The sequence below is a fragment of the Hemitrygon akajei genome, chromosome 5 (assembly GCF_048418815.1).
Source record: "Hemitrygon akajei chromosome 5, sHemAka1.3, whole genome shotgun sequence".
NCBI classification, from domain to species: domain Eukaryota; kingdom Metazoa; phylum Chordata; class Chondrichthyes; order Myliobatiformes; family Dasyatidae; genus Hemitrygon; species Hemitrygon akajei.
In genome coordinates this window covers 136,645,687-136,789,865 of record NC_133128.1, presented here as the reverse complement: position 1 = coordinate 136,789,865, position 144,179 = coordinate 136,645,687, and the positions used below count along the sequence as shown (strand labels likewise).

Here is a 144,179-nt window from a genome sequence, read left to right as displayed (position 1 = left end):
TTTACTCCCCTCTGAATGAAGAAATTTCTTCTTACCTCTCTCTTGGATGGCTTACTCTTTTTTTGAGACAGTACTAGTGGTTTGAAATACCTGGCCACGGGAACTGTAAACTTCACATCCACCCTATTAGAAATTGTGTATGTTTCCGCATGTCTCAAATCCAGAATCAACTGATGCAGAGGCAAGGATGCTATCCCTGAGCCACAGATGACACTCAGGAATGTGCAAACTACCTTTGAACACCAGATTAACCTGACTATACATTTTATGTCTCTATGTGCTGGCACAATCTTACCTCAGGCAAACTTAAACTCCTATCAAGTATTTGTGAAGGAGCAATAGTCTCCCGAATCAGATTGCCTGCAAACTTTATGAGAAATTAAACCATCAAAGAGTGGTTTAATTGTTTCATATGTTATGCACATTGACTTGAAGAGTGACAGGTAGCTGAAGCAATAAACTTCCTGTAAACTAGTGATCATGTATTTCCGATTTATTGTTTTTAATTCTAATTCAGTGAGACTATTATATTCTTCACCCACAGTGGAGAGGGTCTCAGAAACTATAAGGACCCTTGTTATTAATGCAAAATTATAATATTAAAATAATAATTATTTTATTGATTCTCTTGATAAAGAATCAATGTTTTTATTGACATTAACTGCCCAATATTTTATTCCCTGTACAATGTCCAATCTCTGCATCATTGGTATTGGGCTTAATCAGTGTATAAATAGAAAACCTAGAAGATTCCTCTGACACATAGAACTCATTTATTATATGTAGATTACAGTGATACTGTGATGTTTCAAATGAGCAGGTTTGTGACTGAATTCTATGCAATCTATAATTTATGGCTTTTGTGATTAAAAGGGAAAGCAGCATCAGAACATAAGAAATAGAAGCAGGAGCGGGCCATCTGGCCTGTCAAGCCTGCTCTGCCACTTAATATGATCATGGCTGATCTGGTCGTGGATTAAGCTCCACCTACCTGCCCTTTTCCCCATAACCCTTTGTGGTGAACTACATATACCTGTCTGGACTGCTCCTGTGGCTCCTCCCACAGACCCCTGTATAAAGGCGATTGAGGCCTGAGCCCGGCCTCATTTCTCCAGGATGTAGTGTTGTTCATTCTTCCAGTCAATAAAAGCTGATATCTCACTTCTTACATCTCAGAGTGAGTTATTGATGGTGCATCACCCTTAATTCCCCTGGTATGCAAAAATCTATCTAACTATGTCTTAAATATATTTAATGAGGTAACCTCTACTGCTTCCCTGGACAAAGAATTTCACAGATTCACTGCATTCTGGGAAAAGTAGTTTCTTCTCATCTCCATCTAAATCTGTTCCCCCAAATCTTGAGACTATGTCCCATAGTTCTACTTTCATGTACTAGTAGCAACAATTTTCCTGCCTCTATCTTATCTATCCCTTTCATAATTTTATGTTTTTATAAGATCACATCTCATTCTTCTGAATTCCATCAAGTATAGTCCCAGGCTAATCCCTCATCTCCAGAATCAACTTGGTAAACCTCTTCTAGTCAGATTCCAAAACCAGTATATCTTTTCTCATGTATGAAGACCAGAAATGCAAGTAGTACTCCATGTGTAGCCTCACCAGTACCCTGAACAGTTGCAACATAACCTCCCTAGTCTTAAATTCAACCCTTCTAGCAATGAAGGCCAACATTCCATTTACCTGCTTGATAACCTGTTATGATTCATGCTCAAGGATTCCCAAGTCCCTTTGTATAACAGAAAACTGCAAACTTTCAGCACTTAGATATGTTACACTTTGTCCCTTCTTCCAAACTGTCAATGTATATTGTAGACGGTTGTGGGCCCAGCACCGACCCCTACGGCACTCCGCTCACTACTAACTGCCAGCCAGAGAAACACTCATTTATTCTAACTCTCATCCTTTTATTTCTTAACCAATTTTCTATCCATGCTAATATATTGCCCCCCAACTCCATGGATGGGTATTTAACCACCCTTTTCTGCCTTATATTATTATGAAAAAAATTACTATCTGATTTTATATTTCGTGCTGTCTTCATTTTTCATATTGCTTGCTTAGTGGTTCTTTGTTGCTTTTTAAATTTTCCCAGTCTTCCATTTTCCCACTACTCTTTGTGACTTTGTATTCATGAGCTGTTAGTTTGATGCTTTCTTTTATGTTCTCAGTTATCCAAGACTAGCTCTCTCCATCTACACTGCCCTTGCCTTTAATTGAAATATATTTTTGTTGAGCACTGTGAAAAATCTCTTTGAAAATCTTCCACTGTTCCTCAACTGTCCCGCCATAGAGCCTATGTTCCAGTTTATGCTAGCCAGCTTCTTCCTTGTCCCATTGTGGTCTCCTTTGTTTAGGCATTATACATGGATTTTAGATCAAACGGTTGCGCCCTCCATTTGTATGAGAAATTCATTCATACTGTGATCACTCTTTGCAAGAGGATCCCTAACTATAAACTCATTAATTTTACCTGTCTCATTGCACAGGGCCAGATCTAAATCAGATTTTCCCTTGTAGGTTCAGTAACATGCTTTTCAAGAAAGCTAACATGGATGCATTCTATGAAATCCTCCTCAACATTTGCTTTGACTAACTTGATTTGCTGGATCTATATACAAGTTAAAGCCTCCCAGGACAAACACCATTCCATTCTTACATGCATCAGCTATTTCTTGGTTTATTGTCTGTGCCACACAATGTTATCACACAGTAACCTATAGACAACTCCCAAAAGTCATATTTTTCCTTTACTATTCCTAATCTTTACCCAGATGGAATCAACATTCTGCTCCTTAGATCTTATATCGTCTCTCATTATTGCCATGATCTCATCCTTAATTTGGAGTGCTACCCTCCCTTACCTTCCATTTTACCAGATACCCTTGGATATTTAAGTTCCAATCATCTCCACCCTGCAACCACATTTCTGTAATGCCCACTAAATTACACCCTTTTGAGCAACACATTCACTGACCTGATTTCAAATCCTGCATGTACTCAGATAAAGTACCTTTACACTCATCATCCTTTGCATTTGACTTTTCTATACTCCATTCTGAGTTTTTTCTTTTTAACTTTTGCTTTGGTCTCTGCATTGCTTCCCTCATTCTGTCTGCCTGTAATCCCATCCCCCGTCATACTAATGGAAACCCTTCACAACAGCACTAGCAAACAATCCCCGTAGCCTAGGGCATTGATCCTGGTTCTGCCCAGCATGATTGCAATCTGAGCAGATGTGCCCAAATGGATTTGCAGCTTCAGCCCCTGCACTCATTCTTTCAACTTTCATTTCACCAGCTGCAATATTCAAATGAACATTTCAGTGTCAAGTGAGCGATAGTAAAGATTTACTGTTTTCCAGATATCATCAATGTTGTTTCTGTTGTGCAACTAAGGTGTTGGCAGTATGAAACTCAGGACAATCTTGTTTTTAATAGACAGAACTAACTAATCAATCTGAAAATAATTCCACCTCCACATATGGAGAACTGAAAGATAATGAGGTAGTTTGCCAGGACATTTTGTAAAAAGCACATTTTAAGAAGTCTAAGTTGAAAAAAAATTACATAGAACAAGCCTGGGATTTCTTGAAGTATTTAGAAGTTCTATAATTGTAGATAGCTGGACTGACTTTTGATAATCCTATGAGTCCTCAAAGGGCATACAATAGTTCAATCTGATTTCTAAATCCCAAAGTAATTTGCTTCCATCATTTTACATGTTATTTTGAACTTAATTAAATCAGTGGTAAATATTATTTTAAACCATAGCATATTTGATGCAGGATGCCATTGAAGTCATTATCCCAGTCCCAATATTCATTCATTCACTTGCAGGTTCCATTAGCCATTTAGAATACCTGTTTAAGCACCTGTTCGTAGCACTTAAGTGATCGATACAGACACCTTTTATGAACTTCCACAAATTCTAGCTATATGTCTTTAAAAAGTACTTCATTCTACCTTTTTTATATCTAAAGTTAACGTAATCATATTTAAAGAGCAAACACGAGGAAATCTGCAGATGCTGGAAATTCAAATAACAACACACACAAGATGCTGGTGGAACACAGCAGGCTAGGCAGCATATATAGGGAGAAGCACTGTCAATGTTTCGGGCCAAGACCCTTCGTCAGGACTAACCGAAAGGAGAGATAGTAAGAGATTTGAAAGTAGAGGGGGGAGGGGGAAATGCGAAATGATAGGAGTAGACTGGAGGGGGTGGGATGAAACTAAAAGCTGGAAAGGTGATTGGCGAAAGTGATACAGAGCTGGAGAAGGGAAAGGATCATGGGATGGGAGGCCTCAGGAGAAAGAAAGGGGGGGGGGGGAGCACCAGAGGGAGATGGAGAACAGGCAAACAACTAAATATGTCTACTAATATAACAACTAAATAACTCCTCTATTGTCAAAATGAATCCAAACTCAGGTTGGAGAGACAACACCTTATATACCGGCTGGGTAGCCTCTAACCTGATGGCATGAACATTGACTTCTCTAACTTCCGTTAATGCCCCTCCTCCCCTTCTTACCCCATCCCTGACATATTTAGTTGTTTGCCTGTTCTCCATCTCCCTCTGGTGCTCCCCCCCCCCCCCACCTCCTTTCTTTCTCCTGAGGCCTCCCGTCCCATGATCCTTTCCCTTCTCCAGCTCTGTATCACTTTCGCCAATCACCTTTCCAGCTCTTAGTTTCATCCCACCTCCTCCGGTCTTCTGCTATCATTTTGCATTTCCCCCTCCCCCCACTACTTTCAAATCTCTTACTATCTTTCCTTTCGGTTAGTCCTGACGAAGGGTCTCGGCCCGAAACATCAACATCGCTTCTCCCTAAAGATGCTGCCTAGCCTGCTGTATTCTACCAGCATTTTGTGTGTGTTGTTGTTCGTAATCATATTTGCCAGGTTTGAAGACAATATACCCAGCATCCCTAGTTGCTCTGTTAATATCACTGTGTAGTTTAATGCTATTACAGCTTAGGGTGTCCTGGAGTTTGGAGTTCAATTCCGGCACAGTCTGTAAGGAATTTGTATGCTCTCCCCTTGAACAATGTGGGTTTCTTCCGAAGGCTCCATTTTCCTCCCACGGTCCAAAGACATACTGGATACTAAGTTAATTGGTCACTGCAAACTGCCCTCTGATTAGGCCAATGTTAAATAGGTGTGTAGCTGGGCCAGAGGGCCTGTTCCATGCTGTATCTCTAAAGAAATAAATCCCTCCATCCATGATTAACAATTACAGTGAATAGTTGCAGTCCCACATCAAATTGTGGTACAATAATCAGCATGGCCAGAGCGAACCAAGGGGCCTATTTCTGTGCAAAACAAAAAAAAATGCAATTGCTGAAAATTATAAATAAAATCAGGAAATGGTGAACATACCTAGCAAGTCAGGTAGTATATGTGGAGAGAGAACAGAGTCACTGTTTCATATCCATGACCTGTTACCAATCTAAATGACCGGTAGTTTTTCTTTTTCCAAAGATTCTACTTGGCCTGCTGAGCATTTCCAGCATTTCGTTTTGTTTTATGACAGATACGTACGGAGCCAAACTTGTGATACCCTGCCAATTTGAGTATCACCCATCTTCTTTACACTCTCTCACGTGCCACGCAGCCAGTTTCCTCACAGAACCACGGGCTTGGAAACATTAGTTATTGCTGCAGTGCATCTATTCAGTATCACTAATGACAGCTGTGATGCACTCGAAGTGGACTGAGAAAATATTAAGGTTATGCGCATGGCATCAATCATGTTGGCTACATTATCCACTTGATGCCAAGAGTTTCAAGAGCTGCTGAACTGCACTCAACCAGAAAAATTGAAAGCACTCTGGTGCCTAGGAGACCGTGAGAAGGTTTGGCGGGTTCAAATGGTTGCTACCTCTTTTACCGCACGTTACCGAAGTATTTGTGTGACTGGTCTAAATAATTTTCAGGTCAAAGGTAACAACTGATAGCAGGGAATACAATGGTGGTAATCTCATTGAATTTCAAGGGTGATCATTGAGATGATCATCGTGTGGTGCAGATATATTTGCCACATCAACCTGAATGCTGTTCAAAGTCATGCTGCATATGGGAATGGGCTGGCTTATTATCTGAAAAGCTGAAGAAAGAACTGATCACAACCCAACTTGTCAAACATCCCTACTTCTGATCTTATAATAAAAGTGAGATCATTGATATAGCAACTGAAAATGACTGGGCATACATTACCCTGGGAAACACTGCAATAGAATCGAATGAAGGGTCTCGGCCCAAAACGTCGCCAGTGCTTCTCCCTATAGATGCTGCCTGGCCTGCTGTGTTCCACCAGCATTTTGTGTGTGTTGCTTGAATTTCCAGCATCTGCAGATTTTCTCGTGTTTGCTTTTTAAATAATCTATTTTTCTGAGTATAACTTCAGCCATTTCATATAGACCACAGATAATATTGATCTTAACTGTATCTATCTAACCTTGCCTGCATAACCTTTAACCTCAGATTCCCATTGCCTTCCCAATTACTTGATCTCCATGTTACCACATTTGGTCAAATACTGATGTGAGTCTTTTCACTTCACTTCCAATCAAAGGTAGTCTAGATTTGTACTTGCTTGAGTATTAAAGATTAAGATGTGATCTGATTGAGGTATTATGTTACGTCATAACTCCTTAAAATATAGGAGGCTATTCAGCCCAGTGAGTCAATGCTAGGTCTTAGAGCATTCTTATTCCTCCAAACACAAAATGCTGGAGGAACTCAGCAGGCCAGGCAGCATCTATGGAAAAAAGTACAGTTGATGTTTCTGGCCAAGACCTTTTAGCAGCACATTAATATTTTCTCAGTCCACTTTGAGTGAACCACAGCTGTCATTAATGATACCGAATAGATGCACTACAGCAATAACTAATGCCCCAACAATTTCCAGGCCTGTGGTTCTGTGAGGAAACTGGCTGTGTGGCATGAGAGAGAGTGTAAAGAAGATGGGTGTTACTCAAATTGGCAGGGTATCACAAGTTTGGCTCCATATATATTTCTCATAAAGGGTCTCGGCCTGAAATGTCAACTGTACATTTCCTAGATGCTGCTTGGCCTACCGAGTTCCTCCAGCATTTTGTGTGTGTTGCTTAGATTTCCAATATCTGCAGATTTTCTCTCAAAGCCTTTTCTCCCTCAAATGCCTATTAATTCTTCTGATTCTCTGACTATCCAAGGGTAATTTACACAGGGGGTAATTTACAGCGGCCAATTAAACTATCAATTTGCAATTTTTTGGGATAGATGTGGAAGTAAACCAGAGTATCTGAAGGAAAATCACATTGTCACAGGCAGAACATGCTAACACCACACAAACAGCACTGAGGTCATGATCAAAGTCAAGTCACAGGTCCTATGTGATAACACCACCTGCTGTACCATTGTGTTGGCCTTAGGTTAAATGTGATTAAAGAATCTGATAACTTTAAAATTAGAGTATGTTAATTCTGGGGTGATATCAGCAATTGCTTCTTTAAAGATTAGAATTTTCTCCCCAAAATATCTGGGGATCACTTGAAAGTTTAACAAAATAGAGATTTTGACAAAGCAAGACTGGTAATATATATGTACTATTATAATAAACTTTATTTGACTTTGATAATGATGGATTTTTGATTGCCAAAAGCATTAAGGATTAAGGTAGAAAGGAGAGTATCTAGAGTTCAAATAAACATAATCCCTGATATATTTGAAAACGGGAAGAGGCCTGGGGTACAAAGGACTTCCTCAATTTCTAAGGTTCCAACCTTGTCTGGATAGCAGGCGAGAAGCAGTTCAAGGTTGGGGACAAGTGACCCCTTCCTGTGGATGAATGTGTCCTTACAGTCAAAAAGTGCATTGGCAAGGAGAGCACTTGAATGTGATATCATGGCCTCTTGATATTGATTGAGCTCCAAAGTCCACCCCCCCCCCCCCCCCATAATTGTAGTGCTTCATGTGGGAGAGATAGAACTACATAGAAAGACAGATCCTGGCTGATTAAATGAAATCAGAGATAGCATAAAAGCTAGATAGGGCATGTAATATACTAAAAATTAGAAGGAAGCTTTTAAAAACCAATAGAAAGCAACTATAAAGCCATAAGGACAGAAAAGATGAAATATGAAGGTATGGTAACAATGTAATACAAAAGAGGATACCAAAGGTATTTTTCAGATATATAGTGAAGGTAGACAAGAATGGACATCGGACCACAGGAAAATGATGCTGTTGAGGTTGTAACAGAGAACAAAGAAACGCCGAATGAACTGAATAAGTATTTTGAGTCAGTCTTCATTGTGGAAAACACCAGCAACATGCCAGAAATTCAAGAGAGTCAGGGAGCAGAAGTGAGTGTAGTCGCCATCACTAAGGAGAAGATGCTTAAGAAGCTGAAAGTTCTGAAGCTAGCTAAGTCAACTGGACCACATGGACTACACCCAAGGTAGCTGAAGTGGTTGTGGCAGCATTAGTTTCAATTTTAAGTTCAAGTACATTTATTATCAAAGAATTTATAAATAAAGCAAGAAACATGAAAGAACCCAATTAAAGAGAAAAAAATAAAAGACTAACACCCGGTGCACAAGAGAAAGAAAAAAAACCACACAGCATGCAAACAATTGAAGCGAACCACATTCTAAACCAAAATTGAGTCCTCAGATCCGAACCTTGGAGCAGCCCATAGTAGGCCCAAAGTCTCACATATCAGTTGATCATGTTAGCAGGCACGGATCACAGCAGCCAGGTTTGCCTTAATAGCCTCCACGCCATGGAGAGAGGAATGACAATCACGGAAATTGCTCTAGCTCCAGATCCCAACACCCTGTCTTATCAGTCTGTCTGGGGCAGCGTTTAAATTGACTAAACAACGGAACAGGGAAAGGCTCCATTATCCTGGAGAGAAAAGTGAATATGGCAGAGAGTGAGCAAAATCAGCTCTTGCCACCAACCTGGGCCAATGTTTAAATCTTTTCAAGATTACTCGATTCTGGAATGATTCTGGAGGTCAGGAAAATCACAAATGCCACTCCACTCTTTAAGAAAGTAAGGAAGCAAAAGACAGGAAATTATAGGCCAGCTAGCCAGACCTCAGTGGTGGACAAGATGTTAACAGTCATTATTAAGGCTAAGGTTTCGAGGTACATGGAGGCACATGATAAAATAGGCTAAAGGCCTCATGATTACCTTAAAGGAAAATCTTAGCTGACAACCTGTTGGAATTCTTTGAAGAACTAACAGGCAGGATAGACAAAGGAGAGTCAATGGATGTTATTTACTTGGATCTTCAGAAGGTCTTTTCAAAGTGCCACACATGAGGCTGCTAAACCAGATTAAGAGCCCATGGTATTACAGGAAAGATGCTAACATGGACTGAAGATGGGCTGACTTCAGAAGGCAAAGAGTGAGAGCAAAGGAAGCCTTTTTTGGTTGGCTACCAGTGACTAGTGGAGATACTCTGGGGTTGGTGTTGGGTCTGTTATTTTTCATGTTATACGTTAATGATCTTGGAATTGATGGCCTTGTGGCCAAATTTCAAAGTTCAAAGTAAATTTATTATCAAAGTACATACATGTCACCATATACAAACATGAGATTCATATTCTTGTGGGTATACTCAATAAATCTATATAATAATAACCTTAACAGAGTCAATTGAAGGTCACACAACTTGGGCATTCAACCAGAGTGCAGAAGACATAAAACTTTGCAACTACAAAAAGAAAGGAATAATAATAATAAACAATAAGCAATAAATATTGGGAACATGAGAGTCCTGAAAGTGAGTCCATTAGTTGTGGGAACATTTCAATGAAGAGGCAAGGAAAGTTGAGTGAAGTTATCCCCTTTGGTTCAAGAGCCTGATGGTTGAGGGTTAATAATTGTCCCTGAACCTGATGTGAGAGTCCTGAGGCTCCTGTACCTTCTTCCTGATGGCAACAGTAAGAACAGAGCATGGCCTGGGTGGTGAGGGTACTTGATGACAGATTCTGGTTTCTTGTGACAGTGTTTCATGCAGCTGTGCTCGACAGTGTGGAGGGTTTTACCCATGCTGGACTGGGCCGTATCCAGTACTTTTTGTAGGAATTTCTATTCGAGAGCAGTAATGTTTCCATACCAGGTGATGCAGCCAGTCAATAAACTCTTCACTATACATTTACAGACTTTTGTCAAAGTTTCAGTTGTAATGCTGAATCTTCACAAAGTAGTGTCATCAGCAAACTTAAATATGGCATTTGAGCTGTGCTTAGCCACACAGTCATAAGTATAAAGTGAGTAGAGCAGGGGCTAAGCACACAGCCTAATGGTGCACTTGTGCTGATGGACAATGTGGAAGAGATGTTGTTGCTAATCGAAACTGACTGGGGTCTGCAAGTGAGGAAATTGAGGATCCAATTGCTCAGGAGATATTGAGGCCAAGGCCTTGAACCTTATTGATTAGTTCTGAGGGAACGATGGTATTGAATGCTGAGCTGTAGTCAATAAAGAGCATCCTGATGTTTGCATCTTAGCTGTCCAGATGTTCCAGGGTTGAGTGAAGAGTCAATGAGATGACATCTGCTGTGGACCTGTTGCTCTGGTAGGCAAATTTGAATGGATCTAAATCAGTTCTTAGGCAGGAGTTGATATGTTTCATCACCAATCTCTCAAAAGACTTCATCACAGTGAATGTAAGTGCTACTGGGCAATAGTCATTGCAATGATACAAAGGTAGGTGGAGGGGTTGATAGTCTGGAGGAAGTCGGGAACCTGCAGAAGGACTTGGACAGATTAGGAGAATGGGCAAAGTGGCAGATGGAATTCAGCATAGAAAAATGTATGGTCATGCACTTTGGTGGAAGGAATAAATGTGTAGACTGTTTTATAAACAGTGAGCTGCAAAGGGACTTGGAAGTCCTTGTGCAAGATTTGCTGAAGGTTAACTTGCAGATCAAATTGAGTCATTCGTAAAAAAGGCAAATGCAATGTTAGCATTCATTTTGAGAGGACTAGAATATCAAAGCAGGGAAGTAATGCTGAGGCTTTACAAGGCATTGGTCAGATCATATTTGGAGTACTGTGTGGAGTTTGAGCCCAATACCTAAGGAAGGATGTGGTGTCACTGGAGAGGCCAGAGGAGGTTTACAACAATGGTTCAGGAATGGAAGGGTTCATGTGCAGTATGAGGAGCGTTTGATAGCTCTAGGCCTATATTTGCTAGAGGCCAAGCCATTGCGTAACAACCCTGCTACCACTGAGGTCTTATTACTGTTTATTGTTTACATGTGCTGCATATTACTACATGAATTTTGAATTATGGTCTATTAATTTATTTATAATATTTTGGTTTATGTGCTGGGACTCGGAGGGACAGAGCAAAGTCAAGATGGCGCTAAACAGCGACTCCTTTACTTGCATCTTCGGAGACAGCTCTATTTCAATCTTTGATATCTCTTCATTTCTTTTTCAAGGTTCTTTTGAAGACACTGACCTAGAGTTACACTCTGACTTTAGTTCTTTGCGGGAATGGGACCCGCTCTCGGGGCCTCACGACCAGCTGCTTTTTGATATCTCAAGGATGTGGCCTTAGGGTGCTGAATTTTCGGGGCTCTGGAGATGTGCTGATTCTAGGCCGGTGCCCCTGACTGAGGCATCATAGGAGAACATGGAACATGGCAGCAGTGGGTTCTGTGCCTTTCTGGTGCCGACTCACAGAGCTCGGAAAAAGCGATGCAACAGACCTTTAACATCGTAAATCAGCGAGTTGTTTTGTTATGTCTCCCCTCTCGCCGTGAAATGGAGACCCCTCTTTTTCCCTTATTAGGGAGAGAGAGATCCTGTGGTATGTTGAATTACCGGGTGAATGAGTAGTCGTTAAGGTACTGCAAGTCTGTGTCTTTATTGATGCTTGCTGCATACTTGAGTGGAGGGTGCTGATGCTTTTTTGCTGGTGGGGGTGGGGATGAGGGTCATTGCCTTGTTGCTGCTTGTGCATGGGAGGGGGGAGATGGGGGTGCTTTGGGGTTCTAACGTTTAATTGTCATTCATTCTTTGGGGCACTCCTCTGTTTTCATGGACGTTTGCGAAGAAGATGCACTTCAGAATATATGTATATTGTATACATTTCTCTGACATTAAATGTACCTATTGAAACCTATTGTGTGTGATATATGTTATGTGGTTGCACTGTAGTCCAGAGGAACATTGTTTCATTTGGTTGTATATATGCCGCATCAAATAACAATAAATTTGATCTTGAAATTGATATTTAAAGCAGAGGTTGATAGGTTCGTGATTAGTAAGGGTGTCAAAGGTTATGGGGAAAAGACAAGAGAATGGGGTTGAGGGGGGAAATAAATTAACCATGATTGAATGGCAGAGTGGACAGTGGACTGAATGGGTTAATTCTACTCTTATGTTTTATGGTCTCATGGTTAATTCAATTATATACATAGTCAAGGTGTTTTCTCTCTGTTCCCATTGGGTGGTATAAGCATCTGAAGATGAAAAAACAATCTAGAAATGAAATAACAGTTAGTTGTGCACTTGAATACAAGTTGAACACAACTTGCTATTTGATGTACCTTGGAGGACTAAAAGTCTTTTGACGCTTAAGAGAGACTTGTTTTAAAATGAAAAGCTGTGATATTCAATCCTTCAGGGTATTTGCCAGTTGTGTGATGGAATAAGATCATAACCTCTAGGGAAAGCTGCACTAGAATTCCAAAGTTCCTTTGAATCTCCGATTTCTGAATTTGCTCACCATTTGGAAAATAGTCTATACCTTTATTCCTTCTACCAAAGTGCATGATCATACACTTCTCCATGCTGTATTCAATCTGCCACTTTATCCATTTTAATCTGTCCAAGTCCTTATGCATGCTCCCTGCTTCTTCAACACATATCTCTCCACCTACCTTTCTATCAACCGCAAACTTGGTCACAAAGCCATCAATTTTATTAGAGTCATAGAAAATATGGCACAGAAAAAGCCCCTTTGGCCCATCTAGTCCATGCTGAGCCATTGGGACTGCCTTTTCCCAATGACCTGCACCGGGACCATAGCCCTCCACACCCCTACCATCCATGTACCTATCCAAATTTCTCTTAAACATTGAAATCGAGCTTGCATGAACCACTTGTGCTGGCAGGTTAATCCACACTCTAATGATCCCCTGAGTGAAGATGTTTCTCCTCATGTTCCCCTTAAACTTTTCACCTTTCATTGTTAATTGATGACCGTGAGTTGTAGTCCCACCCAACCTCAGTGGAAAAAGCCTGCTTGCATTTACCCTATCTATACCCGTCATTATTTTGTATACCTCTATCAAGGCTCCCCTCAAACTTCTACGTTCCAAGGAATAAACTCCTAACCTATTCAACCTTTCCATATAACTCAGGTCCTTCAGACCTGGCATTGTCCTTGTAAATTTTCTCTGTACTCTTTCAACCTTATTTACATCTTTCCTGTAGGCTGGTGACCAAAATTGCACACAATACTCTAAATTAAGCCTCACCAACATCTTATACAACTTCAACATAACATCCCATCTCCTGTACTCAATATTTTGATTTATGAAGGCCAGTATGTCAAAAGTTTTCTTTACGACCCTATCAGTCCATGACGCCATTTTCAATGAATTATGGACCTGTATTCCCAAATCCCTTTGTTATACTGCACTCCTCACTGCCCTATCGTTCACTGTGTAGGATCAACCAGGGAAGGTCATAGTGAAATGCAACATCTTACACTTGTCTGCATTAAATTCCATCTGACATTGTTCAGCCCATTTTTCCAGATCCTGCTTCCTCACTGTCCATTACTTCCCCAATCTTGGTGTCATCTGCAAATTTGCTGATCCAGTTAACTACATTATTATCCAGATTGTTGATATACATGACAAAGAACATCAGTCCCAGAACTGATACCTGCAGCACTCTATTTGTCACCGACCTCCAGTCAGAAAGGCAACCATCTACCACCATTCTCTGGCTTTGCCCACAAAGCCAATATCCAATCGAATTTACTCCCTTATTTTGAATACCAAGTGACTAAACATTCTTGAACAACCTCCCATGTGGGACCTTGTCAAGACCTTGCTAAAGTCCATGTAGGCAACATCCACTGACTTGCCTTCTTCAACTTTCCTGATAACTTCCTTGAAAAACACCGTAAGTTTGGTAAGACATGATCTACCACGCACGAAGCCATGCTGACTGTTCATAATCAGTCCATGTCTATCCAAATACTCATATATCAGGTGCTTTAAAATTACTATAACTTTCCCACAATTGGTCTTTCTTAAACAGTCGAACAACATTGGATATCATCCAATCCTCTGAAACCTCACTTGTTGCTAAGTAAGATTTTTAATTTCTCTGCTACGGCCCCAGCAGTTTCTGCACTTGCCTCCTGCAAGGTCCAAAAGTACACCTTGTCAGACCCTGGGAATTTATCCACCCTAATTTGCCTCAAGTAAACAAAAACCTCCCTTTTTAAATCTGTATAGAGTCCATGATGTTGATGCCATTTTGTTTTACTTCTATAGACTATGTCTCCATCTTCTGAGTTGTGGTAAACTATGTATAGCTGTCTGGACACGCCCCTCCGCTGACTGCTCCTGTGGCTCCTCCCACAGACCCCTGTATAAAGGCGATTGGAGGCACTGCTCCTCCCTCAGTCTCCAAGATGTTGTGGTCTCTTTTGCTGCTAATAAAAGCCTATCGTTCGCCTCCTGTCTCCGAGAGTTATTGATGGTGCATCAATTTTATTAGCAGCAATGTTAAAATATGGAGAACATTTTACGACCAGACCAATTGGATCTCGACCCTCAATCCCAGGAAGCTGGCGATGCTTTCGAATTCTGGCTAGCATGCTTCGAATCGTACCTGGAGGAGATTCATGTGACCAACCCTGCCACAAAGCGCAAGGTTCTCCTCTCCAGAGTCAGTGCAAGGGTCTACTCCATGATCAGAGACCAAACGGACTACCAGGGTACGATGGATGCCCTCAAAAGACAACACCGGCGGACAGTGAACACCGTCTACGCAAGACATTGCTTAGCGACACGGCGGCAGCAGGCCGGAGAGTTGAGCGCGGAGTTTGTCCAGGCCCTACAGACACTCGTGCGGGCCTGCGACTGCAGGGGACTAATGGCGGAACAGCATGCGGAGCTCCTGGTACGAGACGCCTTCGTTACAGGGATCAGGTCAGTGTACGTGCGCCAGCGGCTGCTGGAACACGCCAATCTTACCTTACATTCGGCGATCGAGCTGGCCGACACGCTGGAGGCTGCACTGCACGATGCTGACGCTGCCCAGGCGCGTGATCTCCCGCCGGCCCCGTGGACGCTACAGACCCCGAAACCCGCCGGCGAATCGACCTCGGCTGCTGCCAGTCGCAAGACCGTGAAGTCCCCGCAACCCGCCGGCGAGTCGACCTCGGCTGCTGCCAGTCGCAAGTCCGTGCAGTGTTACTTCTGCGGACTTGAAAAGCACCCCCGAAAATGCTGCCCAGCCTGAGAAGCAACCTGCTCCAGCTGCGGCAAGAAGGGCCACTTCGCCAAGGCCTGTAAGTCCAAACCACGAGCGGGGTTGAGCAGCGCCACGTGCGAGGCATAGGGGTCGCCATCTTGCCTCCCCGCCGCGAGCGAGGCATCAGGGTCGCCATCTTGCCTCCCTGAGGCATGGGTGCTTACCGGGCACCAAGACGGCGATGCAACTCTGGCCTCCGTGACCCTTGACCAAAGCGCTCCCCACCAGCTTGCAAGGTCAATGATGGACATCCTGGTGGAGGGGCGCAGGACTAGCTGCCTGTTTGACACGGGCAGCACTGAGAGTTTTATTCACCCGGACACAGTGCAACGCTGCGGACTCGTGACACAGCTGGTAAGCCAGAAGGTCACCATGGCTTCTGGATCACATTCCACAGACATCCGGGGGGGTTGTGTAGCAACACTGGTGGGGCAGGGCACAGAATATCGGGACTTTGCATTACTGGTCATGCCTCAACTGTGTGCCCCCGTGCTATTGGGGCTCGACTTCCAGAGCCACCTGAAAAGTGTGACAATGGAGTATGATGAGCCCCTCCCACCAATCACTGTCAGAAATCCTCAGTTTTGTGGGACTTCGTCATATACCCCGCTACTGACCACACACACACACCGACCCACACATCCCACCCAGCACCATGCCGACAGCCGTACTACTGACACCACTTGCAGCCTCTCCACCCTCAAGATCCCTCCCCCACCGCTGTTCACCAACCTGACCCCCGACTGTAAACCTGTGGCAACTAAAAGCAGGAGGTACAGCATGGGGGACAGGGCCTTCATTAAGTCGGAGGTGCAGCGGCTGCTCAGGGAGGGGACCATTGAGCCAAGCACAAGTCCTTGGAGGGCCCAGGTGGTCATTGTTCAGACCAGGCAGAAAAATAGGATGGTCATAGACTATAGCCAGACCATCAATAGGTTCACGCAGCTTGACGCGTACCCCCACCCCGCATCGCGGATATGGTCAATCAGATAGCTCAGTACAAGGTGTACTCAACCATAGACCTGAAATCCGCTTACCATCAGCTCCCCATCCGCCCGGAGGACCGCTCCTACACCGCCTTTGAGGCAGGCGGCAGGCTCTATCACTTCCTGCGCGTCCCCTTCGGTGTCACGAATGGCATCTCTGTCTTCCAGAGGGAGATGGACCAGATGGTGGACCAGTGCCAACTGAAGGCCACGTTCCCATATCTGGATAACATCACCATCTGCAGCCACGACTGGCAGGATCATGACACCAACCTCCAACGATTTTTCCAAGTGGCCAAAGCTCTTAACCTTACCTATAACAGGGACAAGTGTGCGTTCAGAAGCACCCAACTTGCTATCCTTGGGTATGTCGTGGAGAATGGGGTCATTGGCCTGACCCCGACTGTATGCGCCCCCTGTTGGAACTCCCTCTTCCCAACACCCTCAGAGCCCTCAAACGGTGCCTGGGCTTCTTTTCCTATTACGCCCAATGGGTCCCTCACTACGCAGACAAGGCCCACCCACTGGTCAAGTCCACCACATTTCCCCTCTCAGCCGAGGCCCACGCGGCCTTCAGCCACATTAAAGGTGACATTGCCAAAGCAACGATGCATGCAGTGGACGAGACCATTCCCTTCCAAGTAGAGAGTGACGCCTCCGACTTCGCGCTGGCTGCTACCCTCAATCAGGCAGGAAGGCCGGTAGCATTCTTCTCTCATACCCTTCAGGGCCCTGAAATTCGGCACTCCGCGGTGGAGAAAGAAGCCCAGGCCATAGTGGAAGCTATTAGGCACTGGAGGCACTATCTCGCCGGCAAAAGGTTCACCTTGCTGACCGACCAGCGTTCAGTTGCGTTCATGTTTAGCAACCAACAGCGGGGCAAAATCAAAAATGATAAAATTTTGCAGTGGATAATAGAACTCTCCACCTACAACTATGATATCCTGTACCGGCCTGCAAGGCTCAATGAGCCCCCTGATGCCCTATCCCGGGGAGCGTGTGCCAGCGCGCAGCTTGACCGGCTATATGCCCTCCATGCAGATCTGTGCCACCCGGGGGTCACCCGATTTTACCATTTCGTGAAAGCCCGGAACCTGCCGTACATGAGGACGATGACCAGGGACTGTCAAGTCTGCGCTGAGTGCAAACCGCACTTCTACCGTCCTGAAAAGGCACAACTTATCAAGGCCACCCACCCCTTTGAGCGACTGAGTGTCGACTTTAAGGGCCCCCTTCCCTCCACCGACCACCATGTCTACTTTCTCAACATAATTGACGAGTACTTGCGGTTCCCCTTTGCCATCCCCTGCCCCGATATCACCACCACGTCCGTCATAAAAGCCCTGCGCCAGCTCTTCACTCTGTTCGGATATCCCTGCGATATCCACAGTGATAGAGGGTCCGCGTTTATGAGTGACGAGCTGCGCCAGTACCTGCTGGCTAGGGGTATTGCTACTAGTAGGACCACGAGCTATAATCCCCGGGGGAATGGACAGGTGGAGAGGGAGAATGCCACAGTGTGGAAGGCCACACTTTTAGCCCTTAAGTCAAAAGGGTTGCCGGTCTCTCGCTGGCAGGAGGTCCTCCCCGAGGCACTCCACTCCATCCGCTCCCTGTTATGCACGTCCACCAATGCCACCCCTCATGAGCGACTCTTTTCTTTTCCCAGGAAGTCTGCCACTGGGACCACCCTATCGGCTTGGCTGACGTCCCCAGGGCCAGTGCTGCTCCAGAAACATGCGAGGAGCAATAAATACTCCCCGATGGTCAAGAGGGTTCACCTATTTCATGTGAACCCCCAGTATGCCTACGTGGTCTTACCTGATGGGCGGGAGGACACGGTCTCTGTCCACGACCTGGCGCCCGCAGGAGCACCAGAACCCTACCCCGAACACTCCACGGTGACTATGAACCCCGTACCCACCGATGTATATACCCACAAGACACCGCGCACACCAAGCCCTACACAGACTCCTTACGACACTCTCATACCGGGCGCCATGCACACGCATGAGGGATTACTGACGCCTAACGGGCTGGCACCTCAAGTCAGGCCGGAGCCAGCACAACCACCGTCACCGGTGCTACGTAGACTCGACTGCCTGATAGACTTAACCTGTAAATATACTTGTAAGAAACTTCACCTCGTGGGGACTCTCTTTTAAAACAAAGTGGGGGTGAATGTGGTAAACTATGTATACCTGTCTGGACACACCCCTCTGCTGACTGCTCCTGTGGCTCCTCCCACAGACCCCTGTATAAAGGCGATTGGAGGCACTGCTCCTCCCTCAGTCTCCAAGATGTTGTGGTCTCTTTTGCTGCTAATAAAAGCCTATCGTTCACTTCCAGTCACCTAGAGTTATTAATGGTGCAAATAACTGCAGTACCTACATCTACTCACCTAATAAAGCCTCTGGTTCTCTAAACCAGGAAACCCTGGGAGATGGCTCAGACACTTTGAGAGATTTAGGGTTGCAAGCAATCTCACTCAGGCTTCAGAAGAGCGTCAAGTAAGCACACTGATGTACTGCATGGGGACGAAGCAGATGGCATCATTGGAGGATTAGGATTGACAGATGCTCAGAAAAAGGAATACGAGTAGTTAAGGATAAATTCAAAGAATATTTCAAAAGAAAGTGAAACGTGATATATGAGAATGCAAAGTTCAACTCCAGAAAACAGGAGCCAAATGAAAGTATAAATGACTTCGGTACAGCACTGTCTGCCCTATCAGACAGCTAATCATATGGAAATCCAAGAGATGAGCTCATTGGAACAGGATTGTTGTCAGGCTACTAAACACCAAACTGTGATAAAGACTTCAGTTGCAAGTAAATCTCACACTAGAGAAAGCTACTACTATGGCCAGGTAGAGTGAGAATGTTTGTCAGCAACAGGCAGAACTCACGCATGAAAACGATGCTGGAGTAAAACTAGAAGCTGTGCAAAAAGAAGGGAACAAACAAGGTGCAGTCAGAAAGGCAACAGAAAGATGTGACAGTAGAGCTCAGCTCAAATAAAACAGACAAGTGAAACACAGAACAGGTAAAATGTCCAAATGCAAGAGATGTGGCAAGTCTCCATTCTACCTCAAAGAGCTCTGTCCAGCAAAAGAAGTCAGATGCCATCAATGCAATAGTGTTGGCCATTATAAAAGCCAGTGTCACTCGGAAACATTTCCTTAGGTCAAAGAAGACCATGGTGATGAAGAGAGAGCTTTCCTTGGGGCTCTAGTTTCAAATACACAATGCTAGTGTACTACGGTTCAGATGCAAAATGAGGCAGTGACATTCAAAATGGATACCAGGCCAGATGTCATAGACATCCCCAAATGTCCATTAACAAAAACTGGAGAAGAAAACAGGCATTTTTCTAAAGCCAACAAAGAAAGTGCTCATGGGGCCAGGGAAACATAAGTGCAGTGTGAAAGGAATGTTTATACTTCCATCTGTAAAAATGAGAAAAGGTTAAGAGAGGATGTCTTTGTTGTTCGGAATCTCTTTTCACCACTGCTGGGATGACATGTCATCAAGAAGCTGAACCTCATTGCAAGACTGGATTCCCTAAACAATGTTCAGTGGCAGGAGAAGTACCTGGAGTTGTTTCACAGGCCTGGGGATACGGAAAGAAGAGTACCTTATCTAACTGAGGCCAGGAGTGATGCCCTACACTTTGATCCCAGTGAAACATACTAGTCCCATTGATGAACAAAATCAAAGCTGAACTTGAGAGAATGGAGGCACCTGACATCATGACTGGAGTGAATGGACTTACTGACTGGTGTGTGGGCATTGTTCCTGTTCCCAAGCCAGATAGCACAGCGAGTATCTGCGTTGTTCTAACAAAACTGAATAATGCAGTAAAGTGGGAGAAGTTTATTCTGCCCTCTATTGAGCACAAATTGGGTATGCTGGGTGGAGCAAAGTTCTTCACCAAACTAGATGCAAATTATGGGTTCAGGCAGATCAGTTTAGATCCTGAGTCACAGAAGCTCACAACCTTTATCACGCCATTTGGATGCTATGCCTTCAAGAGACTTTCTTTTGGCATCTCATCATCCCCTCAACTCTTTCAGATGAGGATGAACCAAATTTTGGAGGGACTGGAAAGAGTAGTCTACCACATGGACGATATTCTCATCTTTGGGGGCTCAAGTGAGGAGCATAACAAAAGAGTGGAAGTTACCATGGAGAAACTGAAACAGGTTAGAATCACTCTGAACAAAAAAAATTACAAATTTTCAAAGTTGGAGGTGAAGTTCTTGGGGCACCAACTGTCCTCAGAGGGAGTGCAACTAGATTCAGGCAAATTGGCAGGAGTTCGGAACATGCAACAATCTACAAATCTATCAGAGACCCAGCTTCCTTGGCATGTAAACCAGCTAGCAAAGTTCTTTCCAGATTTGGCAGAGAAAACAAAAAGCCTCTATATGACCTCCTCTCTCAGAGAAATGTTTGGACCTGGGACACACCACAATAGACAGTAGGTGCAGGAGTAGGCCATTTGGCCCTTCTAGCCAGCACTGCCATTCACTGTTATCATGGGTGATCATACACAATTAGTACCCCGTTCCTGCCCTCTCCCCATATCCCTTGACCCTGCTATCTATAAGAGCTCTATCTAACTCTCTCTTGAATGCATCCAGAGACTTGGCCTCCACTGCCTTCTGGGGCAGAGCATTCCACATATCCACCACTCTCTGGGCGAAAAAGTTTTTCCGCATCTCTGTTCTAAATGGCCTACCCCTTATTCTTAAACTGTGGCCTCTAGTTCTGGACTCACCCATCAGCGAGAACATGCTTCCTGCCTCCAGTGTGTCCAATCCCTTAATAATCTTATATGTTTCAATCAGATCCCCATTATATGTTTCAATCAGATCCCCATTATATGTTTCAATCAGTCATTTTCATCACTTAAAGCAGAGCTTATCTATCCACCAACATTGGTGTTCTTTGATCTGAACAAAGCAACCAAGGTCTCAGTAGTTGCCTCTTCCTTAGGCCTAGGGGGAATGCTCATGCAACACTACAGTGGTGCATAGAAACAGGTGACATATGCATCAAGAGCACTGATTCCTATTGAACAGTGTTACACCCATATTGAAGAGAAGACACTGGCTCTTATTTGGGGTTGTGAACACTTCAGCTGCTACTGGATAGGCAATAAATTCCTACTTGAAACAGACAATAAGATGCTTGTTAGCCTCCTCAGCTCAAAACACTTGGATGACTTACCTCCACATCAGCAAAGATTCAGAATGAGGCTTATGTGATACTGTTATGACACTGAACATGTCGCTGGCAAATCTTTCACAACACCAGACACTTTTTTGAGGATGCCATGCAAAAGTGAATGGACGGAAACTGATCTCATGGAAGATACCAACATCTACTTAGCTCAGATACATGAAAGCTTTCCTGCATCACAAATAAACTGGATGAAATTTGTGCTGAGTTGAAAAAAGACCAAATCTGCAGCAAGGTCATGCAATACTGTGAGCATAAATGGCCAGCTGTTCCAACAGAAGCTCATGAACTTAAACCATATTGGCTTGAGAGAAACACTCAGCATTCTCGATGGTTTGCAGTAAGGGGCTCCAGACTCATCATTCCTGTTTCTACACATGTCAAAATCATCAGTCAAATCTACCAAGGACATCAAGACTCAAAAAATGTCACCTGAGATCAAGGCTATCCATGTGGTGGCCTGGTCTAAGCACATGGCTGGGAGATTATGTAAAGTCATGCTGACCCTCTCCGTCCCACAGAACTCCCAGACTTTCCATGGCAAATTGCAGGCACAGACCTTTAGAGCTGAAAAGAGACAGGATTCTTCTCACTGTGGATTACTACTCACAGAATGTTGAGGTGTCCAAGCAGTCCTCTACATCCCCAACAGCAATTATATTGCACCTGAAAGCTGTTTTTGCTCGCCATCGAATACCAAAGACACTTATGTCAAACAATGGTCCATAATTCAACTGCTCAGAATTCCAAGCATTTGCTAGGGACCATGACCAGACAAGCAGGCCACGGGCAAATGGAAAAGCGGAAAGAGCAGCGCAGACTGTTAAGATGCTCCTACTGCAGGCAAAAGGCTCCTGCAAAGCATTGCTAGCTTATCATTACACACCTTTTGTGAATTGCTACAGTCTGTCAGAGCTGTTAATGGGCTGGAGATTGAGAACAGGCTTGCCCATCAATCAACCACATTCTTCTGATGCAGGGACAAGTGCCACCAAGTAGAATTGCTATCACTGACATCAATAATTTCAGAATGGATATCTCAGAGAGTGTTGAATGAATTCTACAGGAAGGTGGAGAGATTTTCAACAAGTTCAGCAAAGTAAATTGTGACAGGTTAAAATAGCACTGTGTGGAGTAACTAACCCTCCCCAATGTGACTGACTTTGAATGGAGAGGATGATTCAGACAGATCCATTTAATAAATTTATAATGATACCAAAACATCTGATAATGAAAACTGTGATGGACAGGTAGCAAGATCTGGGCTGGAAAATCTGTATGGGGGGATGAAAAGTGAAATGAAATAAAATAGAACAGCTCCAGAGAATCTGAATGGCTAAAATTATTTGTTAATTGAATGAGATATAATCATGCTGATGAATGCATTACTCCTTGAACCTAGTGTCACCGTCAAGTATTCCCAAGCCCCACTTAGCACAGAATAATTACAATCAAAGCTCTCTAGAACATCCCTGTAGTAGATACAATTACATTTCTTTCTATTGCAACAGTATAACATGAAACACAGACCATGTTTTGCGATATATATATTTTGAAGCACTACTTTGAGTGCTTCATTCCCAAATTGACACATTTGGTTTGGAGCAATCATATCATTTTGAGCGTGGCATCAAAATGGAATACAATTTCAGGCATAATAAGCAAATTAGTTAACTAGGAAATGGAAAGGATACTAATTATAATATGGAATACAGTTTAGAAAAAGACTCAAAAACTCTTTCTCACTGGCAAATGTTCAGAAGTAAGCAAGGAATTGTTTCTTTCCACTAGCTGAACTTATAAGAACAAAGTTAAACCAGTCTGACACTTCCTCATGTCATTGGAGTATCAATATTTGCCAGAGATAATTGTGCACAAGAGTGTGTGGAGATTTGTGAACCTTTTAGATGAGTTCTACATGTAGGGAGGAGTGTAAACAAATCATAAATATGAGAGATTCAACAAAGCAATACTCCTGAGACCGGGATGTACACCAGAGAGCAGTTCAGTACAGCTCTTATAATCCAGCAGGCTCAAGTAATTACTGGTGCTGGACTGGCAGGTTTTCCAGATAATTGAATATTATTTCTATTAATACATCAACACAAATTTAATTCACCTTTTTTTAAGGTGCTACACAATAGAATTAAAAAAAATCCAGTGAATCAACTGAGTTTAAAGGCAATGTCAGAAACAAAACCACGTTATGTGCTTAAAGGAAATCTGGAACAAGGCCTTGGTGAGTTTAAAGGAAGTGTGGGAACGGGGATGTGGTAAGTTCAATGAGAGGATGGAAACAGGTTGCAGGTACAACATGTTAATGTGAGCTCAAAGTAAGTATGGGAAAGTGGCTACAATGAGGTTAAAGGGACCATATTACAGGGCCTTGATGAGTTTGAGGGAATAGATTCATAGAGTTTAAAGGATTGCGGGTACAGGGCTGCAGGGCTTAAAGGGATGGAGACAGCAAGGAACTGTGAGTTTAAAGAGAATGTGGGAAAGGGGATGTAGTGAACTAGATGCTGAAACATCTGGATTTTCAAATAATGGAAAAGTGGATTTGTAGAGTTTTTCTGCTACGTTACCTGAGGTATTGTGCTTCAAGAATGTCCTCAAAGTCTCCAAGGAAAAAAAAATCTAACATCGTCATAATTTCATGAAACATTTAGTAAACACTTTAAAAGCTGGATATGTACATGAAGAACTATAATCATAGGATTATGATCAAGTGTTAGTTAACAGGATAATTTCATGAAACATTTAGTAAACACTTTAAAAGCTGGATATGTACATGAAGAACTATAATCATAGGATTATGATCAAGTGCTAGTTAACAGGATAATTTCATGAAACATTTAGTAAACACTTTAAAAGCTGGATATGTACATGAAGAACTATAATCATAGGATTATGATCAAGTGCTAGTTATCAGTTGTGTCATTTAAGGTAAAGTTGGATAGGTATATGGACAGGAAAGGAGTGGAGGGTTATGGGCTGAGTGCGGGTAGGTGGGACTAGGTGAGATTAAGAGTTCAGCACAGACTAGGAGGGCCGAGATGGCCTGTTTCCGTGCTGTGATTGTTATATGGTTATATAACAGGAATAATTTGTTCAATATTTGGGAATATGGATATGGTGGGGCCAATTTATATTGTAAAATTTCCCAAATTCTGCATTACTTGGAAAGGAAAAGATGCAAAAGAGAGAGGAAGAGAGACAGAGTAAGAAATCACGAGCTTACATATCTGAAAACATGGACACCAGTCAAGGAATAACTAAAATGGGCATGTGCAGTATCCTGAATTGGAAGAGCACATAAATCTCAGAGAACTGCAAAACTGGAGAGGTTGCAGAAATAGGAAGGGATGAAGCATTGAGGGAATATGAATGAGAAAGGAGGAGAATTTTAAATTGGAGGTATTGCCTGACAGGAAGCAATAGGAAGTCAATGAATCTGATGGGTAAACAGAACAAAGAATAAGTCCTAGAAAGATTGCAGAGTTTGGAATAACTTTATAAAAGGTGGAAAATGAGATGGCATCTGGAAAAACATTGGAATACTAAAGCTAAAGGTAATGAAGACATGGATGGGGAATCTCCGCAGAAGATAACCTGAGCTAGCGACAAAGGTGCATAATGAGATGCAAGTAGAGATAGGAAGTGGAAGCAGTTCATTTGTTTCCTTTGTTTTTCACAAAGAGAAAATTAATGATTAGACAATTGTTTGAAAATCATGGAATGCTGACTTGTGATATCCATAATCCCATCTACTGAACTAATGGTATATAAACATCATAGTCTAAAATGAGTGATATCAACAAGTTTGTATCACTTATTTCGTGCTTTTAATATTGTCAAATGTACCAATGTATTTCACATAAATATTATCATAGCTTCCAATGAGCCAGATAAAGTGGTATAAGGAAATGCTTTATTCAAGTGGTAGGTTTTAGGGAGATGAAAGTCAAGTGCAAGACCAAATCATTGGGCTGAGTAAAGAAAATCAGGGTCACATTAAAGAGTAGAACTGAGGATTGGAAAGATCACACAGATTTGTAGGGCTGAAGAACCTGGAACATAATGTGACCTTGAATTTGTTGCATGGATGGAAATAAAATAAGTCATATGGCATGCCACTCTAATCAAAAATTAGAGTGATTAAGCTCCGAGTCAAATAGGTAAGGTGAACTTTGGGCAGATCTTTTGAAGTTGTTTTCATGCATTATATAAAGAAAATAAAAATACTGTATCCATTTATATACTACATAGAGAAATGGAGTTAACATTTTAGGTCTGAAAACAAAATCTGAATGGACCTGAAACTTTAACTCTTTCTCTCCCCACAGATAGACAATCCAGACTATAGTTTACTTTGATACTGAGGAAATTGGTACTGACTATTTCCAGCAGTTTTGTTTTCATTTCAAACTTGGAGCAGCTGAAAATTTTTAGAAAAATGTCATTATTGATTACCACATCTGGCTCAAAACACTTTCACATGGCATTCATCATTAAGTGCTACAAGTACTCATCATGCATTATTTTGTTTTATGCTATTAGAACTTGCCATTTAAACATCTGTTCTTCTAAAATGTTTGAGGATAAATCTTTCCTTGTGTATCAATTTTATCACCACCTTACTCTGTCCAATTTTATAGGTTGTTTTGCTCTAAGTTTCCATGAATGGCTATGCTCAAAACTTTAGCAGTTTCATTCAATTTCTTCATTTGTTGAATACTTGCTGCATTTCATGCTCTTGGTGGTGTTGAATGAAGGGAAAGATATTCCCCAGAAGATACACATCTTTTCTTCACATGAGGAGCCTTAAACAATTGAAAAAAATAGATTACATAGAAAAAATCCTTGTTTTATAGAGCAACTTTCAAACATCAAGACATCTCATGGTGTTGGACAATAAGTCAAGTATTTTGCAATATAGTTACAATTGTGAGGTAGGAATTGTGGTAACCAATTTGTGAACAGCTAGATTCCAGCAACAGCAATGATTATTAAATCTGTTTTATGATTTGGTTGATTCATTATTCCAAGGAATCTTACATATATTCACCCAAGAGATAGAGCACCTAAACTTCATTTAGGAGATGGTACTTCTAGCAATTTCCTCAGTGCCAAAGTAAACTGTAGCCTGGATTCACCACTCAGTTTGAAACCTGAGCTCATGACTTTCTAGTTCACCAACAAGTAATTACTGAACCCAGGCAGACATTCACTTGAGCAGCTCCACAAAAGTTCTGATGGAAATTGGCTTCACCTTTAGTAGACCTATTTATTGTGACTTCTCGGTGAATTAGCACCTGATTGCTTTGTCTGCAGTATTCAACACCATGGCCTCACTCATCTTCCTAGACTCAGGGTCATTCCAGGCCATTGCTACTGACCTCTATAGTGTCTCGGAGCTTACAGCTCCTGTTGAGTTAGGGAAGTCACAGAAATTTCAAATTCAAGGACAAAATATCTCAACTACCGTATTCTTTTCAGCTCACAGTGGCAGGCTGGGTAGGCAAGGGCGTGTGTCTGCATAGCAAAGCCTTTTCAGCGTGCAAGCATTAATAGATAGCACACAAATCTTACAGAGTCCAATCTGGTGATTTTCTGCCAAGGCTGCTACCCTGGAGTGTTTGCTTAAATATTTTGCACAAAAGGATGTGAATCCAGTGAAAGCTGCCCGTTGAGAAATCACTGACCCATACCTTCACTCCCATGCACTCTCTTATCTCCCTCCTTTGGCTGATTGACTCTTCTTTGCATCTACAAAGGTTTTCATTGAAGTACACAAAGATTTTCATTCAAAAAGCAAAGTGCTTTTAAGAACAATGTAGTTCTCTTGTGCACATATTTGATTATTTATTACCTTAATATCAGTCATGAGCTCTCAACACATACTGCTTAGCATCAGGATTCAGAAAACGGACAAATTTTATAAAATTTAGCTAACTATAGCATGTAATACATTTGGCCCTTGTACATTTGTCCTCAACGGATTACATTCAGGAAGCCATTGGCAGCAATTCACTGCTACACAGTCAAACAGATTCCAAGAAAGTGCACAAAGTGGAACCAGAATAAATATTCTCAGTGAATTCAACAGGATTTAATATTCTGCATATGCCTGTTATAGTATTTTCTATTATCTGGTCCATGAATTGGAAACAGGCAACAGATGGGCCTCCAGGACACCAGAGGACTTCTGTGCTAAAAGGAAAACTGCTCTTCATAGGGAATCTTCCACCTTAGCTGCATTAACACTGGTAGCTCATGACAATCGTCCCTCAGCTATGAGCACTCCAAATGTTAAAACATGATTTCCTCTCTCTATACATAATTGAAGACGGGCATGATTATTCATGAGCACCAATACATGGCTTGAAAGATACTGTAACATTAAACTTAAATAAATTAAGAATCTTTTTCAATACACTGACAATAATTGCATTAGACATGTAGTAGATTCAGTTTTCACTCAAATGATGTTGCTCTTCTGCTGCATTTGATTTCTAAAGTAAGCAAGCTACATATTGAAAGCAATTCACCTTGGTGGAGTCCTGCAGTCTGCATCTTAGCACACTGCAAGATGGACTCAGTAAGTTTCACTGTATTTGTAGCAATAAAACACCTGTCCTTGAGAAGAGGTTTCTCAACACATCAACAGTGTGCAAGGCTGTAGTGGAGGCTTTGGGAACATTTCTGGCCACTTTGTAGCTGCGTCCACTACTACCAAGAAATTTGTGCCCATGAATGGTCTGGCAAAATCAAAGTGAATCCTCAGACAGGGCAATTCAGGGATGGAGAGGTGCTGCTCTTGGCATCTTCTAGACATTGGCATTCCAAACAGTGCCCGGCAAGCTGGTTGATCTGTTGATTTATCCCTGGCCACCAGACAAAACTTCAAGCTAATGCTTTCATTTTGACCATGCCTAGATGACCAGCATGTAGCTCCTCCAACACTTTAGCTCCGAGTTTGGATGGTACAACAACTCTCAATCAGCACACAAGTTAAGTTTATCCCGGCTTTGGTAAAACGGAGCGGGGGGGGGGGGGAAGGTGTGGTGGAAACAGGAGTTCCTGCTGCACATTCCAGCTACTTTGGGTGGTCACGTGGACCTGAGACAGTGTGTGTTTTTTTCTAGTTTCTTTTTGGATCAATAGGGAGACTTCCAATTTGCATTAGTGAGAATAGGTCAAGAAGAGTATCCTCTTTTGTAATTTTTTTATGTATTTCCTTTTGCAAGGGTAAATAGAGTAAGCCATCAGCATTTTCATGATTAGTAGTCCTCTTGAATTCAATCTTGTAATTATGTCCTCCAAGAAATAGAGCTGATCTCTGCATTTCTGCTGCTGCTGTTAGTGGAACACCCTTCCATGCATTGAAAATGGACACCAGTGGTTGATGATCAGCAATAAGGGTAAACCCTCCTCCCTAGACAAGTACTGGTTGAAACATTTTACACCCCAAAATCAGACTCAAGGTCTCTCTGTCAATCTGTGCAAACTGCATGCTTTTCCACCCATCGCACTCATTAACACTGGCACTTGTTTTTAATTTGGCTATTTCATTTGCTTCAAAATATTGCTCAATTAATTCAATAAATATCATACAGTTATCTGTTGTGCAATCAAATAAGTCTACTGTATATTTCTGGTGTAACCAGCCATTTCTGCATTTAAAAACAAAATTTATCACCTGGGGGTACTCACTGTTTATGAACCCATGGCCGTACACATTGCTTGTAAATTTTACCCGTTACCTGCCTCTTTTTAAAACTCGAACACTTTTTTCCCCTTATGAAGGAAAACGTGCTGCGCTTCAACAGGTATGTCTTCCTCCTGAGATCATTTTAAAATTTCCTTGTTAACACTGTTATGTTTCATAACTCCAGAAATTAATAGAAAGAAAAACACAGTAGTCGGGATACTTGTCTACTTAGTTTTTTTTTCAGTGAGGCTCTCACATATGATGTAGTGGCATAGTGATGTATGCCATTCATACACTTCTTCCATCAATCCATAATGAATAACGTAAACAAAGAAAGCTTAATCAAATAATATATTTACAATATTACTCAATATTACTGAAATATTACATATTTCAGAGACTGCCTAATAAGACTTATATGGAGAGCAATTATGTCAAAGTTGTCTTTTAGATTGGAAAAGGACATATCAAAATAAGGCTTATGATTACAACAGATATACAAAAGTTGGCATATAAATATGAAAAGCAATTGATAGTTATGGCATAAGAGTGATGAGAATTCAAAGCAATAGCTGTCTTTAATGACACTCATTTTCAGACCTTGGTTCAGCATCTAATCAGAATTATGCTGGGTTTAAAGACTACATTTTTTGCTTAAAAGAAGTCTGTACCCTTTTGTATTTTGAGAATAAATATGTGTATATACCACCTTTCAGAATCCCAAGGCAATCCTTTTCACAGCAAAAGGGTGGATTTAAGATATGATCACTGTTGTAATGTGTAAAAATTGTACATGACTAGAATTCTGTTCTTCAGTTTGTAATTTCTTACAAAACTTAATACATCTTACTGCACACAATAAGAGTAAATATTATTTATCAGCTAATTGTATTTAGTGATGTTGATTGAGAAGAATAAATGTTCCCCAGAACAACCCTGTTATTCTTCAAGATTATTATCAGATCTGGGCAGCAGATGAAATATGTCCCTCTCACAACTTGTCCCTTTAATGTGAAATACAGCATCATCAACCCTTATAGACAAACTCTAAATATGTGTACATAAAGTTTGCAACATTTCATGTGAGAAAGGTTTGTACTACTAGGATTCTATCAGATGGAGTTTAGAAGATTGTGAGTGGACTGATTGAAATATACAGAATTCTGTGAGATTTTGAGTATTGGATGCAGAGAGGATTTCCTCTTGTTGGAGGATCTCGAATGAGAAATCGTTCGTCCATTATGTGCTGTATCATGACGTGAACGATCATGGTCTTTCCATAACCGTGATTGTTCTTGGCAAAATTTTCTATAGAAGTGGTTTGCCATTGCCTTCTTCCAGGCAGTGTCTTTACAAGATGGGTGATCCCAACCATTACCAATACTCTTCAGAGATCACCTGCCTGTGTTAGTGGTAGCATAACCAGAATCTGTGATATGCTCCGCCTGCTCATACGACCATCTACCACTTGCTCCCATGAAATCACGTGACCCTAATCATGGGGCTAAGCAGGTGCTACACCTAGCCCTAGGGTGATCTGCAGGCTAGCAGAGGGAAGGAGCTCCTTGCACCTCATTTTGTAGAGATGTATCTCCACCCCCACCATCCAAACTAGGAATCATTGTTTTTTTTTAAAAAGCCAGATATTTAATTCAGATATATGACAAAGAAAAAAAATCCTCAAAGATTGGTGAGTATTTAGAACCTGCTTCATGAAGGACAGTGAAGGGAAAGTCTCTGAATATTTTAAGGCAGATTTAGATAAATTCTTAATAAGTAAGGTAACAAGGGGTAGGGAAGAATGTGGAGTTGCGGTTACCATCAGATCACCCATGATCTCTTTGATTGACAAAGCTGAATAGCCCAATCCTGTTCCTAGTTTGTGATATTCATATTCAACTTGTTTTTAAACCACATTTATTCTGCATCTATTTGGAAGGAATATCAATGTGTTAGAATGTAATCATGTGTAATTTCTGAAAAGATAACAAATGTGAATGCTTCTAATGTATAAAAGAAGAGGATTACTGAAGGCCTGTGCAGGTCTTACACAGCCAGCTAGTGGGGAATTTATAATGCGGAACAAAGAAATTGGATAAATATTTGGATCTGCCAAAGAAAACGCAAATAAATTCCCAAAAAATGGTAGAGAAGCAAGAGACTAATGAGCAGGAGGAGTTAAAGGAAATTAGTGTTCAGTTAAAAAAAAAAAGTGCTGGAGAAATTAATGAGGCTGAAATCAAATTGAATGAATCTCCAAGGCATGATCCACTGCATCCAAAGTACTAAAAGAGATTCTTACAGAAATGGTGAACATATTGGTTGTTTTCTTCCAAAATTCTATGAACTATGAAATTGTAAGTAGCAAATGCAGCTCAAATATTTAAAAATTACAGAAGGTTAACAGGAACCTGCAGATTGACTTAATAGCAGAAGTAGGGAAACTATTACAAAGGAGAGCACTTAGAAAATATCAGTGGGATTGAACAGTCATTGTAGATTTACAAAAATGAAATTATGTTTGACAAATCTACTGGAGTGTTTTGATGTTGTAATTAGTGTATTAGTTATGGAAGAACCAGTGAATGTGGTGTATCTGAGTATAGGCAACTGGCTGGGATAGTGCATTTTGCAGAGAATGCAAATAATTTAAAAATTTGAGTGTGGAGATGCAGTACAACATATATAAATATGAAGTTATTCATTTAAGAAACAGTAATGTGGATGAGCTTATACATCAGGTACTGAAAACAAATCCTTAGGTGCAATAAACAGTTAAGAAGGCAAATGATATGTTGCCCTTCATTGTAAGCAATTTTAAGTAAGCAAGGATGTTGTGCTACATTTGTACAAGGCCATGGTGAGACCACATCCGGAATACCGCGTGCAAGTTTCAACTCCTTCCTTAAGAAAAGATGCACTTGTCATAGAGGGAGGGCAATGAACATTCACCTAACTGACCCCTGGATAAAACAGAAAATGCTGTAAAAATTCAACAGATCAGGCAGCATCTGCAGAATTAATGCTTCATATCAAACACCACATATCAGAACAGTGAAGGAGTGATTAAATAGGGATTTCCCCAATTCTGATGAAGGGTCGACAAATTGAAACCAAGTGGCAAAAGATCTGAAATAGTTATTATCAACATTAGGTCCTGAAGCTCCAGTAATCCTACTTGGAAAACACAATGCTGTTCCTTAACCTATGTTATTGAAACAGTCCAAGAGGCCAAAGACAGTGGCCAGAGTGGGAACAAAACAGTGAAAAGAAGCAGGCAAATACATGTCAACTCGAATTTAATACACAAGTACAATGAGGTACAGATATAGATCCAGATCCTGAGGAGACTGAGGTCCTTTAACATCTGTCAGATGACGCTGAGGATGTTCTAGGAGTCTGTGATGGCCAGTGCTATCATGTTTGCTGTTGTGTGCTGGGGCAGCAGACACCAACAGAATTAACAAACTCATTCCTAAGGCCAGTAATGTTGCGGGGGTGAAACTGGATTCTCTGACGGTGGTGTCTGAAAAGAGGATGCTGTCCAAGTTGCATACCATCTTGGACAATGTCTCCCATCCACTTCATAATGCACTGGTTAGGCACAGGAGTACGTTCAGCCAGAGACTCATTCCACCAAGATGCAACACTGAGCATCATAGGAAGTCATTCCTGCCTGTAGCCATCAAACTTTACAACTCCTCCCTCGGAGTGTCAGACCCCCTGAGCCAATAGGCTGGTCCTGGACTTATTTCCACTTGGAATAATTTACTTATTATTAGTTATTTATGGTGTTATATTGCTATATTTCTACACTATTCTTGGTTGGTGCGACTGTAACGAAACTTTCTTCTTTCAATTTCCCTCGGGATCAATAAAGTATGTCTGTCTGTCAACCTTGTAGATTGATCGGATGTAGTATTCACCAATATATAAACAAGAGAAAACCTACAGATGCTGAAAATCCAAGCAACACACACAAAATGCTGGAGGAACTCAGCAGACCAGGCAGCATCTATGGAAACGTCGACTGTACACTTTCCCATAGATGCTTCCTGGCCTGTTGAGTTCCTCCAGCATTTTGTGTGTGTCGTTCACCAATATATATATATATTTTCTCCAGTATAAAGATCTACATCTTGACTGGAGAAATACAATCACCACTTTACCTGGAAGACAACACACACAAAATTTTGGAGGAACTCAGTAAGGCAGACAGCATCTATGGAAGAGAATAAACAGTCGACGTTACAGGGTAATGTCCGACTTACAGAAGTTTAGGCGCGTTTACTGGAAGGAGGGTTTAAGTTCTCGGATCGAAGGAAAGAGTCAATAACTCCTCCTGCGCTTTTATCTCTCGCCCTCTCATGAGCCCCATTACATCAATACCTCATGTGATTGGATAAATCTTGGACTGCTTGGCCCAATATATGTCTGTCTCAATGACAGCAAAGGATTCTCAACACTCATGGTGGAAGGCAATTCAAACATTTACCTCACTAGGAAGTACAGCACTCAGTATGAACTTCGACCTAAGCAAAGCCGCGTAACGGATTAGGTTGGGAGACTGCGCACATTCCGGCCTTTGATTGGCCGCGACAGAGCCACTGAGCGGCCCGCCCGCCTGCCATTGGGCAGAGTGGGAGGGAAGGGTGACGTTAACGATGAGCACGGCGGGTCAGTCCCGGCCGCTGCGATTGGCTGGCCGTCGGGGTGGCGCTGCGGCAGTTGGTCTCGCGCTGCCGAGTTGTGAGTCCCGTGCGGCGGTTTGTGCGTCGGGTGTTCAGTGTACGTGGATTGTGGACTGTAGGCAGGTGGTGACAGCGGTTCTCCCCGTCAGAACCTTTCCTATTCACCCCTCAAACCCCTTTCCCCCCTCCTTTACCCTTCCCTCCCTTTTACCTTTCCTTAGGCCTCCCTCGATTTTACCGTACCCCCTGTCTCGTTGTCGAAGGGACGCGGACTATTGTTCCTACCGATCTACTCCAATATTTCCCCCTCCCCCTTCAATCGGCTACTGGGCAGGCCGCCAGTTTCTCGCAACCATCTTCGCCCCCTTTCAACCGTTTTCCCTGCGGGGCCTGCCTCTCTGAACGGACGCTGATCTACTCTGCCCTGGACTCCCGGAACTGGTGAGTTTAGAGCTGGTCGGGAGTGGGGGGAGCAATCTGCTTCGTATGTTTATGTTTAGTGATCCTACAGGTGGTTTGTCTAACTACTAGGCCCCAGTAATGTCCTGCCAGCTGTTCTAGTCGCGCCTTTGTGCCCTTAAGAGTGCTCTCATCGGGATCGTGATGTTTGGTCTGTTTTTAAGGTTGGGCAGCATTTGGTCCATACCTGATGTTGGGGAGGGTAAGGGGCAACTGCATGGTCCGTGCCTGATGTTTTGGGGGCAGGGGTGGTGTAATGAAGGCAGCGGTGTTCGCTGGAATGCGCCCCGTATGAGGCGGAAAATCTCCAGTGTTGGGGGCTGCCAGGCGCCTGATGTGTAGTGGGTGGTTGAGAAGTTAACCTGATTGTGTGGACGGCTGCTTGTTAGGCTGAGCCTGTTTGTGTGATGTGGGGGTCTTACTGGGGCTGCCTGATTGTCTGCTGGAGTCTGTACGAATGCACGTGGTGGGGCCTCTCGCCGCTCCCGCCTGTGGGGTGCCCGCAACGGGGAGTTTCCGTACCCAATCAGAGTGACCCGCCTGCGTTTCTCCTGCAGTGCCTTTTAATCCTTTCTCACTGTGGGACTCTTCCATGTTTTTTAAATAATACTCTCTTTTGATGTCACAGGCTGGGCAAGCATTTTTTCAGCTATCTATAATACTGTCTAAAGTGAACGGCTTGCTAGGCCTTTTCTGGCAGGCAGTTACTCTGCAACTCTGCAGGCAGTTGTGTACGAGGACAGCAGACTTATTTTCCTGTCAGGCATAAGTTATCTGGATGTGTTTTTGAGATTTTTTTTGATGGTCTTAAGGTCACCATTACTGGATAAGGGCATTTCATTCTAGATTCATTTAATCACTAGAATTTAAATTCCCCCATTTAAGCTTGCTTTGATTAAACACAGTCTAATAGGTTAATGACAAGGGTACTACATCCTCAAAAATGTAGTATGTTTGTTATTGACTTTATTAAAGTTCTCCAAGAGCTTCATGGTAACTTCTGTTGCCACTTTTTAATGTAGTCCTTATGGATCGTGAGTGATATTGCCAATCCCTAACTGCTGTGGGATTCTATCTTTTGTCTGGGATCATATAATAACCACAATGTTACAAAACTTAATTGAGGTTTCTGTGTACCCTTTTGGCATTTCTGTCCATCTTGCTGATGCAGTTGTTTTAACCACATCTATAATATGTAGTGGACTTTGTTAGATTACTAAAGATCAGGAAAGGATTCAGCAATACAGTACAGGTGACACCCAATCATTGTTATAGCAGATTTGGATAACAGAAATTTGCCTTTATGAAATTCACAAATGATCACCCAAGAAAATAGATGTAAAATGAAATTCACTCCCTCAGAATTTTTGTAAAAAAATAACTAAACACACTTCATTTTGCAATTCTTGACACATGTACAAATGATGCATATTCACATTGCAGGTAATCACAGTATTTTCTAGGGCCAAAACTCATTCAAAATGCAGGCTCGCCTGTGAGTGACTTGTAAAATAGTGTTATTTCGAAAGAAGATTTTTGCAAAGGTTGGAAATCAAATTAAAATTAGATTTTTTTTAATGTGACCTGGATGAGAAAGTGGAGGGATGGATTGGTAAATTTGTTGATGACACAAAGGTTGAGGGTGTTGTGGATAGTGTGGAGGGCTGTCAGGTTACGGCAGGACATGAATAGGATGCAAAACTAGGCTGAGAAGTGACAGATGGAGTTCAACCCAGATAAGTGTGAGGTGGTTCAGTTTGGTAGGTCAAATATGATGGCAGAATATAGCATTAATGGTAAGACTCTTGGCAGCATGGAGGATCAGAGGGATCTTGGAGTCTGAGTCCATTGGACACTCAAAGTGCTACACAGGTCGACTCTATGGTTAAGAAGGCATATGGTGCATTGGCCTTCATCAATCGTAGGATTGAGTTTAGGAGCTGGGAGGCAATGTTGCAGCTATATAGGATCCTGGTAAGACCCCACTTGGAGTACTGTACTCAATTATGGTAGCCTCACTACAGGAAGGACATGAAAGTCATAGAAAGGGTGCAGAGGAGATTTACAAGGATGTTGCCTGGATTTGCGAGCATGCCTTATGAGAATAAGTTGAGTGAACTTGGCCTTTTTTCCTTGGAGCGACAGGGGATGAGAGGTGACCTGATAGAGGTGTAAAAGGTAGAGAGGCATTGATCGTATGGATAGTCAGAGGCTTTTTTCCAGGGCTGAAGTGGCTAGCACAAGAGGGCATAGTTTTAAGGTGCTTGGAAGTAGGTATAGAGGAGGTGTCAGGGGTAAGTTTTTTTTACACAGAGAGTGGTGAGTGTGTGGAATGGGTTGTCGGCGGCAGAAACAATAGGATCTTTTAAGAGACTCCTGGATGGGTACATAGAGCTTAGAAAAATAGAGGGCTGTGGGTAAGCCTAGGTAGTTCTCAGGGAAGGACGTGTATGGTACAGCTTTGTGGGCAAAAGGGCCTGTATTGCACTGTAGGTTTTCTATGTTTCTGTGTAAAATGCACACACTGGAAAAATGTATCATTTTGAATAATTTTTCAGAAGAATAATGAGATCAGATACAAAGTATCTTCATATATGCTAACAGTTAAGTATTTTTGCCTTTTTTCAATCATTTTAATGTGTTGCACATGAGTGTGTTTTTATTTTGAATATTGGCAAAATATTAATAGGCCATTCAAATATAGAACTTAACATGTGACTGTTATGCTTGCATTCAAGTACTCCAGTACATCCTTACAAATTCCGCTTTAGCTGTATCCAAATCAAGATGGTTTTCACTTGTCATGAAATTTGATTTTCAGCAACAGTGCAAGACATAAAAATTACTGTAAGTTACTAAAGTGACTAGTGCACAGGCTGAATAACTTGGTGTTCATTGAGCGTTCAGTAATCTAATGGTGGAGGGGAAGAAAATGTTCCTAAAAAGTTGAGTGTTGGTCTCCAGGCTCCTGCACCACCTCCCTTGTTGGTAGTAAGGAGAAAAGGGCATGTCCTGGGCGGTGAGGTTCTTTAATAATATATGCTGCCTTCTTTGAGGCATTGGTAGAAGAAACTGTGTAAGAATTAAGAGTGAGTTGTTTTGAAGGCCTTTTCAAATACCGTTGTTTGTTCCGCCCTGAGCTCAGTCAAAAGGAAAGTGCTGCTGTCAGTGGGACTTCAGCAATAGTATTTCAATTGTTGATTCTGCTCTCTGGTGTCACATAATTCAGTAACTTTTGGAAGCAAAGTTTTTTTTTCCCACCTGCCTCAACCATCCCAATGCTACCCATCAGATAAAGTATTTTTGTAAGTTAAAAATTAACAAATAGTTTAAAATAACTTCTTCTGAAAGTAGAATGGATTGGTCATGAAGTTGGCAGGGCAAAGGAAGCTTGCAGTAGGGATGATATAAACAATTAAAGTCATTAAGATAAATACATTTTTTCAGTCAGTGGAAACTTGTGAAGGTGTCTGGTGCATCATACAGCAAGATTCCTGTGAGCAGGGCACATCTTAGCATGAGCTATTGGATTGTCTTTCATGTACAAAATAATTCCTTTATAGTATCCAACTCGTTATTCCACTCCAGCAGTAATTTAATGAAATCATTGGAATGGTGATGAAAGCTGATAGTACATTTCTTGTGTTAATGTTTTATTAGCTTTATGGAGGGATGATTTTATAAGTGGAGAGGCTATTAGTATTTTGCCAGCTTAGCAATATGAGTTTTGTTACCTGATGTTCTTAACTAAACATTTAGCTTAATTTCCATACTCGTGGAAAGTGATGCAAAATCATTGCAGTGCCTGGGTAAAGCATATGTTTCTGCTTAAGTAACCCTTGTAGGCACCACTTTATTGGTGAAACTTTTATTCTTCCCTCCAATTCTTAAACAAATTACTTAGCCCCTTATGCGTTTTAAGTATTGTGATTGTTTCCTCTCAGTCTTACTTCCATAAAAACCTAACTCTTCCTTGTAGCTACAAGTTTACAGTCCTAGCAAAGCATATTTGTGAATCTCCTCTTCACCCTCTCCAAAGCCATGATACATTTCCTATACAGACCTTACTGGGTAATGAATAGGTTCTGTTTTTTCAGAAGTTGATTTTGAAAATGCATATTAATATATAGTAACCTCCCCCTAAGTATTGCAGTGAATGGCATCAAGAACACATTAAGCCTGATAAGTGGAAAGAAAGTTATTCCTTCTGCTTGTAGGTATATACAATATGTATGTGGGGCTACTGAATTTAATAATATTATAGTGATTTGTATGTAGGGCTCTCTGTATGTTAGCCATTCATAACCTAGGGAAAATGTAATGTGACCAGAATTGTATGCAGTATTCAAACTGTGATCTGGCTGGTGATTTTGAGCATTTTTGCAATAGCCTTCCTGTTCTTGTACTCTGTGTTTTGGTTAACAAGGAAAGTCTTTTAAACTGCTACAACCAGTCCCACCTTTTAATAATCTTTGAATATACTATCCACCTCTCAATTTCTTCCTATTTATTATTTATTCCTTGCCTTTTTGCACATTCCCTAATGCTCTGCTGTAGTTGCACTTAAGATTAAATTCCGCCTTATCAATTGATTATTTCTAGCAGGCGAAAGCTTTCCCTAACATTTTTTTTTGCATAGCCAGTTTTTGCATTGTGTACAGACTTTTTATAGTGCCCGATGTTTAGGTCCAAATCATTACCAGCAAAAGGGAAAGGGGCTGGTAAGAGGCTACGAGTCACAAAAAGACTTCACACAGTACCTGAGAAAATTAACATTGAGCCACAATGCATTGAGACCAAATGGTTCATTGAAGAGGTAGGGTTTAAAGAGAAGGAATTCCAGAGCTTGTTTAACAGAGTAAATGTAAGATTCTTATGCACTGATGATGTAGCTATAGAAAATTTGGAGAACATTTGTGTGTGAGTAGTAGGTCTGGATGGGTAAGAAGGCTTTTCACACAGTAAGAGATTTAGGCCTGAGGCGTTGCTTTAGCAGAGTTTAGGTGAATGAAAGGTGCACCCAACATAATGTCAGTTGGCATATAGACAATGAAAATACTTGGCTGCATTGAATATTAGGATATAAGGTTTGTTGATTCTGGCCATTACAATACATGGGCTAACAGATGCTAGACACCACTGTTGCGGGGGAGAAACACAGACTACTATTGCTTATTAAGTTTCTTGAGTAATTGTTACAGCAATATTTATGAACGCCTGAGAGTTTTGCTTAGTGTCACTGCAAAGGGGCCTGTGACACAACTAAAGAATTGCATAAACATATTGTTTTATTATTATTTTCCACAAATAAACTTGAAATTGCAATTTCTTGTATTTTGAGTATACTGTTAATGATTTCATAACTAGCTCAATTAGTGTACCTTTCTGTTTCATTTTGCCTTGCATGTTTAACAACCTGCAGGAAGTGAGCTTTTGTATCATTATCATAAATTTCTCACAGCCGAGCTACTGTCTTTTGAGATAAGTCACTAATTTTCATGGCCCATAGGAAAAACTGGATGAGGCTATTCAATTTGATTCTCATTGCAATCAACAATGAATTACTTTTTTTGACTCGTTCTGAAATTGCAGTTTAAGACCACTATTCAACTAGTCCCATTTATTAACAAAGTTATACTCAGGAGTTGTTTTTTGTTTAAATTTTTTTTATGTGTGTTCTGCTTCAGACCTGAGCGTTGATGTCTATTTCCCTTTATCTCTTTTCCCCTTACTTCTCCCAGGTTTCTTTCCTTTACCTTTTTGTATTCTAGGCTTGATGCATTAGCATCCAGTAGATAGATAGATAGATACTTTATTCATCCCCATGGGGAAATTCAACTTTTTTTCCAATGTCCCATACACTTGTTGTAGCAAAACTAATTACATACAATACTTAACTCAGTAAAAAATATGATATGCATCTAAATCACTATCTCAAAAAGCATTAATAATAGCTTTTAAAAAGTTCTTAAGTCCTGGCGGTAGAATTGTAAAGCCTAATGGCATTGGGGATTATTGACCTCTTCATCCTGTCTGAGGAGCATTGTATCGATAGTAACCTGTCGCTGAAACTGCTTCTCTGTCTCTGGATGGTGCTATGTAGAGGATGTTCAGAGTTATCCATAATTGACCGTAGCCTACTCAGCGCCCTTCGCTCAGCTACCGATGTTAAACTCTCCAGTACTTTGCCCACGACAGAGCCCGCCTTCCTTACCAGCTTATTAAGACGTGAGGCGTCCCTCTTCTTAATGCTTCCTCCCCAACACGCCACCACAAAGAAGAGGGCGCTCTCCACAACTGACCTATAGAACATCTTCAGCATCTCACTACAGACATTGAATGACGCCAACCTTCTTAGGAAGTACAGTCGACTCTGTGCCTTCCTGCACAAGGCATCTGTGTTGGCAGTCCAGTCTAGCTTCTCGTCTAACTGTACTCCCAGATACTTGTAGGTCTTAACCTGCTCCACACATTCTCCATTAATGATCACTGGCTCCATATGAGGCCTAGATCTCCTAAAGTCCACCACCATCTCCTTGGTCTTGGTGATATTGAGACGCAGGTAGTTTGAGTTGCACCATATCACAAAGTCCTGTATCAGTTTCCTATACTCCTCCTCCTGTCCATTCCTGACACACCCCACTATGGCCGTGTCATCAGCGAACTTCTGCACATGGCAGGACTCCGAGTTATATTGGAAGTCTGATGTGTACAGGGTGAACAGGACCGGAGAGAGTACGGTTCCCTGCGGCGCTCCTGTGCTGCTGACCACCGTGTCAGACCTACAGTCTCCCAACCGCACATACTGAGGTCTATCTGTCAAGTAGTCCACTATCCAATCCACCATGTGAGAGTCTACTCCCATCTCCGTTAGTTTGTGCCTTAAGATCTTGGGCTGGATGGTGTTAAAGGCACTAGAGAAGTCAAGGAATGTAATCCTCACAGCACAACTGACCCCCTCTAGGTGAGAGAGTGATTTGTGCAGCAAATACGTGATAGCATCCTCCACTCCCACCTTCTCCTTATACGCAAACTGAAGAGGATCCTGGGCGTGCCTGGTTTGTGGCCTCAGATTCTGTATTATCAGCCGCTCCATGGTCTTCATAACGTGCGACGTCAAGGCAACAGGTCTGAAGTCATTCAACTCCTTTGGTTGTGGTTTCTTCGGTACCGGGACAATACAGGATGTTTTCCACTGTCTGGGTACTCTTCTCTGCTCCAGGCTCATGTTGAAGATGCGCTGTAGTGGTTCTCCCAGCTCAGTCGCACAGGCCCTCAGTAATCGTGGGGAAACTCCATCCGGTCCAGCCGCCTTGCTGGTACAGATCTTCCTCAGTTGACCTTCCACCTGTGCAGCCGTAATCCTGGGCGTGGGCAAGGTCTCCTGTGAGTGGCTATTTTCCTGTGAGGGAAGTAAGCCTGGTGTGGATTTCTGCGGTGAGGATGAGATTGAGCTGTCGAACCTGTTGAAGAAGTTGTTCAGCTGGTTCGCTTTCTCCACATCTCCACTTATGTTCGCCCCCCGCTTTGCACTGCATCCGGTGATGATCTTCATCCCATCCCACACCTCCTTCATGCTTTTTTTCTGCAGCTTTTGTTCTAGCTTCCTCCTATACTGCTCCTTTGCCCCCCTTATCTGTACTCTGAGTTCCTTCTGAACTCTTTTAAGCTCCAACCGATCACCATCTTTAAAGGCCCTCTTCTTCTGGTTTAGGAGGCCTTTGATGTGACTAGTGATCCAGGGCTTATTATTGGGATAGCAGCGAACAGTTCTAACAGGGACAACTGCATCCACACAAAAGTTAATATAGTCTGTTCTCTCAGCCTTGAATCTTGTAAATAATCATACTATTTTCCTCCATACATGTCTGTGCAATCTCTGAAAAACTTGGGAGAAAGTTTGATTCCTTCCCCTGTGCAGTGGTCCAGTTTTTCCAATTTAAAATTTTTTTAAAAAAAGTTTAAAAAAAAACAACTTCCCGAATCTTGAAATGTGGTTGAATAGAAATTAGCTGGTCATGGTGTAGGAAGTAGCCTATTGGTATTAGGTAGGAGATTGCCTAGTTAACAGTGTAGCAAACATGAAATGTAAAAGTGGTGTGCCACTAGGATTCTGAAGATACCTCAACATTCTATAATTTTTACAGCTGAGTGTTATATGCAAATATAGACAAAGATCTGGCAAATAGAATTTTTATGCCAACCACATTTCAGTCCATTGAGTCTGGGTGTAATAAGCTTATATGGCTGTATGAATATTGTGAAAGAAATGACTGCAGGAGTGGAGACTGAAGGAAAGGTCTCCGAGATCACAGCTCAGACTTAATTGTTTGTTAGTTGTGTGTTTTTAGCTTTGTATAGATGGTTTTGGGAATGGCCGGGGTGGTTCAGGGATCAGAATAGACTTTAGGATCAGGAATTTGGGTAAATTAGAGGTCAGGCTGGAGTTTAAGCTTCTGCTCCACGTTTCAAGGCCACTGTTGTCCATCCCTGGTTGGATGTCAGGCCAGCAGACCAGCATCAATTAGTGCTGCCCTTAACCTCACCCCCTCCCCCCCCAAAACCGGGTCTGCAGGTTCCAGAATCAGAGTTCTGTGTGGGCAGGAGGAACATGTATATGAATTGATGCAGGGCATAGTGTTTGTTGATTGAAGAGTCCAGGGTTGATACAGAAGATCGAAGCTTGAAGGTCATTCTGAAGTCCAGGCCTTATGGCTGGACCTCAGAGCCTGTGAATGTCTACAAGACCACTGGGGTAGTTGAAGACTCAATGTCTGTGAGCTTGTCCACTGTAAGCCAAAGGTGGCTTGTCCTGCAGTTGGAGGACTGTGTATGTGGGTGAGAGGAAGGAGCGAGGCTTGTTTTGCAACTTGCTGTATTCTGTGTTCTGCCAAACATTATGAGCATGCTATGTTGGCGTTCAAATTTGTGGCGATAATTGCAGGCTGCACCAGCACATCTTTCAGTGTGTTGGTTGTTATGGCAAATATAGCCTTTCACTGTTGATTTCAATATGCATGTGATAAATCTGAACTTTGAATGGAATCAGATGTTCATGGTGAAGAGACGACTGCTATTGCTAGATGCTAGTAACCGTTAAAATGATGAAAATAGGGAGGCTAGTATGAAGTCACCCCTCATTCTCCTACACTCCGAGGAATAAAGATCCGGTGTGGCCATTGTCACTCTTAATTCAAACCCTCTGGTCCAGACAGCATTTTAGTAAATCCTTTCTGCTCCCTCTCCAAATTGACAATGTCTTTCCTATAATAAGATGACTTAAACTGCAAAATACAAGTGCAGCCTCACTAATGATTAGATCAACTGCAACATAATATCCCTCCTCCTAAACTCAATGTCCTGACTGATTAAGGCAGCATGCTAAGCGCCTTCTTCACCACCTTGTCCTCTTGCATGGTTATTTTCAGCAAATTAAGCACTTGTTGTGCGTCCCTTTGTTCCACAACACTCATTGGTGCCCTGCCATTTACTGCATAAGCCATATCCTGGTTTGTCTGTCCATAAGTGCATTGCCTGTCATTTATCTAAGTTGAAATCCAATTATCATTCTTTAGCACACCTCCCTAACTGATCAAAATCTTCTTGCATTTCATTGTGTTCCCTATCAACACAACTCCCTAATTTAGTATCACCAATAAACTAGCACTCCTTTAGGCATATGCCAAATGCTGGAGAATCAACCTTCAAACATCATCCTCTGCTTCCTGTTATTGAGCTAATTTTTAATGTACCTTGCTAACTCCCCGGATGCCTATGTGACCTAGTCTTCCAGGTATAGCCTTCTGTGGTAATTTGTCAAACGTGACCTCCCATACACAGAATGATGCTGACAATTCCTGATCAGCCTTGACTGTACATGTGAATGTAGATCTTGTCCCTCTGAATGCTCTCTATTAGCTTCAACTGAAGCAAAACTCATTAGCCTGTAGTTCCATGGCTACCTCTCTTGGACATGAACCACCCTCTAATCTTGAGGGACTTAATGAGTGGCTAAGGACATATCAACTATTTCTACAATGGTACCTGCAATTTCTTACCTGGCCTCCTGTAACCTTAAGAGGTGCACTTTGTTAGGCACAGTGGATTTGCCCATTTTAATACACTTCAAGCCTGTAAACACCACAATCTTTGTGATAAGCATATAATCCAAAACCTCACTACTTATTGCTCTCATTTAGTATTCATGAAAGAGAAATCTACTCAAAAAACCCCAGACATCTCCTGCAGCTCCACACATCCGTAGTCACCATTTTTACTGTTGGTATAACCGAAGAAATTCTTCGGATTATCTTTAACCCTGCCTGCCAAGTCCATGTCATAACCTTTTTTTGCCCTCCTAATTACCCTTGTAAGCCTGCTCTTAAATGTTTTATTTTTGTCAAGAGATTCATTTGTATTCAACTCCCTAAATGCATTGTATGCTCTCTTCTTTTTCCTTACCGGAGCCTCTATTTCTCGTCAGCCAGTGTTCCCTGAACTTTGATATGTCTACCCTTCAACCTAACAGGAACATGCTGCCCTTGGACTCCTGATGTGATATTTTAAAGCCTCCCACTTGCCAACTGTTCCTTTGCCTTTAAAGTCACCCACCCGATCCCAGCTAGATTCTGCCTCATGCTCTCGAAGTTGGCCCTGCTCCAGTTCGGAACTTTAACCTGTGGCCCTGTTTTATCTTTTTCCATAGCCATTTAAAAATTAATAGAATGGTGAACACTGACTCAAAGTGCTCCCCAATTGTCCTATTTACTTTCCTGCCTCATTTCCTAAGAGGAGGTGCATTTTTGCTCCTTCCCGAGGTTCCTTTATGTATCGCATGAGGAAGCGCCCAGGATACATCGCACAAATTCTGCCCTTGCACTTTGGGTGATAATTTGAAAACTGAAATCTCCCCCTAGTACCACCTTTTTATTTGAGAAATCGTGTCCTTGAGTTATGCTAATTATTGTAAAGTTTACACTATAGCCTTACCATCTTATGTCCAAGTTCTATCCAAATAGCCTCATTAGATGATGACTCAAGAATATCTTCTCTTAGCTCTGCTTTTAGGTTCTCCTTTGTCAAAAAGGCAGCACCCGTTCCACTCTTGGCTGTAGCACTGTCACGCCTAAAGCATTAGTATTCTGGAATAGTTTGCTGCCAGTCTTGCCCTTCTTCCTGCATGTTTCTGTTGTGGCCCTAATATCCTAGTGTCATGAGGCAATCTATGCCCTCAGTTTACCTTATCTGTAAAACTGTGCATATAGCAGTTCTAATAATTAACTAACCACTTTGATGGTTTTGGATGTTTTAGAGAGCCATTGCAGAAAATAAAGAGCTATGGAAGGCAAAAGAACTGCTGGAGGAAATCAACAGGTCATGCAGCATCTATAGAGCGAAATGAACAGCTAATGTTTTGAGTCAAGAGCAGGGTTAGGTTGGCTAGTTTATTCCTGGTCACCAGGAAGGTAAGAGGGCCATTGGAGAGTTGTTGCTTCCCAAACTAGTTTGTTTTTGTCAGCAAGTTTAATGACAAGGTTTATGCTGAACTTGAGAGAAAAGGTCCTGTGTTTAGAGGTAAGTGGCCATGAGGGAATGAATGAAGTAGCAAAATTGAGACAATGGAAGGATCTGGAAATGCTTAGATTCCAGGAGGAGGGATACAATTGGTGCAGGAATTCTGAAAATATAGTCAATTGTGATTGAAGTAACAAGACTCTTGGCAAAAGAATTGAGCAAGTGATGAAAGTAAGTAATTATTGCATGCCAAACTTGTTGAATTCAATTTCCTGTGATATGCATGCAGTGTGAGGTGTATTCGGTGTAAATGCAGCAAAGAGGGAAGTGACTCTGTTATCTAAAAATTGCTAACGTTTGTGATCCAATGTTTGTTTATTGTGTGACCTGTGCCAGTGTAATACTGCATTTTTATTGCTCAGTCAGGTATTTATTATGCTCCAGGATCTGAATTCCCTCCTAAAATCCTTTGGTTTGTTCTTGCATTTTTCATTGCACATACTCAGGAAATCTCCTTGCACTATATCTTGTTATGAGAGACTCCAGTCATGTGTCAAAAATACCTGGAAAATACTTATTATAATCTAATATTCTTACTTCATCTGTTGGCTTTAGGAATTGTTGGAGTGTGATGAAAGTTTCACAATTGGCCATCAAAAGTTTTTTGCTTTTCAATTTTTACAAATTAGTATAATTTTTTTGTAGAAATTAAAATTATTCTTAAGACTTCAACTGTTAGTGTGAATTTAAATAGTATTATATGCTTTTAGTTAATATCTAAAGAATAATTGCAAGAAAATCTGCAGATTTTGGAAGTCTAAAGCATTATGGTCTCGGCCTAAAATGTTGACTGTTTACTCTTTTCCATAGATACTGCTTGACCTCCAGCATTTTCTGTGTTGCCAAAGAACAATGGTTGTACTCATAAGGTTTTGAATTTAAAACCAAGGCATTGTTCAGTAATTTTGTACAAGTGTCATCATGATGTGTGTAAATAGAAGCTGAAAATTACAGACCTTTTTTGAATATTTTAGAACTTGAATTTGTGCAGCATATACTCAACGTTGCTTATTAACTGCAACAACCTAGCTACCATCAATTTATAATATTCTGCCCTTGGAGTTTGAAATTCTGGCATCTGTTTACCTCTCAAAAGAATGTATCTTTAATTTGCAGTTTACTTGTTTCTGTAATCTGATCAGTTAACCATCTTGGGAGCTTCAGGTGCAAATTCCATGGTATGTTCAATTCAGGTCTGTGTCTGTACCCATGGGGCAGAATGTGTTCCCAAGATGAAGTTTATTATTCATGGGATATTTGAATGGAATATGTGATGTATTTAATTAAAAATACAACATTTTTTTGGGACTGGGCTTAAAAAATGCAAGGATGATGTTTTGTTTCCCGTTTGGGATGTCTATAATCAAAGATCATAATTTCAGTTAGAAAGTTATATATAGTAAAATAAGGTATATAGGACTGTGGTGTTTTGCCCAGTACTATAACTTGTTAGGCTTTGTCCTCACAACATGATTTACAGAATGAACTTGTAATGGTGACTTTCGATAAAGTGTGCAAGTTAACACTAGGTAAAAGGAGACAGATGTTAAGGAAGAACCATTGGACATGATTAAACTTTGTTTTTGAGACAATTTTTGCTTAGCTTTGTCGATGTTTCACCTTTTCAGGCATTGCTGAATATGTGGAGCTTTCATTACAGTTAGTGGGGAAAAGTTAGCTTGTGGGTGAAAATTAATAGTTTGGAAAATGTTAAATAATTAGATCAGTATATTTTGATATTTCTTTAGTTTTCAAATTGGGAATGGATAAACTGGTTTATCTTCTGTGTGTGTAATATATTGTGTGCTAATAAAATCCAGTTGAAAGCTTTAGTTGCACACAATGAACTACTGAAGTATGGGAACAAACTTAATACTTTTGAATTTGCTTTTGTAATGTTTTCTGTCAAAATAATTTGGGAAAAAAATACTGGCAATTCCCCTCATGGGTAATGCTATAATGTAGCTCCTTGAGCAGGTTTGTACTGTCTGTCATTTGTAGTTCTCAGTCTTGCACTGTGATTTACTTCTGTTCAAATAGTTTAATTCTGGTTGTTGTAGGAGCTTAACAAAGCTAGGAAGAATTGTCCCACCGATCTTAATATTTTCTCCTAAGATAGAATTTGTTTAAAAGGCTTGGGTAATCTTAAGATTTCTCTATTCTGTTGGTAATATTCATTGCATTTGTTGCCTTTGTCTTCATAACCAATGAGTTATTCTGGATTTTGCTGTCGTATTACTGCTAAAATATTCATTTTTTAAATAAATGTAAGTTCTAGTTTACTTGACAATGCTATGGAGGTTTAGAGAGGTGTCATGGTAAGTTACTTTGTGCTTCATGGATTGAACTTGAAGTTTACTAGAAAAACACATGAATTAGGGCAATCAGAAGTGTTTAGCATTTATAGGAACACTGCATCAAGAATTACTTATGATGTATTGGGTTTTTATGCTGCTTTTAAAAAATTCTCATCTAATTCAATCGGGGCTGCTAGAATCTATTCATTTGTGTAAAATGGAACCTGTGAAAATTCCATGCTTTTGGTTGTCTCTCTCCGTACAAGTTTTTTAAAATATTGTTTCTTGACAACTTTTTAAGATTCAAATTCCCATTTTCATACTGCCAGTGCCTCCACATATAAAGAAATAATTTTTTATATGGCAGGTTAATTGTCAAATTACTGAAAATTAATTTAAAAGCAAGGTTAGTAAATTGTAGGCTATCTTGAATTTCTTTCATCATGAATGCATCCCCAAGTTTGTCTTCCAAGCAACAGCAGATGCAAACACCATATTTTTTGTACACCAAAAATACAACAGAATCATCTTTGAGATGATAAGCAGGTAGACAGTAAGTTTACCTTTGGAGGAAATTTCTTGGTGTTCTTTCATTGATAATTCCTGCAGTGCAACTTTTGAAAATGTCTTCATAACAGACACACACATACAATTTACAATGACCAATTTGCCTACTAACTAGTCATCCAGAGGAAACCTACACAGTCATAGGGGAATGTACGAACTCATCATAAATGGGCTGGGATTGAACTCTGGAATACCCTGAACTTCAATAGTGTTGCACTACCTGCTAGGCTTCCGGGTACAAGGTGTAGCAGTAAAGAGTATTACTTCTGAATCATTTCACAGCTTTGGTCCCTTGGCAAATGAAGTACTGTTAGCAAGGTTTATGCATGACCTGGTGGACTGAGGGCAAATCCACCAGCAACAACCTCGTAGACCAGGGGTGGCCAACCTTTTACATTCCATGCGTCAATTTTTTCACACACAAGTTCAGATGCGCCATACAACTCTTGTACCCCCATTCATTCTTGTAAAAATATGTTAATATAGATGTTTTTAGCATTTTTACTTGATACATTGACTTAATATAAAAACAAGATATAACAAATATATTTGTCTTTTGATTTCTTCCTTTTTCTTAATCACATATTCTTCCCGTAACTCAGACCCAAGCACTAGCTTCAGTTTTCTTTCTGTTTCAGTCTGATGTTGTGTTTTATAGTGTCTTAAGATCATGTCTTCTGTTATGTGAGAAAGTGTTTTCACAAACAATGCACAATGGTTTTCCTGACGGGCCCGCTATAAATAAGAACTAATTTTCCCACTGTTCATTGAATTCACGCTTACAATCACTTCCTGCTTTTCTCTTACTCATTTTCTTTTGCACTGTGATGGGTAACTGAATGTAAAAACAAGGCTTAATTTTTGAAAAAGTACAAGTACAAATGTTCACAAAGGACGAACAAAGCACAACTCCATAGCGCACGAGTGTCAAATATAAAGTGACTGGCAAAAGCCTGCGATGCATCGCTGGTGCAGACGCCTGGCGCCTCAGGATCAAACGTGTATTGAACAGTGTTGGAACGACTGCAGAACCAAAGTCCTTCTTTCCTAGTTTGACTCATTGAACGTTTTTAAAAATTGAAAACTGATTAATGTGAAAGAAGATAACCTGTGCCAAAAGATGTGCACGAAATAATAAAATAATTAAGTTTTAGATTTATTCTCAATAAAACCCATTTCTAGCTGTAAGCCACATGAATTACTGTCATATTTTTTTCTACAAATCAGTTTTTGGTTAATACTTTTTGCATGAGCAGGCTTACTTTTTTATTATTGTCACTGGGGTGCAATACGCCACTTTTGGCTCTTGTGCCATAGGTTGGCCATCCCTGCTATAGACCATCCCGTTAAATCAGAAAACAACTTCTGTACAGCATTTTAATAAAGTTTAGGTTGAGCATGTCAAATGTGGTTTGGAATTAACATGTTTTGAGACTGGATGAGTGAAAGCAACAGTCTTAACATCAGCATCAAGACGCACAAGGAATTTCAAACAATTGCCTTTCGCAATGGAAGCAACTTACATCATTGGGATTGGTGAGTTCATGAGTACTGGCTGGGGAATTGGCATCCAAACCAATGGTAACACAAAGTAATTATCAATACACTATAGGGGCAAAATAGTAACAACATAATTTTCTCATCCTGAAATATATGAACTACAGGGCTTATTCTACCCAGCCAGTTTCATTTTCATCCTCCTCTCTCCCCCCCTCCCCCCCCGCCCAACTTCAGTTATTTACAATTTACAGCCTTTGGCCAAATAAAAATCAATTCCTACATGAAACTGATCTCTAGTTGAACCCTCCTGATGAAGGGTTTCGGCCCGAAACGTCGTTACCACCTCCTCCCATAGATGCTGTCTGGCCTGCTGAGTTCTGCCAGCATTTTGTGTTTTTATTTATTTCCAGCATCTGCAGATTCACTTGTGTTGCCTTCTAGTTGAAGATTATCTTGTTATATTTGATGCCAGTACTTTGGTGTTCTATTCTGTTACTAAGACCATTTGCGTACAATTTTTGAACATCAGCTAAGTCTGCTTTGCTTGAGCTCACCAAGTGGTGAATCTACAAAGCCTTCATTTGATGGCCTTATTACTGCTGAATTATTCACATGCTCCTGAGAACTTACTAGATACTTCTTTGCACGTTTTATAGGTTTATTGAGATATGGCATGGAATCGGCACTTTGAGCCATGCTGAGCAGCAGCCTCTGATTTTAGCACTAGCCATATTAAAGGACAATTTATGATGACCAATTAACTTACCAACTAGTATGTCTTTAGACTATGGGAGGAAACTCACGCAGTCATGCGGAGAACATTCAAACTCCTTACAGCAGTGTGAATGGAACCCGGGTCATCTGTACTGTGCTAACCTCTACACTACCATGCCACCTGTTTTTTAAAAAAACTCTTTCCCCACCCCCTCCCCCAGCTCCCATTACTGCTCTCTGTTGACCTGCTTTGGCTTCCTCTAAACCAGTCTCCCAGTTTAAACATTCTTATCTTTTTATAATCTCTGACCTCAGTTCTGCCTATCCAACTTTCCAAAATCTACAACTAATGGATATTATGAACCACTCTTCTGGTTATTCATTAAATTCATAAGTTTAATCGCTGCATCAATATTCAGCTCCTAAGGCCCTAAGCTCTAAAGTTCTTGAATCGCCTCATGTCCTTTTTGTTTTGCTTTCCTTTTTGGTTGATCTGTTGGAGTATTCGCTGGCAAATTTTGATGAAAAACTTGAATAACGGGATTGTTTTATGGTATACATTCAGAATGGTTTATTGGTCTGCTGTTCAGTTTGTAAAAAGGGATGTTTTGATTCCCTCTAGTGGTTACTTGGGCTAATTTATGTGATTTGCCAATGCATATAGTATTGGTATGTATGGGAATCTCATTTAAATATTATTTCAACTGTTTAGTAGGTTTATAAAAGAATTGTCTTGTCAAAGAGAAGTCACAGATGAAGTTTAATTATCAGGTCAAATGATAAGGTGGAAGTATACAGTAAATGTTAGAACCCTTAAGAGAATTGATATACAAGAGGATGTTGGCAGTTCAACTCTAGGAGGGTGCAACTTCGAGGTTTGGGGGGGCGGGGGGAAGGGAGTTTAAAGGAGCTATGTGAGGAAAGTTTCGTTAACAAAGTGCTAAGAGCCTGGAATACACTGAATCCTGTATGGATTTCAGTCAAGTAAGATTAACTATATATTTCTCATGATTTCTGGAATTAAGTGGTGGAAACAACAGCAATATTTAAGAGACATTTAGATAGACATGGGAACAGGCAGGAAATTGAGGGATGCAGACCATGTGCAGACAGGTGTAGTTTAAATTGGCATCGTGGTTGGCACAGATTTACAATTGCAAGAAAGTGCTTGTGAGCGCTTTGCAATTACCTGGCTTTCCGCATTAATTACTCAAAATGTGTTCTGATCTTTGTTAAGTTACAGTTATAGACTGACACAATCTAGCTAAATTAATAACACAAACAATTGTACTTTTCATGTCTTAATTGAACACATTGTTTAATCATTCTATCTTTTATAAACCTACTAAATATTTGAAATTATTTTTAAATGAGATTCCCATACATACCAATACAATATGCATTGGCAATTCACATAAATTAGCCCAAGTTACCACTAGAGGGACACAGTCCAGGCTGGGAGTGGGGGGGAGTGAATCTTTGTATTTAACTGGTAGAACCTCCTTTAAGCAGCAATAACCTTCACCAAAGGTTTCCTGTAGATGCTGACCAGAGTTGACCTTTAACTTTGTAAATTCCTGATGTCTGTCTTGATATATCTTTTAATGACAAATGGGACAATCCTCAATTGTCGAATGTTATTTTTATAAAAGGCTTTTACATTAGAAGTTCTTTTTGGCTTTGTTCCCAGTATCTAGTCTAGAGTGATTCATGCAGTACTTTGCCTGTAGGTCACAAGTTTTAAAAATGCAAGTTCAAAAATAAACTAGTTCTTGTTAATGGGAACAGAGATAACTGAAAATTCAGATTTCTATTCCTTCCCCTGTCTTTGCTGAAGAATTTTGATGGGTTAACATTTATTCAAACCTTCTAGGCAGTATTGTGCATTTGCCATTTGGATGTGTAATACTGCTATTCTGATATATAGAACTATACTAAACCAACACACTTGAAAATAAATAAACCATTTTACACACACACACACACAAATTTTTATATAATAAAAATCAATCAATCATTGGATCTACCAATTATTGACAACATTTTGTCACATATGTGAAACACCAATTCATGAAGTGAACATCATCATAACACAATTGTTATTTACCATGAATTCTCATTATTCTTGAAATGAATGTAGAGCAGTGTCTTTGAGAGTGGAATTTTCATTTTGGGGAAGTAAGTAATTGGAAGTTCCCCTCAACATATTTTGAATTTTTTTCATCAGATTTGCATGTTTTATCAGAAATTTGGTTGTAATTATAAAAACAATCAGGCAGAAGGATTACTCAGTAATGTTCTTGAACATTATACAGGATTCAGTATTTTAGCATAACAGTCCTGTATTCTTGCAGTATCCTTTACTCATGTCCAAGCCATGACCTTCATTTCTTATCTAGTTCGGAAATAATTCATTTCTCTTTCCCTTTAAAAAAAAAAGTCATTTCCATTCTTTAGCTTTGTTGAAACTTGACCGTAAAATTCGCCTTTTTGCAATCACTGAATTTTCACCAGATTTAAGTTATTGTGGGTAAAAATCTGGTTTGGGCAGTGGCAGTCATCATTTCTACTTTATTATTAATAACTTCCACCCTCCAGAACAATCTTCTAACTCCATGTTCAAGCAACAACTGTCTTTTCCATATTTTTGTCATCTAAATTATTTGCAGATGAAGCACATTCTCTTGTCAGTAGAAGTTCCAGCTTTCTGCTGAAGTGTGTTGATTCATGTTCAATTTATGTATAACAAGGCTGACAGGTTTTGTAAAAGAAAGATAAATTTCATATATTTCCCATGGTTAATCCCAAGGTTGTACTTAGTGGCTTAAATGTGTGCCAATATTGATTAAAAGAAGTACACCGTGTACATATTTCTAATTAAATAAGGCCTGATGATTTTAGTGGGTTTAAGGAAAGTTTAGTCTAAGATTGGCAAGTAAAGCCTTAGTGAAACAACTAGTGCTCTTTGAAGAGGAAATATATAGGCTGGGTATAGTATCGTATATATTGACAGTTTTTCAGATGGCAAAGGACATGGAGAATGTGAAGAAACATGAAAGTTAAATTGAGACCAAAGTGCATGTAGGCAAAGTGGTTGACTTAGAATAAAATAGACGAAGAGTAAATACGAGAATCAAATGACGGCTGAAGAAGATGGTTGGGCCACTCAGAAACCTAGAAAATGATCAGCGTTTAGGTGGAACACAATCTAGAATTCCTAGATTTTGTAAATCACATTCAAAGAAATGTAACAGGCATTAGAGTGGAAAATAAGTAATAAAATTATTTTGAAGGGCTGTAGGAACAGCATGTTGGAAGTTGACTTAAAGGCAGGTTGAAATTAATGATTTTTTTCTGACTAGGGGATGGCTAACACTGATACAATAAAATACAATGCTGGCAAATAACATTAAAATCTTCCTGCATTTTTCTATCTTTGGAGTGCAGTGTATATGTACGAGTTTTAAAAAGTCAGTCAAACTGACACAGCGGCAGGCCAATCAGTCTATCCTGTCCATGCTGACCAGACAATAAGCATGTTATCATGATTAAGCTATTATTAGATAAAATGAAAACAAATCATGAAATTGATATTGCTACTGTTTTTTAATTTGCTTACTGATATAATCTTACACATTAACAAAACATTCTGAGGGTGCTTGGAAATTTGAAGTCTAAGATGACTCTTGTAAGTATTCCATCATCCATTTTTTTCCTACATTGTATTTCCCTTCATTTTACTGCTGTTGAGATGGTGTGCTGCTATTCTCATTACTCTGAAACGGGACAAAAAAAGAGCTAAATTTTTGACATGAGACTTTACTTAACAGTTGTTAAGAGAATAGAAATTTGTTACCTGATTTTTGTTTTGTTGTAAATTTGCAGTACTTTTGGAAAATCTCAAGTTAGGCTTTAATAAGCAGTAGTAAAAGCTTTGAAATGAAACTATTGTGCTAACCTTCATAGAAGATTGCGCCTTCATTTGAATGTGTTTTGCTTCTACAGGTAAAAACTAATCTGTTTTAGTCAAAAATGTGGATAACTGCCACAAGCCTGTTTGCTTTTTTTTAAGCCTTAAGTAAATGTATAACCCAGTGTACAGCCAGTTATTAGTTCATACTGCAGGAGGTGGAAGAGCTTGAGGCCAGGTGCCAGGCAGATAACTTCCTTTTCAGCAAGACAAAGGAGATAGACTTCAGGAGAACTCGAATCACTCATCTTTATAGCAGTGGAAAATGCAAGCATTTTCAAACTTGTGGGACTGCACATCATACACAACCTCTCATGTTTCCAGAACACATCCTATACAGTCAAGTAAACTTATCAACACCTCTACTGTCAGAGAATGTGTGTTTGTGTATATGTGTAATCTATGTATATAAGCTGTCTTAAGTATTTATTATTTTTTTATTATTGTGTTCTTTATCTTTTAGGTTTTTAGTGCTGCATCAGATCTGCAGTAACAGTTTCATTCCCCTTTACACTTGTATACAGGAAATGACAGTAAAAAATCTTGAATTTAAAAATGCTTTTCCCCCTTTTTCCTCCCTCCCAAGGTATAGTCAATTCTTCAATGCTCTCAGAAATAGTTGACCACAACCTCAGTAAAGTTAAGGTAAGAATCAGGGAGAATCAAACATGCACCTATGTTTACACCTTATTGCAAAAAAGCAACATACCTGCTAGATGTGGACTGCAAGTTTAAAATGATGCACTTAAGTGTGCTGACTTGATTAGGTGGAGATGGGACAAGAAAATGTTGGTGAAAGTAAATTGTAAGGAAGCTACCTGATATTTTAATAGGACCTAAAATAATAATCCATTTTTTTGGGACCTGATATGTCTAGTTGTAACATGATCAAGCTTCGACCATTCACAAATGTTTATTATTGGATCAATGAATGGTGGTTAAATCACAAGATGGGGATTATGTTGTTGCGGTCTTTTGCAGACACCAAAACAACTTGACTGTTTTTCAGTCACATCTGTTCAAGTCAAGTTGTTTCTAATTTCACCCAGTCCCTCACCCTCTATGCAGTCATTGCTTTAGATATTTTCAGGCAATGGATTTCACATTTTCCAATCTGATACCTAGAAAGAATTTTGTTCTGATCTAAACAGCATTACTTGTTCACTACACATGGAATTGAGTAAGATTTTTTAACTACAAATAGAACATGGCCTAGTATAACATTTATTGGACACTACAATACATAAACAAAAGAGCAACAAATTGTCTGTTTCACCCTGCAGTAAGAATTTTTTGATGGGGAGGTTGAGAGAAGGAAGAAATGAAGAGCAAAGTTAATTTGTCTCTTTCTGTCTTGAGATCAGCCATGTGTAATTACATTGTCATGAGCTCTTGGTTTGTGTAATATTTCTTGGATAGAATATTATTTAAGTCTGGACCTGGTTCTTTAAAGTTATAACCACGGGTGGTAGTGGGGGTAAGCTCCTACTAACTCCCAATTGCGTGGATCTCAAGTAGCCTCTGACAACAAAGTCGAACTTCTGGCCTGTACATATGGTAAAACTACTAAGCCTAGCGGAACTGTTTCTACCGAACTGTAAAAGGGCAAAACCAGATTACTGGCACCATAAAACAGGTCGCTTTGGGCAGATGGGGCTCATCCACCGTGGTTGGCAGTTCATCTTGGAGATTAGAGCTCTGAAATTAAACCTTCACTGCCTTGCAGCTATACTCCCTATGGGGAAGGCCTCGGAAGTAAACAGAGGAACAATCTGGAGCAGGAGTCCCTAAGGTAGTGCTATGTTGAGTTCAACAATGGCATCTCCTGTAATGTGCTGGTGCCAAACTATATCAGTCTCTGCATTCCTTCGGATTCATCACCTGAATGGAGAGGTGGAGCCTGCTACATGGGCAGCAGTTTGCTCTCCATATTGTACTACCCTGGCTTGTGTATCACATAGACATCTGGGACGCAACATCCGTGGTTGGCCCAGGCCTCCAAATAAGTCTGGACCTGTAGGGGAAGTGCTAAATTGGGAGAGGACAAATTATGATGTTATTAGACAGGAGCTATGGGGAATTAATTGGGAGTAGCTGTTATTAGGCTAGTAGTGGTAGTGTGATCACTCAAGTTGAATATGATCTCCTAAGGGGTTGTCAAGTACACATATGACGTGGAAGTTGTCTGAAGACCATTACGCCAGAGGTCGGGTTCCAGTAAGGGTGAAGGATGAGGATGGCAGGTTAAGGTGATGAAAGGTTATGAATTTAGTCAGATGGAAAAAGAAAGCATATGTGATGTTTATGAAGTTGAAATCAGTCAGGGCTTTTAAGGAATATAAAAATAGCAGGAATGAGTTCAAGCAGAAGGTTAGGAAGACCAAAAGGGGCCATGAAATGTCCTTGGCAATTAGCATTAAATAGTTCCAATGTGTTAAATTAAAAGCAAGAAAATAACTAGGGAGAGGGTAGGAAAACAGAATTATGCCTTGAGTTGGAGGATGTGGTCATGGTATTAAGAGATCTGTATTGTCATAGTTAGTATGCTTTATACTTCATAATGGGGTATCTCATAGAAGCATTCCAAATGTTAAAAGGCCTGAACAGATTAGATATGGCAAGGTTATTTCCCATGGTAGGGGAGTCTAGGACAAGAGGGCATGACTTCAGGATTGAAGGGCGTCCTTTTTGAACAGAGGTGCGGAGAAATTACTTTAGTCAGAGGGTGGCAAATTGTTGGAATTTGTTGCCCCAAGCAGCTGTGGAGGCCAAGTCAATGGGCGCATTCAAGGCAAAGATAGGTTCTTGATAGATAGATAGATACTTTATTCATCCCCATGGGGAAATTCAACTTTTTTTCCAATGTCCCATACACTTGTTGTAGCAGTACTTTGCCCACGACAGAGCCCGCCTTCCTTACCAGCTTATTAAGACGTGATATTAAGATAGCCAGGGTATCAAGAGGGCAGGGTATAGGGAGATGACTGGAAGAATTGAATCAGTCCATGTTTGAGTGGTGGAGTAAATGTGATGGGCTGAATGGCCTACTTTTGCTGCTATATCTTATGGTCTTATAATCAGATGCAAGGTGGCAATGTTGCAGTTCAAGGTTGAGGAAATAACCCATGCACCAGATTTCTGGTTGAGACCGTGCATTTGCTTGCTTAAAAATTCTTGTTTTGGGAACAAACAACTAGGATAGCTGAGGCTGATATTTCTCAAGATACTTAGACAAAGAATTTTAATTTCTTTATACAGCACTTTACTCACTGTTGTGTCCTAAAGTACGGTGCAGCTAAATAAGTATGTTTGAAGAATAGTCACTGTTGTAATGCACATGAAGTGAGTTTAAGGTGAGAAAAATCTACTGTACTTTTGGATTGTGATCTCCATTTCGCATCCTTAAAATTTATCTCCACTCAATAATTAAATATTATACATGAAGGCAATCTCGTAACATTTGCATGCTCAAAATAAGATAAAAAGCTGCATTTTTATTAGCTTTATGTCATTAACTTTCAGTGTTATTTGTGAGAGTAATGGTGGGACACTCAGATGGTATGTACCTTCCCAGGTGCCAGGGTTGAGATGACTCAGATTGGGTCCACAGGGGACTTCCAGTATGGCACAGATACAGCCAGCAGCATAATCAGTAAGGGCTCCCAGATGGTCTTAATTTCCCCCTAAATAAGAAATGGTTATTTAAATAGAAAAATGGGTCTTGTAGCATGAAAAGGGGGAAACAAAAGAAAGAGGAGGAAAACCGCAACAAAACCCAAAGACAAGCAATAAAGTACCAACTGACAGTGAGGACACTGAAAACGACGCTAGCAACCAAGCTGAACACGAGGATATATAGGCTGTTCATGCTAACATCATGGTCGAAATACAGACGCTTCGTTTGGACATGAAAGAAGAACTGAGTGATACCTTGGGTTTTCTAAAGGAGGAACTGGTGGATTTCGGAGAAGAAATTAACCAGAAGCTGAATGCTGTTGTTGGTGATTTAAAAGAAATAACAAGCGGAGTTGAGGATATGGAGCAAAGGGTGGCAGAAGTGGAGGAATGGAATGCTGAAGCCAGGGAGGTTCTTTCCCACACACTGGAACTTCAGGAGATCATTCAAACTCGGCTAACGGACCTAGAGACGCATTCATGCAGGAATAAAGTGTATCCATGGAATTTCCGAGGAGGCGCAAGGAGACAACATACAGGAAGTTCTGGAAAAATTTATTAAAACAGAGTTGTCCCTTCCCGATGCCGCCTTCGGCATACAATGCTACCATCAATCTCTTGGATCCAAACCACCACAAGGCTCCATCCCAAGGTCCGTGGTCATCTACTTTCTGGAGTATAAAATTAAAGAGTTGGTGCTTCGCTCTGCTTGGAAAAAATGAGAGATTTATTACGAAGGGAAAAGAGTATTTTTTGATCAAAACTATCTGACCAAAATACTTATGAAAAGAAAGGCTTACTCCATCATCAGAAAGACGCTTAAAAGGGGCTCCGGTTCCAGACTCGACCCGGCCAAACTTGAGAGTGTTTTTTGACACTGGACGTCATCTACAATAACGCATCGGAGGCGATGGAAGACCTGAATAACGGGATTTTTCACGGACTGTCCCGGAATCGTGGCCCCCGCAGAAGGCACAGCTATGGCGAAACTGAGACAACTTTTTTCAGAGACAGCTGGTGCAAAATCCCGCCGGGACTGAGAAACACATTTGAAACGCATCCAAGATAAGCTAAAGGAATTTCAACACAACAAAGATACTGCATGAGAGCTCTCAAAAGTATAGTGATAAAATATCTTTCAGCCAGTTCGGTAAAATCACACGTATCCTAACACCAAACTATAACTGACTTTGTAGTAAGAACTTAAAAATAGACCGTTAACGATTTTTCCTCTGTAAGTTCATATTACTTTAACTGACCGCAAACCTGGGAGCTGATATTTGATTTTTTTTTTGTGCACTGTCCTGATTTCAATTATTCAGAGGCTTCAACCTGCACTAGGAGGGGCCCCTTCAGATTTAAGGGCTTCCCCCCCCCCAACATAGAAGTTTAGTTTAAACTTTGAAGATGGAAGTCACAGATGTTATATTTGTTGTTTATATGTTAAATGTTAGTTGTTACACAGACAGAAGTTCATTTGTTTAGGTCATCTAGGGATATTGAACTATTTATATAAACCCTTTTTTATTGGCGTGGAATGCCATATCAAGAATACAGAGTAATCACCCTTAATATGAATGGGTTACAGAACCCAATCAAAAGGAGTAATGCTATAGCTAAAATGAAGAGAGAAAAGCAAGGTATAATTTTTTGGCAAGAAGCTCACCTTTCATAGATTGTTACGCAAAATGGAATTTAAAAATTGTTATTATTCTTCTGAGAGGGGAAACACAACGGGAGTTGCAATATTAATCTCAAAGTAAATTTCCAGTTTTCCTCGCAGATTACAGACAAAGAAGGGCGTTATTTACTGGTGAAAGGTTTTATGCATCATAAAGAAATTACATTACTGAATATTTACAGACCACCAGGAAATGATAAACAGCTGATTAAGAAGGTTTTTAATATGATATCTATGGAAACATCTGGTGTGGGAAACTGGAATATTCAATTACATCCTTCCCTGGACTCCTCAAATAGAACAAAAAAGATAAACCTGGAAACATTACATGTCAAGAAACTGCTCAAAGAAATAGGCATGATAGATATATGGAGAGAGTTACACCCACTTGATGGACGGTTCACCTTTTTTTCTCACCCCCACTCCATATACTCGAGAATAGATTTTTTTTTAAATGTTTAATTCAGAGAGACAAGATTATAAAATGTGATATAGGGGTAAGAGACATCTCTGACCATGCAGGGGTTTACTTAACATTACATTTAGACAACAAACCTAAAGATACCTTGTGGAGACTTAATACCAGTCTTTTGAATGATACCCTATGTTTAAAATACCTAAAGAAAGAGTTTGAAGATTATATGATAATTAATGGAACAGTGTTCCCCAGCACTCTGTGGGATGCTGCAAAAGTTGTTATTAGGGGTAAACTCATAAAGTAGCCAGCTCAGAAGAAAAAGGAAAAAGAGAAACAAATCAAGGATCTTATTGAAGAATTACAATTTTTGGAGAGTAAGTATATGGAGTACAATGACAGTAATGTTTTTACTCAAATTTTGGATACAAAGCGAACTCTAAATAATACTTCTGAAAGTGAAGTTGAGAAGAAAGCTAAGTTTGTTAAACAAAATTTCTATGAGAATAGTCCCAAATCTAAGAAATTACTTGCTTGGAGAGTATGTAAACAACAGGCTGAGAGATCTATACATAGGGTGAAAGACATCCAGACTAATAAGATGCTTCACAAATTGGAAGACATTCAAAAAATCTTTTGAAACATACTACACAATGTTATATGCTCAACCCAAAGCAGCAGAGTTAGCAGACATATCTAATTTCTTAACATCCTTAGATGTACCATCTGTAGGAACAGAGCAAAGTAATCTAACAACTCAGGAGATAACAGAAGAAGAAATAGGTAAGGCTATATCAGCATTAAAAACAAATAAAGTCTCAGGTGCTGATGGCTGTCCAGCGGAATGGTACAAAACTTTCAGAGAGATAATAATACCAATACTTAAGAAATGTTTTAATTATGTTCTCGGGGAGGGGAGACTCTGTTGTCCTGGAATCAAGCAATAATTTTAGTAGTTCCTAAAAGTGGTAAGGATCGGACTGAATGCAGTTTCTATAGGGCCATATCTGTTCTAAACATAGATGATAGATTATTTGAATCAATATTAGTAAAAAGATTGGAAAATATAATTCCAGGTCTATTTGACACAGATCAAACAGGTTTTGTAAAAAGTAGGCAAATCCAGGACAATGTGAGACAGGCCCTTCATCTCATTGACCATATGAGCAAAAATCACCTGGAATCTGTAGTTTTTAGCCTTGATGCTGAAAGGCCTTTGACTCGGTACGATGGGAATATCTCTACTAGGTACTTGTGCGGTTTGGCTTTAATAATCAGGTAGTTGGATGTCTGAAATCTTTATATTCTTCCCCTACGGCCAGAATTAAAATAAATGGAAATTTATCTAAAATAACATTTCTTGAAAGGGGATGTCGACAGGGGTGCCCCCCCTAAGCCCCACGCTTTTCACTCTTTTTATCGAGCCATTGGCCCAGGCAATTAGAGAAGACAAGATCATAACAGGTGTACTGATGAGAGATACAGAGTATAAGATTTGTCTGTATGCGGATGACATTCTCGTGACTCTTACCAGTCCTAATGCAGGTTTGCCTGAATTATTATCCCTGCCGAAAGAATTCGGTTCCTACTCTGGCTATAAATTAAATTTATGTAAAACCCAAACTTTAAGTTTTAATTATGAACCACAAGTAAACATTTACAGAATGAATAAATTCAAATGGAAAGGTAATATTATTAAATACCTGTGAGTACAAATACCTGAAGACTTGGTCTACTATCTACGAACATAATTATATTCCCATAACAGCTGGTATTAAGGCAGACTTAAATAGATGGTCATTGCTGCCAATCAATATGAATAGTCGAATAGAAGCCATAAAGATGCTTACCTAGATTGCTCTTTCTTTTTTAATCATTGTCTGTTGAAGTACCGTTTAAGCAATTTAATGAGTGGAAAGGAATGATTTCAACATTTATTTGGAGAAAACTGAAACCAAGAATTAGATTTCAGACATTACAGCTGCCTAAGGATAAAGGTGGATTTGCTGTGCCTTGCTTTGAAGACTATTATAAAGCAGCACAGCTGCACAGTCTGGTCTGTTGGTGTGACCCTAATTGTGAGACAAACTGGAAGGATTTAGAACGAAGTCTAATAAATATCCCTCTCCAATCTTGGGGGATAAAACACTCCAAAAGAAGCATTTAAATAAATGGACTAAGTGGACACAAGTCCCTCTAAACATCTGGTATAAAGAATTTAAAGACCCAAAATTTGAAAGAAATGTAAGAATACTACATTGGATGGCACATGACACAGAATTCCTTCCAGCACAATTGGATGGTAGATTTACACATTGGATTAGAAAGGGAATCACCTCATACTGTACAATATCCTCCATTAAGGGTCTGAGTCCTTTCAACAACTCACAGAAACATATCACTTAGAGAAACAAAACTTCTTTAGATATCTTCAACTAAGACAATATTTTAATAAAAATATTAAAACTATTGGAGAGAAATTAGGTCTGATTAATATATTCATTGATGTGTATAAAGGTAATATTAAAAAGAAACTGATAACCACGATTTATTCGATTTTACAATCTAACAGGGGTCTCTCCACAATGTATGTTAAATCAAAATGGGAGAAAGAAGCCAACATAAAATTGACAGAAGATGATCGGTTAAACATATGCAGAACACATTTGAATACTTCAAGCTCAGGTCTGTGGAGGGAATTCACCTGGAAGAATACCTTAAGATTTTTCATAACACCAAAAATAAAGAAGTTACAAAGTAACAGACCTGAACAAGGTCAATGTTGGGGAATGTGTGGTAATAATGTTCGCTGATCATTTTCATATTTTCTGGGAGTGTCCAATGATTTTGTCATATTGGTTAGATGTGGTAACAGAGATAGGTCAATAATCAGCCCAGAGATTAATTTTGACTTTAACATTATTTATTTGGGTAATGTACCAAACGGGCTCAAAAAGCATGAAAGATATTTGTTACAAATGCTGCCAGCAGCCAGTAAGAAAGCGATTACCAGGAAATGGCTAAGCGAAGAGTCTCCTACAGTCCTGGAATGGATAGAAGTAGTTCAAGAAATTTATGTTATGGAACGATTGACTTTCTCTCTGAGACATGCCACTAAAAACTTTGAAAGATACTGGGAAAATTGGACATTTTATTTGAACCTGAAATAACTTCTTCACTGTACATTTATTTGATTTGAAGAACTCTATTTTATTTCTTCCTATAAGGGAACCTGCAGAATGGTCTTTAAAGTCATGGATCTTAAGGTCTCCTGAGACTTTGAAGGTCAATTATGGACATAAGAGTTTGGTTAACCTTGATACAGCAACGTAACCTATTTTCTCTATTCATTTTTTCTATTATAAGATATAGATTTTACTTCACCTATGACCATGTCTGTTTGTTTTTATCCTGTTTGTTCTGTTATTGGCAAAACAATATAAATAAAGATTTTTAAAAAAAAAAGATTGGGGCCACAGCCTTCTAAAAGGGGATAGTGAACAGTTGGAAGTTGTGGTATATGTTGGTATCAACAGCATAGGTACGAAAAGGGTGAGGTGCTGACAAAAAAATTATAGGAAGCTAGGTTAGAAATGTGAAGTGGAAACTCAAAAGTATTGATCTATAGATTATTGCCTGTGCCACATGTTAGTGAGGGTAAGAATAGGATGATTTGGCATATGAGTGCATGGTTGAGGAATTGGTGGAGGGGACAGGGTTTCTGGGTCATTGAGATCTATTCTGGGAAAGGTATGACTTGAACAAAAAGGATGGGTTACACCTGAACCTGAGGGAGACCAATATCCTTGTCGGCAAGCATGTGAGTGCATTGGGAGGGTTTAAACCAAGGGTTCCCAACCTTTGCCAACATGGAGCCTTGCCATTCACTGAGGGGTCCATGGACCCCATGTTGGCAGAGGATGGGGCAGTTGGTATATAAGTAGAAGCAGAGTGTAGTGAGACTGAGGAAGGGTGGGCAGTTGATAGGGCAAAATTGCAGTCAGTGGGGTGGGTTGAAGATTGTCTTTAACCAGCATGGTAGGTTCAGCAGTTTTGAAAAGTGATGATAAAATAAAGGGAAGGAGAATACAGGAGAGTTTACTAAAGTCTCCAGAATAAATAAAAAGACAAAGTTTAGAAGGGGTTAAAAACTTAACTTCCAGTAAATGGGGCAAAATTGAAAAGGGTGACGAATACAGACCTGAAGGTGTTATTTTTGAATGCACACAGTATACAGCATAAGGTAGATGATCTTGTAGCACAGCTAGAAATTTGCAGTTATGAGGTTGTGGGCATCACTGAGTCATGGCTAAATGAAGATCATAGTTGGGAGCTGAACGTCCATGCATACGCATTGTATGAACAAGATAGGTAGGCACAGGGAGTAGGACGGCTCTGTTGGTTAAAAAATGAAATCTAGCTCTTAGAGGTGACATAGGACCAGACTTCTGAACTGTAGCTAGGATGTGGAGTACAAATTACAATGTGAGATAGAAAAGGTATGTAAAAAGAACAGACATTCATGGGGAATTTCAATATGCAGGTAAATTGGGGAAAATAACGTTGGTGCTGGATCCTAAGAAAAGGAATTGAATGAACTAAATTTGACCATTGCAAATTAGTTTCATGTGAAGCTGGTACTTCCTTCCCAAGTTTGTCAACTTTCAGAAATTTGAAAGATAACATGGTAAAAACACAGCAGACTTGGATTTGAAAAGTTAAATACTTTATCAGAGAAAAGTCAATGTTTTTGAACAGTCACTTGAAGAAGAAATGCATGTTAGGATGATGGCTAACCCAATTGGCTAGCAGTCTTTGGAAAAGGAGAGCTGAATGTGTGAGTCTCTCCCTGCCGGTACATAGCCTCTCCTACAGCAAGCCTCGTGTAGTGCATCCTTGCTGGCAACACATGGAAATTAGATAGATAGATACTTTATTCATCCCCATGGGGAAATTCAACATTTTTTCCAATGTCCCATACACTTCTTGTAGCAAAAACTCATTACATACAATACTTAACTCAGTAATAATATGATATGCATCTAAATCACTAACTCAAAAAGCATTAATAATAGCTTTAAAAAAGTTCTTAAGTCCTGGCAGTTGAATTGTAAAGCCTAATGGCATTGGGGAGTATTGACCTCTTCATCCTGTCTGAGGAGCATTGAACTCCTTTTGGACTCAGGCTGAACTACAAGGGATGGGAGAAGGTCTGGCGACCTATACTGGTGAGGCTCTGAGGGGGATCTTGATGACTGGGCATCGCAGGATCTCCATACCTTCTGCCCAGGCTTGTGATGATAATCATCATCACCCATTGTCCTTTGAGATAGATGGATGCCAACCAACTAATCTGACTGAAGGAACTTGAAACAAATTCCTTATTGCACACACTGATTGCTGGAGGAACTGATGAAGGGCTTAAAGCATCAGCGGAACTCCTTTTCCGTAGATGTTGCCCGGCCTGCTGAGTTCTTCCAGCATTCTGTGTGTATTGCTTGGATTTCTAGCATCTGCAGATTTTCTATTGTTTGTGACAAATTTGTTATAACTGCTTTGAAGTAAGGAATTTATTGCTAGCAATTTAAATGTGCAATTATAAATTTAAAATGGCACTTGTACATAGTTTGTGGAAATAAACACTTCAGCACTGCCTCATTTGAAGGATGTCTCTTGACCAAATAGGCACAGGTCTGTATATATTTATTGTTATTGATAATACTGTTAACTAATAGTTTCTTTCTAAAGTTTTAGGTTAAAGTAGTGAGGCTTGTTTTTAATTTGGCTTTTGAACTTTATTTACTATCCATTGGTGTGTCATTTCTTCATTTGGCAGGTGATGACATGCAATTTAAGTAAGTTTTGAATCTTGGCTTAAAAGCAATGCATATTAGACCATAAGACATAGGAGAAGAATTAGGCCATCTGGCCTTTCGAGTCTGCTCTGCCATTCAATCATGGCTGATCCTTTTTTTATCTCCTCCTCAACCCCAGTTCCCAGCCTTCTCCCCATAACCTTTGAATCCATGTCCAATCAACCTCTCAATCTCCGTGTGGGATAAATACACCAAAACCTGACCTCCACAGCTGCATATGGCAACAAATTCCACAAATTCACCACTCTTTGGCTAAAGATATTCCTCTGCATCTCTGTTTTGAAAGGGCGCCCTTCTATCCTGAGACTGTGCCCTCTTGTCCTAGACTCTCCCACCATGGGAAACCTTTCCACATCTACGCTGTCTAGGCCTTTCAACATTTGAAAGGTTTCAATGAGATTTCTCTCTCCCCCCCCACGCCCGTCCTCTGAATTCCATCGATACAGACCCAGAGCCATCAAACGTTCTTCGTATGATAACCGTTTCATTCCTGGAATCATCCTTGTGAACCTCCTCTAGGGCCCAGAACTGTTCACAATACTCAAGGTGAGGCCTTACTATTGCCTTTATAAAGCCTCAGCATCATATCCTTGCTCTTGTATTTTAGATCTAATGAATGCTAACATGACATTTGCCCTCCTCACCACCGACTCAACCTGCAAGTTAACAAGGTGATCTGCACAAGGATTCCCAAGTCCCTCTGCATCTCAGATTCGTAGGTTTTCTATGTTTAGAAAATAGTCCGCACATTTAGTTCTACTACCAAAGTGCATGGCCATGCATTTTCCAACATTGTATTTCATTAGCCACTTTCTTGCCCATTCTCCTAATTTCTCTTTAGTCCTTCTGCATCCTACCTATTTCCTCAACACTACCTGCCCCTCCACCAATCTTCGTATCATCTGCAAACTTGGAAACAAAGCCACCTATTCCATCATATAGCGTATGTAGCTTTAAGTTCGGCAGGCTGCATTAGTCTAGTGGAAGACACTCCCTGGCCTGCCAGACTTATGAAATCTTGTTTTTGTGGATGCTGCATGACGTTTTCCCCTGTTACAAATCTGTACCACGAAATAAGAAACAGTACACCATATGCAATTAAACAATTTAGCTTTATAATTCTTAATTTGACTAGAGGGTTACTAAAGAAAACAAAAAGAAAAGTGGTCATTTCAATGAAACATTCTAATGTGCACGTTGGAGCTCAGGGTTTTCCCCCCGGGAATTGTTGACTCCTTACCCCATTCCAAATCCACTCAGTCCTGCAGCCTACGGCCTCTGTGCTGGCATTTTCTCTCTCTCTCTATCTTCCGCCGAACAAAAGCCCGCGAATACCTCTCTCTTGGGTACACAAGAAAGAAGAACCTCCCCTCATTGGACTTTGCACGTTCAAAGCCCAATTTATCTCCAGTCATAACCCAAACACTGCTGCTACAGAGAAACCATTACATTAGCAGTGAAACCTTTCCCAGGGTGTTACACATCAAAAGAAGCAGTCCCAACACCGACCCCCTGCGAAAAACCACTAGTCATTGACAGCCAATGGATCCTTTTATTCCCACTCGCTGTTTCCTACCAGTCAGCCAATACTCTATGTTGGTAACTTAACTGCAATACCATGGGCTCTTAACTTGGTAAGCAGCCTCATGTATGACACCTTGTCAAAGGCCTTCTGAAAGTCCAAATATGCACTGCATCCCCTTTATCTATCCTACTTCTAATCTCCTCAAAGAAATCCAACAGGTTTGTCGAGCAGGATTTTCCCTTAAGGAGACCATGCTGACTTTGTCTTATCCTGTCTTGTATCACCAAGTTTCCATCACCTCATCCTTAACAATTGACTGTTAATGTCTTCCCAACCACTGAGGTCAGGCTAATTGGTCTATAGTTTCCTTTCTGCTGCTTTCCTCATTTTCTTAAAGAGTGAAGTGATATTTGCAATTTTCCAGTCTTCTGGCACCATGCCCGAGTCCAGTGATTTCTGAAAGATCATTTCTAATGCCTCAACAATCTCTAACGCTACCTCTTTCAGAACGTTAGGATGCAGTTCATCTGGTCCAGGTGACTTGTGTACCTTAAGGCCTTTCAACTTTTTGAGCACCTTCTCCCTTGTAATAGTAACTGCACTTCTCTTCCTTCACACACGACAACGTCAGTCATACTGCTAGTGTCCTCCACAGTGAAGGCTGATGCAGAATACTTATTTAATTCATTAGCCATCTCCTTGTCTCCCGTTAGTCTATCACCTGCCTCGTTTTCTAACGGTCCTATATCCACTCTCATTTTATTTTTTTTATCTCTTATTTTTTTACTTGAAAAAACTTTTGCTATCCACTTTGATATTATTTGCTAGCTTGCTTTCATATTTTATCTTATCCCTTCTAATTCTCTGTAGGTTTTTAAAAACTTCCCAATCCTTTAGTGTCCAGTATTCATCACATTACCCATGTGTGCACTGAGTTTCAATGTACATTTGACCTTTTTGCTCATTTGAAAGATGAAGGTGAATTTAAAAAGTTAATAGTATTGATTAACATGATGTGTTCTATATCCTGAGGACATGCAGGCTTTATCCATTTGTTAATTTTCTCAACCTGGATTGAATGTAGTACATCTTCACGCCTTTCTGGTACAATTAATCAAAGGTAGTTACATCATGTAATGTACTGACAAGCCTCAATGTGAATGTTGTGTCCTTGCTAAGGGCAATATGCATGTATAAATATAGAGGGATGAGAGCAAGAGTGATAGAAAATATTTTTTAAAACTGCAGATGATGGAATGCTGAAATAAAAGCAATGATGAAAGCACTGAATAGTTCATTTAGCATTTATGGAAAGGTATACAGTTTACATTTCAGGTCAAAGACCCTTCATTAGAAGGTTGCACACCTGCTGACTTTTCCCCAATCTTGAGGTGAGTTATTTACTAATTTCAGTTTAATTCCGATTTGCTCTCTTAAATCTGTGTTTACCAGTGCACCAAATGACAGTTATATTTGGCCTCTGCACTATATACTATGATTAGAAAAAAGTAGAAGAATTTTGAGGTCAGTTGATGGAGACCATTCTTGAACCAGTGAATACTGTAAAACTTAAACTGCATATCACTAAAGGGACAAAACTAAGTATGATCCCAGATATTTTTTCTTTCTTTGTATCTCAAAAGTGTAGGTCTAGTAACCACTTGTATGGGACTGGATTCCTTTAGATTGCTCTGTTAACTTTGTTACCTGGATCTTTATTATGAATTTGATTTTTTTTCCCCCTTGAGTACCTGAACCATTGCTTTGGAGGGAAGAGAGCAATGTCATTGTGCTGTTGTTACATTATATTGTCCCCAATAAGATGAATATTCTGTAATGTACTGTGGGAAGCATTAGAAGATAATTAACTTATTATTTTGAAGTGACATTGAATGCATTTGGTATTGGTTACTAGAACTTTAAAATCACAGAGCTATCAGTAGAATAAATGGTATTTTTAGTTTACCTAACTCTGAGCAGTTTTTGGATCTCCTTCAAGCTCTTATGTAGTATAACAAGTTTCTGCTTTTATTAATGCTGTCTCTTCCAAGATCCTATACAATTTTTCAGTTTTTATGTAGTGGTTGTTCCTGATATAAGTCTTTGTTTTTGTTGTTTTTGAATTGTATTAATGACCTGAATCTGATTGTATGTAGTAAGCACATTTTTAATCTGTCCTCAGAATTATAATTAAAATGTGAAGAGTTTTTGAGCAAAATAAAGGAAGTGGATATATATTCCAATCAAAGGCAATGTGGGGGTGATTACTCAGCCTTTTCACAGAACCTAACACAAACATGATCTGCCACATGGCTACATAATATTATTTAGGTCAATAGCTCTTACTTCAAGCAAATTTTTATTGTGTCTTGTGAACAAAAGGTGGCATTCTGTAGTTCTTTAGTTTTCTGATTGACTTTCATTTGTAAAGTCAATAACTTTCACGATGATCATTGCTTTTGTTTACCCAAACAATAAATGTTGCTGTGTTTAAGGCCAAGTAAAATAAATGTTCCACATTAACAAAAACAAATATGGACCTACATGAAGGGTTATATTCTTCTTTGGACGCTGTGAAAGTGCTGGTGAGTTCAAAGATGTTGGCTTTCTTGCCCTGGTCTCCAAATGAGAATTTGGAGGTGGTAACAATAGCAACTGAGCATTGGCAATAGACTACTTTAGAGGCTGCTTCACTAGATATCCAGTGATTCAAAATGTTCATGTAAAAGCCCTCAAAATTTTAGGAAGGTTGAAGTTCAGAACATTTTAACTCCATATCTTTTGCTAACTCTATGTTCTGAGTTACTCATCTCAGTTTCCTGTGGATCTTGATTTATGCAGGTTGGCTTCTATGTAGAATGGTATTTCAGGAGTGCATTAGCAGCAAAAAGAATCCCCAAATTGTGTTTTTTTTCCCAATAAATGTTCATTTTTTTGTGCATAGTTGTGGGATCTCTTTACAATTCCTTGAAGCTTTTTTTTAAAAATGCACCCAAATTCTTTGCATCTTTTAGTTGCAAATTATTAATTCTAATTAGGGCAGAATAATGCTTTTTATGATTGGTTACTTTGCTTTGTTCTAGACAATTTGGTACTGGAGTAGTGATTCTGCTTTAATTTTAAAGCTGAATCCTTGATGTACTTCAGAGCCATATTCTAATTCAGCAACTGATTTCTCCTTTTATACAACTTTATTTGTTACAGGAACATGGCAATAAGTGGACAAGTCAGAATTAAAGATTGTATTGGGTTGAGTTGCAGTACATTATTCTAATGCTCAAGTTGGTTTTAAGGCTATTCTAAGGGTAGCTGCAAAGCTAAAGTTGGAAAAATATTGGTTTTGTGAATGCAGCAAAACCATAATGCAACATTTTAAAGCTTTTCTTATGCATTTGGGAGATTGGGAGTCCATTTATTTAATCCCTACCCAATTATTATAAATGTAGGAGTTAAACTAAGGAACAATAAACCATTACAAGGTCACCATCTATTAAAATAAATCCCATTGGAATCCTGACTATCGCTGCTTCAGCCTTAGCAATATATCATATGTCATAATAGAAAAACAAATTAAAATAATATGGTTATTCTGCCGCTCATGCACTGATGGACATTTGATCATTCTGCAGTATTTTTAAGGGACTGGTACCATAGCTCGGACTTGACATTCTCCTGTTATGTGCTGCACAGCGTTGTGTGGTTTAATCTGCAATCAAATCCAGATTTTTGCAAGGTTCTGATGAGTCTCAAATTTGGGCTCTTAGAACTTTTTTGAGAATTTGTATCCAGAGGAACTTCATTATGTATTTAAGTATCTAATTTTTTTGTTAGATCTATGATTTAATTAATAGTGATGCAAATCTAATAAGGCATATGGAACCAATGGATATCTTAATTGATGAGGTTTTAGTATGAATTTTGGAAAAGTTGTCAACAGTGCTAAAGGAAATGAGATGTAGAGCCATAAGGTAAAATAAATTCCAAACTAACTTCTGGGGGTGGGGGATGTGACAAGAACAATATTGATACTTAAATTTATAAAAGAAATATACAGAATGAGACTCCACTTTGTTCCATTTTTGGGGCCAGAGAAGATTATATTGCAGTAATACAAATCACATCAAATAAGTACTTCAATGTAAAATGCTGTCTCTAACTAAGTCATAGACAAATACAGTGAAAATGTGATTTAAGTAGATACTGTGTTCTTCATGACAGAAAGGTCTTGTGATTCAACACTTTAAGTTGCTGGTTTATTTGCACTAAGTGCATATTAAATTGCTTCAGTAACAAAAGATGGGCCATTGACATTTGCAATTGTGAATTGGCTGAACAAAATGAAGTGAATGTCAAGAAAATTCAGTTATTGAGAGCGAAAGAACAGTACATTATCTGAAGCCGCCTTTCTGCTGCTATTTATCCCCAAGCTTTTTAGATTACAGTTCAGGCAATAGGTAATGGACAATTAACACCGATGTAGTCCTAGTCCAATGTATTTTTTCCCTATTTTGTTCCATTTTTGTAGGATATGCTATTTGAATAAAATTGCACTGTGACGAGTGGGAGTAAGAATTTGAACTCTTATTTTGATTTGCCAATGAAAGTTAAAACTTATTGTACAGCTTCAATCATTTTTTGTATATGAGCACTCCCTAATAAGTCAATCTTTTGAAATGCAAATCAAAAATTCAAGTTTGGATAAACAAAATATTAGATTAAGAGCGAATAATGCTGTAGTTATACTTTAGTTAATTAACATCAAATTTGTTTGCAGGCCTTCCATTTATGCTGAAAATGAAAAGATAGCAAATGCAATGAAGCATTAGCAGTGCTGTAGGGATATTTAGCTTGAAGGGTGATGTTAGATGGCAAATTTTGAGTCTACTTTGCATTTTGCTCATTTTCCCCCTTCTCTCCATTCTCTTGCACCCACTCCTCCCAAGAAAAAATCTTGCATTCACCCTTGCAGGCTTGCATTGCCTTTGGGCAATCCAGTCCTTCTGGTTTGCATTTGGCAAGGTGTCTTTATATTTTGATAACTATAAAGGCTATTACATTAAGCATTACCTACGGGATAGGCCCAGGCAGCTTATATGGTGCGTGTGGGGGAGCGCTTAAAGTTGCTGTTCTACATGATTAACTAGGAACTAATAAGCTAACTTGGTCTTGCAAAATGCTCTCCGTGATATGGTGCTACTGACATAGGATGGAAGCCTGCAGCGCTGTTGGTCAGAGAAGTAGCCTTTTTGTTAGCGCCATCAAAATGATGAGGCATTCAATGTGTAATAGTCAAAGGTTTAAAAAAAAGGAGGATTTGGAAAAATTGGGTCACATGGCTGGGACCTTGTCTCATATGATTCTGTTTAGTCCAATCAGAGCATTTTAATCATTCTGGATGGGACAAACAAAATCGCTATTTATCTCCACATTATATTTTCCTTCTATCCTTGTGCACTTGTGTCTGGCCATCTGTTCAGAACGACACCACCACAAAGTGGGGCAAACACAGCTGCGACTTTGGGGTAAGATGATTTTGAAGGACTCGTCTGATGTATCGACGTAAAATTAAAATGTTCCATTTTATTCATATCTGCATTTACCTTAGAGGTTGCCTGCTGTTTTTATTTAATGCTATATTGGCAAAATTTGTTTGCTAGTTTTTGATTGTATTTGATTGAGTTTTCAGATTGAATAGAAATTATTTATGATTTGCTGCTGAGGAGACCTGGGTTTGGTTACAAGCGTTCAGTTAAAAGTGTCAACTTTTGTAGTTTACGTAATATTGGTTTAATTAGATATTAATCATTTCATTAAATCATGCATAAAAGTAATTGTCCATTTCATCTTTGTAGAAAGCATATGGTCAGGCGAGGACATGTAACAGATCTACTGTGATTTAGTATGTTAGTGCAAGGCTCCTGAGCTCTAAAGATGACCAGTTAGTTTTCAAATGCACAGTGCATTTTGCTATCAATATTTGTGAGTTCAATCATATATTAAAATGAAGAAGTGAAATTTATAAATGTTTACATACTTTTTTTAATGTCTTGCATGACAAGCTTTGATAGAACTGTGAGATAGTGCTTACATGGGATTATCTATATTAATCTGTTCCTGATTTTAGTTGACAGTCACCAAAAATTGAATGAAGGTGTGTGTTTGTGTAAGAAATAAATAAAAAAAACACTTGCAATATATTCCCAAAATTTTGTTTTTTGTCCTTGTATCCCTATTTTTTTCTTTGTTACTAAATTTGGGAAATGTTGCAATTGCATACAATTTATTTCTCCATAAATGGAAGCAACCATTTGATAGAATATAATTCTTGTAGATGCCTAACAGATTTTAAGAAGTCACGATTTGTGTAGCTTAGTGCAATTTTGGTTTGTGATCTTGTGTAGATTTAGAGAAGCATTTGTGAACTAGAATTGGGTGTGAAATTAGGTGTTTATTGCAGATGAATAACATCTCTCAATCCAAACACATCTATCATGCCTTTTCTGAAAGAAACCAATAAGATAAAATAACATAATCCATCAGCAGTGAAAGGTTGAGCTTCAGAAAGAAATACAAAATTTGAATTTTGTTCTCACATTTTGAAGCTTGAAATGGAATCAATCCTATTTCCCCCCAAAAACAACACATTTTAAACATGGCCATTGAACTCTAAAGAGCAGTTGTTGATATTGAGCATTGGTAAACTTCGTTATTTTATTATAACCATAGCTGCATTTCGTGACTTAGCAATAATATATTGGCACTTCAACTATCGTTGAACCAGAAAATTGATTGTTCGTGACAGATTTAAGTTTGTATTTCTGTTAGTATCTTAATTTACACTTGTACAAATGCACTGTGCTATTGTAGTTATCTGCATTGTACTCTAATTGTTACATAATACAGAATTGAATGACAAAGGGAATGAATATTTAGCCACATGTACTCAACTGAATTTTCCCAAAGTTATAAATAGATGTTAGGTTTATTCCTTCTATTTCTACAGTAGAACTAGAGTGCAAAATGATCTTGTGTATTTGCATATAACACTTGGGAGTTCTTTCAAAGCTGAGTCAAACAGTTCCAGACTCTGGGACTTGAGCCTAAGCCTTGGGCACAGCATCAATGAATGAGCGCTATGTCTTTGGAAATGTAGCTGTTGGGGCAAGATGTAAAACTGTCTATTAATTCTAATGTTTAAGATGATCAGGTGTGTTCCTGGGATTTTCTGTTCAACATTTCATGCCTCAGGCAAAAATAGATGATTGTGTATTTGTCATTTTGGGACCATATTTATGCAAATTCATTGACCCATTTATAATAGTATAATGGAGTGATAGAACAATGAAATACTTTGTTATTGTAAACATTTTGGCTTGTATTGTTGAAAACAACATGGATAGAATGTATTTGCATATTTTAATATTAGCTTGCAATCATAATACACGTATTGTCATGTAAATTTACTTGTATCTGTGATGTGAATTGATAAAATCTTTATCCCACTGTGTATTCCATAAATAGAAATGAAAACTTTGATCATTTTTGTTTCCAGTTATTGCTTTTAATTTGATATTGTTTATTCTTCACCTGTCTATAGTAGAAAATTAAGTACAGAAAATTGCATAAATTTGTGTAACCAGCAATTATGTAGTACAGTGGGCATCCGGTTATTTGCCACAAGGATTAAAAGCTAATCAAGAAAACAGCTGGGAGTGAAAATGAAATTATTCTTCTATTTAAAGTTAGGAACTATGAAAAATTTGGAAGGTTTTGGCAATCATGAATGTTACAATGAAAATGAAGATTTGGACGATTCAGTCGTCGAAAGCATTGTATGAGGACAGTCCATTATTTACGCTATATGTCTGCTGACTTCGTTCATTTGCAGTTAATCAAAACGCGGTGGTGTAGATAGTGTCCTAATTTGTTCTGTTTTTCATTTAGATACATTATTTGTTACTCAGTTAAATGGTAGTTTGTCATATCTTTTAAAACCATTTTCATACATTTTACAACTATTTTCATGGAACTTTGTTTAATTGGAACAACTATTTAATTTGGCCAAAATATACTGGTCCTGATGTGTATCAATTAACTGGAATCTTCTGTACTAGGATTTCTAACATCAAATCAACAATGCTCAGTTACTATAATAAATTATCTTACTAAAAGTAAAAGCACATGTGATGAAATTAGTTTTTTATGTAATGTAATCTTCATCGCTGATTAAATTAAATCTGTATTAGTGAATTATATTTTGTGCTGCTGCTACCTTTGAACAAAATGGGGATTCCATTATGGGAAGTAGTAAAATGTATTGCCGTGTGCTTGCAGTTACAACTTGTTTCAAGAATATGTCATGAGTCTTTACAAGGCTTGCCATTAAGGAAGGAGATAGTCATTTAAAAAAAAATTCTCCCATTTTATTTATTCTCTTCTGTGTACATTTTCACTTTGGTCATAAATGCACCTGTCAGTGTTGTGTCATTTCCTGCAATTTCTGTTGGAGTACATTTCTTGGAATCTAATTACTGTTTAGTATTTTTCACAAGTATTATTAGTGAATCTCTTCAGATCGGGTAATCTGTTTTGCCAAGGATTCAAACAAATTATTTTTTAACCTGGGGTCGATCGTACGTCCTCGTGATGGCAACAATCCATTTGAATGTCTGTCCTATCAACTTTCAATGGTACTATCTGTTCCTATTTGTAGTTCTCGTAATTGCACCTAATTGTCTTTATGACAATGGTATTTGAACTGTGGTGATTCTGTGCAACTTGGGTAAACATTTGGTTTGCTGGTAGTTTCAAAAAACGCTTTTACTCTAATTCAAGCATGGGGTTGGAATTTCAGCTCTAGTTTTAAAATCTTTATCTCTGTAAACTTTGGGTCATGGCAATCTGTATGTCATCTAATTTGCAGTAAGCCCATTCATCTGTGACCTACTTGCCTGTTAATCATCATTGGCTCTTGGCTAAAATTGCTCATATTTAAAATTCCCATCATTCTCAGAATCCTCAATGAGACTACTCTGTATCTGTGATCTTGTCTAATCCTATGACCTTCAATATGATCTTCAATTCAGTCTTGCTGACCTTCACCGATGTTTAAGCTTCCCAGCACTAAGAGCTTTTTAAATCTGAAGGCTGGAAGTCCCTCCAACCCCCTCTCTTCGTTTTAAGGTGTTTCTTAAAATTTAACTCCTTGACCAAATTTTAGGTCATATCCTGGAAAATCATGTCAAATTTTATTAATACTTCATTGAGGTCTCCAAAGTACTTTACACCTTTAAGATAATACCTTGCTCTGCGATTTAAAAAAAATTTTTTTGTGTAAGCAAGTTTACATCTAATTACAACATTTGCCCAGTTGCTCTTAATTTTTAATCTTATAAACAAAAAGTGGATTTTGTTTGCTTTCATATTTTCTGCCTCTTTCAAGAGGATTTCATTTGGAATGAACAGTCCACCTGAAAATGTCTGCATTACAGTAGATATTTCACTAATTTTTTAATTGAGTTTGTATTGTACCTTCAATTAAAAGCCAGGTTATGTTTTACTGTTTTTTAAATCTTGTTTTCAAGGTATCATCATTAAAGCAATTCACCTTTGGGAATAGGATGAGAGCAGTGGGGGAATATTTTTTGAAAACTGATATACATTTATTTAAAATGAATCAGAAGAGAGTTTTTACAACCATTCATTATACAACATTTTAAATTTAAAACTTGAAATTAATTCTAACCTACTTTGTATATTATAATTTTTAGAATTACTTCTGTAGTATAGTGATTGGCAGCGGTAGTCACACAGTCCTTGGAGTTGCATATAATTGCAATGATTGCTAGCTTGAAAATGTTGTTCTCAACAAATGGCAAATGCTTTACGGATGATTCAGATAGAAGATTGAGGATAAAAGTCTCATGATTTTATATTTTTTCAGTTGTGATGTTACTTTTGTGGGAAGAGGATATTTAAATCATAGGTGATGTCAACTTGGTCTAGCTTTCTCTCCAAGATGCTCAAGGTGACCAATTAGAAGTGACAGCTCTGGAGCCAGCTGTCATAGTCTTCCAAAGCTCCTTCTAGAAATGCATATATTCAGGCTAAGGGTTTGCACTAGTTCATTTGCTTTATTCAAAATATGCCATGTTGATGGAAAAATCAAAGCATGAAGCCAGTAAACACTCTGCTTAGTTTTTAAAGGATTTTATTTTGCTTCAAAGAAGTCTGAGGCCCATCATGGACATTTTCTTATCCATTTGCCTTAATCTGAATATTTTGCATCTCTACTATTTAATCTGGTCTTAATTTTAAATTCAGCAACATGACACTGAGAGTTTGTTTTTTTTCCTGCCTAGAAAAGTTTGCCAAACTAATTTGCTTTCAGTAATAATATAATGCTTTCCTCCTCTGATCATGTGGTATTAATCCTAGATCTAAATGCAAATGCAGTAGATATAATCTAGTTTCTTTATCTATTATTTTGATTCTTTAAATTCTGTGTACCCATAGCTATTTATTTTCTAATTTTGAGCTTATTTCTGGAATTTTGATCTTCAGCATGGGGAGGGGGAGATAAAGAATACAGAAGCAAAATATCCATTTTGTAATTTTGCCATGTTTTTATTTACTTTAATTTTAATGGGAAGCAATGCATAGAGTGATCTGAAATTTCTGTTCTCTCTCCGATTGCATTTTGTCCTTTCTGCCTGAAAGTATTTGGCACACATTGAGGTCAGAATAAATTAGGATGTGATGGTGCACACAAAATTACTATTCTTTAATCAAACCACTTGATGTATCTGTCTAGTGGAACTGGTGTGCGTCACATTTGAGGAACTATCCTGAAAATTTAATTTAGAAAGAAACCACTGATCATCATTTAAAGAAACATTTCTATCATTCAGCTTAGTTTTGCCCCATTTAGCACTAGGAAAAAACGCATGTCAGTGTATTAGTTATGCCTTTTAAGATTTTTACCGCTCCCAGTTAAAGACTTGTATGTGAAGAATTGATCAATTTTTATTCTTTTGATTCCACCACTGGGATAGTTGCAGAGCTTCTGAAGTCATTATTCACAATCAGGGTGTGCAGAGCATTGTCCGTATTTTATTTGCAAGCTTGGTGGTTGGCTATATGTAGTTCTAAGAGGCTGTGCTAATACCTTGGGTTTCATATAAGCAAAGATGAGGAAAATTCATCTTGCAGGTCTGTCAGTATCTTGATTAGAGAAAATGAAATGACATTTCAAGTCAGTGGCTTGCAACAGAACTGGGAAAAGGTGCCTTTTATTAAAAATTGTAACATGGAGGGAGAAGAAAAGACATAAGAAAAAGTTGTTCTGCAAATGCAGTATGCCTTACATTTCTGGCAATGCATTAAGATTCTCTGGAATTGTGGTAAAAGCTGGAGACTGAGGTCAGGGAAAATTAACTTCACAATTCAGGATCAAATCTGCAGTTTAATAATGGTAGCATCTGCAAATTTATAACCAAACCTGCATTTCCACTGTGCAGTAGTAACAGTAAATTGCTGTCTTATATGGAAAGTATGTTTGCCTTCACGATAACTGAAGGAATGAAGATAGTCTTCAATCATATGGGAAAATGCTGTAAAGGGGGATGTTACTCAGTATTTAATGAGGATATTGTAGTGAAACAATCTAAACAGAATGGTGTAAAGGAAGGGGTGGTAAGTGGAATTCATGTTGAGCGAAAATTAATTGTAACCAAGATGCATTGGAAAGTTTCTATTTGAATAGCCATGATCAAGAAGCTTGGCATCATTTAAGAGGGATAATAACAGGAAGTTGCATTCAAGTGACCTGTGATTGTCAGTGGGTTTACAGTGAGGATCGTTTGTCAACAATCCTGAGAATACAGATGGCGAAGACTAGAAGTCTGAGATTTCCATGTTGAGATCAGATATTAGAAGCAGATTTTTAATTCAAGGTGAGCTATTGAGCACAAACCCTGAATTAACCTTTCCTAGGCCAATCCAGCCTGTCTGCATTTTTTTAATCTGCATGGCAATTTTAAGCAAAAATCTACCAATCTTATTGGAAAATATAGGCTGAAGGAAAAGGCTGGAAATGTAGCTGATACCATGAGTTGACTGTTTGATAAGAACCTGTCAGAAGCAGCTGCTGTCTCTTTTAGTGCTCTCTTTTCAATTGCCTGAAAGCAGTTAAAATTGTCTTCAAAAGAGTTGAAGTTGGGTGCGTGTTCGTCTGTATTTATGTTAGTGAAATGGAAGGCTAGTGTTTCAAGATATGGTCATTAAATAATTCCAACACCATTGAATGTTCCCCCAGGAATTGGAGAATTAATAATGATCAGTTGTAAAATAAAGCTATTTGGCAAGTTCTGTTATGACCTCCAAACTACCTAATCTGCTTAAGCTCTCTTCAACCTTTTGAAGCCCAGACAACTCAGTTACATTTGCCATTGCTGTTTGATCGTTGGTCTGACCTTTTGAATTTGTGGTGCAGTAAATTTTTTCAGGATTGTATTGTTGCTGTAGTTGTTCTGTAAGTTCTGAAGTCAATAAGTTCTAAATTATTTCACCAAGGACTCTGTACCAGCAACTTAAATGTTTGTAAGTTAATGAATCTAGTTCTAAAATGTGTATTACCCTGTTACCTTTTCCAGACTATAATATCTTTAGGACCAAAACCTAATGTGCTTTTGACCTACAGCATGATAAAGAATGAAAATATCTTGACACTAAATTTTGATATAATATTAAAGCAATTATGTATCAAGGCGCTTTAATAAATAATTACAGTTCAATGTTTTGATAAAAGTACTCTATCCCCACCAAAAGTTTTTTCTGAATTTTCCAATGAATTTGTTTTGTTATTGTTTTAGAAATATTCATATTTAACAAATCATTTATTTCAAAACATATTTGTGTGGATTTTGGTTTTGCTGAGATTGTGAATGTTTCTCAGTTAGGCCAGAATAATTTTTTAATGTCAAAACATTCATATTCCCTTCTCCCACCAATCATATGCTTTCCATTTATGCTGTGTTGAAATATTACCATGAATTCCTGAATGTGCAGAATTGTGTGGAGGTAAGATTTGCTGTGCTGAAATTTGATCCTTAAATGTCTTTCTGCATTCATTTTGTTCCCTCAGTTCTATTTTTTGAACACACAGCATTCATATTTGTTGCTGCAATATCTAAAATTTTCTGACTCAAGTATTGCTAACTCCACATTTTATCTGAGTGTTGCTTTATAATTTACAAGGCAAGTGCTGAATACTTCAGAAATTAAACTGTAATGACATTGACAACCGAAGTATGCTTTTCAACATGTTCTGTTACTCACTTTCAGAGGGATTTAAACAGTATATAACTAGTCAATATTCTGTATTGATCATTTGTTAATATAACAACTGAAGCAGATATTGCTTGCATCTTTGCAAGAATTGTCATTTGCTTTTTGCTTTCCTTAAATGGTAGTGCTAGATCAATGAAATACCACAGATATTAAAGAATGTTCAGGTTAATGGTCAAAATGAGACAGTTTGAGCAGGCCAGTAGGATTCCATTAGATTATAGTTTTAACTGGGATTATACCCAAAGCTTTTGTGCAAACTGAGTAGTCTGATACTGTGTAGCTGCGAACAATTTGATGTGCTTTACTGATCTGGTATAAGCTGCAGGCCAGAATAATTGAATCCATAAAAAAAATTAGTATGTGGTTAGTCATGTATGGATATGAAAGTGAAATGCTCCTCAATAAGATAGAGAGAAACCAGTACTATAGTTCAACCGCTAGAAAAAAAATTAATTTGCTTTGCTCATGTAAGTTACTATAATATCTGTTTGGATTTGTATTTGTCTAAGGTCGTTTATATACACGTAACATGATTACTTTGATCAGCACCTTCGTGTGCCCTCTTTAGCGGTATTGTTTTTGTGTATTGATGCAAAAAATGATATACAAAGTTGCAAACACTGTTTCTTGGCAAATTTCCATTCTTTACTCAGGATATGGCAAATATTTAACATTTTTAAAGCAAGGGAAGAGCAAAGCATACAGACTTGGAATTTAAGGCAAGCTCCAATGAATGTGAGTCATGAAAATCAAAAATAATACAGAGCTGGAAATCTAAAACAAAATGCTAGAAACTCACCAAGGCAGGCAGCATCTATGGATATTAAAATGATCAACATTTTGGGTTTGTACCCAACGAATGCAGATCACTAAATAGGGATACAAGAGTAAAGGAATGATTCATCAATTTTTTTGTTGTTGCAATTTTCCAAATTGGTATATTTTCAGAAATATTCAGAAATTCAGAGCAAATTCAGAAATCAGAGGTGCCAAGGTACAAGAGGTGCTTAGGAGTTCTAATGCAGGATTCTGTAAAGTTTAACTTGCAGGTTGAGATGAATACCAAGGAAGGTAAATACAACATTAGCATTCATTTCAAGAGGGCAAAGATGTAATGCTGAGTCTTTATAAGGCATTTGGAGTATTGTGAGCAGTTTTGGGCTCCTTATCTAAGAAAGAATGTGCCATCATTGGAGGTTCATGAGACTGAGGTGAAAGGATCCACATACAAGGACCATTTGGCTCTGGGCCTTGTAAATTGGAGTTTAGAAGAATAAGACAGGATCTCACTGAAACTATAGAATGTTGAGATGTCTAAATAGAATGGACACAAGATGTTTCCAGTAGTGGGGGAAATTAGGATCGGTGGGGGACAACCTCAGAATGCAATATTGACCTTTATAGAGCAGAGTAATTTCTTTAGCTGGGCATCTGTGGGATTCATTCCTACACAAATGTAGAGGCCAAATGATTGGGTATATTTAACGCGAAGGCTGATAGATTATTGATTAGTAAGCGCATCAAAGGTTACTGGGAGAAAGCAGAAGGAGGCCATTGTTGAAGGGTGGAGCAGGCTTGATGGACTGAATGGCCTAATTCAGCTCCTACGTGTTATGTCTATTAATTGTTAATTTCAGTTACAGTGCTGGATAAACCAGGGAAAGTTGCCCTTTATTCAACACATTGAGACAATCTGCAAATTGCAATAATACCTTTTGGGGTTGGGGGGGGGTGTGTGTGTACGTGTGCAAAATGTGTTCCTTTGAATTGCTGAACATAAATGCATCATGAAAATTATCTCATTTATTTGTGAATGTGTAAAAATGTATTTTTAATAGTCATGTCATCCAAAATCAAGATCTTTGAAAATCTCAGCATGTGACTTGGCTGTTGTGTTTAGAGAAGCGGAGTGAATGCTTCCTTTCAAAAACACCTCTTCCTGAAATGTAAACTTGTTGTTCCTCCACTTATACTGCTTCATTTACTGTGCATTTCTGACAATTGTTTATTATTTCATATTTCCATCATCTGCAGTATTCGCATAATTTTTGTAGAGGTGTGTACAGGCAGTCCCCGGGTTATGTACGAGTTCCATTCCTGAGTCTGTCTTTAAGTCGGATTTGTATGTAAGTCAGAACAAGTACATCCGGTATTATTTAGCATCAGTTAGTCAAACGTTTGTCTTAGTATATAGTATATATTTTACCTTTTTATGCATATAAAACACTTCAGAAACGTATGCCAATAATTAAACCACTGCGTTGCTTAGTAATAATTGTAGCTTTCATCGGGGCAGGGCCTTTCACATGCTCCATTATTCTGACTTTATCCGTTATCATTTAAAATTGTTCCAATTGTTGACTGACTGTAGCCTAACGCTTTTCCAATGACCGATGGCATTTCACCTCTTTCCAAACGCTTTATTTCCACTTTATTTTCAATCGCGACCACTTTCCGTCAATGGAACAGAAACACTGTGGGCGGCAGGTCCCGAGCTCCGTCGGCTCTCAAGGTCTGCTGGGTCCTAAGGACCACTGTACTGAGACAGGTTAAATGGGACAAGTGGGGGCTGTGCTGGGATTGGGTATTTGATGATCCTCAATATTCCATGTGGGAATTTAAACTGGAGGTGGCAGTGTTTTTTTATGAGGTCGAGTTGCGAGCTCGACATCAACCCGGCACAGGAGCAGTCTGTCACTGAATCAAACTCGGGAACCTCCGTTCTCGAGCCCGGCGCTGATCTCACTGAGCCACCAGCTGACCAGAATGCGGGGGGGGGGGGGGGGGGGGGGAGGAGGTCAGGGTGAATCTTACTAGGAAAAATTAAGCCAAATACAAAGTTAAACACTCAACACAGTGTCGACGACAACTACTTAAAATGGTAGACAGTGTCACGATCCGACTTAAAATGGCAGACGGCTTTCTCTTTCTCTTGGTTCGTAAGTACGAGTTGTCTGTAAGTCAGACATTCGTAACTCGGGGACTACCTGTATTGGAAGTAAGTGAGTCAAATAACCTGAAATTTGCCACCTTAGCTTTGTAATTGTAGTGGAAATTTTGAAGGATCAGCACCCTTTTTCCATTCAAATTTTAATTTGTTTAATTTTACCTTAAAACAAGGGTTCTCAACCTGGGGTCCATGGACTCCTTGCTTAATGGTATTGGTCCATGGCATAAAAATGTTGAAAACCCCAGCCTTAAAGTATGACTGTAAAATTAAATGACTATTTTCAGGCTTGTCCAGATGTTAAAATCTCTCATCTAGTCATTTTTGATCTGCAATATTTGTATAAAAATGTGCTGAATATTTAAAACCTAATTTAACTAAGTACTGTATCCAATCAAATGAGCTCCCTTATATTTCAATTAATTTAGATATCAGAGATCAGGGTGTGGGTTTATTATTATAGATCTCTCTAATGTACTACCTCCCTTATATAAGTCTCTGCCTAAATGAATTCCAAGTAACTTGTGCTGTTCCTTCACGTCAGTTGGAGATGCTCATATTGATTCTTGTCTTCTGGTATTAATAAAAATAATCTGAAATAATTTTTGGGCAAGAGCCATTGACAGTAATGAAGATCAGCAGAGCATGAAGCGTGTTTAATCCAGTAGCATAGCTCATGGAACCGTGAAGATTTGCTTTAACAGAGCACTCTTTGCTTTGTTCAAATTAGGGCAGTCTACTATAGATTTATTTTTAGTTTTGAGTTTTGCTTCAGGAAGCACTGTCATTGAAAATACTACATAATGATCTTTGTAATTTCTTCTGCATGACTTCCTCCTCTTTTCCTCCCTTTCCACCTAATCTTCCCTGCCTCACTAATGCCTTTTTATTTTACCTTGCATGCTATCTTTCTGATTTGTGTGCTTGGTATTCTTATCCAAAAGTGCATTTCTTCTCCAGCAATTAAAATCACCTAGCCAAAGTGCCAGTAATTGATCAAAATTGGCACCAGATACATGTAGGCTAAGTTTTCTGTACTTAAAGAATTGTTATAGCAAAGGAAGTCATTCAACTCAACCAGCTAGTGGCACTCTGCTGTGCTCTCTCCATTACCCTGAAAATTCTTTTCCTCATCTAGTTTCCTTTTCAATATTGTAATCAAATCTGTCTTCATGATACTACCCCATCATTGCTTTCTTTAAAACAGTTGGTTCTTGTTCTATTATACCCAGTAATTTTCTCGCATACTTAAATTTGTAAGCATCCCAGCTAACCAGTCAACTCACTCATTTTACAGCCAGCTTATCCAGCACTGCTGCTTTATCAACTTTTAACCTATACAGAATCTCAACTGCATTTTCCTTTTACTGAGACCTCAGCATTATCGCTATCCTATGGGAGAACTACTACCCAGTCATGCGCACTGTCCATATGAAGATTTCTTACTTGGTTTCCAAGTCGCTCCACCTTTTTGCTTGCTGCTAGTCTTTCTCATGTTCTTTTGCTTTATTGCTTCCTTTCTGAACCGTAGGTTATCAGTCCACTTCTCCCATATATTCACAGCATGATGCATGGTTCATGCTTTGTCTCCAGTGTTTTACTCTGTCTTTACGGACATCAGGAAAGCCCTGGCTTTAATTTCCCAATCTATCTTTGTCATGGGAATTCAATTAAATTAGCTGATATATCCCTACCTTGAGGGCCTCCCATTGAATTACCTGTATCAAGGTTCAATTCAAATTTCCCCGAGCTCATGCCATTTAAGGCTTTTCACCAAATGGCTTTTGAAAATCATGGAATATTCTATTTGTTTTCATTTGCTGTTTTAAATGTTATAATATTGTGATTTGCTGTTTCTTAAATGTTCCTCAACTTGCCTTGACTCATTTCCCCCAAACATTAATTGCAACTGTGCTAAATAATTATATAGTACATGTACCTTAGATCCACTTTACATCTTTGTTTCAGTGTTATCTTCCTGTGCACATATTGCCACCAATGATTAATTTAATCTTTCTCATTCACAGTACAAGTAACCTTCCCTTGAGATTTGACCCATCTCTTCCTGCAACCCACCTATCTTGTAGAGTTCTCATCTATCAAAGGAATTCTTCCAGTGCACTTGTGCTATGCATTTATTGATGCTGTCTTCCATTTCCTATACTTGTTGACATGTCAGAGAGAATAACATGAAATTGTTACTTTTTTAAAAGATGCTGCAGCTTTATCTCTTTCCTGACTGGAAATCCAACTATAGGATCTCATCCCCTTTTCCACCTGCCAATGTAGCAGTATAGCCAGCTGGTGGCACAATGGCATCAGCGCCGAACTTTGAAGCGAAGGCTCCGAGTTCAAATCCAGACGGCCCTCTTGCATGCTTTCCATCCGTGCTGGGTTGAGCGTCGAGCTAGCAACTCGTCCTCATAAAAATAAGAAAGCCTGCTTAAAAAGGTGCCATCACGATGGTGTCCCGATGACTCCACTCGGAGTTAAGAGCTTTCTTCTTCTTCTTCATTGTAGCAGTATGGACTATTTGTTAACTCTAGCTCTTGTAAATTTTGGGTCTTGCACTGTACAAAACAACAAATTTAAAGGTGTATATAATAGTAAACCTGATTCTAAGTTGTCATTTAAAAATTTTGTTTTCAAATGCTGTCAAACTATTTCTTACACAATGTACTTCCAATCTTCTGCTTCTCATTACTCACACCTTTCTGTCTAGCAGCTAGTTAACTATTCTACTATCCTTCCTCCCTTACCCTCACCCTGCCCTGTAATTTTCATTAGTCTGTTATGAGGAGCTTGAAAACCTTTTGGATCTAATCTATCTCTTTTATTGCCACAAGATGAAGTTGTTCAAGCACAGCTTCTATTTTGACAATTGTTATGAAATTTAAATGTTTTTCCTACTTTAGCTGTGATTCCTCTAATGTTCTGAAAAAGAAATGATAACCTGAATGTTCTATCCCTTGACAATATTCCATCTCCTTTCTTAGATAGTCTACGCCAAATGTCTTTATCAGTATGTATGGTTACATATATCTCTTTGCTGCCTAGCACATACTTTTTAATGATTTATGAAATTGTTGTAGTAATACCTTTGCTGACTCTTTATCAGAATATTTTAAAATGTGTGAATGTGAGTAGATAAGAATTTTTGAGTTTAAAGTTTCTTAAAATACTTTAATATTGCATTCAACTACTATGTCCATCTGATCTTCGGTAAATATTTTTTCGCACTGCTACTGTTGGCTGGTAATGTATCCAAGATGTTTAATGCCTTCAGCTTTGCATTTTTATGTAGCTTTTAGAATATTTGACTTTGAGTTAGTACTTTGATAATCTATTTTGAATTCTTCTGCCATCCTATTCTCTTTGTCTTCTTTCCTAGTTTACTCTCATGTACTTCCTATTTATGTACTCCTGTTTTCTTTATTGTGCCTTCATTTATTCCTGGTATTTCATGTTTGTTTTTGCTGGAGTAAATGTTTTAAAATTCCTCAGTCCCTCAAAACAATATGTGCAATTGTCAAGATGTTCTTCGGATCTTTCTCCTTTGAAACGTTTGTTTGTGATCCATTTTCTCATGATAAGGAATCCAGTCTGTTGGTCTGCTCTCAGAGCAATTTTATCAGAACCATTCTTCCAATTCCCTGTAATCTTTTCTCCCTTGCATGCCCATCACTTCTCCTCTGATTCTCCATCTGGGCATCGCAGGTTGGAATTGAGCCAGGGTATCCATTGCTGTGAGTTAGCAACTCAAATTATTGTATTACTGTGCAGCATTGTCTTCAAAGGAAACATATATACTTTTGATGGAATTGTCTAGCTGCTTTACCTGCCTCATCAGGATCAAAATCCCTCTAGGGAATTGTTTCTGACTTTATTCTTTTCCTTAATTTTTTATGTCTTTTCCTCCATTTTCTTTCCAATGTTAGGCATTTGTATTACCCTTTTTGTTTTTATCTTGTGACAGTAGATCATAGAAATATTTTAGTTCATTATCAATGCTGCTTTTATCTGCCAAGTGTATACAGCATTTTCTGTTATTGCATTATCAATGACAGTGCAATTTTTATGCTGGGCAAAAATTTATAAATCAGCTGCTTTTTATGCTGTGTCTAATTTTATTTTTCACCAGAAGGAATCTTTGAAGAAACAGTTAGATGCACCCTTAGGTTTCTGTTAATTGGGTTTGTCAGTGTGGTTTTGAAAATGACGGAAAATGCCTTCAAATTTACCAACAGACTACAATTTACAATGAAGGAAAATTTGACGTTATAACCTTTCCTGGTGTTCCATAGAAAAGTAAAATGAAAATTAAAGCCCCTTCAAAATGGAGGTCGCTCATGTGATCATAAATATAATGCACAGTAAGAATAAATGGATGCTTTGTGGCCTGGCAGCTGCTGCTGATGCAATAGCACTGTGATCTGTATAGTAAAACAGCTGTTTGTATAAATGATTTGGGAATACACCTACAGAGAATGTTGCTAAATGATAGTGAGAGGCATGTAAATTTAAAAGTAGTGGGTAGAGGTCTAAATTTTTTTTTAAAATGACTGTAAAACTGATGCACACTATGCAGAGCTTTATTCTGAGAGGAATTTTGAGCTTTATAACACATACAGTGTGAGGATGTGGGATGAAAACTTGAAAATCCTTGGCACTATTCATTGAAGCAAAGAAAATTTAATGAGTGATCTATAACAATGCTCAAAATGCTCAGGAATAAATCATGAATACATTCATTTGGTCATTGTTCAAAAATTTAAATTTAGTGTTGGAAATGTCAAGAAATGGTTTAGATGTAATATAAAGGATTAATGCAATTAAATGATTGAATCATACAAAGAACTAAGTGGAAACATGTTACTCAGAATCAGGTTTATTATCACCTACATGTGCTATCAAATAGCAACTGTACAGTGCAGGCATAAATTACTGCGAAATATAAAATTAAATATATAGTGCGAAAGAGGAATGGTGAGGTAGTTATCATGGACTGTTCAGAAATTTAATGGCAGAGACAAAGAAGCTGTTAGTAAAGCATTGAGTGGATCTTCAGGCTCCTGTACCTCTTCCTTAATGATAGTAATGCGAAGAAGTCATCTCCCAGGTGGTGAGAGCCCTAAATGGTGGATGCTGCACTTTCGATATGTCCTCAATGGTGAGAAGGCCTTTTCTTTGCACATGATGGAGCTGGCTGAGTCTGTAACCCTCTGCAGCCTCTTTATATCCTGTGCATTGGAGCCTCCATAAAATGTGATAATGCAATCAGTTAGAATGCTCTGCATGGTGCATCTGTAGAAGTTTGCTAATCTTCTGTGGCATACGAATCGCATCAAACCCAGTCTACTGAATAGTGCAATTGCCAGCATAATGGGCCCAGGATAAATCCTCTAATGTGGAGAAACTTGAGGCTCGTCATTCTTTCCATTGATGACCCCTCACTAAGGAAGGTTTTGTGGTATTCTGCCCAGATATGATGGGCAGTTATTTTTAATTGAAACAAAATGGAGCCTGCATGCCTGACACGAAGTTTCCAAAAAAGCCAATCTATTCTGCCACCTACTTTCAAGACTTGTGTTTTATTTTTGGGAATCTGTGGACTCATAACTGCTCAAACTGGAGAAGCAACTAAGTGGCAGCACATAACCCTTTGTAGGCAGAAGCAACACAGCCTCTCAAACTCTTATGGCTAATTTCCCCTGTTGGCCTTCTAGTCAAACTGTGGAAACTCTTCTTGGTAGCTTATGGATTAGAGAACAATGAATCTCCCAAATTTTTCAGATGGACTGCCTAATGTCGTATACAGATTCTCTCAAATGGTGATATATTGTAAAGAAGATGCATCATAATCAAAATAGCACATCTCCGACTGCTGAGTTGGCACATCCGTGGTACAGAGATAACTATTAAAATGATTACAAATTTCTGGCAAAAAAAATCACAGAGCACTTATTTTTTAAATACTTAAACTAGTATTGGTATTATGATACTTAATCCAGACTACCTATTTTCCAAGCAGGATGAGGAGATGTAGCTTTTTGAAAACAGTTTGAGATTTCTCATAATTTGAATTGTGCGTTGAATCTTCACGAACTTTTAAGGAAATGGGGGCACTGCTGTCCTTAATTCGTAATCTCACTTGCCTGTTTAGCCTAGGACTGATTCAGATTACAGGCAGTCCCCGAGTTACGAACGTCTGACTTACGGACAACTTGTACTTACGAACTGAGGAAGGAGAACGGCGTCTACCATTTTAAGTCGGATCGTGACACTGTCCACTATTTTAAGTCATTGCCGTTGTCACTGTGTTGAGTGTTTAACCTTTGTATTTGGCTTAAATTTTTCTTAGTAAGATTCACCCTGACAACCCACCCCCCATTCCGGTCGGCTGGTGGCACAGTCAGATCAGCACCGGGCTAGAGAATGGAGGTTCCCGAGTTCAATTTAGTGACAGACCTCTCCCGTGCCGGGTTGATATCGAGCTTGCAACTCGACCTCTTTAAAAAAAACACTGCCACCTCTAGTTTAAATTCCCACACGGAATATTGTGGAAGATCAAATACCCAAACCCAGCACAGCCCCCACTTGTCCCATTGAACCTGTCTCAGTGCGGTGCAGTTTAGCACCCGGGGAATTCAGTACGATGGTCCTTGGGACCCAGCGGACCTCGGGAGCCGGCGCAGGTCAAGACCCGCCATCCACGGTGTTTCTGTTCCATTGATGGGAAGCGATCGCAATTGAAAATAAAGTGGAAATAATAAAGCGTTTGGAAGGAGGTGAAACGCCATCGGTCATTGGAAAAGCGTTAGGCTACAGTCGGTCAACAATTGGAACAATTTTAAAGGATAATGGATAAAGTGAGAATAATGGAGAATGTGAAACGCCCTGCCCCGATGAAAGCTACAATTATTACTAAGAAACACAGTGGTTTAATTATTGGAATATATGCATTTCTGAAGTGTTTTATATGCATAGAAAGGTAAAATATACTATATACCAAGACAAACATTTGACTGACACTAAATAATACCGGATGTACTTGTTCCAACTTACGTACAAATCTGACTTAAAGGCAGACTCAGGAACAGAACTCGTACATGACCCGGGGACTTCCTGTATAACAATACAGCCTTATCTGTGGGTTCCACATGCGCGGATTCAGCCAACTGTGGATCGGGAAAACCTGGAAGTTCTCTCTCTAGCACTTGTTGTTTGAGCATGTGCAGACTTATTTTCTTGTCATTATTCCCTAAACAATACAGTATAACAACTATTTACATAGCATTTACATTGTATTAGGTACTATAAGTAATCCAGAGATGATTTAAAGTACAGGCAGTCTTTAAGTTGGATTTGTACGTAAGTCGGAACAGGTACATCTGGTATTATTATCTGGTCAGTTAGTCAAACGTTTGTCTTAGTATATAGTATATATTTTACCTTTCTATGCATATAAAACACTTAAGAAACGTATGTATTTCAATAATTAAACCACTGCATTCTTTAGTAATAATTGTAGCTTTCATCGGGGCAGGGCCATTCACATGCTCCATTATTCTCATTTTATCCTTTAAAATTGTTCCGATCGTTGACCAACTGTAGCCTCACGCTTTTCCAATGACCAATGGCATTTCACCTCTTCCAATTGCTTTATTATTTCCATTTTATTTTCAATCGTGATCATTTTCCGCCAATGGAACAGAAACACTGTGGATTCAGCAGCAGCCGTTGGCGGCAGGTCTAAGCTGTCCCTGGTCCTAAAGTTCACCACACTGAGACAGGTTAAATAAGGGACTTGAGCATCCCCTTTAGGATATTCAAGTTGAAATCTTCAGCACTCTTTTTACTGGAGAAATGTATTATGAATTCAGATGTTATAATGCCCTTTTCTTTGTCTCCTGCAGGTGCATCTCCACTTGATTACACTGTTCCCAAAGAATCCAGAAACACCAATACTACTACCACAATGGACCCAAAGATGACTGAAGGCGGACTGAATGTTACCCTTACCATCCGACTGCTCATGCATGGAAAGGTAGTTGTGCGATTTGGGTACAGTAAGAAATGGCATTTGAAGTACCCAATAATTTGTAGTGATTGATCTCCAGTGATGGTAAAGCTTGGTTTAGATCAGAGATTCTTAACCTTTTCTTGTGCCTTTGGCAGTCCAGTGATCCCCTTCACAGTTATGAAAATATTAAAAATAAATTGTGATGATAGTATTATATGTGCTTCTTTATTAACACATTAAATAATTGTTTTGATGGCTGGGTAACTTCTAGGCGTAAAGTTGCCTGGTAGTTGGCCAGCTGCATTGCACAAGTATCTGCAGACAGGAAGACTGCGATCCATTCGATCTAGTGGCGGGTCTAATAACTGCAGCAATTTTGAAGTAGTGATGAACATGCCTTGCCATAAATGATATTTGAGGTGTTTGTATTAACTGTTATGTGATATGAAAATATCTGATTTCTATTGGTGACAAAGTCGCAGCTACTGCTAATACAGTACCTATGGTAACACACTGTGGTTTGTTGCCTGTATTCATAATTGAAGAAAATGCTAAATTTCAGTTAGAGGTGAAAATAAAGATGTATTTCTTTCCCCCATCCAAGTTCACGGATCCCCTGGAATCTATCCACAGACCTGTGGTTAATAACCCTCGATTTAGCTGGTATTGGATACGATGACATAGAATGTATTGTTTTTCATCACTGAGAAGATGAAGTATTTGCGACACATGGTGTTGACTTGGGGTCAATCCTGACCTGGTGCTTTCTGTGTGGAGTTTGCTCAGTTTACCTTTATTTGTTGGTTTCCTGATGGGAATGTGGGAAGAATGAAAAGTATGAAGTATACTTTGTTGGCACAAACCAATGGGTTGAAGGATCTGTTTTGGTGCTGGTTGTCTCTGACTGACTATAAATTTCATAATGGGTAAGTAGTCTCAGTAATTAAATAAGAACTAACGCTTGCTAGATTGCAGGTACTTTATATTCTAACTTGCACTTTATCTTGCTGACAGATAATTGCAGTGATCGATTAGCTCTAGCTGTGCTTTCCTGAGCAACAATATACTAAAATGGTTTTCAAATACTTTAAACTTGGCAACAGTTCACCAGCTGTACAGGTTATGGAACATTTAAAATTCAGATCCTGCTCATCATAAACTCATTTCCTTTCATTATATGAAATATTGTTTTTGACTAAACTGTTCAGAGGATGACTGTATGATTTGCCATTTGAGGTTTGAAAGAGATATTGGTATTCAACCTGCCCCAGCTGACTTTTTTTATTTGTATCTTTTCTTGCTGGTATTGGATTGGCACAACTCTGCTTGCAGCAGCTGCATGCATAATTGCAAGAATTGATGTAGAACATTTGAAGAATAAAGGCTGAATTTTATTTATCTTTTACTGCAATGATAACCTGCTTAGGCTAATAGCACTATTTTTTTAACTCTTTATTTTTGAGTTTGCCCAAATGCATTGACAATTTATTTTTAAAAGTTGTTTGGTCATCAGTGAGGCAATTTGATATTTTCCTTTTTAGTATTGTTGTGTTCAGTTCTAAACAATATTAACGAAGCAGTAGTAATTCTGCTTCAGAATGAGGAACTTTGAAGCCACCTGCTGGGGATGTCAGATTTTCTTTTGTTTGTAACTCTTAGATCAAATAGGGCTGAGCACTTATTCCTTCCTGTCTGACATTTCTGAAATTTCTAAATGAGGAAGAACTGCCACGTTGCATCGCTGTTTTCCTCTTCAACTAGTTAAATGGAATCATCTGCATTGCTTACAATAATTCATTATTTCATTTTGAAGGATGATTATTTAATGTAAGTTGCCCTATTTTAGGATCTTACAGAATTATTTAAGCTCCATTCATACAGCAAGCAAAAATATTTCTTCTGTGCTTCCACTGCTCCTGTTGGGTTAACTGCATAACAAAAATAACTGATTCCTAGTTGAATCCTTTTGTATTCACTTTGTGGTGCTGTTTCCCTGTGTCAATTCTTCTCTGTCTAACTCTTCCTGATGCTGTGCAGCAGACTGCCTGCATGCATCCTTTTCACTTTGTTCTCTTGGGGAGATCTAGTATGTTTTCTTGTGACAGTAAACAATAACTTTTGAGAAATTTGGTACTTCCCACAACCTGCCAAACAATTACTTTGTGTGACTGAGCATCTATCAAAGTATTATTTCCTTGGTTGCCAATTGTATACACAGGCTGACCCCAGGTTAAGAATGCCTGATTTATGGACATTACCTTATCAACAAGTTCCCATAATATTATTACATTCAAAAGTTGCTATGAGTTCATTCCTACAAGCCACAGCTAGTTTCCCCTCCACTTTTATTATCTCTGTGCTTTAGTTACGCTATTCATTACAGCACTGTAGAGATATCGTTACAAAATCAAGTAGTTTTTGTATTTTCCAACATGTGACCAAAGTCATCTTGAGGACATCTGTAAAATATTGATAGTGTGTAATTAATTGGTTGGTGCTTTATTATCATGCAATGGTGAATGTATTCATATAAAGCAAATTAAGGACTATTAGGATATGCCACAAAATTTGCAAGTGAATGAGCTAAGGTGTATGCTAGAGAGGAAATTGCAAGTTATAACAAATACAGTACAATCATTGATAAATATTTCTCTTTGATTCTTTCAGGAAGTTGGAAGCATCATTGGAAAGGTTTGCATTCATATTTTATATGTGCATGTTGATAATTCATAGCTAACTTAAGTCTTCATATCCTAAGATAGTGAGCCTCCTTGATGGTTAATGGCATATTTAATGTTGGTCTAGTATAGTTAAGGTCTTCTAGTTTTAATAAATAAAAATCTCCATGTTATTTTGTGAAATCTTAAGTTTTCTTTTGAAATGGCCTTTGTAAGACTTCCCTTTTAGATTTGGCTCAAGAAATAATTGTATTTGAAACTTTTCTGTGGGATTCCCAGAGACACTGAATTACTGGCATTGACTATGCCACTCTGATTTGTTTATGGAATCCCAGCAGTGAATTGTGGACTTCCACAGATTTTCCAGCTCTTGAAGCCTTCCGCCCTTCTTAAAGAGTGACATTTGCAATCTTCCATTCCTCCACGACCACGCCAGAATCAAGTGATTCTTGCAAGATCAGACCAATGTATCCGTTACCTCTTCATCAATCTCTCTCAGGACTCTTGGATGTAGTCCATCTGGTCCAGGTGACTTATCCACCTTAAGACCTTTAAGTTTGCCTAGCACTTTTTCCTTTGTAATAGCAATGGCGCTCACTCCTGCTCCCTGACACTCATGGACTTCTGGCACACTGCTCGTGTCTCACACAGTGAGGACATGCAAAGTATCCAATAAGTCCATCTGCCATTTCTTTGTCCCCCATTATTACCTCCCCGCCATCATTTTCCAGTGGTCCATTATCAACTCTCACCTCCCTTTTATTCTTTATATAACTGAAAAAAAACTTTTAGTATCCTGCTTTATATTATCAACTAGACTGCCCTCATATTTCATCTTTTCCCTTCTTATAGCTTTTTTTAGTTGCCTTTTGTTGGATTTTAAAAGCTTCCCAATCATCCAACTTCCCACTCAATTTTGCTACCTTATATGCCCTTTCCTTGGCTTTAATGCAGTCCTTAACTTCCCTTGTCAGCCACGGTTGCCTACTCCTGCCATTTTAGATCATCTGCCTCTGTGGGATATACCCACTCTTCTGGGAGTAAGCTACTCCCAGAAGCTTCAGTTATCTCTGCTCTGCCGTCATCCCCACCAGTATCCTCCTCCAAACCGCCTGGGCAAGCTCCTCGCTCATGCCTCTATTATTCCCTTTATTCCATTGTGATACCGGTACATCTGACTTATGCTTCTCCTCTCAAATTGTAGTATGAATTCAAGCATATTATGATCACTGCCTCCTAAAGGTTCCTTTACATTAAGCTCCCAAATAAGATCAGGGTTATCTAACACAACACCTATCTAAGATAGCCTTTCCCTGAGTAGGCTCAAGCATAAGCTGCTCTAAAAAGCCATCTCGTAGGTATTCAATAAATTTCCTCTCTTGTGATCTGACACCAACCTGAATTTCCCAATCCTCTTGAGTATTGAAATCTGGCATTACAATTATGTTGTTACCCTTACTACATGCCTTTTCCAGCTCCCTTTGCAAACCTCAACCTCAAGTGCTCTGGAATATTTTCATTTTTATTTACTGATGGGCCCCAATTATTTGAACATCAGACACATTCCCAAGCATTCGGAGTAAATGCAGGTTAGGAGGGCTGGTAAATTTATGAGTGGGGCCTCCCTGGTTCACGTGGCACTTTGTAACCAAAGTTGATCATGTACAATAGTTGAACTCCTGCCCCAAGTCTCACTAATATGCTAGGAACCAGCTTCTCGATGTGCTCTGGCATATTCTGAAAGAAACTGTACTATTCAGAGTGCAGGTAACCAATGATCTGCCCTGTCAAGTTCACAGAAAACATGCACTACTTCTATCGGCAAAAATCTGTACAAAATCATTTAAATTTTCTGACCCAGAGTAGTTTATTGTGTGTCAGTTTGATTGCATTTTTCTCCACACCCAGTGCCATCATATCCATAGAGAATAGTGATGAGCTACATGTGTAAAGTTTGCAATGGTGCAGTACCTGCCTTGTTTGTTTCCATTTTCTTTCAGAAAGGTGAAACTGTGAAAAAGATGCGTGAAGAGGTAGGTTGAATTGTCATTGACTGATTCCTTACATTACGCTTGAATGTACTGAGTGGATTTCCTCCAGTAACATGGTCATTTTTGCACTTTTTCAGAGTGGTGCACGCATTAATATCTCTGAAGGAAATTGTCCTGAGAGAATTGTCACCATCACAGGCCCAACTGATGCAATATTCAAGGCATTTGCAATGATTGCCTTTAAGTTTGAGGAGGTAAAATATTTGTTTCTCTCTCCGTAGTATTTTAATAGTGTCATTTGGATGAGGAAACACTAAAAAGTGAGATGATATTTGTTTTTTTTCCATGTTTGTCTTGTTCTGCTGTCATTTAAATAGCAGTCTGTACTGTATTGGGGATTCAAACTAGTATAGTTCTCCCTTTCTAAAAGTCGAGGCTGTAGAAAGTAGGGGGAAATAAAGTAAGAGGTGTTAAAGATTTTAAACTATCTCTATTGCCCTACCATAAAGAAATGATAACATTGTGGGTCTGATGATCTAAGAAAGGAATGTGGAAGCTATGGATTTTAAATTAAATTAATGTTGAATCATATATCAGTGATGCTACCCATGAAACCACTAAAACTGTGCCCTAACATCATTGGGCAGAAATCTGGCCTGCAGTGATTAGACCTATGGTAATGTAATTGACTGACTAAAGTGTCTTAAAAAGCCAGCAGGTCAGGCAATATTTGAAATATTTGTGAAAAAAGCAACAAAGATGATATTTAAGTTTGAAGACACTTGGTCAGTTTTCTAATATCTGCATTTCAATATCTGTACATGGCATTTTAATATAATTCTTGGTGGATTACTTGCTTTGATTCAGGCAGTGCTACTTGTAACAGATACCTTAAACCTTCATCAAAGTGTTCTGGGCTACTTAAATATTTGTGAAGTGTGTTCAGTGTAACCGCTGCAAGTGCCCGTTTGTACATGGTTAAGCTTCAGCAAAGAGCAATGAGGCAATTATTGTTTTATTTTTATTTTAGAGATTTAAGCATAGAATTGGCCCATCCAGCTCTTCGAGCCATCCTGCTTAGCAACTGACAATTTCCAATAGCCAATTAACCTACTAACACGGTATTTTTTTTTGGGGGGGGGGGGAACCAGACCACATGAAGAAAACCCATGGGGAGGACATACAAGCTCCTTATAAATGATGTTGGAATTGAACTCTGAACTCCGGCGCCCCAAGCTGTGATAATGCCGCACTAACCACAGTGCCCAATGACCAAATAAAGGAAACATAATATCGAGTGATAAATATTTGCCAGGGCATTCCAAAAAACTGCCCAATGCCCAATCGAAATAGTATTAGGAAACCTTTGACATCTACCTGGGAGATTACATGAGCAGCTCTTCCAAAAAAGACATTCTCAACAGTGCAGTTTACTCTCAATACTAACTTGAAAGTGTTAATTGAGACTTTTGAGCTCAAGTTTCTGGAGTGGAGTTGGATTGATTCTGATCCACTCTTGCTTCAAGATTTCCTAAGGATGGTGACCTATGGCCAACCAAATCAAACTGTTTACAGCGACCATGTGTTCAGAATTGGGAATGTTTACTGAGAAAGCATAATTGTCGCAGAGCAAAGTGAATACTGCAATCACTGAGTATTCTACAGTGTGACTTGCTCTCTGGCTTCCCACAAACCATTGTGACAAATGTGATGGAGTAATCCCTACCTTCCTAGAAAACTGAGCACAGCATGTCATCAAAGGCAGAATTGCTCACTTGACAGGCATTTTAACAGCTCTGTCACCAATGAACCTTGAATTCACTGTGTACACTTACTTAAAAAAACTATCATGGCTTGTAGAGAGATCTGCATCAGCTGGAAAAATGGCAGATGGAATTTAATTTTGCACTTCGATAGGACCAACCAGGGTAGGTCTTACACAGTAAATGGTAGGGTTTTGGAGCAAAAGGACTTGGGAATACAGGTCCATAATTCATTGAAAGTGGCATTACAGGTACATAGGGTCATAAAGAACGCTTTTGACACATCAGCCTTTGTACAAGAGATGGGATGTTATGTTGAAGTTGTATAAGGTGTTGGTGAGGCCTAATTTGTAGTAGTGTATGTAGTTTTGGTCACCTATCTACAGGAAAGATGTGAAAAGAGTAGAGAAAATTTGTAAGGATGTTACCAGGTCTGCAAGTCCTGAGTTATAAGGAAAGATTGAATATGTTAGGACTGTATTCTTTGGAATATAGAAGATTGAGGGGAGATTGGATAGAAATATACAAAATTATGAGGGATATAGATAGTGTAAATGCAAGTAGGCTTTTTCCACTGAGGTTGGGTGGGACTACAACCAGAGGTCATGGGCTAAGTGTGAAATGTGAAGTTTACGAGGAACATAAGGGGAAAGTTCTTCACTCAGAGTGTCATGAGAGTGTGGAATGAGCCAGCACAAGTGGTGCATACCACCTCGATTATAATGTTTAAGAGATGTTTAGATAGGTACATCGATAGTAGGGGTATGGAGGGCTGTGATCCCAGTGCAGGTTGAATTGGAGCAGGTATTTAAATAGTCTCGGCATGGACTAGATGGCTGGAAGGGCCTTTTTCTGTGCTGTACTTCTCTATGACTCTGGCTACAGTAACCCCTAAATGTGCAACCTTTTGTCTGGAATGATGCATAGTGCTGCCATTTCCTGCAAGATCTCCCCATTCTAACCTGTGAACAAAGCGTATTGTTATCAAAATCCTCCGGAAAACTATCCTCCAGGAATACTTTCAATGTACTATGTTAGGGTTCATGAAGGCTGCAAACTACCAATAGCCAGGATCAATCACGTGTTGAGAATTTTAAAAAAAAATATATAGTTCATGACAGAAGTTGGTGTTCATTAGAATTTGCTTCTAATTTCAGGACATTGATAATTCAATGAGCAATAGCACAGCAACCAGTAAACCACCTGTGACCCTGCGACTCGTCGTACCTGCTAGCCAGTGTGGGTCTCTGATTGGAAAAGGAGGCTCCAAAATCAAAGAAATTCGTGAGGTCAGCTTTTCCCTTCATTCAATACTCTTAATGATGATTATTTTGTTACAGTATGTTGTATGATATGAAACCTCCTCCCAAAATTATGTTTGTTCGTGTGCAAAACTGGCAGGGGAACACCATTTTTCAGAACAAATGGTCATTGCTCATCACCTAAGTTGCCCTAGTCTGATATGACCAATTAGTGATGATAGCAAAGAAGGTTTTCCTGCTGGCTCTTAAGAGTCTAACTTTGGAAATGAAGCATATTGTATATTTTATCTACATTTACAAAACTATAATTTATGAAAGCAAGTTAGAATTACTGTACTGAAGTACCTTATGTTGAATTAACAGATCAGTTTCACTATTCATTCAGTCACATTAAGTTGATCAATTTTAAAAGTTGAGATAATTTACCAAAATGCTGTATAAGATTATAATTAGTACTGCTGTCTTGCTGTATTTCTTGGTTTTCATGTGCATATTGAAGCATTATCTTTTTTGAAATGCCACCAAATTTCATTAAACATTGATGATCTACCAATTTCTAATTTATTTTACCATAGAGATCATTTTCCAGCCTTTAGCACAACACCTGGGGCTAAGTAGATTTAATCCATGTTAACTAATGTATCGGACATGCACAGATTTTTTTTTTTTGCTTTCCAGTCAACAGGGGCTCAAGTCCAGGTGGCAGGGGACATGCTGCCTAATTCCACTGAACGAGCTGTGACAATCTCTGGGATGCCAGATGCAATCATCCAATGTGTGAAGCAAATTTGTGTGGTGATGCTGGAGGTACAGTATAAGGCGAGCATCAAGAGTGCAGTTTTAAGTAGGAAGTGATGACAACTCTTTTATTTAACTTCATTGGGAATTGGCAAAAAGAATGGTTGTATCTTATAAAATCAAGTTTAATTAATTTGCTAATATAAGTAAGCTCTGGAGCCAGATATTTAAGATCACAAATGATTATTCAGTTTTGAAATGTTAGCATCACTTTGTTTCATTCATTCTCCTTTTGATGCCCTTTGATTAACTGGAAACACCTTACACAGATACAGTATCAGCTATCTAGACCATTCCTTTTTAAAACATTATAGTTTAGCACCTCTATTATATAACATCTAAATAGTTGAATAAGTTAAAACTGCAAAACCCTAATATTAACAGAAGTCGGTAATTTTATTGCACTAATAGCATTATCATTAGTAAAAATTGTCTCAAGTTGTGCAAGTAATTATACAAATTATTTTTGGTTTTTAGAAGCCAAATCCCTTAGAGATTCAGTAGACTATGGTTTTACTTAATATTGTCATGCAAATCCTTATTTGATTTACTAGGAAGTGGCATTTACAATTATGAGCAAGCGGAGGCCAGATTCTGGAACATTTCAGTGGAACGGCCACCAACAGAAGTTTTTTCGGGGGAGCATGAAAGATTTAAATGACATAATTCCATATTCATAGTTTTGTTAGCTTATAGCTACCCTGTATTTAAAAAAAAAAGACAGGCACATTTTGATTGCATTTCAAAATCTACAAAATATAATAGATTCATGTGAGCGCATTGTCAGTTATACTTTTATAATTCTCATTCTTTTGTTTGAATTGAAGCTCTTGTGAAAGATTAGTGCAATGTAATATTGTAAACTAAGTGTCATTTATTGTGAAATGTACAGGCATTGGATGCATTTCTAGCATCTAATGATTAGTTGGCTTTAGCAAGAATGTAAAAATGAAATTGCTAGAAATTCTCAGCAGGCATGGAGAAGGACCAGAGTTCTGGCAGATCATTTTCAACCTTTTGACTGCGGATAGCTTTTGCAGTTGTTCATCTCTCAAGACTTCAGGACTTTGTCACCACAGAGGTCAAAGTCTAGAACATGTTGATGGAGATGCAGTGCAGGTAACCAATGTTTGCTGAAGCACTGTGTAGCCAGCAGCAAAATCTGGCACAACATTTAAGGTCATTAATTTTTCATAACCTTTTCCAATGAAAATGTTCAGTCTCCCAGAACTGGAGCTTGACCTTCAAACATTTCCAGTATTTTCTCTTTTTATTTCAGAGATGAGGGATCTGCTGTACTTATGTGATCCTTTGATCCTGTTAAGAAATTTTAGGAACAAAATATTAATATAAAAATGTATAATTTTATAGTAGTGTTCTCTATCGTGAATTCTGTTGGGAACTGCAAGCACAGCCATTGTTAGATTTCTGGCCATTAGCAGTCAATATAAAACTGAAATACTAAAATAAGTAATTTTCTACCACATAGATAATGTAAAGGGTTTGTTATTTACTGTACAAGCTATGGTCCTGTAAAAGCAAAATAGATTTGGTTCATGCCATGTGTTAAATTAAACGAGCCTGTCCCAATTTTAAGGAGAGTGGAAAGTGAGGAATTTCTGTAAATAAAGATCATAATCACAAGGATTGGTGGATGGGGTTTGTTCACTTCACCTTCCAGCTCAGGTGTAACGAATGGAAATCCATCTAATCCATGTGTTACTTGTAGATGGAGCTAATATCAGCTATGTTTGCATTGTATAAATAGTTACTGCCATATTTGGTAATCTCCCATCAATTAATTTTGAAGAGCAGGAATCAAGGATTTATTGCTGATAATGACTAAATTACTTTCTTGTCTGAAAATGGAGCAGTGTTTGGAGATGGGGATTTTTTTTAACAAAAAGCTAGAACTTATTGAAATACCTCTGCCATTGTTCTACTAAGTAATTGAAGTAAAGAACAACAAATGTGAAATGAACCTACTAAAGGCGGCTGGAGAGGTAAGGTTTTGTAGACTAAAATCTAGAGAGCTTCAAAATAAATATTAAAGTGGATTCCAGTTAATTGGGCCATCAGTTTTAATTGAGGCATCCCTTTATTTGAGACACCATGCTGCTTGGGGCAGGAATCTTACTGGCATCAGTCACATGCACTTGTGTGGCTGTTAGATGCTACACTGTGCTTGGAACAAACAGTTACTAAATAGCGTCAGTTGCATGTGATTTTTTTTTGTCCCTGATAGTTGGTAAGAAATAAGCAATAAGACAATTCAGAGCTGTTTTGCCTAATGCAGCTCCAAACATTCAGGCTTAGAGATGCCAGAAATGGCCGGGAGTGAAGGTAATACTATTTCACTGCCTCAAGTTAGGAACTACGAAAAATTTGAAGGTATCAATAATCATCTTGAATGTTACAATGAAAATGAAGATTTGTAAGATGCTGTTGTAGCAGACATTGAAGGCAGTCCATTATCGGCACTAGTTGTCTGCATTGATTTTGTTCATTTGCAATCAAAAGAACATGGCTGCATACACTGAATAATTATTTAGAACTAATGTACAGTCTTATAGTATTGTAGTACTATTAGTAGTGTTCTAACTTGATCTGTATTTCATTTAAATACCTAATTTGTTACTCAGCTTGTCTTTTTTATGCCTTTTTAACTATTTCCATGAAACTAAGGCTAAATGGGGCAGCTGCATAATTAGGCCAAAATGTACTGGTCCTGATGTATCCTAATGAACCGGAATCCACTGTATTTAGGTATTTTAGCCATATAACTTAATTCTTGGGAATTTTGAATTACATATTGTTTCACAACTGAGGTTTTTCTTTTGAAATTTTTGATTATTTTGTCAATCTGTTAATTGTCCCAGTTGTGAAAATGACTAGGATGTCATTTATCCATTTGTCAAAGGATATCCAATTAAATAGGACTTATCAAAGCAATAGCCTGGTTCTTGATTCTAGATAATGTCTTGAGCATAACTGATAAAACAATATAAAGTAATAGTGACCAAGTAATGTTTGAGAACTCTTTTGCTTAAATCATCACTGTAACTGAGTCACGTGGATCAAAGTAGATAGATGCTCAATTTCCCTAATAGAGGAATACTGTCATCTTAAGAAAAATTCCTACGTAAAATGAAGCAGATTCTTGTCACAATTTAATTCCCAGTGGATGTGTTTAGAGACCATCATGCCCTCAGTTGCACATGCATTTGTTGTACTGCATCAGATAGATGTTCTATTGAACTCTGACATAATAAAAAAAAGTGATTTAAAAAAAAAACATTGACAGCTACTTCTACCTTTTGTGAAATCAAGAAACATATGATGAACATAAAATAGATTTGATTCAGAATTAATTAATTAAGGCTTCTGTATGCCTTACTGTTATAAGAGCAATTTCTTTTCCCCTTGTTCGTGGACTGCTTATCTTGACATAGTCTATAAATGTGCAAGTCAATGCAAAGTCTTTGAAAGCCCACTAAGAGTCAGATTGACTTTACCTATCACTCTATATAAAGTTTACATTTTCCAAGATAACTTTTTAAAAAATAATTGAAATAATAGCTTTCCATTGTATAGCAAATCTGACTTGCTTGTTTAATGGTCTTGGCTTAACTCCACATGGTTTCCAAAATGACTTATGAATTAGTTCTCAGCTTTTAAGAAACATTGTCATTATCTTAGTAATAGAACATGAAACTTTAGTAACGAGTCAAAATTATTGAAGAGGTGGTGGTGTGCAAGTGAACCTTTGAAATTTCTTTGTTGCATATATGTGAAAACAAAAATGGGTCATAATTAATTTTATGGCTTTGAAACAATGCTGAAATTTTTTTATTAATAGTATGATTTTCTGATTCATTCTAAATAAGTTTATTCTAAGTTGATATATGATGTGATAGTTGTAAAAATGCTTGCTAATGTGTTTTACCAATGTTTTATAATTTGAATTTGCTTTATTTTTCCAGAATTGAACCTGTTTTAATGCTGTTTCTAACATGCTTTCCCTGTCCCTCCTAGTCCCCACCGAAAGGTGCCACCATTCCCTACCGCCCAAAGCCCGCCTCTGCCCCCGTCATTTTTGCAGGTGGCCAGGTAAGAGCAGATCCCCTCTCGGCCTCCGCAGCCAACCTCAGCCTCTTACTGCAGCACCAGCCACTGCCTGTTAGTGCATTCAGGTTTCTCATCTTCACTTGCATGTTGTTTCCTACTGTCCACTAAGCTGTGTCAGATATTGCTTAGAGAGCGTGTGATAGTGTGTGTATGTGTGTGTGCCTTCCTATCCTCCCACTTGAGTGCATACATATTGATGTGTGATAATACTGAATAACTCCAGATCATCCTAAATATGCACGTTGTCTCAGCAAAGATGATGTCTGCAATCATGGTTGAAACCCAAAACCTTTCAGGCCATTTAAAAAAATTATTTCTATATAAATTATTTTCATACTGTTCTTTTAAACTAATTCAAGATAAGCGTATAGCCACTTCATGATTTGTCATTACATTACTGTATGATTCAGTCTTGAGATTTTCAGGCTATCCATCAGTATTAAACATTTTTTGTGAGGTACTGAAACATAATGGAACCTTTCTGAGGTTGACTGCAATATTTTGACCTGTAATTCAGGAAAATATAAATAAAGTATTATTTTTAGTGAGCATTGTCAGTTAAAACTTTAAAACATTTATGAGTAAAATTGTTAATTTGGTGGTAAATATCTTTCAAAAATTGTATCAATCTAGTTATAAACTTTTAACACCTAAATCATGTAGCGTTGATGTTTTTTCTTCCTGTTGCAACAAATGGAGGAAACTGGGTTTTGGTGTGCTTTAGAAAAGCACAGCAGTGCTTCCTACAGAATTTTGTACCCCTTGGATTGTTGCCACCAACTGCTAGGCCTTTGGTTTGTGGCTGGGGTTCTTTGGGATGTTTTAAGTATGATTGTAGTGAATGCTTAATGTACCCCATGGATTTTACAGTGTCCAAAGCAAAGTGGAGGAATGGCAACCTTTCTTTAGCCTAGGTGTAATGAAATTATTGGAACACAGTTAATATGGAATTCAAATTTTTCTGCTTGGAGGTCAGGATTGAATCCACATAATTGGAGCTGAGAGGTAGCAGTTCCATTGGCTATGCCAGTGCAGGATCTTATTTGTGTTTGTTGTTTAAATTGCTCTGAAGACCCATGATCAATTTGCTTGTAGTATGTGTTCATTTCTGTTCCCCTCATAAGGATGTGGAAGCTTTAGAGAGAATGTAGAGGAGATTTGCCAGGATGCTGCCCTGGATTAGGGAGTATGTTTTATGAGGATAGGTTAACTGAGCTGGGACTTTTCTCTTTAGAGCAAAGGATGATGAGAGGAGACTTGATAGAGTAGTATCAAGAGGCATAGAGTGGACAGCTGGGAACTTCCCCAGAACAGAAGTGGCTTATACGAGGGGGCATAATTTTAAGGTCAGAGGAAAGTGCAGAGGGGGTATCAGAGGTAGGTTCTTGTACAGAGAGTGGTGAGTGCATGCAAAGCACTGCCAGGGGTGATAATAAAGGTAATAATATGTAAGAAACATGTAAGAGATTGACACATGGATGATAGAAAAATGGAAGGCTCTGTGGGAGGGAAGGGTTAGATTGATCTTGGAGGAGGTTAAAAGGTCAGTACAACATCTTGGGCAGCAGGGCCTATATTGTGCTATACTTTTCTATGTTCTGTACCTGTACTTGGTGATCTGCATTCTTGCCCTGACAAGATCTCAAGGTCATTACCTAAGCATACAAACCTTCCAGAGATTTTCACTCATTGTCAAAATTATTCAGTCCTCCATTGGTGGTCATACATTCAACTGCCAGCTTCCGAAACTTAGAATTTTCTTAAAATTCACCCACCTCTTGTTGGTTTCAAATCTATCTTTTTACCTCTCGCTGTGGTTTGTTAAACATTTAATACACGTTAAATGCCATACTATTTGCTGTTAAGAATGGATACATTATATAAACTTAATGAATTAGCATTAATATTAATATTTGCCAGATTTATTCTCAGAGGCCCCTTAAAAACTTCTGCTACATAAATGTGCTTGTTATTACAGCAAACTTGCAGTAATAGCTTGTGGTATTTGAATAGTATGATTTTCACATTTATTTGAGCAATAAAGTAGCACCTTTGATCAATACCTATAATATGATTAACCCCTACGGCTATATTGTTGGAAATCTTTGCTGTAACCTATTTCCTATCCCTGATATTTTTTTAAAATTATAGGCCTGGTATTTCGTCAGCACCAACAGGAATGTAGAACTATACAGCACAGAAATAGTGCAATATATGCACTAAAAAATGCCAAATTAAGCTAAATCTCATCTGCCTGCACATGATCCATATCCCTCTATTCTGTGCATATTCATGTATCTAACACCTTCCTAAATCTGTTTCATAACATCCCACCCACCACACACTGCCTTAAATGAATGTACTTGACATTTATTGTTTATTGACATTCAGCATGGAGTAGGCCTTCTGGCTGCACCACCCAACAATCCCCAAATTATGGAGCAATTTACAATGACCAATTAACCTACCAACCAGTATGTCTTTGGACAGTGGGAGGAAACCCATGCAGTCACAGGGAGAATGTACAAACTCCTTACAGGCAGCAGGTCACTAGCACTGTAAAGCGTTGTGCTAACCACTATGCTACCATGCTGCCCCTTCTACCATGAGGAAAAAAGATTTTGATTGTGTACCCTATTTATGCCTCTCATAATTTTGTAAATTTTCAGGTCTCACCTTAGCCTTTGACGCTGCAGTGAAAACCAAATATGACCAACTGGTAAAACTCTTATGCAATTTTTCCACTCCTTCCTTCACATCCTTCCTGGGAAGGAGTACCAAAATTACACAAAACACTCCAGGTGAAGCCTAACTAAAGTTGTTTTATTGTCTAGGTACCACTTAATCAGCCTTTGCTTTTTGTTTGGTACACCAAAAGAGCTGGTAGGTTTTGACTCTGTGGTGAGAGCAGATACAGAGATTGAAAGGAGTTGGCCTGATGGTCAGATGACTGCAGTTGGTAGTCAAGGGGTACTGTCAATTGTTTGATTCAAGGGTATCACATTAGGGAAATAAACAGTTGGGGAAAAGGACTTCTGTGTGGGAAAGTTGATACTGTTGGAGATGCATTGTACAGTTTCAAAGCAAGCACTGCGGTTAAAAGCTGAGACATTGAGTTGAGTGTGTCCAATGTAGACATGGCTTTAAAGCTACCCAAACTAACTAACTTCTCAAGGAATTGTTCAAAGTATGACATGTGCAGCTGATGCAGAAAACTGCTGATTTGTGCAAGTGTGGTTACCAACACATTTCAGAGCATTAAGAAATCTGTAGACTTGTTCCACTTTGTTATTTTACATGTATGTAGTACTGGTATGGAAGGCAGGGTTGGTGAGGGGAAACACAGCAACAATTTCTACACCAATAAAAATACATTTGGAACAGCAACAATCTCTGATGTGGGCAGTGTCTTAATGTAGTATACATATTTTGTGTGTGTGTGTATAGAGTTTTTGTTCTGCAGAATCAAAAAATCTGGTTTTAAAATCTAACGTGATGCCTTTGGGGTGAATGGATATTTGCAAAATATGGCTTAAGTGTGTACAATGCATCTGTTAATGTATTGGAACTTAACCAATAAATACCAATGTCTAATTGGCTAATGCTTCAAATAACACTAGAGCTTTTTTGTGCAATTAAAACAACCACTTTTAAAAATTATACTAGCTGCTAGGTAATTAATTGTATGTGCAGATCTCTTTCAATTCTAATCTAAATCGCAATTAGTAAAATTCCTGTGGTTTCTGCATTATTTCCTTTGCATTATTAGACGACACCTTTGCTGAGATAACATGTTTTCCAGTGTACAGAAATTAGATGCAGGTCAGGTGCTTGCAGTGGTGTTAATTGGATCCGTTTTGGATGAGGAGCTTCGAAAGAGGATTGTTGTTTTTTTCTTTCACTTTTTCAGGCCTATACAATTCAGGGACAATATGCCATTCCACACCCAGATGTGAGTTTTCCCCCCTTTCTTACCCTAATTATGAGCTCCAATGAAAAATAAAATGCATGATGTTTATTATTATTAATGAATATTAATAAAATGTTCTATTATGATTTCACTTGTACATTTACCAATGTTTCTGTAATCTGGTAATTGTTTTTAACTGACCACTTTGTTATATTGTAACGTTTACAAATGTATTTGATGGAAAATAAGTGCCTCACTCTTTCAGTCCTCATGGCTGGATCAAATTAATAGTGAAGTCATCTGATGCTTGATGTGTAGTGGCCCATACACTTAAGAATAAAGTAAATGAACAGTTGGGTAACCATTTTCCAATGGCTACGCAACTTGTAATCTTTTTAAACTGATTTGATTCTTAACTGTATCTGCTTCACATTTCTTTCTGATGAGTTAAATTCCATTGTTCCATATTAAAATTATCCATTAAGTTGGACATCTGTATTTTTCAGAGATTTCACTTTTATGCCACATGTAGCTTTAGAACTGTTCCCTAAATCCTCTCCTGAGAATTTTGGTCCTGATTTCCTTTTGTTTTAGTTTGAAAGAAATTACTCTCGCAATTCTTTTTTAAAATGTTCATCATATTCAAATTCCCTCTATGTATATTCTTGGGATTGCAAGTCCAACTCTGCAGTTGCTCCTTACAATAGAGTAGAATACTTGGAATCTAACTAATATTCTGGTTCTCTGCCCAGTTGCTTCAACTCTAACTCTTTCTATGATGTGCTGCCCAGAAATGAATAAATAACTCCATATCGTACCAGGCCAGGGCTTTGTATGAACTTGCTAATAATCCCTCCCCTGTATATTATAGTCTCAATACTAACTTTATAACCATATGTTTTTATGTTCTATTTAGGAAATTTTCCTAAACATGTACAGAAACACTTAAAATTTATTTGCACTGTTCTTGCATTTTACAATCTTACTTAGTTTTAGTCCAGAGTGGATAGCCTCACGTTGTCTCGCTGATGTCCTAACCTGATCATTTTTCTTATGTTCAATTTAATTAAATTTCAATTTATCAAACACAAGTGAAGTTTTTTCTGAGCCACCTTCTGCCCTTGAAAGTGCACTAAAGGTGTCCAATACAAGTTATTTTCTCAAAAAATGGATTTATTAGAGGTTATTGTGGATGCTTAGAATTATGACTTTTACCAGATCAGGAATGCCATCAAAATGCATTCACTGAAGTTGCACTGCGTATGCTAGTAAGGCATTCAATGTAATTTCTTTAAAATCTCAATAATTGGCACATTGATGGAACTGCTGAATACCAGTACTCTACGGATGCACATGCACTGTTATAATATATATTGCAAACACTGGAGTATGTTTTATCTATTTGCATCCCAGTGAGAATCACCTTTCTACATCTTGGTGGATTAAATTGCTGGCTTTGCACCCTTGTGCAGTTCTTGGCATTTGTGGGGCAGGACAAACTTCATTTTCTGTCCCTCCAGCTGAGTAAAGAACTGTTGTAATATTTCAAACCACAGAAATTTTTAAAGTTTGAATATAGTATTCACTACATGAAACTGATTGGTAAAGTGCACAACTTCAGCAATTTTTTACTTGTGTTCATCAAATTTTTCCATTTTCTATCAGTTTTTTCAATCCATTACTTTCACATTGCTAGAATAGGCCATTTGGCTTCTTTTGCTGTTTGCTAACAGTTAATTTTCTTTCTCAGCACTGCTTCCCTGTATTAACTTTGTAACCTTCAATTTAATTAACATCCAAAAAATTAATCTGTTATGAATATATACAGTGAGTAAATCTACACAGCTCTCTCAGATAAAGAATGTCAAAGATTTACTACATGTGAATAAATTTCTTATTGTAGTTCTGATGATTTCCATGTTTTCTTGAGACTCAAGATGTCATTCTAGACCAGGGGTGTCAAACTCATTTTAGGTCACGGGCCGGATTGGGCAAAATGCAGCTTCATGTGGGCCGGATCAGTCGGACGCGTGCGAACGCAGCTTTCGTTGCCTCCGTTTTTTCAGCCTGCTCTCATGTGTCTCAGTCTCTGCTATAACTACAAAGTGTTTCACTTTACAAATTCCGTTTCTTATGAAGAAGACTGCCGAATAAACACTAAAAACCCTGAAAACCTGGTACCTGAATAAACTCAGCATTAGCCATATCATACGCCATAGGCGCTTCGATTACTGGGGCCAGCTTTAATAGTAATTAGATATTATCTCGCGGGCCAAAGATAATTCCACCGCGGGCTGAATTTGGCCCGCGGGCCTTGAGTTTGACATATATGTTCTAGACCCTCAGCTGGGGAAACTTCAACCCTGTCAAGCTATGCTAGATCTTTTCTTTCAATAAGATCAGCTGTCATTCTTCCTATCTTTGGCTTTTTCATACTGTACTATCAAAATATTAAAGCATTCATTTAAACAATGGAAAGCAAACATGTCATCCAAAAATCTACAGGCTCTTCAATTTTGCAACCACTCTTGAAAGTTACTTGCAAGTGCAGAAAGAATTTTTACCATTTAATTTCACTAAGTCTTTAGTTTTCCCTAAAATTTAAACATCTGGCAACTTCCAAGTTGATATTTCATTTCTAATATTTCAAATTCTAATAAATTGCATTGATACCATACTTTAGATATCCTTTAATCCAATCTAATTGGAATTCTAGCAGTGAATGTATAGTTAACCAGCCCTTCTTACCCTCCAAGTCCTGCCATATATACTTTCGTCAAACGTCTTCAGCATTGAAATGTAGGGAAAGAAGTCATTTCAAAGCCATTGAGGCAATTGACATTCCAAAATACTTTTAAGCACTTTGAGGCTGTTGTTCAGTTGTTTCAGAAGGTGACAGATGTTACAAGATCATTACTGGATGCTTAGTGTCAGTTAAATATTTCAATGTGGAATCCATTCCTTTTGCTCCTGGTTCTTTGGTAACAATATGTTACTCTGCTACCAGCTCTATTATCTGTTGAAGAGTGGCTGTGAGACACTCATCAACAAACTGAACCATCCAGTTTGTTTTGCCTGCATGAGGAAATAAACATGCTCTTAATGTTAAAAACTGCTCCATGCATTATGGGTTTGAGATGCACGTGCTGCCACAATAAAGTTGTTTGATGCCAACAGTGTTGAAAGCTTCCATCTGAAATTGCTACAGCTTCCCTCAGTTTCTCAGTCAAACAGCAAGACAGGGTGCCTCGTGTTATTGGAACTCTGACACTGGCCATCTTGCTCCACAGGATGCGTGCCTCTCGTCAGCTGACTATAAAGCGGCGTTGGCATCAACATTGTGGCGAAGTCCGCAGCTTGCTCACTCATCCTCCCAGCTGAAGGAATCTGCATGGACACCAGAGTCCTTGAAAGAAAAAATGGAATTTAAAAACTTTAAAGAAGATTCAGGAACTTGGGGTATGTTTAAGTCCCAAAACAGGCCAATTTTCCTGGTTCTTATCACATGGGTACCTGGAGGTCTCAGATGGGGCATCAGATGATGCCTGGCTTGCCAACGTCTACTTCCGGAGGGAGCTCAGCAACTTTTAGTTTTTTGCTGGTTCTCAGTTTTTCCAGTGGGATATATCAATTGTTCTTATTTTAATACTGGGAGACATTAAGGACAGGTAACACACCAGGCACAGAAAATGTAATTTTGAAGATAAAGTATCTTATTTTCCATCAAATTGAGTGTTTGCCATGTTACCGCATGGTTTATTGTTGACTGACTTTTATTTTTTTATTTCTAAGAATAGTTTGTGTTATTGTAAAGTAATCAGTTAGTTCTAATTTCCCCTCCTACCCTCAGCAGTTGACCAAGCTTCATCAGTTGGCTATGCAGCATACCCCTTTTACTCCCCTTGGGCAGACCACCCCTGGTTTCCCTGGTACGTACCCACAGTGCCCTATTCAGCTCCTTTTCTTGGCACCTCTGTTTTTCTCTTCTCTCTCTATTTATTTTTTTAAATGGAATGGATATATGCTCATTGCTTCAGGATATAATCTAAGCTTGATTAACAAACTTGTAAAGCAAAATTAAATGTTTTGTATTGTTTTTAACCTGCCTTTGGCTGAATGGAGGTGAATGTGTAGTTTGGATGTGGATCAGGGTCTCATGGTATTTTGTTATTAATCCAGCAACTGCTCTAAACAAACTTTAATTAAAATAATTGTTATTTATCAACTTGCTTGGAATAGCAAAAAAATTTTAAATACTTGCTTGAATGAGTAATTTGAAAAGAAGAAAGTGCTTTGCTGCTTCACCAAGAGGTATAATTTCTGAATCCATAAACAAAAATATGAATGGCCATTGTGGAAGTGTGTGTGACCTGTTGATGATTTATAATCTAAAACAACTACAGTTTTTTCCAATGATTTTCACAAAGGTTGTTCAAATTTGATTGCTCCTAATGGAGAAACCAGGTACAAAAATAACAATGAATCAGACTTGTTCAGTGGGATAATCCCAAAGTAAGAAGAGTGTGTTGTATCAGCATGACAAGATATGATTGATGTTTGTACTTTGATCATTCTCATCATAAGATTCTTATTTATGTACAGTTCAAAGTATTGGTATGGGTTTGCAGTCATTAGCCAAGTAACAGCAAATGTCATCAACATCCTAGAAAGTTGCAAAGCCTTTTGCAATGCCTGTTGATACATTTCAATGGGATCCCTGTTATGACAATATTATCAAATCTGTGAAGATTGATATAACATTATTTTTATAAACCAAGAGGTGGCTGTCTCACCTTTTTAACTAATGGTTTAGACATTTTATAGATGCTAAATAAGATTAAAAATGCATATAATTACAAGAAAGTTAACATTCTACATTTAAAAATGTTTTAAAATACATTTTTACAGAATTTACTAATGGTAATTCCAAATACATTTTGCTAAGGAGAAATTCTGGCTAAAATTCTGTTAGTAGTCAAGCATCAAAGCTGCTTATTTTCAGGACATTTTACATGGAAACTAGTTGATAAGTAAGATTTTTTAAAAAATAAGTTCAACTCATTTCTCTTGGTTGTACCAGAGAATGTAGTAAGATGCACGAAGGCTGAATCAGTAACAGCAACTATGCTGATCACTGCAAAATCGTGTTAATTTTAAATTATTTTAATAGTAAGGCGAACACTGCAATCGGGAGAATCCATCTTCATTCTTTGTCCCAAGGGGAAATGCATGTGCTGAATCTGGAAATTTGCATTTATTTGATTCTAATTTGTGTTTATCCTCCTTTGCACAGAAATAACATTGAATGCAATAACACATGGGTTAATGTCCAACTACAAATGAAATAAACCTCACTTCAAATAATTTATCAGGATAAATCCCTAAAAGCATTAAATTAGAAAACAAACTATTGCATGAACTTTGTTAGAATTGTATTTTGAGACTTTTCTTGATACTCTTGGGTGTCCTTTTCTTCAACCATCTCCATTAATGAAGTTGGGTATAGATGGAGGGGATTTGGAACTCTGTTTTGGTGCATGATTGACGACAAACACAAACAAGTAAATTCAGATATACTTTAAAGACACTGAAGGATTTTCATTTCAATTTCTACTGAGTGAAGCAGTTCCAATTAGAAGAAGGCCTCATTTATAAAAGAGGGAAAGATTACCAATTTTGTGTGTTGAAACCTTTATGTGCCCTGTAGGGACCATGTCAAGCTATTGTTGTTTTTTCATTGGCCTTTGCCTGCCCCATGAAATCTGGAAGTGGAAGTGTCACTCAGTTCCCATCTAAAATGATAAGTTACTTATAAATAGAGCAAAATTTTAATTGACATTCTAGACAGTAAAAATACTAAACTTATGTACGTAAAAATTCTGTCTTTTAAAATTCATCAGCTGTGTTCGGAAATGTATTTTCATTAGTTCTGCATAACACGAAGTCTAAGAGTACTAAGACAATGTACCCACAAGATTGAGTGCAACCAATGCACTCAAAATAACTGCATACACAATTGAGAGAGACACTTAATACTGAGAAAATGTAGCTAAATTTATGAATGCTTTTTGAAAAATATTTCTGTGAAAATCATGGAATGCAAGTTTGGTTTGCACATAGAAAAAATTGGTCAACGGTCAGTCTGACTGTGTGTTTGTGTGTGTGTGTGTGTGTGTGTGTGTGTGTGAGAGAGATAAAGAACAAATCTGGCTGGGTAGAATGAGCCCTGTAGTTCATGTATTTCAGGATCAGATAATTGTCTTGTTACTATCTTGCCTCTATAGTGTATTGATAACTACTTGTATTTCCATAGGTTTGGATGCCAATTCCCCGGCCAGTACTCATGAACTCGCCATTCCCAATGATGTAAGTTGCTTCCATTGGGAAAGGCAATAGTTTCAAATTCCTTGTGTGTCTTGATGCTGATGTTAGAACTGTTGCTTTCACTCTTCCTGTCTCAAAGCATGTTAATTCCAAACCTCATTTGACATGCTCAATCAAAACTTTTTCAAAATGCTGTTCAGAAACTGTCTTCTGATTTAACGGGTTGGTCTATAAGGTTGTGCTGGTGATTTTACCCTTAGTTCTTCAGGTCATGCATAAATCTTGCTAACAATACCTCATTTGCCAGGTGACTAAATCTGTGAAATGGTTCAGAAGGAATACCTAAAAGATACACCTTGTACCCAAAAGCCTAGTGGTTAGCGCAACGCTATTACAGATTGGGGTATTCCAGAGTTCAATTCCAACCCCATTGTGACAAGTTTATATATTCTTCCCATAACTGCATAGGTTTCCTCTCATGGTCCAAAGGCGTACTAGTCAGTAGGTTAATTGGTCATGGTAAATTGTCCTGTGACTAGTGTTAAATATGCAGTTTGCTGGACAGTGCAACTCGTTGAGCCAGAAGGGCCTGTTCCACACTGTATCACTAAATAGATTAAATAATATCTGTAAAGAACTTCCTAGTCCTTCTTGGACTAGGAACTTGCATACATTCACTTATACATTTGAGTTGTATATGGTTCATCAGAATGTTCCAATTAAGAAAACAATGGTTGAAAATGCTAATCAAATTCAGAATTACATAAACTGACCCAGAAGTGGTCATTATCATATTTCTCTCTATAAAGTAAACAATTTTAAATTTCTTTGCACTGAAAGAACAGAATTATGCAATTGTGATTATACACAGTCCTACACTTGTTCCCACCCTACCTCCTGTTTATAAAAGATAAATGCCATTCCCCTTCCTCAGTTCCTTTCTCTTCACCACATCTGTTTCTGGGATGAGACTTTCATTTCCAGGATATCAGAGATCTCTTCTTCCGTTGAACAGGAATTCCCTTCCTCCACCATTAAAGCTACCCTCACCCCATCTTCTCGTCACCTTAAGGATTCTCTGCAACTTCTGTCATCTTCAACAGGGCCCTTCCACTAAACGTATCTTTGCCAGCCCCCACTTTCCACTTTCTGCAGGGATCACTTCCTCCATGATTCTCTTGTCCATTTGTCCCTCATTGATATCCCTTTTGGCACTTATCCTTGCAAGTCATACAAGTGCTACACCGGGAAAAGCAGTTTGCTTTTTGTAAGAAAACTATTCCATCATTGTTCTCTAGCACTAGCATCAGCCCTGACATTGTCACTATCCATACTAATGTTTCAAATATATTTTCTTTCTCTGCAAGACTTTTCCTCAATGGAGAATTCCACTTTGTTGAGCAGGCTCTTGACTGTCATTCCATTTCACCTCAACATTGAATTTCCTTCCAAGATTGCAATAGGACTCCCTGTCTCCTTTACGATCAAACTTTACAACTCCTCCCTCGGAGTGTTAGACACCCTGAGCCAATAGGCTGGCTGGTCCTGGACTTATTTCCACTTGGCATGATTAACTTACTATTATTTAATTATTTATGGTTTTATATTGCCATATTTCTACACTATTCTTGGTTGGTGCAGCTGTAACAAAACCCAATTTCCCTCGGGATCAATAAAGTATGTCTGTCTGTCCTCCAAGCATCTTCCTGCTATCAACACACCACACCTAGCAGTTTTAATGAGGATGTCACCAGCAAATGTATCTGTCCTGCCCACCCCCTTTTGTTATGTTGGAGGGACAGCTCCTTCCATGATGCCCTGGCCCATTTGTCAGTCATATCTTCTTCATACAGAACAAGCACAAGTGATCAGTACTTGCCAACTTACTTCATTTAAACCCATCATTATACAATTCAGTCAAACAATCTGGTGAAATAGCAATTTAACATCTACTCTTCAAAGCATGTTCTCCTTGTATATAAATTGGGCTTTTTTTTTCTTATATTCGCGCTGTTGGGTTTGATTTTTCCCTTACCACCTCTAGATCCAGCCTTTGCTGTTCCACTACAGCTCTTTTGTCCCTTGCTCTTCTCCATTCCATCTTTCTTGCTAAATATTTGCTGTTTCAACTTTATTCAGTTCCGATATCAAGTCGACTACCTGAAACATTTAACTGTACCTCTGTAATTGCATATTGATCTGCCAGATATTTCCAGCATTTTCTATTTCCATTGCTTCTGATTTTTCATCATTTAATGAATAATCACAAGCATTTCAGTTAACTCATGGCATTGTAAGTGCAATTTTCATTTGTCAAATCCTAAGAGTGGGGAGTTAAGATTGTTTGACTCTTCAGGCTAGAGGAAGGCACGACCTATTACAATGAAACCATTAGAACCAAAGATTGTTTAACCCCAAAATTATAGTAGTTCAGTTCACACAATTATTGTCAGGCCATATTTGTCTGCTGGTTATCTTAAGGGCACTACGCTGGACTTACTTGCTTTGAATTATTGTTTAGAAACTCAAGATTCAGTGGTATTTACTGCAGTAATAGACATCTAATCTATATAGGATATTTTTACATAATTATGCATGGAATTACACATGTAGGATTTACAGCAGAATCATTTTAACTGGAGCAGTCAATGCGGATGTTCATGAAGCCATAGTTATCCTTCCACCTCATTTCATACCACATACTTATCTGATTTTCTTCTCTGCTGATGGATAGTGTTACAGAGCCATTCCACCCTTGAGTTAAGTATATTCCCGATTTGTATTTCAGCAAGAAATCACTGTTAATTGCACTTTTATAACTATCCTGACAGAATGTAGTGAATTAATTAATTTGAATGGAAGAGGATTTATTTTAAATTTGGATTTAAAGCTACTGAACTTTTTAATTATCACATGATATCTGCATTGTCAATTAACAGAATTTTAACAAGTGCAGGAATGTTGCTGAGCTTTTGATTTTTAAAAACCTAGTATTTATGGAGCTATCAGCTCTTTAGAACAAACTTCAATACTTCCACCCAGAAAGGATGTCAATTGTTTGCAAATAGTATTTTGATTTTTTTGTCAGCTTTAAAATCTGTGATTAGTAAATCTTTAAAACAGTCAATGGATTTGAGTTGAAAGGTGAGCAAGTTAAAGACCTTTCATAATCTTCTTGAATGGCAGAACAAACCTTGGGGCCAAAATGCCTACTTCATTTAATTATCTAACTTTGTCTGCTTAAAGCAGCCTAGTTCTTCATCACTTCTTCTCCAAAAACATTGATTGTCAACATGCACACTAATGTATTTTGGGAATATTTATTACTAGATGAAAATTAACTTAAGGAATAATTACCATTGGGTTAATATCAGCTTAGTAGTTAACAAGAAAAAATGGACACGAGCAAATGGGATTCATTGCCAAGTGGATGTGTGGCTGTTGGATTGATTGGAATGCATTTATTTATCTACACATTTTAAAAGCCTCAATAGCATAATATCAATTGGTTACTTAATATAAGTTTTCCCCAATTTTCTTTTCCAGCTGATTGGGTGTATAATCGGCAGACAAGGAAGTAAAATTAATGAGATAAGGCAGATGTCTGGGGCGCAGATTAAAATAGCTAATGCAGCAGAAGGCTCAACAGAACGTCAGATAACTATTACTGGATCCCCTGCCAATATAAGCCTTGCACAGTACCTCATTAATGCAAGGTAAGAAAATTTAGCTGAGTGGTTTTGCGTGCAGGTATGTGGAGACAATCGTTCTAGTTTGCTTCTTTTAGTAAAGCCAAGAGTTTAAAAAGCCATTTAAGAACATTTTTTTCCTATATAATTTTATTGTGACCTTGTTTATTAATGTATAGAATTAAAGGCTAACATAATTGAAGGTCTTCGCTAAATTCAGATTTATTATATTTCCTTCAACGGTTCCCAAAGTGGGTGATATTGCTCCTCCCGTGGGGGTGTGGGGCAATGAGAGTTTCTAAAGGGCTGATAAAGAAGTGGGGGTTGCTCAGTAGCGAGGGGCAGCTGAGTGATTACAGGCTTAATTTAAAAAATGAATTACTTATAAGCAATTGATCATCAATGGTTCATTATTGACCACATAATCAGCTCATTGGTTGCTAACCAACCATTATCTTAAATTTTTCTTGAAGCCTGTTATTGGTGTTGAAAAGCAATGTCTCTCTACTGTATCTGGCATATTATGGGAAATCTGGACTGAAGAAATCATTTTACTTCAGTGGGCCCAGCATGCACAATATTGCTAACACAGTAGTACAGTGTTAGCTAGTGTGATTCCCATACTGTAATCATGCAGTGGTGCAATTCTTTTATGATTGCAAGACCCTGCTGGACATTAAAAGCTTAAAATACTGCAGGTCTACTCCATCAGCGAGTTGCTTGTTCGCAGAGAAACTGAAGGAGCTGCGCTTGGAGCAGATCATGCTGCTTCTTGTGTCAGAGAGGCTTCAAAGGAGTCAGTGCGCAAAGGAAGCATGCAGTCTAATAGCGAGTAACCATCTTGGTCACTTGTGATCATGAAACCCTTTTGGACATTGTTAATGTGGAATGTTGCAAGTCTATTGGCATATGGCAGGAAGAGCTGCATGACCTTGTCAATAGTGAGGACCAGGCCTCAAGCTACAGTATTGCCTGTTAACAGCCGCCAGGAGGGAGGCATCGAATCCGATGTGCTCCACTGGGGGCAGTGTAGTGCAGCATCCAGGTTGGAATCCATGCTGCCACCGCCCAGTATTCTGTCAGCAAAAGGCAAGCTGAATTGTGGTGAACTACAGATTCCTGTGGCATTCATGGACTCAGAATCTGGGCTTTTTTTTTTTGCATGGCTGAATTTTATATCTTGTATATTTTGCTATCTTGTATATGCTTTGTGCTGTGTGTGACTGTTAGTACTGTGTTTTGAACCTTGGACTCCAGAGTAACGCTGTCTTGTTTGGCTGTGTTCATGGGTATTCATGTATGGTTGAATGACAGTTAAAATTTAATTGAATTTTCAATGGTCTTGACTGCATTTCTCTAGCCCATAGCCCAACTAAGAAAGCACTGCACCACTTTATGTACCTTCAGGCAAAGAGGTTTTGTCTTTATTGATCGCAGCGCTTGAATTTGGACTTAAACAATAGGCAATTAACTGTGATCATTAATCCATAAACAAAACTAGCAGAAGCACTCCAAACGAAAAAAGTGTAGACAATATGGTGTGGAGTATCTGAAATACATATACATATATATATATATATATATATATATATATATATATATATATACAGACATGATAGAGGTATACAAGATATTAAGAGGAATAGATAGAGTGGACAGGCAGCGCCTCTTGCCCAGAGCACCACTGCTCAATACAAGAGGACATGGTTTTAAGGTAAGGGGTGGAAAGTTCAAGGGGGATATTAGAGGAAGGTTTTTTACTCAGAGTGGTTGGTGCATGGAATGCACTGCCTGAGTCAGTGGTGGAGGCAGATACACTAGTGAAATTTAAGAGACTACTAGACAGGTATATGGAGGAATTTAAGGTGGAGGGCTATATGGGAGGCAGGGTTGAAGGGTCGGCACAACATTGTGAGTCGAAGGGCCTGTACTGTGCTGTATTGTTCTGTGTTCTATACCAGCCCCAAGAAACCAACAGCAGCCAATGTGTCTGTTGTATGAAATGGTTTATTCAAAAGAGGCATTGAGACCATCCAGGCTCCTTGAAGAGAATACACTCTGATAAAGCAAACACAAACTTGGCTCATTTTGTGTCACTTCATGAAACCTATCAGAAACAGAAAACATTTCAAAACTTATTTGGCAGCACTTCACGACAAAACAGTGATAGTTTGCATGCTTCATACAGCATTTCATTGCTAAATCTGGAAAACCCCATAAATTGGAGGAGAGCTGATTCTGCCTGCAGTAAGGAAGGTTTTGAGTACAGATTTGCGCAAGTCAGCGGATCAAATAAATAAAGCAATTCTGCTCAGGGACAGCTCTGTTCAAAGACAAGTCGATGAAATGTCTGAGAATTTGAAAGCACATTGTGCAACATACTTAGGACAACAGAATGTGCTCGCAATTTGGATGAGTCAAATTCGTCAGACAATGATTGCTTCTTGGTTATGTTTGCTTCATAAGAGAAGAAAGCCTGGTTCAAGTCTTGTCCCCTTACAAATAATAGACAATAGACAGTAGGTGCAGGAGTAGGCCATTCGGCCCTTCTAGCCAGCACCGCCATTCACTGTGATCATGGCTGATCATACACAATCAGTACCCCGTTCCTGCCCTCTCCCCATATCCCTTGACCCCGCTATCTATAAGAGCTCTATCTAACTCTCTCTTGAATGCATCCAGAGACTTGGCCTCCACTGCCTTCTGGGGCAGAGCATTCCACATATCCATCACTCTCTGGGTGAAAAAGTTTTTCCGCATCTCAGTTCTAAATGGCCTACCCCTTATTCTTAAACTGTGGCCTCTAGTTCTGGACTCACCCATCAGTGGGAACATGCTTCCTGCCTCCAGTGTGTCCAATCCCTTAATAATCTTATATGTTTCAATCAGATCCCCTCTCATCCTTCTAAATTCCAGTGTATACAAGCCCAGTCGCTCCAACCTTTCAACATATGACAGTCCCGCCATTCCGGGAATTAACCTTGTGAACCTACGCTGCACTCCCTCAATAGCAAGAATGTCCGTCCTCAAATTTGGAGACCAAAACTGCACACAATACTCCAGGTGGGGTCTCACCAGGGCCCTGTACAACTACAGAAGGACCTCTTTACTCCTATACTCAATTCCTCTTGTTATAAAAGCCAGCATGCCATTAGCTTTCTTCACTGCCTGCTGTACCTGCATGCTTGCTATCATTGACTGATGTACAAGAACACCTAGATCTCGTTGTATTTCCCCTTTTCCTAACTTGACTCCATTTAGATAGTAATCTGCCTTCCTGTTCTTGCCACCAAAGTAGATAACTTCACATTTATCCACATTAAACTGCATCTGCAATACATTTGCCCATTCACCAAACCTGTCCAAGTCACCCTGCATTCTCATAACATCCTCCTGACATTTCACACTTCCACCCAGCTTTGTGTCATCGGCAAATTTGCTAATGTTACTTTTAATCCCTTCATCTAAATCATTAATGTATATTGTAAACAGCTGCAGTCCCAGCACCGAACCTTGTGGTACCCCACTGGTCACAGCCTGCCATTCCGAAAGGGACCCGTTAATCACTACTCTTTGTTTCCTGTCAGCCAGCCAATTTTCAATCCATGTCAGTACTCTGCCCCCAATACCATGTGCCCTAATTTTGCCCACTAATCTCCTATGTGGGACTTTATCAAAAGCTTTCTGGAAGTCCAGGTACACTACATCCACTGGCTCTCCCTTGTCCATTTTCATAGATACAAAGGGAGGTCAATATTTCAGATTATTGATTAGTTTTTCAAAAAGAAGCATGTTCTGCTCAACAACATACTTGCTTGTGCAACAGATATCCCATTCTTTGTTACAAAACTGTTCAAGTTCTGTCAGATTGCATGGGGGTCGTGAGTGAACAACCCTTTTTAAATGTAGCCACAAATTCTTAATTGGATTGAGGTCTGGACTCTGACTTAGCCAGTCCAGGATATTAACTTTGTTGTTTTTAAGCCTTTCCTGTGTAGTTTTGGCTGTATGCTTGGGGTTATTGTCTTGCCAGAAATCGAATCTTCTCCCAAGTTGCAGTCCTCTTGCAGACTGCATCAGGTTTTCCTCCAGGATTTCCCTGTAATTTGCTGCATTCATTTTACCCTCTACCTTCACAAGCCTTCCAGGGCCTGCTGCAGTGAAGCATCCCCACAGCATGATGCAGCCACTGCCATGCTTCACAGAAGGGATGGTGTATTTTTGATTATGTGCAGTGTTTGGCTTGTGCCAAACATACATTTAGTCTGATGGCCAAAAAGCTCAATTTTGGTTTCATCAGATCATAGAACGTTCTTCCAGCTGACTTCACTGTCTCCCACATGCCTCTGGTAAACTCTAGTGGAGATTTCATGCAAGTTTTCTGCCCCAATAGTGGCTTTCTCTGTGCCACTCTCTCATAAAGCAGCAATTGCTGAACCACCTGGGCAACAGTTGTTGTCTGTGCAATCTTTCCCATCTCAGCCACTGAAACTTGTAACTCCTCCAGAGTTGTCATTGGTCTCTGATGGTAGTGACTTAGAAATATTATTGTATCCATCTCCTGCCTTGTGCTTTTCAATAACCTTTTTGCGAAGTTGCTTGGAGTGTTCTTTTGTCTTCATGGTGTATTTTTTGCCAGGATACTGACTCACTAACAGTTGGACCTTTTAGATACAGGTGTATTTTTACTACATTCAATTGAAACACCTTAACTGCACACAGGTCTCCAAAAACAGATCTCCATTTAACTAATTATGTGACTTCTAAAACCAATTGGTTGCACCAGTGACTATTTGCTGTGTCATATTAAAGGGGGTGAACACTTGTGCAATATATTTTGTGCTTTATATTTGTAATTAATTTAGATCACTTTGTAGACATCTGTTTTCACTGACACAAAATTTTTTTTTTCTGTTGATTAGTGTCAAAAAAGCCAAATTAAATTCACTGTTATTTGATGTAAAACAATAAAACATGAAAACTTCCAAGGTGAGGTGAACACTACTTATAGGCACTGTAATTGCAAAACGAAGCTGGGAGCCCAAGAGAGCAGTCCTTAGTTTCACTTTTACCTTAAGAGAGGCACGTACATATCATATGGTAGTATCATGACATGTGCAATTCATGTATTTTTACATATAACCCATAATGAATTATTTAAATAAGAAGAATTCTTAATCAAACAATATATTTACAATATAACTCAACTGAAATATTAAATATGCACATTCCTCTGTGCTTAGCTATAAACTCCAACTCCATATAGAATGCATCTCAACCTGTACAAAATTCTTGTCAAAGGAAGGTGCTTTCAAACATAAAATGAAAAGTTTCTAAATATCAAAATATTAGTATAAACAACAGTGAACAGTTTTTAAAAAAAAACTATGTCAAATTCAATGTTTCATCACTGACCTATTAGCTTTGGGGATCTCCCATCCACTGCCACCAACCTCATAGTACCCGCACCCTACACCTCCCACTTCTATCTCCTACCCAAGATCTGCAAACCCAATTGTCCAGGTATACCAACACACAAAATGCTGGTGGAACACAGCAGGCCAGGCAGCATCTAAAGGGAGAAGCGCTGTCGACGTTTCTCCCTATAGATGCTGCCTGGCCTGCTGTGTTCCACCAGCATTTTGTGTGTGTTGTTTGAATTTCCAGCATCTGCAGATTTCCTCGTGTTTGCTCTTTGTCCAGGTATACCTATTGTTTCAACTTGTTGCTGCCCCACTAAGATCAACTGCATACCTCGACTCTTTTATCTCCACTAGTTCAGTCCGTTCCTACCTACATCTGTGACATTTCACATGCTCTGGATCTTTTCAATTATTTCAAGTTCCCTGGCCCCCGCCCCCCATCATATTTTTACTATTGATGTCCAGTCCCTATACACCTCCATCCCCTACCAGGAAGCTCTCTATTTCTTTCTGGACACCAGTCCCAACCAGTTCCCTTCCACCACCACTCTCCTCTGTGCAGTGGAACTTGTCCTCACTAATTTCTTTGGCTCCTCCCACTTCTTTCAAACAAATGGTGTAACCATGGACACTTGCATGGGTCCCAGCCATGCCTACATTTTTGTTGGCTACGTGGAGCAGTCTTTTATTCTAAGCCTACACTGGCATCCATCCCCCACTTATCCTATGCTACATCAACAACTGCATTGGTGCTGCTTCCTGCATCCATGCTGAATTTGTCATCGACTTCATCAATTTTGCCTCCAACTTCCACCCTGCCCTCAAATTTACCTGGTCCACTTCCAACATCTCCCTCCCCTTTTTAAATTTCTTTGTCTCTCTCTGGAGATAGCTACTGATGTCTATTATAAACCCACGGATTCTCACAGCTACCTGAACTATACCTCCTCCCACCCTGTTACTTGTAATAATGCCATCCCCTTCTCTCATTTCCTCTTTGTTTTAATGAAAGTATATATACCAAATTTATAGTTACAGAAAAAAGGGGGGGGGGGGGAAAGGCCCCAGTACAGTTAAACCAGTCCAATGTGCACAGACATTGAAGCTCATTTCTGGGGTAGTAGGGGGTGTATCACTTTCCTCATGCACTGGACCCATGATCTGTGTGAAAACAATCGCCACAGTCCAAATTTCCCTCAAAGCCAGTTCATTTGAGATGGTCTTACTCAGGAGTATTGACCCTTCTTACCTCCTTAGAGCCATTCATTTGCACAAACCACTTCTTGCAATGGGGACTCTCCTCCCAACGGCATTTTGTGGCATCTTCCCCTTGCTCCGCAGTTCCCGCCAGAAGGACCCCAAACCAGACTACTGTCCTTTTGAAATCTCTTCCCGACCAGTTCTGTTGAGCCTTCTCTGCATCCCATAACCCCATATTCAACATTTCTAAGTTGGATAACATGGTTCCTTGTCTTTATCTGAAGCCAAAACACTCTTGCTAGCACAACACACTGCTTTCTAAAACTGCTAAAATAAAATAAATACCTCACAGCATGGCAGTAGAAATCTTAATCTTACATGTGTGTGTATGGAAGTATGTATTGTATGTATGTGTGTATATATACACGCACACACACGGGCGCACGTGCATGCCCACGGAGATGCATGCACACAAACACAGACGGACTCACACACCCTATGTAATACAGGCATAGTAAATTTTAAATTGTCCTATTCAGGCCTGTGAAGGATTTTTTACTCTTGAATGATAACATCTTTTCTGATGGGTTGGGGAGTGGGGGAGAGGAGGTCACTCTGCTTGGCAGAGTGAGATGTGTGGCTCTGAAACAATCTCAGGTTTTGGGGCCTTCTCTGTAGCGATTGTAGGACTTGACTCTGGGACTGCAGGAAGTAGTTATGGCAGCTTTAGATACATGGCATGCTTCACTGGATGATTTTGAACACAAATGTGTGAGTACATTGTCTGTGTGTCACCATTTCCTTTAGCTTTTGGAAAACCACCTCACTTTGCTTTGTCCATTGCCATTTCTTTCCATTCTGTTATGAGTTCAAGGGATGGAGCACCATAGCCACATTTGACGGGAAACTGTTTAAGTAATTGCCAAATCCTGAAAAGGACTGCACATATGGTGCATTCTTTGGCCTTGGAGAATCCACCACTGCTTGAATTGTCTCAGCACACTTGTGTAATGCTTGGGCTTGGTTTACAGAATACACACTTGTTACATTGTGCTCTGAGCACATAATCTGAACTCTTGCGTATCACGTGGTAGTGTCATGACGTATGCAATTCATGTATTTTTACATGTAAGTTGTAATGAATTATTTAAGCAAACAATATTGAGTAATATTATAAATATATATATAACAGCTTGCTGTTGCACACAGAAGACAGATGGCTCTCAAAAGCAAACTGGCTGGCATGCTTTTATGCGCTTTTTGAAACTGAAAAATGTCTCTGAAGATGCGAATGCTTCATTCAGTAATCAAGTTAAGAACATTAGGCATGACATTGTGAATAATTCTGACAAATAACCAAAGTTTCATGAAACCAGTCTTCAATTGCAAAGCAAGATGTGAATCTTATCAAAGTCAAATTAGTCATTTACGCATTTCTGTCCAAATTAACCCTATATAAGTGCAACATTGGCTGTCACAACCTTTTCCAATTTCCAAGCCTCTTAAGTTGGAAGAGAAAGCAAGAATACCAGATAATGAATACCTGGGTAAGCTACATAAAGAAATTTCAGTATCGTCTCTCAATCCAAATTCCAGATTAGGTAATAAATCCATTCCTGAACACTTGTAATGAGGAATTAACAGGTAGCATGGAGGAGAACTGAGTTCACTACAACTTTGAGCTGAAGCTGAGGTTTAAAAAAAAAGTGTATCAAGACTTCTGGTTGCAGAAAGAAATCCCTAAACACTATCCTGTATTGTGGAAGAAGGCCAGGGTGTTCTTTATTGCCTGCCCAATATCATAGTGGAGTATGCTTTCAGTGCAGGCACCCTAACTTCTGTCAAAGCAATGAAACAGACTGCAAATTACTGAACCTGCAGATCTGAGACTCCTGGGTAACATTCAGCCTGATTTTGAGAAGCTGATCTCACTGCACCAAGCCCATCCATCTCTTTGAAGGTGAAAAAGCATGAAATGCGTAAGTGAACTACTAAGAAGTTAAACCACTTCTTAAGTGGAAGGGTGAACAGCCAGAAGTCATTGGTCCATATAGGTACCAATGACATGGATAGGACGAGGGGTCGAGGTTCTACATAGGGAGTTCAGGGAATTAGGTGCTAAGTTAAAGGGCAGGACCTTCAGGATTGTGATCACAGGATTGCTACCTGTGCTATGTGCCAATGAGGCCAGAACTAGGAATATTATACAGTTTAATACATGGCAGAGTTGGTGTAGTAAGGAGGGCTTAAGATTTTTGGATTATTGCGTTCTCTTTCAAGGAAGGTTGGATGTACAGAAGGGACATTTTGCACCAGAATTAGAGGGGAATTATTATCCTAGTGGGAAGGTTTGTTAATGCTGCATGGTGGAGTTTAAACTAGAGTTGCAGTGGAATTGGGAACCAGAGTGCCAGAACAGTTGGTGGAGAAGTTGTGGAGGCAAAGTAAGGAATCAGAAGTTGAGCATAATGTGACTAGTGTCCTTAGCTGATTGTATTTCAATGCAAGAAGTATCCTAGAAAAGGCAGAAGATGAGGTAGCTGGTTTACGAACAGAGGCAAAGAGTCAATGTGTAGTGAGGAGAGGCTGTTGCTAGGGAAAAATTGCAGTCAACAGGATGAGTTGCAACGTAAAAGGCAGACAAATTTGAAAGGGTGAATACTGGACTGATGGTGTTATTTTTGAATGTGCCCAGTGTACAGAGTAAGGTAGATGAACTTACAGCACAGTTGCAAATTGGCAGGTGTGATATTGTAGGCCTCACTGAATCACTGAAGATTATAGGTGGGAGTTTAATGTCCAAGGATAAGTATTGTATTGAAAGGATGGGCAGGAAGGCAGAGGGGATGGCATTGCTCTGTTGGTAAAACAAAAATTAAATAAAATCATTTAAAAGAGTTGACATGGGATTGGAAGGTGTGGAATCATTGTAGATAGAGCTAAGGAACTGGAAGGGTAAAAACATCCTGATGGGTGTTGTATACAGACCCCCAAAGTAAGCATATGGCCTACAAATTACAATGGGAGATAGAAAATGCATGCCATAAGAGCACTGTTACAATAGTCATGGGGCACTTCAATATGCAGGTAAATTGGGGAAAACAGATTGTTACTACATTCCAGGACGGAATTTCTGGAGTGCTAAAATGGCTCTTTAGAGCAGCTTGTAGTTGAGCCCACTAGGGGATCAGCTAATCAGCTATTCTGGATTGGGTGCTGTGCAATGAGCCAGAATTACTTAGAGAGCTTAAGGTTGAAGAATCCTTGTGGACAAGTGATCATAATATGAATGAATTCACCCTGAAATTTGAGAAGGGGGAGCTAATGTCAAACATATCAGTATTACAATGGAGTAACGGGAATTACAGAGGTATGAGAGAGGAGTTGGCCAGAATCTATTGGAAAAGAACACTGGCAAAGATGATGGCAGGGCAGCAATGACTGGAATTTCTGGAAGCAATTTGGAAGGTACAGGACACAAACATCTCAAAGAGGAAGAAATGTTATAAAGAAAAGATGACACCACCATGGCTAACGAGAAGTCAGAGCCAACATAAAAGCAAAAGAGAGGGCATATAATAGAGCAAAAACTAGAGGGAAATTAAAGGATTGGGAAGCTTTCAAATACCAACAGAAGCCATTTAAGAGGGTAAAGATGGAATATGAAAGTAAACTAGCTATAATATTAAAGAGGATGCCAAAAGTTTCCTTGGATATATAAAGTGTAAAAAGAGAGGTGAGAGTGGATATCAGACTGCTGGAAAACTATGCTGGAGAGATGGTAATGGGGACAACAAATGGAGTAAGTATTTTGTGTTGGTCTTCACTGTGGAAGATGTTAGCAGTATGGTGGAAGTTCCAGGTGTCGGGTCATGAATGATGTGAAGTTACCATAACTAGAGACAGTTTTTGGGGAAACTGAAAGGACTGAAGGTAAATAAGTCACCTGGACCACGTGGTGTACAACCCGGGGTTCTGAAAGAGATTGTGGAGGCATCAGTAATGATCTTTAAAGAATCACTAGATTCTGAGATAGTTCTGGAAGACTGGAAAATTGCAAATGTCACATCACTCTTCAAGAAGGAGGGAGGCAGAAGAAAGGAACCCATAGGCCAGTTAGTCTGACTTCAGTGGTTGGGAAGATGTTGGAGTCGATTATTAAAGATGAGGTCTCAGAGTACTAGACACATGATAAAATAGGCTGTAGTCAGCATGGTTTCCTCAAGGGAAAATCTTGCCTGACAAATCTTGTAATTCTTTGAAGAAATAACAAGCAGGATAGATGATGGAGAATTGGTTGATGTTGTGTACTTGGATTTTCAGAAGGCCTCTGACAAGTTGCCACAAATAAGGCTGCTTAACAAGCTTTGAGCCCATGATATTACAGGAAAGATTCTAGCATGGATAAAGCAGAGGCTGATTGGCAAGAGGCAAAGAGTGGGAATAAAAGGAGTTTTTTCTGGGTTTTTTTTTTAGTGGTGTTCCACAGCGCTCTATGGTGTGACCGATTCTTTTTATGTTACCTATTAGTGATTTGGATGATGGAATTGGCTCTGTTGCAAAGTTTGCAAACAATATGAAGATGGGTGGAGTGACATGTAGTTCTGAGGAAGTAGTGGGATGGCAGGTGGAATACAATGTTGGGAAGTGTATGGTCATACACTTCGGTAGGAGAAATGAAAGGGTTGGCTCTTTTCTAAACAGAGAAAAAAATACAAAATTACTTGGGAGTCCTTGTGGAGGATTCCCTAAAGGTTGATTTGCAGGGTGAGTCTGTGGTGAGGAAGGCAAATGCAATATTAGCATTCATTTCATAAAAGCAAGGGTGTACTGCTGAGACTTTATAAAAAACCACTGGTGAAGCCTCACTTGGAGTATTGTGAGCAGTTTTTGGCCGCTTAGAAAGGATTTGTTGAAACTGGAGAGGTTTCAAAGGAAGTTCACAAAAATAATTCCAGGATTGAATGACTTGTCATATGAAGAGCATTTGATGGTTTAGTAGAATTCAGAAGAATGAGGGGTGACCTCATTGAGAGCTATCTAATGGTGAAAGGCCCTGATGAGTGATGTAGAGAGGAATGTTTGGGAGTGTCTAAGACCAGACGACACAGCTCAAAATGGAGTGGCATCCATTCAGAACAGAGGTGAGGAGGAATTTCTTTAGATAGTGGTGAATCTGGAATTCTTCGCCAATGGCAACTGTGGAGGGCAAGTCTTAACGCATATTTAAGGCAAGTTGATAGATTCTTGATTGATCAGCGCAGGAAGGGATATGGGGAAAAGGCAGGAGATTGGGTCTGAGAGGAAATTTGGATCAGCCATGATGAGCAGATTGATGCATCAAATGACCTAATTCTGCTCCTATATCTTCTAGTCTTACAATCTGATATACGCTCTAAAATTGTTGATGAAAATGTTTTTACTAGTATTAAATAAAGAAATAATTTTACTTGTGGGATTAAGTATATTTGAACAATTTATGCAATTTTTTGCAACTTTTTAATGTGAATTTTCTTTCACTGTGCATCGTAAATCGAAGTTCTCTGGTTTTATGTAATGGTCAGCTAGGGAGAACATGATCGCTTGCATCATACAACACAGCACATAACAAACAAATGAAATTTGTATATTTTGGTTTTGAAATGTTCTTCAATGTTCTGTGTAAGTGTGGATTTCATTATTTGTACTCTAGTTGAATTGGTCCAACCTCTCCTTGTGCTTTCTCTTTTTAGCCAAAGATAGGTTATTTAGCTACTAGTCTTCTGCCACTACATCCTTTTCTGATGAACTGTTAAATCTGTAGAAGTGCCTACACAACTTTTTAAAACACAAATGTTTATTTTAGGAGAAACATTTAATTACAGTTTCTTTAATACCACATGCCCACTTTATTAGGTATAACCTGTACCTAATAAAGTGGCCACTGAGTGAACATTCATGGTCTTCTGCTGTAGTCCATCTACTTTAAGGTTCAATATGCTGTGTGATCAGAGATGCTCTTCTGCATACCACTGTTGTAATGCATGGTTATTTGAGTTATTGTCACCTTGTCAGCTTAAACCAGTCTGGCCTTTCTCCTCTGACTTTTCATTAACAGAACTGCGGCTCACTAGATGTTTTGTTTCTCGCACCATTTTCTGCAATCTCTAGAGACTGTGTATGTGTGGAAAATCCCAAGAGATCAGCTTCTGAGATGCTCTAGCCATGCCGTCTGGCACCAGCAGTCATTCCATGGTCAAAGTCACTTGGATTACATTCCACCCACCCCCCCCCATTTTGATGTTTGGTCTGAATAACTCTCTTGACCACATCTGCATGCGTTTATGCTTTGAGTTGCTGCTGCATGATTGGCTGATTTGATGCTTGTGTTAATGAGCAAGTACCTAAAAGTGGTCACTGAGTGTTTACCTGGATGTGCCAGACATTCTCTGATATTCCCAAGTGGCATGTTCCCTTCACTTGTTAAACTTGTTCTTGTCCATTAGCTTAGTTTGGTAACTTTCTCCCAAAAGCAAGTGAAAAGCAAGCAATTCACTCCAGAGCTATGATACAATGAATAATGAGACAACTATTTCCTAAGTTCACTTTGTATCCTCATGTACCATTTATGTTCTGAAGAATGCATGAGTAGATATTAAAGAAAGCAAAGTGAGTTTTCCATTAAGTTTTGGAATTCTTTATCATTCCTGAATCAGATTATAGTGTTACTATAAGTATAGATTGCCAGATAAATGTTTGAAATGAGATGCTGTGACTTTAATTATTCTCCTGCCTATTTCAATTAAGAATTTACAAGAAATAATATTAATGTAAAAGTAAGAAAAACAGATGAAAGATTAAAAATATGTTAAGTTGATGCAGAATGTAAAAGCTTATGTGGACCATAAATACCAGGGCTAAAATGTAGTTTGACCTGTGTCTATTTAATGCTTAGAACTACTCATTTTTTATTTTTGTATCTCTTTTAGGCTAACATCTGAAGTTTCTGGAATGGGCCCTCTTTAATTGTTTATGCAGCTCCCTCGGCTCTCCGTGTCATGTTGCCCACCTGCGAAAACCACAAGCAACCTGCTTCCACTTGTTTGTAAAATTTGTATATTACAGTTCTGCCTCATAGAAAATAGTTAAAATGTTAAATTTTAAGAAATTATTCTGAAATTCTTTTAAAATCCAGTCCCCCTTAACTAAACCCAACTACCCCATTTCTTGTTTTAATGTAAGTTTTTTGTTTCAACATTAACTTAAATTAACAATCGCTTGCAAAAATTGTATTTGAAGACTATTTTCTCTGTATACTTTTTAGTTTAGTAATTACTGGTAACATGATTGCAACCTTTTTATATTAAAAAAATAAACCTTGATGTTATCCAATTATTTGAAGTTCTATCTGGATGTAATAAAGGAAGGTACATGACGATATGTGATGAAATTCAGATTTATTATACATGTCACTCACCTCATCTGCGGTCAGCTGCTATTAAAAGGTATGTATCATTTATAATACTTTGGAATGACAAATACCTTTGGTATCACTGAATATTCTAGAAGATGCATGGACTGGGTCACATGTAAATAATTATTTATATGCATTAAAAAAACTCTGAAAAATTGTTCAGAAATCACTCATTCAGCATCTGCCTCACCAGAGGTCCTTAATTGCTTTTAAGTACATTGGGACTCTGTTCCTCAGGTTTCCTTTAAAAAATGAGTTCATAATATATGGTATTAATAAGAACTAAGTTCAAAGTAAATTTCATTATCAAAGTACATTTATTTCACCATATACAACCCTGAGATTCAATTTATTGTGGGCATACTTGGCAAATCTATAGTAACTATAACAAGATCAAATGAAAGATCAACCAGAGTGCAGAAGACAACAAACTATAAATGCAAATCTAAATAAATAAGCAATAAATAATGACAACATGAGATAATGAAATTAAGAGTCCTTAAAGTGAGAACATTGGTTGTGAGAACATTTCAATGACGGGGCAAGTGCATGTAGTTATCCTCTTTTATTCAACAGCCTGATGCTTGAGTGGTATTAATTGTTCTTGAACCCTGTGGTGCATGTCCTGAAGGCTCTTGTACCTTCTACCTAATGACAGCAGCAAGAAAAGAGCACAACTTGGGTGGTGGGGATTTCTGATAGACGCTTTCCTACGACATTGTCTGATGTAGATGTGCTCAATAGTTGGAATGTAAATTTAAATTCGCCAGACCCATAACCACACCACACAGTTCTTTACTTTATCCTTTTCACCAGTTTATTTGTTTGAGCTCAGCTGGCTAGAGGCTCCGGAGCCAAAACACCTAGAGGGACAGAAATCCTTCTCCCTTTTTTTTACAAAATTCATTTATTACAAATATTGGTACTATACAATACATACAAAACAGTGACTAACACAGTTATTTTGTTACATATAGACAATACACATTAAACCAAAATGTTCCCATTTCTATCACTGATGGCATTTACACCCCACGGAGCCCAACAGTCCTGGAACGCTTCTAAGGTCACCATGGACTGTGCGTGTTCCTTTTACTCAAGTACGAACATACCCCCTAAGCATTGCCAGGCAGTCTGCCCGGGTAGATCCTCCTGTTTCCAAGACCCTCCATGGCTGTTTTCGCCAACCCCGGGAGCAAGTTAACAAGGTCATCCTCACCCCTCCATGCCCCCCATCCTTACTGGATGACCATATATAAATAGGCTGGGGCTAAATTGCAACCGGAAAGTGAGAAGCAGCCCACGCAAATATGCAAAAAGAGGCTGCAGCCTCGCACACTCCAGGTACATGTGGTACACTGTCTCCTCCAGCCCACAGAAATTACATGCGGGTGAGAGATCCGTGTACAAACTAAAGAACTTATTGCAGGGCACCCTCCAGCCAAGATCCCCCAGGTGCATGGGAAGAACCCCCCCCCCCCCCCCCCCCCCAATAAAGAGACCTCCACTGGGAACCCTTCTCACCTCCAGGTGGAAAGACTGACCGCCATGGCGTGTTGGGACGGTGGACAAGGGCAAGGAAGTGGAGGGTGTGGAGCAGCAGCCCATACAGATACCTCCTACTTGCATCCCTAAATGGGATTGTGGATGTCAAGGAGAGATGGCTCAAGTTGTGTGGACTCCTGGGCCCGACAAGCAGCCCATCCCTCTCTCCCTGGGGGCTCGTATCAGACCTCTGTCTAACATTCAGAAACACTACAATTTATGGAGCTAGCGATACAAAGAGCAATCAGTTCAACGGATATACCAGCCAAGTCAGTTAGAGCAAAACTTAATTACTTAGAAAAGAGAGTCCACTAAATCACGGTCTTAATTGCAGACAGATTCTTAACTTATCAGTGAGTTTTCCCTAAACAAAGGAGGGAACTTAGATCAGTGATGTATGCAACCTGTGTGAGTTCAGCCCCCATGTCGTTCTCAAGAGAACATCTGTGAGTTAATCAAAACAAGTTGCAGGCAGATTCCACAGCGAAGGACAAACAGTAATTGTACACTGTTCAGAACAGAGCACACATAAAATGGCACTTAATTTAACCCATTATGTACAAGAGTTCCAAGAATCATTTCCTACATCCCCAATATCCTTCATCATTCCCTTTTTATCATTACAGTACATGATAACCTTTCACACCAGATTGTCGCTTCTACAACATGATACAAAACATAGCCAAAGGCACCATAGGATACAGACAATAATCAAAATTAATACAATCAGACTTCCGAAATGCAAAACACCAACATCTCAATAATTTCTCCTTTGGCTCCTCCCACTTCCTCCAAACCAAGGGTGTAGCCATGGGCACCCGTATGGGTCCCAGTTATGCCTGCCTTTTTGTTGGCTTTGTGGAACAGTCCATGTTCCAAGGCTATACCAGTATCCACCCCCCTCTTCCTTCGCTACATCGACGACTGCATTGGCGCTGCCTCCTGCACGCGTGCTGAGCTCGTCGACTTCATTAACTTTGCCTCCAACTTTCACCCTGCCCTCAAATTTATCTGGTCCATTTCCGACACCTCCCTCCCCTTTCTTGATCTTTCTGTCTCCATCTCTGGAGACGGCCTATCTACTATAAACCTACAGACTCTCACAGCTACCTGGACTATTCCTCTTCCCACCCTGTCTCTTGCAAAAAGGCTATCCCTTTCTCACAATTCCTCCGTTTCCGCCGCATCTGCTCTCAGGATGAGGCTTTTCTTTCCAGGACGAAGGAGATGTCTTCCTTTTTTAAGCAAAGGGGCTTCCCTTCGTCCACCATCAACTCTGCTCTCAAACACATCTCTCCCATTTCCCGCACATCTGCCCTCACCCCATCCACCCGCCACCCCACTCGGGATAGGGTTCCCCTTGTCCTTACCTACCAGCCTCCAGGTCCAACATATAATTCTCCGTAACTTCCGCCACCTCCAACGGGATCCCACTACCAAACACATTTTTCCCTCCCCCCCCCCTTCTGCTTTCCGCAGGGATCACTCCCTACGCGACTCCCTTGTCCACTCGTCCCCCACCATCCCTTCCCACCGATCTCCCTCCTGGCACTTATCCTTGTAAACGGAACAAGTGCTACACCTGCCCTTACACTTCCTCCCTCAACACCATTCAGAGCCCCAGACAGTCCTTCCAGGTGAGGCGACACTTCACCTGTGAGTCGGCTGGTGTGATACACTGCGTCCGGTGCTCCCGGTGTGGCCTTTTATATATTGGTGAGACCCGACTGGGAAACCGTTTCGTGGAACACCTACGCTCGGTCTGCCAGAAAAAGCAGGATCTCCCAGTGGCCACATATTTTAATTCCACGTCCCATTCCCATTCTGATATGTCTATCCATGGCCTCTATTGTCAAAATGAATCCAAACTCAAGTTGGAGGAACAACACCTTATATACCGGCTGGGTAGCCTCCAACCTGATGGCATGAACATTGACTTCTCTAACTTCCGTTAATGCCCCTCCTCCCCTTCTTACCCCATCCCTGACATATTCAGTTGTTTGCCTGTTCTCCATCTCCCTCTGGTGCTTCCCCCCCCCCCCCCCCACTCCTTTCTTTCTCCTGAGGCCTCCCGTCCCATGATCCTTTCCCTTCTCCAGCTCTGTATCACTTTCACCAATCACCTTTCCAGCTCTTAGCTTCATACCACCCCCTCCGGTCTACTCCTATCACTTCGCATTTCCCCCTCCCCCCACTACTTTCAAATCTCTTACTATCTTTCCTTTCGGTTAGTCCTAACGAAGGGTCTCGGCCCGAAACGTCGACATCGCTTCTCCCTATAGATGCTGCCTAGCCTGCTGTGTTCTACCAGCATTTTGTGTGTGTTGTTGTTCCATCAACCAACACATTTTCCTTTAGTCCAAGCGAGTCCTCCTACTCAGTTTCTTCAATAACACGTTTGCAGTCTGTTCGATGTATTCTCCAAGACTGCCCTTCCAATGCACTGGGTGTCTTATTGTACACAGAGGCCAGTGTTCCAATATGGCAGATTAATTCATCAAGGAGCATTGGCTCAATAAGATGAGGTTTCTCTGCCAATACAACTTGCTGCCACTGGATCTGTAGAAAGTAGACAGCAATATATATAGCCACGGTCTTTCAAGTCAGGGTTGTCAGAATCCTGTGTCGCCAAGCTTAGAACTTACTGCACCAGCTCTTGTGTCTCAGTTGGGTTTTTTTTAGGAATAGTTTCACAATAGCAGTCAAAATTTGTAGTTGAACCCATGTGTTCTCATCATGGAATCCTTCCAGGAAACTCTAATAGCTCATCAGCATTAATTCTTTTCGCATACTCTCCAACTATCCATATAATCGCTGCTCTTGCTTCTGGTTCATCCAGTGAGTCCAGATTTTCACAAAGTGTTGCAATAACACTTTCATACTTGTTGGGGTATTTACAGAAAATGTCCTTTATTATTAGAATAGCTTCTTGGACGACGTTTATTTTTGTCTGAATGAGGTCAAGTAGCGTACTCCGCAATGTTTTGCTGATTGCTCAACTTTAAATTGCACATCGTCCAACTGCACGCACAGCTTTTTGTACAAAGTTAACATCTACTTCAGTGGCATACTCCTTCAATTCTGCCAAAACCTGTGCAATGTTGGCTTGAGAAGCCAATTGAATCATAATGTCCAGTTTCACTTATTGGATCATTGTATTTTACAAAGAAAACCTTCGTTTCATGCTTACAAATCTCAGACCTTTTCTGTATAATGAGGTTGATATTCTGGAGGGCAACATATTGGAGTTTTGGTTCTGCAGACAACAGCGTTACCAGTGGGGCAGCCAGTTCCTTCAACAAAGTGCCATAGTAATCCAAGACTTTTGAAAGTATTTCCATGAATTTCATCAGAACCTTTACAGTCAAAAGTACAACAGCTGAGTTGGTGTGAGACAAACGTGGTGTCACACGCTCACAGATGTTTTGAGCTTCTTGGTCATCCTTTGAGCTATAATTGGCCAAACAATCAAGAATAAATATCTGGCCCCATTTAGTACATTCATTTAAGGCTGTTAAAAGCTTGTTGACTGTTTGAAAAATTTAGGTCTAACAAGTTGCTGTTTGGATGAGATTCTGCAATCTCCAACAGAGCAGCCACAGCATTTGCAACAACCTTTGGATTAGAGTCAGATATCAGATCCTTTAGAGTGTCCAGAAATTCCTGGTCTTCTACCAGCTGTGCATTGATGTCATGTAGCGTGGCTACACAGACAGCAGCAGCTTTTCGTACATAAGGGTCTTCATCCTTTAGACATTTTCGCAGGGGCTCACACAAATACTCAGTAATTTTATCCTCACGGATGCAGCCTATTGTTCTCACGGCCGGCGCTCTGATAAGTGGATTGGGATCTTCACAGTCCTTAACAAAAGTGTTGGCAGCCATAATTGTCATATCCGGTTGGCTCTTTGCATAGTTCATTAGATAGAGGTACACCAGCTTCTTCAACTCCAAATTGTCTGTCTGCATACAGAGTACGACATCAGGAAAGAGGGCACTGACACCTCTGCGAAGTCATTGACGCAATCGCTTTCTTCACTGCTTCTTTTTTCTCCTTCTCGTCACCGTTGAATTCTACTTTGAGTTCAAAAATTTTTCCTTTCTTGGTTGTTGTGAAATATTTAGAATCAGTCATGGTGAGTGTGGTCCTCTCCACCGAGGTCCGAGTTTCCCTCCATCCCAGTTCTTGATCAGGACAAAATCTCCCGACTCAATCGTGGGGCAGTCACCTTTAGGCTGGGTTTCGTCCTCTCGATAGGCCTGTCGTACCTGTGAATGCAAGCTTTGGAGAGTTTTAGTTAATTTACATAAATATTTTCCCATCTCCTCCCCCAAGGTATGCATATCTAATCTTGCAGGTAAACTGTCAGGGAGGAGTGGCAAACAAGATTGGGGTCCCCATGGGGTTCTCACAGGCTTCCCATAGATAATTTCTGCAGGTGATAACCCCGTCTTACTTGATGGCGTCATTCTCATAGGGCTAAAACCTTCAACCAGGTCAATCCAGTTCCTTGTGTAAATTTGGCCAATTTATCTTTCAAATTACCGTTGGCTCATTCCACTACGCCGGCTGCTTTTGGATGATGGGTGCAGGGGAACTGTTATTTTATAGCAAGTTCTTTACAGACTTCATTTATTTTGGCAACAAAATGTGGCCCATTGTCCGAGCTTAGCACTTCTGGAAGTCCAGAGCGAGGAATTATTTCTTTTGCAATATTTTTACCACCGTCGTAGCAAGTCGTGGGGATAGCTTTAATCCATCTACTATTCCTAAACAATTCTTATAACAATGTACTCCAGGTAATTCTATAAAATCAAGTTGCAGACAAGCAAAAGGCCATGAAGGGCAAGGGGGTGGTTCCAGAACCACAGGACATCCCTTTTCCAGTATTTGTCGTTTTACAAATTAAGCATGCTTTAGCTCGTTTTTCAGCTGCTTTCTTGAAATCAGGATGCCACCAAGTTTGTAATAAAGTATTAATTATTCCCTCCTTGCCCAAGTGTGTACAATTATGAACATAATCTATCAAAATAGGGAAGAACACAAAGGGAACACAGACCTGTCCCACAGGGGTCACCCATAAGTTGGTCTGAGGTTCAAGGAGGCAACCCATTTAGGACCATAGTTTGCGCTCTCCTTCAGGGGCGTTCCCCAGGAAGTTACGTATTTCCCCCATATCTGGGATACCCGTCCTTAGATTTTGTCTAATAGGAGCTTGCTGGGTTCCCGAGGGGACTAAAAGTGTGGGATTCAAGGCTGTCTGTCTGTCTAGCTGCTGCACCAGCCCTAGCATTGCCCTTGGATATCTCATCCGATTCCCTAGTATGGGCTGCACATTCGATAATAGCCAAAATTCGAGGTAGCTGTAGAGTGGTGAGTAAGTTGTTTACAAAGGTAGCATTACTAATGGAGTGGCCAGAGGAAGTTGGGAATCCCCAAAGTTCGATAGTCAGTGCCTAACAGGAGTCTGTGTAAAGGTTCGCACTTTAGTCAGTTGCTAGGATACAGGCGCAAGCAACTCAGCTTTCTGGGCGAGACAGCTGCTTCAAAAGAGGCCTGCTCAGTTGCTTCACTGTCCATCAAGAACATCATTTCCCTGCTGGATCCACAAAGAAGCTTCCATCTTCATAAAACGTTGCCTCAGGCTTGAGGGGGTATTGCGGAAGGGATTGGAGAGTCTGTCCTACTTTCACGGTGATCTGGACGGGGGGCAGTTGGTGCAGCCGACTTCATGGCCTGAAATTGCCCAGAGATGGGGTACAATGTCTTGAGTTCGGTTAATATTAAAAGAATGTCTTACCAGATGTCCTGTCTTCACCTCCAACTCCTTCCAGTATCGGAGTTGGCTCGCGGCCAAGACTTGCCAGTCTCCCTCGGTGCTGGAGGCTTGTTTCGTCAGGGTGTAGGCAAGGAATCCTAGACTCTTTGTCTTTAACCCAGGGCCAACCCTAATGGTGGTATGGGGAACCATCAGTCCTGTCTGTTGCCAAAGGAAACCTGGAACTTCAGCTAGTAATGCACTGCCCTTTTTTCCTTTAGCCTCTCCAATCACCATGACTGGGAACGAGGGGTGCATAATATTGGCTTTCCGCAGTGGCGTACCCCGTAGGGTCATAGCACAGAGTCATATGAGGGCCTGCCTCTGGCAGAGGGGGTTCAAATGAAGTGGAGTCCAGATTAGGTGCCCACCACTGGGGGGTCGGATTCTGGAGAAGCTGTTGGTTGTTCGCTAGTCCTAGGGTGACACCCTTGTCCGTGCATAGAATCTCGACTTCCAACGGACAGAGCAAGTCTCTTCCTGCTAGATTACACCCCAGACTGGTGGTGGCTGTAAATGAAACCTTACAGCAGGTCCCAATAATATGTCAAAGTTCATTGCATGTTAGCTAACTTACTTGGTAAGCATTGGAGCAGTAAGGCATTAAACTGGGGGACGGATTCCCATCATTAGAGGCTTGGTCTCCTGCGGAAGAGCCATAGCAGGCCAGAAATCGCTCCCGATAGTCTGGTCCCGATTTCCCAGGCTTAGGTTTGCATTCAAGTACTTTAGTGATATTTACAGGTTGTTGGAGAGCCCTCTCCAAGGCTTGAATAATCTGGTCTGTTTGTTCATTCTCACTATGGATTCCCGCCTGTAACTCCTGGTAGGTTTGGTATCTTAATTCTGCCTTCCATTTCCGCCCCTCATCAGCTGAGAGAATCATGCAGCAGAGACTGAATAAATCTTGCGGGGTCGCATTATACATTTGTATAGTACTATGGACATACTAAGCAAACTGTGCTGGTTTTTCTTTTCTAACTGGGGCCTGATTCATGATCACTAACATTTCTTGAGGCTTCCAGGGTGCATACACTGGAATTACTGAGGGCTGCCCCTCCTCGGCTGCTTGTGGATTGGGCAGCATTCGGGTGGGCAATTGGCTCTGTGGTTTTATTGGATTCTTCCCTCCCTGTCTTGGAATAATCCTCGGTATTCCCTTCCTGGATCTCAGGGTATAAAGAGCCTCCCCTTCCCTGCCGCCGCCGTTTTACCCGAGCGGCCACCGTACCTGAGTACTGGGAGGATTGGGGTTCGGGAGCACTGGGTGCACTCGGCCCCTGGTACAGTGGGTGCCCAATCTTTATCGCGGTCACTGTCCTCAAACAGGATCGGTATGCCGGACATAGGTTCGGAATCCCGTATTGGCACTGCCGATTTAAACCTTCCTGTCTGTCCATATCTTTACCTGTGATGTACTGGGCCAAATCCATCACATTTGGTAGGATATTTCGTTCAAAAGCATTGGTGTGTCCATACCAAGCCGTGATGCAGCCAATCAATATACTCTCCACAGCACATCTATAAAGGTTTGTCAAAGTTTTATATGTCATGCCAAATATCTGCAGACTCCTAAGCAGTAGAGGTGCTGTGGTGCTTTCTGCACAATTGCACTTGGGTGATGGTTCAGTACAGGTCCTCTGAAATAGTAACACCCAGGAATTTAAAGTTGCTATCTCTCTCTGCCTCTGACCCTCTAATGAGGACTGGCTCATGAACCCCTGGTTTCTCTCTCCTGAAGTCTATAATCAATTCCTTGGTCTTGTTGACGTTGAGTGAGAGATTATTGTTATGACACCACTCAGCCAAAATTTTAGTCTCCCTCCTGAATGCTGATTCGTCAGTACCTTTGATTTGGGCAACGACAATGGTGTCATTAGCAAACTTAATTTGGCATTGGAGCTTACTTGGCCCGCAGCTATGGTTGTAAAGCAAGAAGAGTGGGGGTTAAGCACACATCCACACCTGTGCTGATGGAGATCATGGAGGAGATGTTGCCAATCCAAGCTGTCTGGGGTCTACAAGTAAAAACAAACATGAGAAAATATACAGAGATGGAAATCCAAGCAACACACACAAAATGATGGAGGAACTCAGCAGGTCAGGCAGCATCTAATGAAAAAGAGAGAGAGTGAGAGAGAGAGAGAGAGAGAGTATGTGTGTGTGTGTCCTCCATCGGTTGTGGTCGACCATGGGTACCGCACCTCTGGTAGTCACCGAGAGTGGCTTCTCCAGGGCGCAAGCCAGGGCAGAATTGATAAGGAGATCCGTCTGTTGCCCATGCAGTGGGATCCCCCTCTCCATGCTGATGACAGGTCCAGAGGAACGACGGAAGTCGATACAGTTTGGTGCCAGCAGCATCTCAGGAGTTGCCGTGCCGGTGCTGGGTACAGCAGTCAGCTGCCTTCAGGACTCCTGACTCCAGATTTTTCCTTGGGGTTTCCTCCCAAAGCCTTTCCCGTGAGTGGGTATAGCTGCAAGGCTGCGGAGGTTTGAAATCGGAGTTTTCCCTCTCCTAGATGAGCTACCATCCGTTGTTAATGAGCCCCATCTGCCCGGAACAACTGGTTTTAAGGTGCCAGTGGCCCGCCTTTGCCCCTTCTCCTGTTAGTGAGAACAGCTCCGCTGGGCACAAGAACTATGCCACATGTGAAGGCCAGGAGTTGGACTTGGTTGTCAGAGGCTGTTTGAGACGCACGCCATGAAGAGCATTTGTTCTTCTAGTAATTGCTCCCCTCCCCCTCATACATACTTGGGGCAATTTACAGTGGCCAATTAATGGAAGATAATCTGCAGAGATACAAAGCAACAATACTGTGCGATAGAAGCCATGGAGAAGATGTGCACAACCCCTCTTGCATTCTTATCATGCACTTCCTACCTCACCTATGGCAGAGTCTGGACAACCTGCACACTTCAGCAGGGACGAAGAGGAACAAGCTGCTCAGAGCCCACAGAATGGAGTCAAACTAAATTGCCTTCATCCCTGAGAAACTGCTTTGTAAACTAGTTCCTGCAAAAGCAATGTAATAATGAGATCATTTGTGATGCTTAGTTAAAATTTTCTTGCCATTCAAACTGGTAACTTCATCTGACAGGGCAGGCAGTCTTCACTGAATACCTCATCCACAAAGATGCACTTTGGCATTTCAATGAAGCTTAAGACTGAGTAGAAAAGCATGCATTCACAAATAAGCCAAGCCACAGATGATACCCATCCTTCAGTAAAGGGTAGCTTTCTTGGAGTTGTACTAGGGTTGCAACAAAACTGCCTTCAACAAGATTGAGGCAACCTAAATGATCCAGATAAAACAGTCTATGAATACAATGCATTTAGTGCAATCTACAAGCCATTTATCCTCTCACACTCCACTCCACTCCATGCACTCCTAGAAATGGAAACCAGGCTGCCATATCCCTTTTCTGTAACCATCCCAGGCACTTCATTCTGAC

The 144,179-nt window shown here is 39.5% G+C and overlaps 1 protein-coding gene and 1 pseudogene across 13 annotated transcripts; one reads left to right on the top strand and one right to left on the bottom strand.

The window, feature by feature from the left end:
* The first annotated feature begins 34,185 nt into the window (after positions 1-34,185).
* LOC140728204 (poly(rC)-binding protein 3) lies at positions 34,186-133,328 on the top strand. Of its 13 annotated transcripts, none has more exons than XM_073046597.1 (13): positions 34,186-34,611; positions 92,637-92,767; positions 95,411-95,434; positions 97,422-97,454; positions 97,550-97,666; positions 100,333-100,464; positions 101,116-101,256; positions 105,271-105,345; positions 109,274-109,315; positions 112,564-112,732; positions 115,587-115,639; positions 119,144-119,313; positions 132,878-133,328. In XM_073046597.1, exons 2-13 carry the CDS (start codon positions 92,699-92,701, stop codon positions 132,912-132,914), a joined length of 1,062 nt encoding a protein of 353 aa, XP_072902698.1. In that variant the 5' UTR covers positions 34,186-34,611; positions 92,637-92,698; the 3' UTR covers positions 132,915-133,328. The 13 variants fall into 13 exon arrangements, with proteins under 13 accessions (XP_072902698.1, XP_072902695.1, XP_072902699.1 ...); XM_073046594.1 differs by having other exon boundaries at positions 105,271-105,414; XM_073046598.1 differs by having other exon boundaries at positions 34,188-34,611; positions 101,116-101,244.
* Positions 133,329-136,981: 3,653 nt separating this feature from the next.
* Positions 136,982-140,769, bottom strand: LOC140728203 (AP-1 complex subunit beta-1-like; annotated as a pseudogene).
* Positions 140,770-144,179: the final 3,410 nt, after the last annotated feature.

Excerpts from the sequence above, each read along its gene's own strand:
- LOC140728204 (XM_073046594.1), top strand. The coding sequence starts at position 92,699 with ATGGACCCAAAGATGACTGAAGGCGGACTGAATGTTACCCTTACCATC. Across the intron at positions 95,435-97,421 it reads TTGGAAGCATCATTGGAAAG|AAAGGTGAAACTGTGAAAAA; the intron begins GTTTGCATTCAT and ends ATTTTCTTTCAG. Across the intron at positions 100,465-101,115 it reads AAATCAAAGAAATTCGTGAG|TCAACAGGGGCTCAAGTCCA; the intron begins GTCAGCTTTTCC and ends TTTGCTTTCCAG.